This window comes from Tachypleus tridentatus, chromosome 6 (assembly GCF_004210375.1).
Source record: "Tachypleus tridentatus isolate NWPU-2018 chromosome 6, ASM421037v1, whole genome shotgun sequence".
NCBI classification, from domain to species: domain Eukaryota; kingdom Metazoa; phylum Arthropoda; class Merostomata; order Xiphosura; family Limulidae; genus Tachypleus; species Tachypleus tridentatus.
The window spans coordinates 88,287,125-88,410,093 of NC_134830.1; the positions used below are offsets into that span (position 1 = coordinate 88,287,125).

The following is a 122,969-nucleotide window of genomic DNA, read 5'->3' on the forward strand; positions in this document are numbered from 1 at the left end:
CTGCAAATGTTTGTCAGTTAGTGGGTAAGATTAAACCTATCTGGTAAAGTACCTATTAATGAAAAACGTATATTTATCACCACTCTGAGTTTCAAGCAGATGACCACCAGACTTTCATAGCAATTCACTCGAGAGGAGAACTTACATCTCTCTAAATGAGTTTTCCCTGAAGTGGCCAGAATTTTCTCTGAGGAGAAGATTCAGTAGAGGAGTGTAGAGTGAGGCGCATGAGCATGCTTTGCCACTATTGGCTAAGAGATGACACGTAATGATTTACATGATAGACATATTGGAATATAGTAATAACAAAAGAAGAGAGTACAAGGCTTGTGGTATACATAAAGAAAGGGTTCGCATATAGAGAGCAGCAATGAACAAAAATATGTAATCTTGTGAGAAAAAGTAAGTATTGTATTGAAATATCAATTTCTAGGTATTCTCCAGTCAAAATCCGTTGATATAGAATTAAACATTTTACATTTACATAAGTTCTAAAATTTGTTACGCAAGCATGCCCTTGAAGGGACCTATCCACAAGTCCTAATAAAGTTACCACGTAAATACAGCAGTAAGGGTAACTACTTTGTCTTTCTGCATAAGTTGCAGGATTTATGAAGTAGGGTATGAATCATATTAAATTATTATTCAGGACAAACTAAAAGCCAAATTATCAAAAAGGATTGCTTAATAAATTGATACAATTGAATATTAACAAGCACAAACCCTCACAGTGACCTCTATGGGTTCAATACAAGTTGTAATTAGAGAAGAGTTCAAAGAGAAAAAGTGTATGAGCCTTAACAATATTAGAAACATTCTGTCCATAGAGAACCATATAAAATTAAACTAGATATTCATGATCAGCTGAAGTGCTTCAGCTGCTTAAAGGACTTTCAAAGACTGTTTTGGTCCTGCACATTTTAAGGAATTTTCCATAGATGTACAAAAACTGTATGATGGCAGAAAACAAGGTTTTAAAGCCATGGAATTCTAAGATACATTATACAAACCACCTGACCATGCCGGGCCATAGTGCAATGAAATCGTAGTTTTATTACTGGAGTTCGACCCGGCATGGCACGGTGGGTTAAGGCGTTCGAGTCGTAATCCGAGGGTTACGAGTTTGAACGCTCGTCGCACCAAACATGCTCGCCCTTTCAGCTGTCGGTCAATCCCACTATTCGCTGATAAAAGAGTAGCGCAAGAGTTGGCGGTAGGTGGTGATGACTAGCTGCTTTCCTTCTAGTCTTACACTGCTTAATTAGGAACGACTAGCGCAAATAGCCCTCGTGCAGCTTTGCGCGAAATAAAAACAAACAAACAAACAATTACTGAAGTTGTCGTAGTAAAATAATAAAAAATATATATTTTTTAAATTATTAAGCAGTGATTGTTGTTTGTGATGATTTTTTTTCTCCCTCTAAGTTACACAGTGGGCTAGTTGCAATCTGTTCGCTGCGGGAAATTACTCCCTGAATTTATGCATTGCACGTCCGGAAATTAGCCTCTCTAACACCACAAGACTTTAAAAAAAATACTGTTTACTGACTGGAGTACCCGTCCTCTAGACGGAAGTTATGTAAATTGATAATTAAAATTATCTAAGGAAGTGAAAAGTTGCTTTCCTTATACACTGCTAGCCAAAATCTTAAGGCCAATTAACATAAAGAAAAAATATGCATTTTGCGTTGTTAGACTCAACCACTTATTTGAGTAGAGCTTCGAAAGATGAAAATAAGAAAAGGAAAATAAAAATAAAAATATTTTTCAGCATTTAATAGGGAAGATGTGAACACTATGAAATTAGCCAAAATACTAGTTGGTCAAATGTTTAAGACCATACTGAAACGAAGCGTTAATCGGTAAACACGTAACGAAATTTAATCATTTGTGTTCAAGCATTAGCATGTTACTTTGGGTAAAAATATGGCAAAAGCTAAAGCGTTGACAGAGTTTGAACTTGGCAGAATTGTCGAGCTGCAAAAGCAAGGTCTCTCTCAACGTGCCATCGCTGGTGTGATTGGGCGTAGAAAAACTGCTGTTGCAAATTTCTTAAAATACCATGAGTGATACAGAACGATAATTTCAAGTGGTTGGCCCAAGAAAATTTCGCCAGCGTTGAGCAGGAGGATTCGATTGTCCGGCAAGACACCAGCTGATCGTCGAACCAGATTAAGGCCCTTACGGACGCAGAGAAAGGTTTTAAAAACCGTAAACGTCTTCAAAGGTCACGCCTCCTTCCACATCACGAAACAGCTCGGTTAAACTTTGCTAAGAAGCACCAAACATGGGACGTAGAAAAGTGGATGAAGGTTCTGTTCTTTGCTGAGAAAAAAATTAACCTGGAGAGTCCAGATGGCTTCAAACGTTACTGGCATGATAAGAGTATCCTACTGGAGACATTATTTACACGACACAGTGGAGGATGTTCCATCATGATCTGGGGTGCTTTCTTCTTCCATGGAACAATGGAGCTTCAAGTTATACAGGGGCGTCAAACAGCGACTGGCTACATTGGCATGTTGGAGAGAGCATCTTTATTGACAAACTCTCAATATCATTGTGATCTTTCTTTTAGGTTAGAAAGTTTGAATAGACAGGGCGTTAGACAGAAATACGTCGATCTAAACCATTTCATTATGTTTTCTAAAATATTTAGTTTAAATCGCTCTTTAAAAGAAGATCCTGGTTCAAATTTATGAAAATTTCTTGACATTTTCTAATTTTACTGTATGCAGTAACGAGCATGGCTTTAAAAACTGAACATCACTTTAAAATCACTAATTCATAAACACACTAAAATGACTTCAATACCTCATCAAAAGAGCTAAATTTACCAAAGGAAGCTCCATACCAAATTTGGTTAAAATCAATCCATAGCTGTGTTAGTGACGAAGTAATTATATGCATATACAACACGCAAAAACGTTCATAAAAATTACAAGACACAAAGTGTAAACTGAAAATTTGTATGTATTTCCTCATTTATATAATGCACCTCCATACCAATTTTGGTGAAGATCTATCCACGCCCTGCGAGAAGTTATATGGATATACAGCAGACAGTATTATTATATTTAAACAGATTTAACACTTATGCCAACAGCAGCCTATTTTTAATTCTCTAATGTTGTTAACAATACTTGGTTAAGGCTCGAGTGGAAGAGCCGAAAGATTACAAAAATTAAAATAAATAAATTTATCGTGCGATATGTTTAAAAGTGTTAACTATTTAAATACAACTTTTTCATGACTTGAGCCTAATAAAATATAGAAGTGCTAGTGATAAAAAACAACAACATTCTAAGTGATGTATGGTAACTAAACTACAATAATATGTATGAGTAATTGATAAAAACAATGTTACAAAATAAAATTATTTATTAAACCAAATGTACAGTTGAAAGTTGAGTAAGAGAATCAGTCATCGTTTAGATAAATTCTACTAACTAAAGTATAAGTTTTGTTAAGACTTACTTGTTTTAAGAGGTAAGCGTTATTTCTTACGAAAGTTTCCGACATGCGTAGATTGATCGTCAGATCACTCTAAAATTTCGAAGATTTAATTTTGTTATTAATCATCATAGGATGAAATCATTAGAAAGTACTTATTCGCGGTTTCAAATGTTTCCAAAAGCTTTAGCTAAGTGTTCTGAAGCGGTATGTAGATAATTAAGATTATTGACTTAAGCCTACGAAAACAAAAACGGGTGATTTTAACTTGAATTTTAAGTTATAATTCTAATAGTTATTATTTTAAATGAAAAATATCTCAATGTATATATATTGTATTGATATTACTTATATGTGTGTATGTGAATAATAGTTTAGTATTTAGATTTTGCGTCCCATATTTTAATCTTTTAATTTTTATTCACCATCGGTAGTTAATGTGATTAGTAATATAATTTATAGTTATACATATTGACCACATCACCAGAAGATAAAGTTTTTATCTGATTAAATAAGTTGACTGTAAATTGGCTTGAAATTTAAAAATAAAAGTGTAAAGAGAAAGTATAACTGATACTTGAACATTTCTTGCTATCATTATAAACAGATTAAATGTGCTGAGGTTGACATAACAAATTTGATTTTTGGTATAACAGAGACCTGTTGCCTCTTGGTTTATCTGATGGTCTAGGCTCTCCCATTATCTAAACTAAACTGAAACTATAAAAAAAACCCTCAAAGCCAGCTTCTCTCTTTTATATCATTATTAACCTTTCTCGTAAGTTTGAGATTGAATTCTTCAGTTATTAACCTACAAATTTGTTTATGCATTCAGTTTTGAATTGTATTCCAAAAACCAAAATTTTGAATATTGGGCTTTTGAAATAATATCAATCACCATATGCCTTATCATTAACAGCAACAAACTGTTTGGATGGCTTAAGAGACTGATCAGCAACTAAACACATTTCCCTTTCTTTCATAACACTGTTAAGGTTATTCCCATGCAACTTTTAATTAAAATTATGATAATCTACATGCATTATCTTGCACTTGTTATAATTAAAACCAATCTGACATTTATTTGTCCAACCCATTAAATGATCTAAATTTTTTTTTAAATCATCATCAGCATCCTTGCAGCCAACAACACCCAAAACCTTAATATCATCTGCAAAATTGACCATTTATTAATCTGTGTTATTATTAAAACAGCAAATGCCCTTAGACTAAGCCCTGAGATACTTCACTTGTGACATTAATTCAGTTGGACTGAACTTTGCTTATAACAACCCTCTGCTTTATTCTGTCTAGCTACTCTTATGAGGCACCTTGTCACATGCTTTCTGAAATTCTGGGTACAAAAGATCTATACTGTTAAACTCATCTACATAAGCAATAAACTTTTCAAAGAATCTCAAAAGATTTGTAAGGCAAGATTTTTCCCTTAGTGAAACCATGTTGAATATCCAATTAAATTATAAACTTTTTAAAATGACTTTGCAAAGCATCTTTTATCAGAATTTCCAAAATGTTTTCCACAAATGATGTAAAACTAATAGGTATATAATTACTTAGACATATTTGATCACCTTCTTTGAAAAGAAAAGTAATATTAGCTAACTTTAAATCCTCTGGTACCAGCCTATATTTTAAGAACATACAAAAAATAGAAGTAAGTGACATTTATATTCAGTCTTTGACTTTTTTCAAAACCCTTTGTACTAATATCTGGACCAGGAGCCTTACCATTCTTTTACACTTCACAAATTTTTTTCCCTACAAGCTCAGAATTAATGTGACTATCTTATTCAGTCTTGTTTTCATCTTTCAGGTGTTTAAGATGAGGAACATTGCTGGAGGGCTGTAGCAAGTTCCCACTTAAAGCCTTTTCCCTTTATATCTCCTAATAGAAACCAAAATTGATTCAGCCTTCTTGATATTAACATGTATATCCTTAATTTCAACTGAATGTACCTTGCAATTTACATATAAAGCTACTTTCACCTCTCTTTTTAACACATTAGCCATATTAAATAACATATAATTCTTCATATCAAATAAATTTCTGTCAAAAAAATCATTTACATGTATCCAAGTTTTAGTTTTCATTATGTCAGTCTTTTTTTCTGGCATCATGTTTTCAAGTAATCTTATTTTATTTTTTATACTTCTCACATTACACTAGTGAAATTTATCCTACCCTTTAAAGTACTTTCATTCTTATTCCTATATTACACTTTTCTCTACAATTTTTTTTTAGCCCTGTAGCTCAAAGCTACTCTTATAGGAAACTTAATGGACCTTCAACCAGCCCTCACCTATTTAAATGTAAACCATTGATTTAAAAAAAAGCTCTATTTTACCAATGAATTCATTCCACAATTCCAAACACCCTATCTGCTTGTCTTTGTGACATGAATAATAAGTTGTAATGGAGAAGAAAAGAAAAACTTTAAAAATTAACTAGAAGTAAAAAGGAAAAAAAAACAAACAAACCTGAAATTACAAATTTAAGAAAAAGGAGAACCTTTTAAAAATATTTTATAAAAAATTAAAAGATATATATATTTTTTTTCTGTTTCCTAATTTTAATTATTATATTGTACTTTGATGATAAGTACAGATAGTCATACACAGAGAGAAAGAAAAATGAAATGTAAACTTTTACCATAAAAAAACTAAAACACTATTCATTTAGGAGACTAGATGTTATACAAATGAAATATGACAAGAAGAAGAAGAAAAAAGTATTTCCGAACTTAAAAATCAGCTTGCACTCAAACTATTTTAACAGTTTGAGTGCAGATGATTACTATAGTTAAATAATATTTTTATTTGAAAGATACAATGAAGATGATGATCTTTGTGTACAAAATATTTTTGAACTTTAACAAAATCTTACAAGGTTTTGTGAGGAATGCTCAGAGTTACCATATACCTTTGTATGAATGCCCTTCCCTAGTTCAAAGCAATAAAAACTATGTCAGCTTAAGGAGAAAGGGTCAAATAAAAAATTTAAAAAAAATCTTAAAGCCAGCCTTTACCATTAAGCAATTAGCAAGCTTTCTCTTAAACTTGCTTATAAATGAAGTTCAGTCAAACTGGATTAATGTTGGAAGTGGGGCACATCAGCCCTCATCAGCAGTAGGACTGTTGCTCCTTTTGTCTTACATCAGTGACATAGGTGAAGGAATGGCAAAGCCAGATTTAGGGTCTCTTCCTCATTAACCCAAAACTTGTTTAAACTTTCATGTGGTTTCAAGCTAATCAAGTGAATTTACATTTCTTAATCCCAAGGGAGAGCATTTAAATATTCAAAACTTGCAATATTATTTATTCTCTCTATTTACTTTGCCTAAAACACAGTTTGATTTATTTTAAGCATTTTGTACTGTCCCTTCATTGAAAAAGACTAAAAAGTAACAATGCATGTTTATCTCATTAATTTGTAAAGAGACATGTACTCAGAATTGAACAAGCATCATGTCTTGTAGGAAAAATCTTAATCAGAAAGAAAAATCAGTCTTTAGTGAAACATGTTCCAGTTGAAGAGCTGAGCACAAAATCCAACATTCATTGCTGCTCACTCTGCTTGAACTATGAAATATTAGAATTATATATTTACAGTGTCTCGTTCCATGCATTTAAAATTGTTAACTCTGAAATGAAGGCATTAAAATATATGCACAGCAACATAGTTCTCTTGATTTGTATCAAACATAGCATGTTGAGATTACAAATTTGCATTAAAGAACAACAATCATTTTTCATTCTGGAGATTTATGAAAACACTCTCTTTGCTACCTTTAATAATTGATGGTGGAGTTGTGGTAAATCTGGAATGCTATATTCATGTTAGAAAAGACAGATTCAAGTTATTTATGTTGGATCACTTGTAGGCAGTTTTGTGATAACAGAATAACTTCCCTTTCTCTGAACTTAGCCCCTGCTGGTACAGTGGTAAGTTTACGGATTTACAATGCTAAAATCAGGGGTTTGATTCCCCTCGATGGGCTCAGCAGATAGCCCGATGCGGCTTTGCTATAAGAAATACACATTTCTCTGAACTTAAATAAGTGTATCACTGTTTCTGACTTTGAAGTGGACAAAGCGGTAGTTGTAGGTGTGGAACTTGCACTACAAGTGACTTCTGATGGAGATGGGTTTTGATTTAGAAGATCATGTTGTGTAAGTTGAGTGAAAAAGTTAGCTTTCCAGTCTTGGCCACTAAGTCCAAAGCCTTTAGTTGTTTTTTTTGCCAGTTTTCTTTTTTGTGTATCACTTAATTGACTTTCATCTTGCAGCCTGAAAAATACAGAAACAAAAAGCACACAAAAGAATATGGATCATATATGGTTATAATGATTAGAAAAACATTGAAATTTATAAAGAAACACGTTGGTAAGACAGTTCTCTGAACTTAAATAAGTGTATCACTGTTTCTGTACAAGAAATATCTAAAATGATTAGGTACGCTGTATACAGGCTCCTTGCTGCCACTGTAATGTTGGGAAAATATGTGTATTCTTGAAGCTGGTGAGAAAACCTACAAGACAGTTATTGAAGCATGCAACCAGCTTACCAATGTTTGAGGTGAAGTACTGAACCCAGAATTTCTATGCTGATGTAAATGATACTTCACTGTTACAGGTCTTATCTAAGGGTTAAGGACTTGTTTTCTTGAACTTTTGCTCATTCACTGCCTCGTGGCATCTGACAATATTTGAGCTCTATCTTCAATTACTTGGAAGTCCTCATAAACAGTATTAATCTACTTTTTTATAGATTTTAGAAATTTTACTACAAATGACCCCTAGAAGTTGAATTCCTGTATGCGGTGAGTGGACCTTCCAGAGAAGGTTCTGTACTTTCAGTTTACCTCCTGTGGGATCTAAATATCTACCTGCATGTTTGCCATGCATGGTGATCTGTGAAGAGGAGGAGAGGACCCTGGTGGTTGAGGGGTCCAACTCCAACACACCACTTTGGCCTTGAATTCCTGTAGATGGGTAGTCTAAGTGCTAGTGTAGGACATCCACAACAGGTGTAGTGGACATTATCTCTGATACTGGTGTTTGGGTATAGTGCTGACGAAACCCTAACATAGCTGCAATGATCTTATATGGCACTGAAGTGCAACCCCTTGTAGGGCTCCATTGTGGATGGGGTCAGTGGGCACCAAAATATTTTTTTTTTTTTTTTTTATGGATATTCCAATAAAAAAATAAACAAGCATGACAGCATAGAGAAAAATCTGACTACTGGCAAACGACCTTGCATTGATGACTCTGTAAAATCAAACAACTTGAACCTGTACCATGATTTTTAATTATACATTCTTTAACTGAAAAACCCTTAGGGCAGATGTCTCCATTTTTTATTCAGAAGGGTTTAGAAGGGCTTGCTGGCTCACCTAAATTGGTAAAAAATTATGGTCTGGGAATATTTTAGTGGAAACACCTTCGTCACAACATTCCAAACTCCTTTTGAAGTTGAAGGCTATTGGGGATATACCCATTGAGGTTACTCCTTATTTTACTTTGAATTCTTTCAAAGAGTTACAGCTGAGAGGAATTTAAAAACCATTCCAGAGTCATAGATCTTTGCAGGTTTCACCAACCAAGGCGTTACAGTCGTGCGCCAAATTTGTACTTGTAGAGAGGGGATTATGGAGCCGACAAATGTTCTAATATTAACATTTAGAACATCACGTTTAATCACACATCATAGGTTGAAGTAAGTATATATATATGGGACCATTTTCAGAAGTAGAAAATAGTGAATGGGGCCATTGTGTTTGATTTAGTACGTAAACTATATCTCAGGTACATTAAAAAGATTTGATGTTCTCGTTTTATGTTCTAGCATGTTAATATTGATCATTTGAATTTCTAATTTGTACAAAACTATTTTAACATCACAAACATCTAATGTTAAACAGTGTTGCATTCAATATATTATGACTCACTAAAATCTATATTTAGATGTGTTCTTTTAATCTTTACTTTTAAATTAAGACATTAACTCATATATAATATTAAAGTTTGAATTATAATCTACAATTTGCTTCCAAACTTATTGACATAAATTAATAAAATAGTAGTTGAATAAAATTTTGAATGCAGGTCAACAAAGATGATGATATAGCCTTTGACTCCTGACTCATTGTGCAAGGATTGAGAACTCTGAAATTGTTTTCTATTGAAAAAAATTAGAATTAGAGATTATCTTATTGAGCTCTTTAAGAATTTTAAGGGAATTTGCTATTATTCATGCCTTTACCTACTTAACCATTTCCAAATTGCATTTGTTAACTTGTATTCAAGATTTTATTAAACTACTATTTTATGAATTTATCTGTAAGTTTAGTGTTAAACTGTTCATTATAATTCAAATTTTTATACTACATACACATTATTTAATTTCTTAATTGGAATGCTATGTTTATAGTTTTGTATTAATTAGGAACTCTAATTTTCAATAGTGACAAGCTAAAGCTTAAAATAAGAACCTCTTATCTTTCCTGTTTGCTGAGATATTGTTCATGTACTGAATCAAACATAGTGGCCTCTCTCACCTCTTTCTATTTTTGGAAATGGTCTCTTATATGCATTTACTTCTATATATGACATGTAAATAACCAATCAAAAGCTTGGAGTGTTCCCCAGTGGCTTTTGATGCATGTTTTGAAATATACAGGGATCCCCTCTTTTGTTCAAGACAAGCTTTTGTGCTGGTAAACTGAGCCTTTAGCCTGTTCAAAATTTCATATATTTTAGACACAATTAAAAATTACTAACTAAATTTGATAAATTATAATGGATATCTATGGTATTAATAGAGTAATTTATTATTTTTATTTATTCAAGTGTAACTATAAAATATTTTTTAAAATTATTTCACATCTTCCATGTGTGAAAGTTTTTCAATCTGTGTCTAGCAGTAAGTGAGTACTAAGGTTTTAACTGTAAGAGTTAATTCTTTGCTTTACTTTATTTACTATTCTATGCTTTAAGAAAAATAAGTTCAAGAACTTATTTGTAAATATGAATAATCTGTATATGTATATAATAATTTAAATGCAACTAAATTTGTTAAAATATTAGTCCATTAAAACACAGTCAAGACATGTCATTTTTTGAAGTCTAAAGGATAGTTTTACATCATTGGATATGGTAATATGAGTGCATGTGCACCATGTCATTGTAAATTCTTTATTGTTAGCCAGGCACTTGAAGATCAATGTAATAGAAATAATAAATATATATATATGTCTATAATGTTATGAGAATTATGCTGTTTATTTTAAACATTTATGTTTTTGTCATAATTTGTAGTCATTCTTGAATGAAAAAGGCATAAATTATATTTATTCCCCAATTTTGTATAGCGATTAAAAGATCAGTCAAATCAACTGAACCTGTACAGAGATTATTTAGTGAAAGTAATGGATAAAAGATAAAGTTTTTCTTCAGACATATTTGATAACTATCTGGGCATTATAGGGATTTCACATGTGAAATTTGGAAATTTTCTGGTGTATGAAAATATTGTAATATTAAGATGATATTTACTTTCCACATTGACTATCTGACATGTGAAAAAGAGGCATGAGAAAAACATTGCTTAACAAACTTTAAGAATTAATAAAAAGATCTGATGCTTTGCACAAAATGGTACTGTAATGTTTAATGATAAACTGCCAAATTGTGTAAACACACATTCATTAATTTAAAAGTTGTAGCATGAAAAATTTAACAGGCACAAAATGATTGTGTGGTTGGTCCAGAGACTAAGCCTATGCTGAAGAGTTTTTATTTTTTGTTTATTGGGTAGGATTATCTAAATAAAACATTTTGCTCTCCTAAAGTGTTATGTTCATGTTAAGTATTTCAATAGTTAGGGTGTAAGTTATCTGTTTGAAACTTTTGTCGTGGTAGCTATGTTCCAAGCTAGCCTACTGATAACTGTTATTATATGACAGACCCAATTGACATTGGATGTAAAAGACATGGTGTCAAAGAAAGTTTGAGATATTTGAAAAATCATACTGAAAAAGGTAACTCTGAAATATATAGTTTGTTACATGTGAAAAATAATGTTCATATTTTTTTTTACAGTGTGTAACACTTTAATTGAAATGGTTTGAACATTACAAGAGTAACCAAGGTTTCTTGGATATGTTGTCACAATTCAGATTATCCCCACATATTCATATGATATGAAAAGTACTTCACACTTTATATATGTAAAAATGGCTGGTTTGGGTTGAGAAAATTTTTTATGTAGAGGAGCGAACAATGTTTCGGCCTTCTTTGGTCATCGTCAGGCTCGCAAAGAAAGAAAGAGGTAAAAAAATTTTTCTCAACCCAAACCAGCAGTTTTTACATGTATATTTTTCTCTACAAGTGGGTTTTCTCATCATCACTGATTATTGCTTCACACTTTATTCTTGCACTTGTCTGCTTTTTGTAGGATGATTTTTTAAAAGTAAAGGTTTCCAAATTTCTTGAACACTCTGCAGTGTGATTGACATATTACATTCTCACCTACTTTCACTCATTTTCTTATGATTTACAGAACTTTCATCTAGTGCACACACTACTGTGTTAGAAAGGTAGATTCATTAATATCAACTCTTTTTTTTCTGTACAAATAATTTATGCTATAACATTTTTTTCCTCTAGGCAGCAAATTATGCCTTATGTGTAAGCTCAAAAGATAGTATCCAGAAATATGAGTGTGATAGAGAATTCAGAATATTAAAGGAATGCTTTCAAAATGCAGTAAGTAATCATGACACATACATGCACATCTTGTTGGAGATAAACTATGTAATCTTTTAATTTTATCAGCATTTTGGTAGCAAATATAATCAGGTGTGGTATGAGGATAAGAGGGATATATATAAAATACACATAAATGTTTGTGGGTGTATTAGCAGTAGAGATGTTTATTTGAACAAACATATTGTTCAAGGAACAAAATGTTTAAAATCTGATTGTCCTTCATAAAAATCATTTTTCCTCTTCCATTCCCAGAATCAACATGCAAAAAAGTAGAACAAAAATTTTATTTAGTAGGTGCAAAAAAAAATACACACACACACACAATGAGAAAGTAAGATAAAATACACTAATTCACTAGCTCCTTCCATAGGCTCTATAAACCTGTAAAATTTATTGAGAAATTGCACAGATGTAGTGTGTTTTAGAAAATTTAGTAAAATGATAAATAAATACGTTAAAAGACTGACTGGTTTGAGGTGTGAAAGTATGCATTTTTAAGTGTTCGCACATATGTGCTACACTTTCATAGTTCAGAATTTTCAGGAACTTCATAGCTTCTTAGAAATCCTTCAGAAGTGTTTTTTAGCAGTTGAGCAAACAGTATATGAGGGACACTTTTTGAATGGTGAAACTTCTTGTCTCTCAAAATCTTATTGTCCCAAGTATTGAGTGATATGTAAATTATTTACACACATCTATAACAAGTCACTTTGCAGTGTCAGTCATTAATTCATGCCTGACTGATTGTCTGTAGTTGAAACACTGATCACTTTAATTTTCTTAATGATTTTTACCATTTTTTTATGATTTTCAGCTTATTTTACTTTTCCTTCACTTAAAAATCAGTGATATATAATAATAACAAAGTGGTGATATAAAAAAAGTATTCAGAACTTTTGGGTTTATTTTCAGATGAAAAAATTAGGACAGATGAAATGAACCCATCAGAGCTCCATGAAGTTTAAGCAGTCTCATTTTGAAGTTGTTTATTACATATTGCAGTTATTTTCCAAGTTATTCATTCTGCTTCTGTACTAGTTATTTGACCTCATCAAATTATGTATTACACAACAGTATAAACCACTGACTGATTTGTTATTAGATGTTATCTTAAACAAATTGTAAAAAACAGATTTAAGTGTAAAAGTCTCAACTAAGACAATAGATGCATTAAATTAGAGAAATCTACAGTATTGATTTATTTTTTTTGTGGTATGATTAAATAAAATAAATATATGTTTACATTTGCCATCAATAATGAGTATTTTATTCATGAAATCTTGCCTTACTTAACTGTTGTTTGACCTCAGTGACTAAATTTCTCTTTAAAACAGTTTTGTTTAGAAGAGTGCTGATGTGAAGGTCTCTTTTTTTTATTTTTCAGAAAGTAATTGAATGTTTTCTTTCAAATGTGTCAGATTATTTAATCTGTTTAATTATTTATGTCCAGGTGGTTTGGTAGCTTGACTCATTTGCTCGAATCCCTGTATTGCCAAATTTGCTTGCTCTTTCAACTGTGGGAAGCTTTATAATGTGAATGTCAATTTTACAATTCGTTGTCAAAAGAACAGCCCAAGAGAGGGTAGTGGATGTTGATAACTAGCTGATTTTCCACTAGACTTTCGTTGTTAAATTAGGGACAGCTAGAACAGATAGTTCTCATGTAACTTTAGTACAATTCAAAACAGACCAAACTATTTAATATTATGTGTAATACATAGTGAGAAATTTTGGAATAAAAGTTTGTTTGCTTTATAAAAGACTTATGACTACTGTATGCATCAGAATGAATAGAGAGGAAACAAAAGATATACTTGAAAGCTTGATTATCATAACATTACTAGTTGTGTACAAGACCTAAATATTCATTTTGTGTTATTTTAAAGTAAATTATGAGTAAATATGTTTCTAAGTATAAAAGGGGCATTACTAAATGCATAATATAGGTAACAGAATAAAATGTAATTAAAGTATACTGGCTTAGACATGTCTCTTCAGTAAGCAAATTACCAGCCTGCAAATATTTCATATTATTTTGTTTCTGATTACTGTTGTTTTTGTTTTTTACATGTTATTTTGTCAGTTAAATAGCATTTGAATGAACTCTCTTATTCACATGCATTTTTTTACAGCAGTACAGAAAAGTGTTGTTACCATAACTTAAAGCCATATGATGCTGTGCATACACAAGATAACGTTGAAAACATGCTCTTAGATAAAAACGTTTGTATATTTAATTTGTTTTTGAATGGTATAAAGCACGAAAGCTACCCCAGTGTTTAAAATTCTGAAGTGCCTATATGTATAGTGTACTCAACTCTCTGTTATCATTGGTATCATTGATTTCAATTCTTTAGTCTTGAAAAGTAATTCACTCAATAAGGCATATTAGAATTGTCAAATAAACTATTCAGTGTGTTTCTTTCTTGTTATTTTAATTATGCATTTCAATTTCTGACTTGTATATACACGTGTATCTATTATATTCAAAATCCAATTGTGAGTTTTCATCAGTAATTGTTATGTCAAATTTAAAGTCTGCATGCTGGGTTGTCTAGGAAAAATCAATTTTCCAACCCTTGACAGTTAACACATCCAACTTCTGTTCTTTGCCTTGAGATTTACAGTGTACATGTAGTTGAAGAGTATATAGTCCTCATAAAGAGCTCACTTTACACTATACTCTACCAACAGCTAATTTGAAATCAGTGCATACTGTTTCCTTACAGTGTGCATGTAACTGTTTTATTGTTGTCTATCTGATTGACTATAGCATGTATGGTTGTTTCTTACCTAAATATGCCACAGTTGGAGAGACAGACTATTTAAGTCTTACCCTTATATTTTAGTTATTTATGTGTTGTGATTGTTTTAAAAATTATATTTATACAGTTTAAAGATTTTTGTAAGTTTAACTTGTTAAGATTTTAAAATGTTATTAACAAAAGGTGCACATACACAATTCATCTTGTTTCAGCAACTTGTCTTTCTGGAGAATCTGACAAAGTAACTTTGTAATGTCCTTTAGACATCAGTTAATGTGTAGGCATAAATGGTAAAGGATGGAGAAAATGTAAGGAAAAAAAACTACAAGTGAAAAGACATTTGAAATTATGCATGTAAGAAAAATATGACAATTCCAGTTGATTTCTATGAAGAGTTGAAAGGTATGTATATATAAATATATACATATCCATTTGTTGATTGTGAACATTTTATTGCACTTTATTTTGATATTGTTAGTAAAATAAAAGTATAAATATTTACCTTAAAAATCTTTTTGGTATTTATACATGAGGTCCTAGAGCTTATACAAATGAAAAGTGAATAATGTAAGATAAAAATAGTATTTTTATACTTATAAAATTCACTGTGGAGGTGAACTATTCAAAGTGTAAGTGCAAATAGTTGCATTAAGTAATTAATATTTGTTAGAAGTAGGAGAAACAAATTCAAAATTAAATGTTTTATTTTTCTAAAACTACATACTTTTAGGAACATTGTTGGATTTCTTCATTTGATTATGAATTTTATTCCTCCTTCAGTTACCAGTAGTCAAACTATTTATAAATACAATTTAATATCAAGATTGCTGTGGCTATCAACAGTACAAATGTTCACCTGCTCATAACTACAATTACAGATGTGGCATGATTGGCAGAGGAAATGGTTGCTAGTCTGTTGAAAGATGGCGTGTTGGTTGAGGGATCAACTTGTACTTTTGAACTTGTATCTCAATTGAGCTCAGCCTTATCCTCTTCATCTGTGAACCATGGAGTTTTTTAATAAAGAGGGCAATATCAGCACCTTCTCTACATGAGCAATATGTTCTGTGGGCTGTGTTGATATTGACAGCATGCACAGTAATAATCTATGAACCATTTATATGATTATCATGTTTTTATACTAAGTTGCCAAGGAACCAATGTTTGTTAAATTTCTAACAATGGGGTGTAGTAATCATTGTTACTAGATGATCATTAATTCTAGATGCTTAAAATACTGTAGATCTTTTTTGTATTATACAAAGAATTTGTGTCATGTGATGTGGCCCCATTCCCAATATGTTCAAAGTAATTAATGAAACTAAAACGTGACCGCATTACTACGAATGAAGACTCTTCTAATTCTGCAAAAGAAGCCAAAATGAAGCAATCAGCAAGGCATTACGGAGTCTTTCTTACAATTTAGATAATTTTTTTTAACTTTTATATTTTAATGTGTAATTGAGACTATGTGTGTTTAGTCAGATTATTCATACTAATCTGTCAAAATATGTACCACCTGATTATTTTGTTGCTATCGTGTATTCTTGAAGAAAATCAACACCCATTTTCTGATAATTTGTATGAATTTTCATAACCACTTCCTGTCCAATATTTTTCATAATAAATATTTCAATTTAAAATTAAAAGGAAATGACATTTGTCAGATTTCATTTTATGTACATAATGTGTTTAACATTATGCTGTCCATTGTTCTAATGTTTATGAATATATCAGGAGTGTAATATGGAAATGGAGCATATCTTTGATAATTTTTCTCGATTTTAATGTCAGCTGGAGGAAGAGTCATCAGAAGCACAGCACTTGGAATAATCAAGTAATATTAATGTTTGTTCTTATAAATGACACAATATCCAGCTGGAGTTTTCTACTCTAAGTAAATGATTTTTTGCTAATGTTCATTATGCCCATTCATGACAAATATTTAAAGAAGTTTGTTCTTTTTTTCTTTTATCTTGATATGCTACAATCTAGAATTCCACTCGCTGATGATGTGGTGTGGAGGGGTTTTTTGTAGCTCTTATGTCAAATTAGTGCCAAACTATATTTCTGCCATGTCATTGATTGCAGGTGTTGCTCAGTTTGAAGTTGAATTTTACTTATGGACATAAAATCACCCATTAAAATGGTTGGAAAGAAATTTAGCATAGAATAGAAATTGTAAAGCCAAAGAATACAAGTAAAGTAATGACTGCTTTTAAGGAGAGGTGAAAAATAGTAAAGAAATTGATAAAGAGGTGGGTTAGAATCACCAAAATCAAGAGAAAATGAAAGGTGAGAATTGAAAATAAATGTGAAAGAAGACTTAGGTACAAATGCTGATGAATTAGCATAGAATTAAGATGAGAAAAGAGATAACAGGTGAAGAGGACAGTTTAATCTGTAGTGTGACTGAAAGTGCTGAAGCTAATTCTGCTTAAAACATTACACAACTAGCTGTTCTGTTTCAAAAGGATGTTGGCTAAATTAATTTTACATTAAAGTGGCAACATTGTATTGAACACAATCTATCAAAGAATAGCTTAATCCCTTTCGCGTGGGCTGATACAGTTTGTATCAAGTTGACTGGGATAGGACATTTATGCAAAAATGTACAGTAGCCTTGAGTACTCCTTACAACACTTTGTAAGATTTTGTTGAAGTTCATAAGTATTTTGTACACAAAAATGACAGTACTATTGTTATGTCTTCCTAATGAAAATGTTATTTATCTATCGAGTTATTTGAACATGAACTGTTAAAATAGTTCTAGTGCAAGGTGATTTTTTCTAGTTATAAAGTACTCATGTTTTTATTTTTTATTTTCTCAATCATGTCACTGACTCTACTATTATCAAAGTGCATAGAAATTATTGAAATAGAAAAAATACATGCCTTTTAATTTTTTGCAGAATATATTTAAATATATATTTTTTGCTTATATTAGTACTTTCAGGTCTTTTCATTTACATATACAGTTAAATTTTAATATTTTGTTTTCTCTTCACGCTTTTACACTCATTCAAAGGTAACCTCAAGGCATATTACAGTGTCTCCAGTATATATGTACAATCCTTCAGCAAAATATTCGTGCACCCCATAAATATCTTAAGCCTTAAAGGCTGACACAAAATATGATATGTATATATTAAAAAAAGATTAAACATTTTGGTTATGCATTTTTAAAACATAATGAATACATAATTACCTAAGATATAATAGTGAGGCCTAAATACAATTTAAGTTGTATCTCTGACTGTATTATATATAGGTAAGAAACAACCATAAGTGCTGTAGCTGATCAAACAGCTAACAATATTACAGCCAATTACATGTACTTCATGACAACAATTGATCACCAATTTGAACACGACTATTCTTAGACTATAATGTAAAATGAGCTCTTCCTAATGACTACATTTGTATATGTAATGTCTACAAGTAGGCTACAAAACTCAAACAAATTTGTATGAGGTGGGCGTGGAACTTGTTATGGATTGACAAAATGTTGTGAAATGTACAAGTCAAGTGGTTATGTAATTATTTTTGAGTCTAAACTTACATTTATACACGCTCACACACACACACAAGTACCTTTATGTTGTTGAAAATAGAGTGCTTACGCAGAATATTTTTATTGGTCGTGACAATACATCTCAAGTAGTTTTTTAAAACATTTTAAATAAATAATTTAAAATGTAGATAACATAAAACTTTGAATCTCAATATACATTGCAATGTTAATTTAAGTTATGTAATGTGATAGTATATATGTTAGATTAACTTTTAAATGGAACATGGTGACTTGCACAGAAAAGTATTTAAAAGGCTAAAGAGGTGGTGATGAAACTTAGGGCTAGCATTTTTCAAAATGCAGGTGCTATCATCCCAAGAGTAAAATATGGGTCATAGGCTATGAGCTAGAGGTTTACCAAAAACCTGTTCATCAAAATCTTATGAAATTGAGAATACATTTTATGCACATAACTAACGTATTCAGTGAAGAAAGAAGCTGCACTCTGCTCCTGTTTACTCTTTTCATAGTCCCTCAAATTTAAGAAAAATCCATACCTACATGGCCAAAGGGAAAAAGCAGCTTTGAAATAGACTAGACCTTGACCAAACTGATATCACTTTCTCCAAATGAAGTTGAGTGCTTGGAGACCTCCTTCTCAACAAAATTAAAAGATATGTGAATGGCCTTTCGGGAAAAACATTTTGGGTTATTCAACATAATTACATTAAATTAGAGCAGAAAAGCATCTGAAGGAAAATTATCCTTGATTATTTTAGTTAACAGTTTAAAAAATGAAGTGTTAACTATTACTGTATGCCAGAAACTTCAAAATAAAAACAACCAACCAACCTAGATCTTAATTCCCACAAAACTATGGTTGTTAAAATGCTAATGAAAATATTTCAAAATCTTTGTTTACGTGAATCTGTCTTTGTTGAAGAAAACAGCATACGATAAAAGTCTTGATAGATAATGGGTACCCTAAGCATTTTATTAATTAAAATAAGTTGTTATTACTACATTGTTTTGTTGGTGGGGTATTTTAAATTGTTTCTTGAAATTAATTCAACATTCAGTCTACATTATAAGAACAAATTTTAATGTTTGTAGATAAACATCTGCACAATGTTGTAATTTCTTATACGTGTACCTAACAAATGATGCTAACTAACTTGATTCTGTTTGGTACTGCCCAGAATTCCCAGTTAACATTTGGAAAATTCAGAAAAAAAAACGACAACTGCGACCAATGTAGAACTAAAATGCAGAAGATTCCTGTCCCAATGGTTATGATCCCTGAATCTTATGAGGAAACATTAACTTCCTTGACCTTTTATGTTTTAAAATTTGATGTTGTCTAATACTTCTGCAGAGAGGCTATTACTTTTTGTTGAATTTTTAGCAATTTTGAAATAAAATTGATGTGAATTTCAAAATAATAAACTGTTGCTGTTGTTAAAAATATCTGAACTATATTCTGATTTATCTTTTCTTTCAGTAAGAACAATAATTTATTATAATAAGTTGAAAATCATTATATATATACTAAAGCAATTGTAGATTTAATTGTTGGTGTCAGCTGTTGAATGTGATGTAAATTGTCTGCTCTGATAAATTTGACCAATTTTAAATTTGTGAATCAGCTACTAGAAAGGTTAATTTCAGGTGGTGTACAAAAATGTCCATGACATTACTGAAATAGTAGCTTCAATATAATTTAAGTAAGAAATGTTGACTGCTTGAAGATTTGCTTGTTTCTGTAAAAATATACATCTCAGACATACCCTATCAAAATTTTTATATTTTGTAAAAGTGGAAGAAGTTAGGTCATAAGTTGTTTTTATCAAAAATGCTGAAAGCTTTGAAATGTGTCCTTTGTCTACAAGAGGAAGGTTCTCTTTTTTTTTTTTCTGTTTTCAGTTAAGTGTGTGTGTGTGTGAGTGTTTTCTTATAGGAGAGCGACATGGGGCTATCTGATGTGTTCACTGAGGGGAATCAAACCCCTGACATTAGCATTGTAAATATGAAGACTTACTGCTGTCCCACTGGGGGAATTTTAAATTAAGAAATCTAAATAAAAAGTATAGTGATAAGCCTACTTAATTTTCAGTTAGTTTTAATTAGCTTTTTTTTACTAGAAAGGAGCTCAGTTTCTTCGATTTAACACCCTATTACCTTATTAAAACAAAAGGTTTGTTCCCATTATAAAATCTTCCCACTCTCTGTCCCCCAGTGGCACAGTGGTAAGTCTGCAGACTCACATCGCTGAAAACCAGATTTCAATATCTGTGGTCGTCAGAGCACAGATAGCTCATTGTGTAGCTTTCTGCATAATTCTAAACAAATAAACAAATTTCCACTCTCATCCAGAGGTAAAAGTTTACCTTTTATAGTCATAGTGCTATAATTAATGATTATTTCTATCTGTCAGAAAAATCAAATCTCTGTTTTGAGTTAAGTGTCTTTTTAAATTAAAAGGAATTTCAGTCACTTTTGCTTTATTTTTTTTCTGCAACAAAAAATTAACTCAAAGTTAAAGTGACTGTAGGTTAATGTATGTTATGCCCAGCATAGACAGGTGGTTAAGGTACTGAACTGGTAATTTGAGGGTCACGGGTTCAAATCCCAGTCACACCAAATATGCTCACCCTTTCAGTTGTTTGGGCATTATAATGTGACAGTCAGTCCCACTACTTATTGGTAAAAGAGTACCCCAAGAGTTGGTGGTGGGTGGTGACGACTAGCCTTATACTGCTAAATCAAGGAAGATTGGCTCAGATAGCCCTCGTGTAGCTATGTGCAAAATTGAAAACAAACAATGTACATTAAAAATAGTGTTTTAGCATAAACTTTGCCCTTTTTGAAATTTGTAATATATCTGTTTTAGTTTATGACATTCTTTTAAAATAATTGGTTAAAATAATGAAAAGTCTGGTCATGTAACAAATTAATGTATTTCTTCCTTAAAATTTAACACATGCTACTTCCACTGTGCAGCTTTAGGTGTAGGTTCATAAGTAACATTTTCACTTTCTATGGGAATTTACTTGCTAATAGTTCTAGGACAGACAATATATATAAAGTTACTTGTGCAGTTTCATGACTACTTGATTGGGTAATTGAATATACATAATAAACACTGATTTGAATATTTCATTAAATAAGAAACTGAAACTAAACAGTTGAATGGCTGGCATTCTGCTAACTGAACTCAGTACTTTACTGATTCTGGTATATATAATGTATTTTTGTTTCTCGATATTTAGAAAAATTTCCCTCTCATTACCAGTTACAAATATTCTAAATATTCTAGGACTACTTTTATAAGATTATTTAGTCTTAACGTTATGCATTCTCAATAAAAATATAGCTTAGAACACTGCCTTCTTCTTGGATTATAAACATCCTTGAACAGTTCTAACAACTGAATACATCAAGCTGTCAAAACCCTTGGGTTCTTATGGTGTTTTTTCTCTTTTAATGTGCATGATAGGTAGATAGGATGTCCTCTTGTCCTTTGTTGTTGCTGGCTGTCTTGTCAGTGTGAAAGTTCATGCTAGGTTGATAGTTGAGTGAATCCATTGGTGGTTTTATTATCGATGATCCCCTGAAAATAGTCTTCACAGAAATTCTGTGCTCTTTAGTTGGTTGAGTTGCCACTGACCAGTGTTTCTCCTTTGTAACCCAATGGGCATTCTCTTATTGATAAAAAGTACTAGGGCATGAGAATATTTTGTCACTCTTTCCATTTTATAGGGCTAATTCTAATTCTTCCATGTCATTACATGTAAATTTTAACCTTATGGCTATTCCACGTCCAAAAAAAGTGATGAATTGTAGGTATTTCACATAAAATCTTTACATTATATTGGTTGTACTCTCTCACAAACTGCTGCAGACTTAAAATGCTCCCCAAATACACATTATATTGTGAGACCAAGACAGTTAAATTTAAAAATAGGAAAGAAGATGAAGAACATCTAAATTTAATGATACTGATGTTAAATATCTTCGTTTATGCAGAAGAAAGGCTGCCATTGATCTCAAGCTTGAGATAAACGATCATGTACCAATTGAGAGAACAGTGTCCAAATCTACAGCATCAAGAAGACTCAACAAGAATGGAGTATTTGGTTGTAAAGCAGTTTAAAAAATTTACTTTGATATCCAGATATTGTCAAGTACTAAAATTTGCTAAAAGGTATGAAAATTGGACTGCTGATCACTGGAAAAGATTATTATGGATGGATGAGTCCAAGTTTAAAATTTCTGGATCAAAGATTAGGTCATATGCCTGGTGGAAGAAAGGTGAAAGATACCTCAATGTGTAGTACCTACCATAATGCATAGAGATGGTAGTATGGTGGGTGTTTTTTTTGGGAGGGGATATTCTTTTTAATAAGGTGACAAGAGGTATTTGCAAAAGAAATGGAATAAAAACCCTGGGTAGGATTGTATAGTGGTTTGCATATGATTTGTAAAGGATTCTACTACCAAGAAGATAATGACCCCAAACACTCATTCAGCCTATGAAGAAATTACTTAACTAAGAAATAAGGTGCTGGAGTCATTCAAATAATGCAATGGCCTACACAAAGCCCTGATTTCAACTAAGATCTGGAATTTGATAGATCAAAATCTTGACAAATCAAAAGTTATTTCCAAAGAATCTTTATGGGAATGCATTGGAGGAATTTCAAGTAAAATTCCAAAGGACACTTTGTTTAAGTATGTTGCAACAGTGTCTGACAGACTGACCACAGTTATTAAAGCAAAAAAAGGACACACATACACACTATTAACTGAAGTCAAGCTCTTCCACTAAGTTTCTGTTGTACTAAATATGAAGATTAATAAACCTTGACATTTTTCCTGTAATATACCTTCTATTGTTTTTTGAAAGAAGTCTGAAATATATTTTTGAATTTTTCCTAACACCCTTTCCTTGTATGGTTTTCTATTTCCAAAGATAAGAACAGTGGATGAATTTCTCCTTGAATTATCTGTCCTTCTGGATTATTTAAGCCACACCATTCATTCTTTTCAATATAATGTATGGCCACTCCCAGCATTTGTTAAACATTGGAGTTTATCATTTCTTATGATGATTTTACAACTATACCATGTTACCTTGATGGAATTCAGTCTGATAATAGCCTGCATCATAGCAGCTTTTAATTTTATCACCAGCTGAGATAATTTTTTTACCTTGGTAAAGTGATGTATGACATCAATAGTTCCTTCATGTTGTTACCTCTACATATTTAGTGTAAGACTGTAGATAAGTAATGATGGTGTGCTGTGTGTAGCTTTGTATACTGATGTTGAAGATAATTCACAAATAGCAGAGATAGACTACGATTCCACATTTTATGACATTCATTCACATAAATCACTAATTTGTTTAACAGTGTATGTTTGTATCTTTCCATAATGCTATTAAATGATAAATGAATGACTGTTGTCCTGGTTATGTTAATTCCAAGAATTAAACACATTTCTACAAGAAAGATTGATTCAGAGATCCATTCCTGATTTGAATGAAGAACTATAGGCTTCCAGATATTGAAGCAAATTTATTAATGAGTTTCCTTGATAAAATTTGTGATTCCTAGTTAGGAACAGATCTTGCTTCTTTTTGTTTCATTCAATAGTAAATCACAAATATGTTGTATTTAATATCACTGTTACTTTGCAGCAGGGGTCCATGCACGTTGCCATCAACATTCTCAAGCTGTGCTCCAACACACTACTGTTGTAGTTCTATGTCATATCTTTTACATGCCTTTTAGTTCACAGCATAGTTTACACGGTTTTCACCAATTCTCTGTAGATACCCAAGACACCTCCCAATAGAAGCATTCCCCTACTCTCTCCAGTATCTTTGTAATGCATAAGTGACCATATATTGAAATGTTATAAAGATGACACAATGATTAAACATGTAGAAATTGACTGTGAAAGTTCCAATTTTAGTTGTTCTTTTTGTCCACTAGTATTTTTTCATTTTTGATGTAACAAGTTGTTTTCTAGAAATAATGGATTCCACTGTGTTCAGTACAGCCTTGTTTGCCATGCAGGTTTTTTGATCTGCTGAATAATTGTTGATGAGCTTGTATGTCTTGCCTGAACAGACAGTCATTTCATGTAATTATTTGAGGGAGATAATCTATATCTTTTCTTAAAAGTAACTAGTTCTGAAGTTCTTTGATTTGGAAATACCTCCTGTACAGTTTAATGACTTGCAATATTCCATTCAGAGTTGTCTCAAATATTATGATTTGTTGCTTTTATTGTTATAATGACATTATTATTTAGACTTAGTCAAATTTTTCCAAACGTTAATCCTTCAAGACATGCTAGTGTTTAATTATATTACAACCCATTCACTAAGGAATGTCATTTCACCATAAATTTAGTGTTGAAGCAAACAGAATGTCTTTGGTTCCCTTCTCAGTTTAGTTGTGTGCACTATGGGCACATTATTCATGTTTGTGTCAAACCAGCTTCACTAATAATATCTCAAATAAACCACTATTTAAAACCCCCTACCAAGCATTTGTTCCCTAAATTATATTTCTGCAGTCACTTATTTAAATTTGTTTCTGATAGCTCCTGATATGAGCATTTCATTTTTTTGATGCTACAATGACCATCTTCTGGTGAATTAATCTTTATGCAGTGCATAAATATTTATGGCCATAGAATGTGTAGCTATCTACTGTTAACATTGCTTCACATCCATTTATCCAGATGAGGTATGTTTCCAGTGTGTATTATTTCTTGATTCCAATTATATACTCATCATGAGGTTCAATAAAGATTCTTACAGTGGTTGCAACCTCCATCTTTGCTGAAATTTTATGTTCATTTGCTTATTGCATAAATCCATTTTATCTCATAATTGTTGAAGGTCATATTCCATTTTTAATTTCCAGCATGGATTGAACTATTTTAGTTGTAGAAGCAATGCTAATAAAAATATGAAAGGCTTCCATCAATAAATCCATGGACTTGTAGACTAGTTTCTTTAAATAATGCAATTCTTATCTCATTTGGGCATTTGGGGTGTTCTCAGCTATTTCTCATGCCATAGTTCCATCAAATTCTTATTTCTCAATGTCTGGTTACCTTTTTACCTTTTTGTTGTTTTTTTAATATGATTTGGTTCAAAGTCATATCATTGTGGTATTGTCTTATTGCTATATAAACATCTATTGATTCTTTATAGTTTCAACTGTAACGACCAGTTCACACATCTATAACAGCTCTCTCTTTACAATATCATTGGGAGGGGGTTCTTATTCCTTAAAAAGCTTTTCTCTGCAATTTCTGGCCATATGCCCTTCCAAGTTATACTTGCAGTACCTATAATTTTGCAGTTTATTTGCTTCCATTTTGTTTAACTAGTTAAATAATTATTTCTGTTCTTTTAGACTATCATCAGAGGGAGACTATGTTTTAATAGTACTCAAAATGATGATTTTATAACCTTTAGATAGTGTTATTTTTGTTTAACTGTGACTTTAATTGATCCTAGTTTTATCAACAGCTTCAAAATTTCCTTTAAATATATTCAATTACTTTGTTTCAGCCTGATTTTCACATTCTTATTTGTTATTGAATATAATATAATAGTCCTGTGATAATGAAGTCATTATTTCACCTAAGACCTCAGGTAACATAAATTAGGTAAGTCTTTCCAAAACTTATGAAAGTTCATCTAAGGTCTTCTCTTTCCTCCATATCCTGTTCCAGAAATTTGTGATTCCATTGACAATGTGGTATGTCTGCAGAGTCACAACACTAGAAACCAGGTTTTGATACCCATAATACTAAACAAACAAACCAGAACTTTGCTGTGGATGCTTTCTTTTGTATGTGACTGCAACTCTGTTGGATAAAGCAGCTACTAATCGTAATAATTGTTATGTCTCTCTGCTGACAAGTTAGTCAATGCTGTTAAAGCTGATTTTTTTCAAATTGGGCAGAAAGATGAATAGCTTTTTGTTTACTGTTCTATATATATTCACTTTAGCGATTATTTTGAACTGAACTAGATATGTTTCCATTACTGTTAATTACCTCTCAATTAGATGATACTGTTGATTTGACGAAGTAAATTTTGAATTGGATTTGGTAGTGACATGATTGAAATAGCCAAGAATGGTCCTTCAGTAAGAGATAACACAGTAGTAATTGAAATAAGTGTAGATTATATAGGATCTCCTAATTCATATTTAATGGTAAATGGTGTTTTAGGTTGGAATTCATTGATAGATGCACAAAGAACTTTTGCTTTGATCTTTACATTTATCAGTTATTTTCTGAAATGTATTAATCCATCATTGATATTCTTTTCTATTTCTTTGTTCTTGTTGTTATAATATGCATTTCTTCAATTTTTGTCATTAGAGCCTTTCTTTACTTCTTAAATCATGTTTTGCAACCATTCTTTACATTTTCAATAGCTTTCTCGCCCTTGACTTCAATCACATTTATTTAATTCTGCTTTATATATGTGGCTCATTCTTTTAACTCTTCTTGGAAATTTCTGTTTCTTCCTCTTGATAGTTTTTTCCTGTTGTCAGATAGAGCATAACTGGATGCAACATTGTAGACTATAACAGTTGTTAGTTTCCAAAAAAATTTAACATGGCATATTCACTAAAATATGGGATAACTATATCAAATTAATTATAAATCAGAATAGTTGCAGTAAGATAAGATTGAATAAAATAAACTCAAAATTAAAATTAAACTAAAAATAATATGGGCCAAAATTTAAAATAAAGGTGGTTTAACTGAAGTGGCACGATATTAAATATGGAACTAAAAATAATACATATTAAAATCAAAATTTGTAAAGATAAACAAAATAAAAACTCAAATTTAAATATTAAATGAAGCATGCTATATAATACAAATTCACATTACATTAATCTGAACAAAGCAGCAAAATAATATTGCATTGAACATGCTACAGTACGTCTAATGGAATAAATAGTATACGGGATAAAACCAAAATCTATAATGAAATAAGAGAGATGTAAAATGTACAATAATACTTTAAGAGGCTGGTCAGTAAGCGTACATAAGGATACCACACAATTCAAAACCAAAACACAGCATATAGAAAACAAAGAACTCAAAATCATTAAAATAATACAAACAAACGAAATGATTCAATAGAAAATCCAACATTAATACTGAGTTAAAATGAAATTAATAATTCAAAACAAAAATCAGTTTAATTCAAACATGTGTAACTCAAGTTTTAAAATATGAAGGTTAATAAGAATTAACTCCAAATAAAACTTACAGAACTAATTGAGTGGGAAAAATATTATTATTTATTCAAATAAAATATAATTCCAAAGATTGTCAATTTTTAAATATTTTTACATGTATGAAAAAAACACATTTTTTTGATGGGCAAAAGAATAAAAAATTTAATGTAGTAATTTGTTTGATCGCATGACATCCATGTCACTACATGTTTGCTTAAAGGAATAATGGATGATATAGATGAAAAATTCTGAATTGGTTCCACAATTATTCTCTCCACAACTGTTGGATTGTAACAAAACTGTGTTTGGTTTATTAGGGAAAAGATGGGGTCACGACTGCAGACTGGGTCCTATACATACAAATTTTTTTCAAGATAGCATATGTCAAGTTTAGTACCAGATAGACCAGTCAGATGTGTGGGCTGTGAAGAAGGTCATAAATACTCATTTCCAAAACTATCTTTATAGACGTGGTAGTTAATGGCAGGTTACCTTGGTCAGGTGATCTATTATAGTTTCTTTATGGCTGCTGCTGGTGTTTTCTTCATTGAGTGCTAGGTTTCTGCGTGTGGAACAATTTCTGTTTGGAGATGTCCAGGCTACGCAAGTATTTTTATAAGCATCACATGTGCTCGTGCTCTATTTCCCTGTAGAAAATGTATACCCATACTTGTGAACTTCTTATTTCCCAAGCTTTAATAGCTTGTTATTTGACTAATTCCTATGAAAACATTGCTCAGTTCCAGTAGGAAAAAATGGAGTCGAGATGGCCAACTAGCTTCTACACATATGGGGTGTGTGAGTGTATCTGTTACTTTTATTTATCCATGAGAAATGTATTGCCTGCCAAATGGCATGGCATGGCCAGGTGGTTAAGGCATTTGACTCGTAATCTGAGGGTTACTGGTTTAAATCTCTGTCACATCAGTCATGCTCGCTCTTTCAGCCGTGGGAGTGTTATAATGTAATGGTCAATCCCACTCTTCATTGGTAAAAGAGTAGCCTAAGAGTTGGCAGTGGTTAATTATGACTAGCTGCCTTCCCTCTAGTCTTGCACTGCTAAATTAGGGGTGGCTTGCACAGATAGCCATTGAGTAGCTTTGCACAAAATTCAAAACAAAAACAAGCCTACCAAATATTCTGGTATTGAAATTGAAACATCTTCTTACTAGTATTAACTAAAATAACAAGTGCACTGTTCTTCCTTTTATACTTAACAGTTAACATCATATTCCAAGGCCTTGACATTCAGATCCAATCCTTTATGCATCTATATGTTGCTTAATAATTGTACCCATTGTGTGATTTATTCATTCAAGTTATATAAACTCGTGATGACTTCATGTAATGTTCATATAAATATGCAGGTTCACACATATATCTTCATTACACATTGTCATGTACAATGGTAGTTCAAAATATACTGTCTCTGGTTCTCACCCAAATGCATTGGTAACCTTCTTTGATTACATCGTGAGGGTTACATTACGATAGCCATTGCAGGATGATGTGTTATAGTTGTAATAACATGTTTTCTTTTCAGGCATTACATAATCTCATTTAGATTTCACAAAAACTAATATTTTTTTCAACTAAAATTATCATAATTCAGGATTAATATTCATATTTTACTACATTATATTATTTACAATACATGCTATCTTATTGCACATGGGAAAGTTGTATGTTATTCAGACATATTGGAAAATATTTGTGCAAGAACTATGCAGTATGCCCCATAAAGCTGTCGTCATTCAGCTATATCAACTGAGTGATTATTACAAAATGGCAGACATAATTCTGACGTAGTAACTCACTCAACAGCTCAGAAAGCCAGTGTTCTAACACACTTTCAACTGCGTTCTTGTACTCATACTTATTATTTTCAGTTTTGCACATTGTTGATATTCTAGCACCAGCTGTCTTAGCTTCATACTAATTGAGTAGTGATCATACAATGTAATACCTACATTATATCATATAATACCACCCAACAGTTCAGAAAGCAAGGAACATGACTTTCTTTCAGTGAGTGAATTTTCAAACAAATGACCATACTGACTGCTTTATGATCTAATACTAATCATATAATGTAGTGCAAACAATTTACCTTATAATGCTAGAGCAGATAGCCTTCATGTAGCTTTGTGCAAAATTTAGAACAAACCTTATAATGCTTCCCAGTAGCTTGAAAGGCAAGGAATTCCATTTCTTTATAATCATTGGTTTTAAAACCACATTACTGTTTTTGCTGTGTGATGGTCAAGTTTAACCCAGCCTTAATTTAGAATTTTGTATTTGGCTCATTTGGAACAGCCAGAGACATGCTCTAAGCTATTTTCTCCTTATCTCTGGGTCAGAGTGGAACAAAACAGTGGTTCTACCATCCTCTGACTAATTGTTCTTCCCCATTAATTTTGAATTAACTGAATAATGTATGGATACAGTTGGTCAGTATGCAGAGCATGCTTTTGTTTATCTCTCAACTGCTGTAACTTTAGGTGAAATTTGTCAATTTGAGATGGGAAATTTCCAAACCCATTTTCTACTCTGAAAAAAATTGTTTACTCTTTTGTTGCATGGCAGCTTGTGATAGCTGTTGATGCACGAAAATGTACATATCAGCTAATGCAAACCATAACTACTCCACATATTATATTGTGGACATTATGACATATGTACATTATGTCTACAGAAATGAGGCTTTTTATTTGAACATAAGCATCTTCAATGTACAATCTTTTGATCTCTTCTAAGTTTCACGATATACCACTATAGCATACAGTAAGTTAGATAAGGATTAAGAAATTTAGCAAGCATACACTTGACATTATATATTACTCAATCCTTAGCTAGGCTTGAAATAGGAGTAAAGTGGGTGATTAAGACATAGCAACTGCGGGCTTCTTCGAATTTATACCATATCATCACAGAAACTGCCTTAGCAAGGAGAAAAGCCCTCATACCCATATGTTACCTCATCAGTAAAGATATTCGCACAATGTATGAGAGGTGTTGAAGGATAAGAATTACCACGTAAATGGCGAATATTATCCACATAGATGGTCAAATGCTCTCTTTTGAGCATTATACTCAGCCTTATGGGTTGATTTATTTCCATCATGTTGGCCCTTTGGTACTTCTCAGAAGATACTTTCTTGCACTCTTGCTGTTGTGCTCAGTAGATTTTAGGACTGCATCATTAGACCTAAGATCAGGCACAGTCTGCTCTGGAAACCAGCAATTTTAATCAGTTACCTATCCTGAAACAACTTGTAAAATGGTTCTTTTTTAAAAATTTAATTTTGGGGTAGTGGTATATTTATATAAATGCCACAAAATCATAAACGTAATAAGGGACTTTGAATCATGTGTAAGAAATCAATCCCTGACCAATAGTTACAGAGCAATGAGTTGCTATCCCATGATCTAGAGAAGCTTACCATTGTACCATAGTTCACCTACTTCCCCACTGCATGCCCATCATTTCAGTTGATGGAAAGGTGGCTCCTGTTGATGAGCATCATCCACCAATTATACCTCCAGTCTCTCTTCTGGATTTTTCTATAGTTCTGATCTGATCTAAGGTTAAATTATATTGATTGGAAAAGATATATGAATCTTATACAGACCATCCAATTTGTTCTTACACTATCTAAGATACCACACTAATGCTATAAACATTAGTCATTTGTGCTTCTCCAAAACTGAGGCTAATCCTAAGAGGAAGTCTCAGTTTGGACACACCATACATTTGTTTATATTCTTATTGAGTCAATCACAATATACTTAACGGCAACACACAAGTTAGCAAAAAAAACTGCAACAAGATATCCTGTGAACATGATATTAAAATTTTCCACTTGTTATCAACTCAGTGGTGTATTCAGATAAACAGATTTTTTTCCTAGAGCCTGGATAGATCCAACAATAAAGTGTATGACAGAGTAATAACTAGTTTCTATGAATATTTAAATTTCCAAGTTTAAAATAAAAACACTGGACACATTGTAAAATACATGTGTACTTGCTTAGATGATAAATTGTTATTTTTTACTGAACAAAAATTGTTTCCCATCCAAACTGATTTTTTCAAGATCATGTACCAGCCAAGTGTGTTAAGGCGTGCGCCTCGTAATCTGAGGATCACGGGTTAGCATCCAGGTCATGCCAAACATGCTCGCCCTTCCAGCTGTGGGGGCATTATAATGTGACGGTCAATCCCACTATTCTTTGGTAAAAGAGTAGCCCAAGAGTCAGCAGTGGGTGGTGATGACTAGCTGCCTTCCCTCTAGTCTTACACTGCTAAATTAGGGACGGCTAGCACAGATAGCCCTCGAGTAGTTTTGTGTGAAATTCAAAAAACAAACAAACAAAAATCATGTAACAGATTGTTTAAATCTAACACCAAGTGGGTAGCATTACCCACATGATAACTGTTCTTTTTCAAACTTAAAGGAGGTTTGGTCTTTGGTATACCATTAGAGGCTACTCCTGTTCACATTCTTAGTCGAGATGCATTACAGCCACGTAAAGACAGTAGAACAGATGTTTTCTTCAAAGAATGACAAAAGAGCACAGGTTGTTGGAATTAAATCAGTTTAATAATGTTCCTGATCACATATGTTGTGAAAATTCTACATACAACCTTGGGTGTTTGTTTTTGTTTTGTTTTTTAATTTCACGTAAATCTACTCCAGGGCTGTCTGCATTGGTTGTTCCTAATGTAGAAGTGATAGACTAGAACTAGAGGAGAGGCAGCTAGTCAACACCACCCACTGTTGAGATATCTCTTTGGGGACACTTTTTATTTAGTTGGATTATCCATTACATTATGACATCCCCATGAAATAGAATGTTCGATTATAGGAATTCGAACTCGTGACCCAATGATTATAAACCAAGTCCTAACCATGAGGTCTTTCCATACCCTGTACCTACAGAGAATAAGTGATTCATTCAAAAAATGCTGTATTAAAATAATAAGGTACATACTGCCTGGTATTTTGGTGTGGGATTGTATCATGCTCTAGCTCTGTTCTTTTTTAACGTGTAATTTTTAAACATTAAGACTTTCATCAGTTTGATGTTAAAATAAGTGGCATAACTTTTTCTTTCCTCAGAGTAGATGGTAAGTGATTTTAGTAATTAGCAGTTATCTGTATTTTTACAAGAAAGGTAATTGATAATATTGTAAAATAACCAGTTATTTCTCTTGTCCATGAATTGTATAATATCTAGAAATTGCCATATCCTTTGTGCTAACAACATTGTGGATAAATGTTTAATTGCAAATGTGAGACCATATACAAGTATGGTTTTTTTTTATTGCTAGTTGTTTTATATATAAGGCCAGGTTTGCCCCAAGTAAGTATATGTTCAGAATTCTAGATTTGTATAATATGATCATTTAAAACTTAGACTTTTATTTTTATGTCTTAATATGTGTGGAATTCAGTAAAAATATTCTCCCATAATATTGTTTAAGTGAGCTTTATCTTAGGGTAACTTCAGCATATAGTAATCCTCAACTTTCGATTAAATTGGGGTATAATTTAAACTTATACTTTGAGCACTTGCACTAGTTAATTCTCAGTATAGTTTACCAGGAGTATTTTTTCCATTTGTTTTAGAACATTGTGCTTAATTTTGAGGTACAAGGGGAAGATTACTGGACTGGTAACATAAGCTATTCAATGTTTTTCACATCTCTCATACCAACTCATCACATCCACTAAACACATTTGCCCCTGCATTTTGTTTTGTATTACATGATATTTTGTTTCAGAGTGCAATAAATATTTTGTTTCAAATATGCATACATGTACTGTCTTGTTCTATGCAACAAACTGAGCCAGAGGTCAGATAGAAACATACTCATTCATTTGGTTTTTGTGAACAACATTCCCCATGATATTGAATTCTAATAATGTAGCTTAAATAATTGAGAATTTTCAAGATGGTGGGCAGGCTAGGGTATTTGAGTCTGTTTAGAATGGTTTCTATGGGAACCTTAGATATTCAACAATCAGGAAGGGACCAAGAGGTGACAGGTGTCAACTGTGGATGATTAGTCTCAAAATTAGATTTTTGCTAACAGGCAAGATAGCATGTACTCTACGATAAATTCATTATTCTATGAAACAATGGAGACCATATTTGTGAGGACCCAAGTCAAGACCCATACACAAATTAGCGGATAAGCTCTGCCAGCAAGAACTGTTTCAACAGTAGATCTCATGCAATATAACATTGATCAGTATGATAATAGGAAGCTTCTCTGCAAAACAGGGTGCGTGGGACTGACAAGTGAAGGTACCATACGAGAACAAACTTCAACAAAAGAAGCCAATTGTGTCATAGAAGGAGTGAAATGACATGCATATGCATGTAAAAATAAGAAGGAAGATTAGATGTAAAGTGTGAAACTTCTCCATGGAGAGAACCAAAGTCAAGAGAAAGAAATCATTGGTTAATGACAGCCACCCAAAGGTGTGTGTCATCAGCAAATGAACCAGTGAGCCCTTGGTGATGATCATATTGATTGTTGCATTGAAAAAGAACTGCTTCATAAAGTGAGGCACCTGACCATCCTGAAATGTTGGAGTGGTGTACTATTAGTGGATGAACTTCACCAAAGTGAACTATATCACTGAACTAATGATGTAGTGTGTAAATGTGGAGGATAAGGTAGAAGAATGAGATGCTAGAAGTCCACTCTGAAAATTGAGGCACATTTCTGACTCAAACACAGATTATAGAGCTACAAGAGGGTTGGCTGGAATCACGGATGAGAATGTAATGACAATCAAACCAAGTGATACCCATTTAGAGACGAGACAGACTCTACCCCCCTGCAATGTCGGAGAGAAACTGCTCTGTGTTCTGACATGTTATTGGTCTAGGATGATAAAATTTAGTGACATACAGCACTATGCTTGAAGCTAAATCTTCTTGGCTCTGAACTTGATTCATTAAATAAATTTTGAAAAGGGGTAGCATCACATTCAACGGTCACCCAAGATGCTGACTATATATATCCTCCTGATTGATGGGTATGGATAACAAGCACGACAGAATAGTCATTTATTAAAATAAATAGTAGCTAAAAGTATGTTGTGGCTCTTGTACTCTGAGATAATGACATAATTTGGATGAAATTTTGCAGTATCTTGTTGATCAATACAAACAGGATAGTATTAAGGTTAAGATATTACAGAATGAAAGGATATGCCATTGCTTTATTTCTGAGCCATAATTTGGTTGTGTGAAATATGATATATGCACAGCATTATATGATTATCACTTGATTATCACACCAAGGGTAGCTAATTTGTTAATAAAATAATAACTGAAAGCTGTTGAAACCCTTTTTTCTGACCTTCCAGGAGTGGTTTAGTCCAATGACATTTTTGTGATGAGCAGTCATAACCTCAAACTAAGAAAGTTGTAGGTCAAGATATTGATAAATGAAAAAATAGTGCAACACTTTTTATCTAAACTCAATACCTAAGATCACATTCAATCATCATGGTATTAGCAAATCTCCTTAACAAATTAATGACTTCTTTTGGAGAAAACCTGTACTGTGCACTTAACTGGATATAACTTCTCCTTGTGCAATGATGGATTTATATTCTTACAAGAAGAAAAATAGGATTGGGTGTCTGATTTCTAGAGTAACTACTATTTCATTAAAGTTAGATATGTTTACTTTGTTGTGATACCAACTTACATGAGTAGACTGATTTGTTTTAGACAATACAGTATTTCAATACTGGCAGTTCTGAGAAATATATTATCATTTAGTTTTGTCTTATATTTTGCAATAATTTTTTTGAAGGTGTATTTATGTACAATATATTAGCACAGAATAAATATTAATCTTGGTGAACACCCTATTCCAACTAAAAACAGCCAGGAATTGCTTATTTCTGAAAGCCTTTAAAATTTCATCAAGTATGACTTCTAACGAGTAGTTTAAAAACAGTGAACATACATGAATCAATGAATAAAAACTAGGAGTGCATGTGGAAATCTCTGTATATGCGATTTGTACATTCGTTAATATGTGTGTGAGAGCTTATGTATATAAAACTTTACATAAAGTTATTCATAAGTGTTGCCCAACACAAATTGAATCAGTCACTGAGAACACAACAAATGAGCAGTAAATAAGTAAGGATATTTTTGATCAGGCAGGTTGAAATATTTTCAAAGCAAATTTTTTTATAATATACTTAAAATTTTCAGTACATGGCTAGCAATAACATATGTAAATGCAGATTGTACATTTAGTTCTTGTGAAAAGATGTAGCACGTTGATGTGAGGGGCAGTTATTCTTTTCTGTATTAAACTTGTAGCTAAAACTTACAAAAAGTTGGTAGAATCAGGTCAGCATCTGAGTGGCTTTGGTCTAAGTCGGTAATTAGTGTGAGAACTCACTGTAGAGGGAAAGCAGTGGGATAAGAGGATTGTTTGGTATGGCCCTGCATGGCCTAGCGCGTTAGGCGTGCGACTCGTAATCCGAGGGTCGCGGGTTCGCGCCCGCGTCGCGCTAAACATGCTCGCCCTCCCAGCCGTGGTGGTGTATAATGTGACGGTCAATCCCACTATTCGTTGGTAAAAGAGTAGCCCAAGAGTTGACGGTGGGTGGTGATGACTAGCTGCCTTCCCTCTAGTCTTACACTGCTAAATTAGGGACGGCTAGCACAGATAGCCCTCGAGTAGCTTTGTGCGAAATTCAAACAGGATTGTTTGAACTTGTATAGCAGTTCATATAGAACCCACAGACATCCAGGGAAAAGTCGGCCGATCATCATTTCGTTCTAACACTGCATGGGGAACTAAAACTTAAATTAGCCTAAATATGTATGCTTTATTATAGTGAAATGATGCTAATTTAAAAATCTTTGTGCAACAACAGTATATTCATTATTTTAGCCATTGACTACCATATATGTAGATTTATGTACTACTAAAATAACATTTTATTATGCTCTATTCTTCTGGGGTGCCTTTCTATAAATAATGTACATACAGTTTCAGTGTTGATAGCAATATCATATTGATTATCTACTAAACCTGGAGTATTCAGTCTTTTTTGGGTTTTGTACCACCTCAGTTAATTATTCAACTGGCAGAAAGCAGATGCCAAATGCTCACATGAACATGAACTTAGTAGAAGTACGACAAAGAGTTTCAGTAACATAAAGGTATTTGGTACAATTCAAGCAGTCAGCCAGTATATGCAGTCTGTTCTGAAGAGTTATAGTAAGCCATCTTTTTTCCATTGATGATTTTTGTTTGTTTGTTTGGGAATTTCGCACAAAGCTACTCGAGGGCTATCTGTGCTAGCCGTCCCTAATTTAGCAGTGTAAGACTAGAGGGAAGGCAGCTAGTCATCACCACCCACCGCCAACTCTTGGGCTACTCTGTTACCAACGAATAGTGGGATTGACCGTCACATTATACACCCCCACGGCTGGGAGGGCGAGTATGTTTAGCGCGACGCGGGCGCGAACCCAGGACCTTCGGATTACGAGTCGCACGCCTTACGCGCTTGGCCATGCCAGGCCTACCATTGATGAAGTTTTCACCAATTATTATGAGATAGTAATTGTTATGTTGTTATATCATATGACTAGAACTTTCAGAATTTTTCTTGTTGTTTTAATTTAGTATTATTGCCTCAAAATACCTAGTGTTGCATGGAATGTTCTAGACTCCTGTTGGAGTATAAATACACGTCGAAGGATTATTATTTGAATCTAGATTGCGAGATTAGCAATAAAAATCCTATAGTGACGATTTTAAAGTGAACATATCACAGACTGTATTGGAACAATAGAGCAGAGAGAAATAATTCGTTTTATAAATTATGTTCTAAAGTAATTGAGCTAGTCTGTATAGATTTTGACAAAAAAAAAAGAGACAATTGTTTAAAGCTGTGGATCAACTACAATAACCAGCGGTGTAACACATTTGTATACTCATTTAACATTATAATATATTATTTTAAAACAAGTGGACTGTGTTGCTATTTGTTTATTGTTGAAATTTATCGCCACCAAGTAACAAACACCTATTGCAAAGAATTCGGTCTACAAAACCAAACAGTAGCAATACGGTTTTGGTTTCCAATTACAAAGTGTCAACAAAAGCTACTGTCTACAACTATTTCAAGCCTAAGACATGCTAATGATTCATTAGAAGAATGTAGACTATGTAGAAAACACTAAACACCATAAGCAACTGCGCTGTAACTATAGAAGCATAACTGTTCTTATTACAGAAGTAGGGGGGAGGCGTTCGGCAGACCCCAGTCGTACGTGTATGGCATTGTAGTGTGTTTTGTTTTAGTATGCGAAAAATACTTTCTTTCACATGTTAATTTGTGTACCATCTTGTTCTATGTCAAAATATCTGTCAAAACTTCGGAGTGAAACATCTTTCGTGACTCGACTTCCCTGAACTTCTAGTTAGCTCTGATACAAAAACAAGAGCCACCACAGTACTCGTGGTTTCCTAATGTACTCTTGATCCCAAATTCTGTCTGTAAAAAATATTTGTGCAGTTGAAAATTCACTCATATAAGTAAATTCAAATGGATATATATGTAATAAAAGACATATTTAAGGTTATAAAATTCCATTCTGGAGTTAATAAATAGTTAGTACAATATTCTTCAATTTTTGGAGCATTGTAAGTACGATTGTATATATGAGATGAAATAAGGTATCATATATTAAAAAATGATGAAGCTGAACATTTAATTGTGCGGTTGAAAAAATACTTGGGAATATTCTACCACAGTATGTCTGTGTATCACTCATGCTTACGTTCTTCCAACATATGTTTTACAAGTGTGTCATTAACACCTACACTAGGTTTAGAAAAATTACTTTATATTATAATCTAGATATGAGAGGTTTAACTGCGGCATACGTCTTTCCTTATTTACAATATCTAGTTAGACCATTACTATTTTTTCAACTCTCGCGCATATCTTTTCAAACCATTTTGCTGTTCCGTCCATTAATACTTGTGGTAGCAACTTCTAATTGAAAATAAGTTAACTTATTTCTGGTCATTTAGTTAATTTGAAATAACTTGTACATTACAAAAAGATTCCGTCACACTAAACATGCTCGCCCTTTCAGCCATGGGACCGTTGGTAAAAAGAGTTGGCGGGGGGGAGATGACAAGCTACCTTCTCTCCACGAGCCGTTTTTGCATATATACCTTCTCTCTAGTCTTACACTGCTAAATTAGGGACGGCTAGCGCAGACATTCTTCGTGTAGCTTTGCCCGAAATTCAAACCATTAAAAAGAGACAATCGTATTTTTGCTATTATAAAATCTCATTTGCTTAGTTTATACTGACATTTTATTATAGTAATAAAGTTTATAAAGCTTATCCATAATGTTTGCATTAAATAGTAATAAATGCGAAATATAATTTCCTTACTTTATTTGTTTTCATAAAATAAGCATGCCTGTATGTGCAGAATATGTAATACTTTTTATATTTTGCCCCTTGAAACATTTCATTTCAAGCGCTTTATACACCATCAGAAGCCACTCGAACGTATACAAGGTGACCTAAGTATAATTTAAGGGTGGTAACTAACTTTATTTAAGGCTTCACTTTCTGTGATTGGTTTATTGATTGAAAATCTGTGGACCCTCTCAATTAACTTGTTTATAACAAGACGACTTAAGTTTAAGAATATTAATTTTAATTATTTAGGTTTCAGTTTCTATGACTGATTAAGGGGTTAAAGAATTGCCACTTTGTGGACTTTCACAGTCTGATAGTGGAATAACCTGTAAAACGGAATACATGTTTGTGAAAAGAAGAAAACAGTTACATCTCTTCAATGAACAATTTTATAGTTATTATTTATAAGTTTATGAATAACTTCAGTAATCGTTGAATCTTAATATTCATACATTGAAAGAGTGAACGTGAAGGTGAATAAGCCGAAGTTTAAATTTGGTACTAATGTCTCGTGCATTACCATGGTTTTGTATTACAATAACAATTGAACTCTTGTTTCGCTGTTAGTACTTTGTAAATAGCTTTATAAGACTTGAGTATAATGCCATGATGGCGTAGATTCTATTAGATGTTAAAATTGATTGATGTGTCGTATTGTATAGTGGAAAAAAAAAAAAAAAGACAATAGTGCTCCTACCGCTAGAAATCCAATGTATTCTATAGACAAAACTGACGATTGTACTACTACAACAAGCACTGTCAGTCCCAGTAACAACTGTACAAGTAATGATGAGATGCAACATTATGAACAAAAATTTTCAGGTGAGAATTTAATGAATTTTTGTTTCCTCCTGGATTAATAGTATACAATATATATGTCAATATTGAGGATTATAAAACTAAGAAAAATATAAAACTTAAACGTCTACAGTAAGATTGTACCTAGTTTATATTTTATTTATAAGTTAAAAAGCAATTAGTCATAAATTGTGTGTATATTTCACAGTTTAAAAAAATTTTTAATTCAAATCAATAACTTAGAAATATGTCATGTTAAAAATAGTTTTTGAGTCATATGTAAAAATGTTGGAGGTTTCTCAATTAAAATACTGGAACAAGCCAATAAAGTTTAGCATGTGTTAGCTGAGGGTTTTATGATTTCCAGTATTGTGAAATGTTACAAATAACTTATGTGTGATCAAGTATATCTTAGAAGTGTGAAAATAGGGAGAAAAAGATCTTTTTTAGTGATTTTATCATGCTTAAATTAAGGACATTTTTAACCATAAAAAAAAAATTATGTTACACAGTGTTTAACTGATAAAGACTTGTGAATTGCCAGTTTTAGCAATACTGTATGTACTTTTAATTATTTTGTTCTGATTTTGCAGTGTTATTGCTAATACAAAGTATAACTGTAATATAGCTTTAATGGTATAAGTGTGTATGAAAGAAATAACAAATTGAATCTTTAAAGACTAACTTTCATAATTCATAATTAAATTTGTTCATTTCAAAAGAAAAGTGGAAGATATGATTGGTGGTACTGTAATATTATCTTGAAATTGTTTGCTTATTATATGACTGTATGAGGAATAGTAGATAAAAATGTATGTGTGATGTCAGAGTTCATTCATTATTGTATTAATTTTGTGGGATTGTTGCATCTACAAAATGCTAACATTAGAGCAAAAAAATTAGTTACAGAAGGTTTTATGTTTCATGCTCCTGTCATGTTATACCTCATCAGAAGTTTGAAGGTATATGCAGGGCAGAATGAAAAAGAATCTTTGCTGTTTTTTGTTTTTTTTTACATTTCTAATTATGCAGCAAAAGCTGTTAAAACTCAGCTGAACTTGTTGATGTATTTCTTGAACTAGAAGAAAAATGGACAATTTTCTGTACAAAAAAAACAATCTAATATAATATGTAATGTGATAGAGAGGAAGTTTGGATTTTTATTTGTTTTAGATAATGCAGCCTTAAAAAATGTCAGACAACTATTAGAAATTTCTGAATGTGATAATATGATAGGTGGGCGTGACAAGAGGAATCTGGTTTTCCATTTTATTGCTCTGTTAATATGGGATCATCCTTAATATGTTACTGATGCTCTGTTATAATATGGGAAACTTTAATTTCATGAATATAGATATACAAACACTACTGTTCTAGATTTATTATTAATTTTTAACTTATAAAGGGTCACTCAGTTAGGTTTGTTCTGCTGCATATAGATATAATAAATAATGACACTTTTGAAAAAGTAAAATTAGAAGGAATGTGACAAGAATTATCTGATGTAAAATGAGCAACTGATATTAATTTGAGATATTGATTGAATGTGTAAAGTTTTTAAGAGTCTTAAATGTTCTAAACAGGCATGTTTTATGTAGAATAAAAGGTGGTTACAAGTAAAACATCAGATTGGCTCACAAAAGGTATAAAAGAGAAAATTAAAGAAATTAATTATAAATTTCAGAAGTTTAAATTGACCACAATTGTGGGGAATTTTGAGGATTTTAGAATATTAAGAAAGTTGGTTAAATAGGAAATTATGGAAAAAAAAAGTATGAAAAAAGGTTGTCTGAAAATGTAGAAATGATGATAAAAATTTCTGTAGATGTAATAAAGGTAAAGAAAATGTTAGGTAGGTAGGTATTTCATGTTTATTGGCACAAAGCTACTAGGCCATCTGTGCTAAACAAGATGTAGTATACTAAAATGCTATATGGAAATGAAGGTAAAAATACATAATATATGTAAAATTAAGAGCTGCCAGGAAGACCAAAGCATTAAGTTCAAACTTGTTGTCAGACACCTGAAGTTTGCCTCTCCAGTCCTGGGTTCAGGTCAAAATAAAATTAAAATGTGTAAAAGAAATCATGCTAAAACAATGTATAGTCCAATAAAAACCTTGAATTAAGTTAAGAAGACCAATGGCTCTTAAAAATGTAAAAACATGAGTGAGGCAGCCAGTATCAACTATGACACTGGCTAATGTCATGGGCAAACCTACCTTAAAAATATGTTTTTAAAATGGCGTCATCATTCTTGGTTGTAACAACAGCATGATAATAAAATATGTATGATTGTGACCCGAGAGCCACACAGACCACATCAGTACCAGATAAAATGAAGTGGTGAGTTAAAAAACTGTGACCAATGCATAGGCTAGCCACAAAAACTTCCTCCCTTCAATTTTTTCAGAAACAAGATGAAAAAACTTATTATTTCATTACTCACTCCAAGTCATCTGCCAACTGGTGTATAGTTGGGTTTTGATAACTGGACCATAGTCCATGTATGGAACAGGGATGGTGGTGATAGAGCCAGAGCAGATGGACTTTGCTGCTCTGCCAGCTAGCTTATTCCCATAAATACCAACATGACCTGGTATCCAAAAAACCTTGAAAAAGAGATAATAGAGATAGGCCAGTTTGTTCTGGATATTGAAAAGAATAGGATGGTATCTAGCATGGAATGATGTCAGGGCCAATAGACAGCTGAGTGAATCAGTATAGATTGTACAATTCGTATATTGCATAGTTTCAATATGATTCAGGGCAAGAGAAATGGCAGTGAACATAGAAAGTGTAGAGGGGATTCTGTGTGTTACAACTGAACTATAACAAACCGTTGGCAGAACCTACAGAGTCGCCTGATTATGAACCATCTGTGTGTATGGGAATAGATGGATTGTTTGAAAGATGTTCAGCAAATAAAGAGCGATATTTCTAATTGGGAGTACTGGCCTTCCTGAGATGACTCCAAGATATGTCACAGCTGGGAATAGTAATTGGTCATGGTGGAAGAGGCCAAACTGTTGATACTGCTATGCTATTCAAAGATACATCCAGATTTTCTTATTGTGCTCAAACACGAAGACTAAAAGGAACAATGATAGATTTTCTATTGTAGGAAAGTGTGGCCCACTGAGGATGGAAAACACAACCCCAAGTAGAATGCTGTGGCAAAGAGTGAAGTTTGGAAGCATACATAAGAGACAGTTGCAAACGGTGAATATACAGAGGGGGTTCATGGGATTCCACGTACAAACATTGGACTGGAGAAGTATGAAAGGCCTCAGTGCAAAGCCTGAGGCTTGATGGTGGATAGGATCCAGCATTTTCAGTGTTGAGGTTTTGGCAGAACCATAAATTACAGACAAATTTGGATCAGATAAGGGCACGATAAAGTTTAAGCATGGAGTATCGATCTTCTCCCCAGGAGGTGGAAGAGAAGACGCAGAGATTGTTCAGTGCACTTATACATTTAACACAAAGTTGCCTGATATGGGAAATAATTTTAATTTACAGTCAAATATAAGACCTAAGAACATTGCCTCAGGGACGATGGAAAGTACAACATTTTGCCAAATGTTGGTTATTTGTTTGCTGATGTCAGGAATATATGGTATACAGCAGTATAAAGAGCCGTTTTTTGCATATAAAAATCCATCAATACAAAGTTCTGGATCTAGATGAATACCCCATTGGCAGCAGAAATGTACACAAACGGTTTTAGAGAGAGAAAGTTGAAAACCATTTGCTGTGCTCCACTTTAGTATATGATTGACTGCAGTTTGTCGCTGCTGCTCATTAAACCTCATGTGATGACTGGCATGAGATATGAAAGTCATCAACGAAAAGACCATTTGAAACTGTAGGGGTAGCTGCTCGCTGATGGCATTAATCTTTATAATGAAAAGTGTGACACTCAGAACATAGCCCTGAGGGACTCCAATTTCCTGTGGGAAAGAACGGGGAAGGTGTTGAGCCCACACAGACCTGGAATCGGCAGTTCATTCAAAAATGCTTAATAAAAAGTGGCAAATTGCCATACAATTCATATGAGTGAAGGTCTTGCAAGATGCCATATCTCCGTGCTGTATCATAAGCTTTCTATAAATTAAAAAAAAAAGGAACAAGATGTTGTCACTTCAAAAAGGCTTTTCTGACTGATGTTTCTAGGTGAATTAAGTGGTCTATCGTGGAGTGTTGTCTTCAAAACCCACACTGAGTGGGTGAGAGAAGGTTGTTTGATTCAAGGAACCAAACAGGATGAGCATTTATCATCCTCTCTAAGGTCTTACTGAGACAACTTGTCAAAGCAATGGCACGGTAATTCAAAAGAATCTTTGGATTCTTTACAGGTTTAAGAATAGGGAGTACAATAGCTTGATGCCAAGCATCAGGAAAGACATTCTCCTGCCATATTCAGTTAAATACAGCCAGGAGAATAGCAAGAGAGGTAGGTGAAAAGTGGCATAGCATTGCATAATGTATATCATTAGATCCAACTGATGTATTGCCAGACCAGTGAAGTGCAAGTTTGAGTTCCACCAGTGTAAGAGAGCGATTGTGGTCATAGGGATGATCAGTCAAAAAGAAAAGAGGCAGATGTTCAACTGGCATTTTATAGCTAAGAAGGAAGGAGATGAGTTTGAGGAGCTAGATACATGAGAGAAACATTCACCAAAAGTATTGGCAATGCTCTGAGCATCAGCAACTTTTTGGCCATTGAATATTAAGATAGAGAGGGGGGTAGAAGTATACTGTCCACTCACCTTCTGGATCTTGTCCAATATGACTTTAGAACTGGTGGTTAAAGAAATGTTGGAGGTATATGTAATCCAAGATTCCTTCTGGCTTTGATGTCTAGCTTGCTGAGTCTGTAAATGGACTTGCTGAAATGCAGTGTGGTTTGTAAGTATGGGATATGTACGAAACATATCCCAAGCATGTTTCTGAGCTATTCGTGTTACAGAACAAGCAGAATTCCATCAAGGGCTGTGATGCCGCAGGAAAGATGTCGAGGTTTTGGGGATGCACTGAGCAGCTGCTTGGACAATACAGTTAGTTACTGCTGCTACACAATAACCTATCAATGATTTACATAAAATGGCAGGATCAAGTTCTGAGAGAGCAATTAAAGAGGGCCAGTTGGCCTGGTCCAACTTCCACTGAGGCACATGGGTCAGGTGGCACTGACCAAGGCCGATCTCTCTTAAAATGATAGGAAAATGATCACTATCCCGTGGATTGATGTCAACCTCCCAATAAAAGAAAGTAAAAAGTGAAGGGGAGCAGATAGAAAGATCTACAGCAGTAAATTACTGACTGAGTGCATGAAAATAAGTGTAAGAGCCAGTATTGAAGAGAGACAGGTTGTGATTCAGGAGCATATGCTCTATAGCACGACCCCTCACATCAATACTAGAACCACCCCAGAGGGTGTTATGCTCATTAAGATCTCCCAAAATTAAAAAGGTGGTTGGCAGTTGCTCAATGAGAGAATCAAGGTCTGAGGGATGATAATTTTTTCCAGGGATAAGGTACAGAGAGCAAACAGTGATGGTATGACCCAAAGAGATACGGATGACTACAGCCTCCAAGGGCATATTCAATGACAAAGACTGGGTGGGTAGATGTTGATCAACCAGCAGTGCTACTCCCCCATATCCTAGTCCTGTCATTTTGGAATAAGGAGTAGTTGAATTTTGACTGTATTAGTAGATTTTGAAAATGTTTCCTGCAAAGAATGACATTTGAGATAATAAAAGTCAGTCAAATCCTTGATGTCATTCACATCTGACTGAAAACCTCGACAGTTCCATTGGATTAGCGTGGCAATTTTTCTTTATTTTTGAGGAGAATATGGCAATAAGACCTTCTGCTTGTGGCCTTGCTTTTTTCTTTACTGAATGTAGGTCGGTCACTCTCTAGTGATCCTGCTTTGGATCGAGTAGGCAGGTCGGTGTTTGTAGACTTACGTTCCAGTGATTGAGGACGTGAATGAATGGGTTGTTTAATTTTTGGGGTGTCAAGAGAGGAAGACCCCATGGAAACACCTGGACTTTAACAAGGTGAAGTTGGGCAATGACTGGAATACAGTGGTAGGGACAGAGATAGAAGTAAATTCTGATTTATCAACTTGTAGATTAAAATGCACCGTTAAGGATTCTGTAGGAGGTATGGAAAGGTCTGTTTGGACTCTTACTGTAGTAGTGGAATGGATTACAGCAGCATAAGTCAGAGATGGAATTGGGAATAGTAATTTCTGTACTGTACAGAGTCATTATTGCATGGTCGTTTACCAGTACTCAGATTTTTCTCTATGCTGTCATGCTTGTTTATTTTTTTTATTTGAGGGGTATTCATAATAAAACAAAGATTATTTTGGTGTCCACTGACCCGACCCTCCATGGAGCCCTATGCGGGGACGTACTACAGGGCCATATAAGGTCACGCAGCAGCGCCAGGGTTTCATGAGCACTATACCCAAACACCAGTATCAGACATGATGTCCACAACACCTGTTGAGGATGTCCTGTGCTGGCACTTGGTTGACCCTGGCCCAAATGGACTAGTAGATTGATCTTGGGGGACCACCCCAAGACTGCCCATCTACAGGAATTCAAGGCCAAAGTAGTGTGTTGGAGTTGGACCCCTCAACCATTAGGATCCTTTCCTCCCCTTAACAGATCACTGAAAGTACATAACCTTCTCTGGGAGGTCCCCTCACCACATATAAAAATGTTAGGATGGGAGTAAGGCCTTTGAGAGATGGTAGAAGACAAATACCTGATGGTTAAGCAGTAGATGAATTATTAAATTGTACATTTTCTTTAGTTTGTATGAATAAAGATATAAACAATATTCGTAACCTGAACAATTTCTAGATAGAAATAAGATTGAAGATGATGATCAGATTAGTCCTGAGGTTGTTAAGGAAAATAATAAATTTATTAGATAATATTTGCTGAAAGGTTTTGAAGGAGGTTAAGGATTGGATATGTGAGCAACTTGCTACTGTTATTTTTAAAGTCCATGAATAGTAGACAGGAACTAGAAGATTAGTAGTTGGCTAATTTTATTCCTCTTCTTAAATTTTTCAGTCTGAGCATATCTTATTTCAGTTTACCTTTTTATAATATCCATTAAATTACTTAGTACTATCAATAAATTATTAATTAAGAAATTCATTGAAAACTATTCGTATATAACTTTTGTTAATTTGTAAATATTAAACACTGTATGTTCAATTTATAATTCTGTTATTAAACTCTTTCACTTGCATGGATCTTGAGTGGGATAGGTTAGATATCTTCAGTGTTGTAACAATTATTGTACATAGATGAATCAGGCAGCATCAGTTTTCTTCAGAGAGAAACGACGTGTTTGGCTTCTTCATAAGAGACAGGATACTGTAAAGATTTCACTTGACAAACTGGCAGCAGGACCAGTTGCTTCTTATTATGAGTCAGGAGACTCCATTTTAGCCCCAAAACATGTATTTTTATATGGATATCTTTAGTATTCTTATGATTCTCCAAATAGTATATACATCCAAATTACGATTAGATCTGTCACTTAATAGGATAAATTTTGTTGAAACTTCTTGTAATTCTTGGAACTAAAACCAAAACTAATTTTCCAATTAGTTATAACTGAAAGTGGCAAATTAACATCCTGTTTGCTTGTATTTTTCTGTTTCATCTTCAGGTCAAAGCTCTGCTCAGTCTCATTCCATGCTAATTACTGATATGGAAGTTGTGTTCAGTCTCAAATAAAGTAAAAAAAAAAAATTTTCACAGGTTTTCATTAATTGTACCTGCTTGTCTTTATATTTCATATATGTACACCATACATAGAATTTTTGGAAATTATATTTATTATTTTTGAACCATTTTGAAAATAATGTAAAATTCTTCACTCCACTAGGCACTTGGACTCAAGTTAACTTTATTCCTTTCCTTGGCCTTATCTTAAATGGATGTATTTTAATAATTGCTCATGAATTATGCAAGATTTTTGCTAGTTTGTAAAATTAAATTTAGTTCAAGTTTAACTGGTTTCTTTACTTTTGCTAAAAAAAGTCAAACTTATCTGTCATCATGATCTCTCTAGTGATGCTGAATTCCTCTTTGTTCCTTGATGGTAATGACATTACTAACTTGAAGCTCATTATCTGTGGAGGACCAGAAAGCTGTTGTTCAGTCAGTTTCTTTATATATACTGAGCCTTCCCATCTATTTAGATAAATCATACTTAAGATTACATTATATTCTTTCTATTACCCAACATTAAGATCCATGTGGACTCATTTCTCAAACAACTGTATACCCATAATTAAATGCCTCATCTATTCTGATTGTCTACTTTTATTTCTAATGTTTCTCAACCAAACTCCTCTGTATCTGATCCTAGACCAGCTCAATGTACTTCTACTTTTCCAATTCCAATTTCGTGCTCTTCTTTTATGATGCCTCCCACTATTACAGTGGTAAGTCTACAGATTTACAAGTTAAAATTAGGGGTTCGATTCCCTTCGGTGGGCTTGGTCTTCTTTCCACGCTGATTTCTCAAAGCCCGTTCCCTTGGCTGTGGTTTCGCTAGATAGTAGATAGGGACAGTGGGAATCTCGTTAATCCATTCATGCGCGTCACTAATTATAATTAGATGACGAGGCATTGGGTTACCTTAAGAGAGTCATAGTTACTCCTGCCGTTTACCCGCGCTTGGTTGAATTTCTTCACTTTGACATTCCCCGCTGATTTCTCCAAGCCCGTTCCATTGGCTGTGGTTTCGCAAGATAGTAGATAGGGACAGTGGGATTCTCGTTAATCCATTCATGCGCGTCACTAATTAGATGACTTTGGCTTTGCTATAAGAAAAATTACTCTTTTATGATATCAGTGTCATTGGACTCACCTTATTGATGATGAAACTGTTTGTTCTATCACAAGAAAACTGATTGCCTTGCTTTTCCAGCATTAGACTTCATTTGTGTGACATATCAATTCTTCAGATTCACACCCATGGACTTTTTCTGCATTTTCCTTTCTCTCCTTTCCTCTTCCCTCTTATCCTATTTATCTTCAGCATTTCAAGGACACATCTTATATCTCTTGGCTAAGAATTCCAACAAGAGAGTATTTACATTTACTCTTATTTCAGTCATTTCTTTGAGATCCCCAAGAAAATCGGAGACTAGCATCTAGTTATTTATTTACTGTTTCAACTGGTCTCTTGTTATCTTTTTTTTTCTATTGGAGGGTTTATTTTCTTTCTAATGGTCCTTTTCATCAGATTCATTCTTTGGATACTTTGTTGTATGTTTCGATTGCTTCATTCTCCAGATACTTTCTGTATTTCATCCATTGGGATTTAATCTTTTAGTTCTGTTCTTCCTTTTGGCATAATCTGCTGCTTATATCTTATGTTAAGTCATTCACCTGCCATTTTCATGAATTAAGGTGAGATTCTGTTAATACATGAATGGTTGGCTTCTTCATGCCCCTTCTTTAGAGGACTCCTTCTCTCACACCTTCATTCTTCTGCAGGAAACTTATGCTGGTCTAGTTTGTCAAGCATTACAAGTCTTTTTCTCATGCCTATCCGATATTTGATACATATGGGTATGTTCTTCAACTCTCATCTAAGTTGGGCTCATATGTGGGAAATGAAATTAAATATTGTTTTACTCTGGCTTCCCTTTAACTACTCTTTTTTTTTTTTTTTTTGCCATGCAAGCTTCAACTTTTGCCTGTGAACCTTGCAAGACCAGAGAAATGTATTTGGGATCTGTTGTTCACTGTTGTGTACCTTTTTTCTCCTTAAGAACTTGTTTCAGTGGCTTGACCATGTTGATACCATAATGGCATTCCTTACCATTCCTTTGACCAATTTGCCATATTTTTGCAAATACTTTTTCTGTTTGCCTGAGCTATGTTTCTTAATGATCATCTGACTTAGCATGTTGGTTCTTGAAGAACTTTCACTCTTCTTATTAACCACTGGGCACATTTCATTTTTTAGTAGATCAACTAATCTGACCTACTCTAACAATTTTAGGGTCAACTATCAGAGGAGCACTTGTTCTAGGACTCTCTCTCTCTGCCACACACTGGACCTGGTATTTTTGGCCTATTCTAATTGGTCTCATCTTGTAGATTGTGTGATAGGGGCTCTGATTTTGATGGCAAATTATCTCTTAACCATATTGGTCTTTCTGATTTTGGGATTAATTGGGTTTGCTCTTAGTTGAAATTGCTCACATTGATACCTTTGCCACCCTTCTCAACTCTAAACTTCCCTTTGGTTCTTAGTTTTTCATCATTTGGTTTTGACAGTTCGTGCTCTTGGCCAGACATGGCATTTCTTATTATTAATATTTCTTTGACCTGCACAAACCTGGTTTTTCCTCCTTCATCTTTCGACATCCAGATTCCTTTCTTTCTCTACCTTTTTTTGTACTCTCTTGCACTGAACTACATGTATTTATTTTATCAAGGGGTCATTCCTTCATCTTCACATGTAAGATTTATCAGGTATTTATATAGATGTATATGTGAGCAGGAATTTTTACATTAGATTTCTGTGTTTCCTGATCTGTCTATGAAGATATCTATATACTGGTATAGCAGTTTTTATCTTTCTTTTGCTTGCCAGTCAGTTCTTCACTTATGTTAACATCTTTGTATATCTCATCTCTGCCCAGTGAACTTAAGTCTAATTGGTCTTCATTTTCTATTATAAAGTTGTTGTATTAAGGTTCTGCATCTGTGACAGCTATACACACTATGTCCATCTGTGCCTCAGTATCAGAACCAGTTAGGCCTTCTTTTCTATCAATGTTTCTCTTCAACAGTTTGGCATGGTAGGTCTTTCTTCCTGTCCACTTTCATTTTATAGTATATTTTGTTGACCACTTCATGCACCTAAAAAAAACTCCTTTCCACTGCAGTACAAGTTTGTTGTTTGTAGGTAGCAGAACCAATACCTTCTGTCAGACCTTCAAATATTGATCCTTGGACTTCTTGCCACAAATGTACTTCTTATTGCCTTGAGCTGCATCCAAGCTCTTTCTAATGAGTTTACAGGCCTCCAATCTGTTTAATGTACTAGTATGTGTTCCTCACTTCTGACTTTTCTCCTGTTATTACTCTTTTAATATCCGCATCAGACCATGTATTGTTCTTCCATACAGAAACTCAAAACATGTAAATTCTGTACTTGCTTGTGGGACTTCTCACCAAGCAAATAATATTGTCCACAGGTACATGTCCAAGTCATGTAGTTTCTATTGACACATCTTTTTTAGCATGTTTTTTAATACTTCATTGACTCTTTCACAAAGTCCATTAAATTTAGGGTTGTATAGGGGTAGTAAAGAGTTGACTAGTGCTGATGAGTTTTCACACCTCTTGCATCAATTCTGGAGTAAACTGTGTCCCTCTGCTGCTCAAGACACTTTTTGGGAAGTCTGCTCTGTAGAATGCTTCCAGGAGGGTTTCTGCTATTCTTTGTCTCTGTATTTAGCAATGCTGTGACTTGTGGTAATGCACTGCATAGTTGACAACTGGCAATGCACACTAGTTGCCAATGTGAGATACAGGTGCTAATGGTCTTATCAAGTCCACAGCTACTCTGCTAAATGGCTTTTCTGTGAGAGGCATCTCATCTAGTGACACCTTAGCTACCTGTCCTCTAAGTATTGATCTTTACCAAATACCACATGTTGGTATTTTTGACAGTTCTTTAAAACTGTTTCCACACTTCGTCATGTTGGTCCATCTTGTGAAGTATTGCTGTAGCTGTGCCACAAACTGAAATACAGTTTCTCCAGTGTTGGGTTTGATTTCTCTGAGCTTCCAATGAAGGAATCATTCATTAAGTTCATAGCTTTTCAGAAAGAGTACTTTTAATTTGTTATAGTTAATGACACCTGCTGATGTTGTGTTTACATATATTTGTAGACACTGCCCTATAAAATATGGGACTAAGACAGACTACCCACTTTCTTTTCTCAGTTCTGGGCAAATCTTTCATACCTCTCCAGGAAAGCATGTATGCCATTTTTCTGCTCATCAGATTTGTGTAAGTTGGGTGGCTAACCCTAACCACATTTTCATTCTTGGGTACTTCATATTTCTCTTAAGTGAGCTTGTCAGTTTAAATTTGTGCTGTATCCTCTATTTCAAGTCTCTACTCTCCTTCTTTCTTCTTATAGTCTTTCTTTCTTTTCTGTCTTTCCTTCTCTTTCCTCTGTAGGCACTCTTCTCTCTCACTCTAATTCTTATTGTTCTTCAACAAATTATTGTAGCTTGCTGTCTTTGAGCCCAAGTTGCACACCTCTCTCTGGTAGCTTATCAAAGTCAGTTTACATGGTTATATAATGTGTTTATAATGCAAAATAGAATACAAAGTAGTGGTGAGAAACTTGGTAAAGCTTCACTACTACCTTATATAACTTTCTTTTTCATGTCATCACCTCCTTACCAATTCTATTATTTAAACTTATATATTTACAATGTCTACAATATTTTTACCACCACTGCAGCTTTATGTGCATAGGCCTATTTCTCCCTAACTCCTTTTTTTCAAGAGATTTAAGCCTCTCCTAGTATGACACCCCTCCATCTCAGGAAACATTCTAATAATCCTTCTCAACAATTTTGTGTCTTTCCTAAGGTAAGGATCCAAAGACTGAATACAATATTCCAAAAGCATGTCTAATCAGTGAACTGTAAAATGAAATTGTAACTTTTTTAAACTTGTATTCATTATTTCTGTAGATATAATCTTGTGTACCCTACCACTAGCAATAGTACACTGCTTGGATGGCTTTAGAGACTGATTAACTATTGCACCAAGATTCCTTTCTTTCATAACACTGTTAAGGTTATTCCAATCTAAATTATAACCTACATGCATTATCTTGCATTTATTATGATTAAAACACATCTGCCCAACTCACTAAATGATCAAAATCCTTTTGTAAATCAACAGCATCATCTTTATAGCAAGCAACACCTAAGTCCTTAATATCATCTGCAAATTTTAAGTAATTTATTGATGGTTCTTTCATCTATATCATTTATGTACATCAAAAAGAATAAAGGTCCTTCTGTGATTGAGATCAGAGGAACCCCACTTGTGACATTAATCCAGTTTGACTGAATTACATTTGTAACAGCCCTCTTCTTTCTTCATCAAGTCCACTGTGGAGCTATGTATTTATCAACTGAGCTTTTGGGGGGAGACAAACTTACTTTTGTTACTGATACAGTGTTTTGGGATATTAATAAATGAGGCTTGAACCTAGGACTTTCAGGTCACCAATATCAGACCAGACTAATGTTTTTATAACCTTCTTCTTTCTTCCATCCTGTTTTTGAACAGCCTTCTGGAATGGATTAAGTTCAAGAACCAAGGTACCACTGTATATAGACAAGCTATATACAGTATCCAAGTGAAGCCTAATTTGTGATTTTGTGTTTATAGAGAGAGTATGATTAAGATAGTATACATATTCTGTAATATAAAGCTCCTGGAAAATTTCTTGTTCAAACGTATTCGTACATATATTTATAAGTTGATCTGACAATGTAACATGAATTTGATATTGATATCTCTCAAAACTTGCAACTGTCTGAAGTTGGTTTGATTAGTTAATGTGATTAACAGTTTTTTGTTTTTTTAACGGTATGGTTTGCATATTCTTGGTAGTATGGCTAACTATACTTAAACTAAGGTATTCCAAATTTTTTGTAGACATTTGTATTCATCTCTTTACAAAACACTTGCCCAGTGCCTTGCTTTTTTTGTCAAAATGTTTTTACATGTTAAAAAATTGAAAGAGCTTTCACCTTTGCTTATAATAATATGTTCTGTGGTAGTCTATTTTGTGAAACATCATCATACTATACCCCTTCACCATTAGAAGGACAATACATCTTTCTTTTGTAGTCCCCTTGGTGTGGATTCCTGTACGGGAGGAGGTTCTTTTCTTTCAGTTTACCTCCTCTGGAATCTAAAGATCTACTCGTGTTTGCTGTGCATGGTGACTCATGAAGGGGGGAGTGGAGGATCCTGGTAGTTGAGGGGTACAACCCTAACACACCACTTTGGCCTTGAATTCCTGTAGACAGGCAGTCCATAGGTAAACAACCATGTCTTTAAGATTCTGAGCAGCAGTATTCAACTTCTGTAACACCTGTACCTCATTTTCTAATGCTACATTCACTTTTCGACAAACCTTAAGGGCAAATGCCTCCCTTTTTCATTCAGAAGGGACTACACAGACTTGCTGGTTCTCCAAAGTCAGTCAAAAGTTTTGCTCTGGTAACATATAGGTGGAAACATCCACATCTCAATAATAACTCCTCATGATGAATTCAAAGTAGCATGAGGTGTAACCTCAATAGGTTTATCTCCACTTGCCTTTGAATGCAAGAGGAGTTCACTGAGGATTTGAAGAACATCTCCAAGTCAGAGATTCTCGATTCTCACTGGTTTCTCCATCCAAGAAGTTTCTGCAGTGAAGCATATCTCCACTCGCAAAGATGGAATTATGATGCCGATCGATGTCCTCATTTCAATGTTTACATCACTGCATCCACCATCAAGGCAGATTATTTGAATTGCAAGGTATGGCCATACATTCTAAACCATCTCAGATGTTTCCAGTGTCAGCAGTTCAGTCACTCAAAGACATCATGTTGTGGTTCCTTGATGTGTGCTCGTTGAGGTGGCAAGGACCACTATGCCTATAATTGTGTAATGGACCTTCATTGCATCAGTGCAATGGCTCTCACCCATCCTACTTTTGTTCTTGCTCTAAAAGGTTGGAAGAAAAAGAGGTGCAGCATTTGAAGACTATTCAAAACATTACTTACCCGGAGGCTCAAAGTTGCAGTTTTCCACTTCATCTCGGATGTATGCTGCTGCACTTCGTTCCACTACTACAGTGGGAGTGCAGACAAATCACTGTGGCTCCAAGAGAATCATTTTAAACCATATGAAATGTCTTTTGGCCTCCATGGTTAAAAACTGCACAGGCAGTTTTAGGGTACATCTTCTTCTCCCACCCCAAGATGCAAAAATGATCATTTGTTTGTGTCTCCAGTTGTAGGAATCCTCTTTCAACAATGTAATGGACCTTCCCCTGTCGGCCATGGAGGCCGACAGACCTCCCTCGAATAAAGACAATAAAGAAAAAAGAAGTGGTCTTAAACAGAAGGGCTCTCCACTCAATTTGCTTACACATAAATAAAAATGCCCATCTTGATACAATGGAACTGTCAAGATTTATGTTCTAATCTAGATGACATCAAAGCACTGATTACTTCCTACCATCCTGTATGTCTTTCCTTGCAGAAAACACTTCTGAAACCTGCTGATACAGTTACCTTTTGGCAAGTTTCTTTGTACAGAAATGACAGGTTGTGTGATGGAAGAATGTATAGAGGGGTGGCACTGTTGGTTGATCACAGCATATGTCCACCCTGTCTTTGCCACTCGACACACCCTTGGAGGCTGTAGCCATCCATGTTTCCTTGGGTCTTACCATCACTGTTTGTTCTCTCTACTTATTGCCTGGAGACACCTATGGTCAGTCAGCCCTTGATGCTGTCATTGAACAGTTGCTGTCTCCCTCTTTAATCCTGGGGATCTTTATTGGATATCATCCTGTCTGGGCAAGTGCTGTTATTGATAGGAAGGGTTGGTCTGTAGAGCATATGCTCTCTGATCACAACCTTTCTCTTTTCAATACTGGTTCTTCTACTTATTTTCATGCACCTAGTCAGTCCTTTACTGATATTGATTTCTCACTTTGCTCCCCTTCACTATTCTCCCATTTTCATGGAAGGTTAACAATAGATTTGGTGTGAGCAAAGTGAAAACAAGCTTTTCCAAATAAAATCCTCTTTGGACTTTGACTGTCTTGCTTCCATATGTATCAGAAAGAGGAAGTTGACCTAACTCAACTATGCATTGGTCACAGTTTTTTAACTCATTTTCTTTTATCTGGAACTGATGTACCAATGTGTTGTCTGTGTAACACTGAGATCACAATAAGCCACATTTTACTGTCTTTCCTTTGTTATGACTCAATGATGGCACCATTTTAAACATCTTTTGTCCCATAGTTTAACCATAATGTTAGACAGTGTTATTGGCAATGGTGACATTGTCCATCTTACAAAAAGTTTTTAAAAGGTCATTAATCTTTTTAGTGCTATTTAAGTTTTTTTAATTGATACATAAGACATTTTTTTTATGTGATTCCATTTTAAGAATTAAAGTTCACCAAATTCAATTCAAAATTATAAAATGGCCATAACATCAAATAACTCGAAACCAGGACTGGAAAGGCCAACTTCAGGTGACTAATACTGATTTTTGAACTTATCCGTTAGTCATCCTGGTGAGTTATGATAATTACAATTATGCTACAGAAAGTCCTTTACAACTTGTATTGCTGTAGTTTTTCTCTTACTGCTGTAGACTAGATGTAAAAATTGGATTTAATGATATTTGTTTTTAATTAAAAAATTAAACTTTGTTTTGTTTTACCTTAATTTCCTTTTATGAATTTTAATAATTTTAACTTTTTGCAAGATGTTTGATGCAGATACTCTAGTTGCTTTCCACCATAAAATACAAAACAACCAATCCTTTTGTAGTACTTTCCTTGAGAATTTTATATGAAGTAAAAGCTCATTCTTTTCCTTAGCATTAAGATGTTATTGTACATAGTAAATTCACCACAGTAGTTCTTCACATCTCTTCTGTTTTTGGAAATACTTGTTTATGTATATCCACTTCACTCTGTTACTTATTTATAACCAATTGAAAGCAAACTTTCTATTGTGTATACTCCTTCCATCCTTCATAAAATGTGTAGGTGGAAAGGTGTTTTTTTATGATTGGAAGTGTGACTTCTGGTGGAAAGTCAAAACATTGATCCAAAATTTATTTATTTATTTTATTTTATTTTTTACCCAAATAAGCTTAGTTAGGAAGCATAATAAATTACAGTGGATTTTTGTGATATCCATATAGTAATTCATTTCTTTTCTCTTTTTTTCTTATTTCAAAATGCAGCTATAAATCTTAGAAAATTATTTTTTTTACTTTCTCCATGTGAGATTGGACAAGGCTTAACGTGTTATGACTGAAAACTGCAGAAGATCATTTTCTGTATTTTTTATTCACTGTTTTGTGTGTTAATAAATATAACAGAAATTTAAGAATTTATTTGCAAATATTAATATGTGTGATAGTTGAAATGTGAGCATATTATAAAAAAATACTAGTGTGCTAGGACAAAGCTAATACCAGTTTTATGCTACTATTCAATAAGATAAAATGAACTGTTTGTGCACTGTAAGATTTACAACCTGTAGAGCACTGTTGTTAGTCAGATGTGGTTCAAAGGTCAATAAAACCATTTTTAAATATAAATAGATATCCAAGGATGGCCAAACTGCAGCTTGTGAGCCACATGAGGCTCTTTGACATATAATGTGCAGGTCATGGAAATATGTTGGCTGAGCTCCTTTTTGCACCACAATTAATATAAAAGGTAAATAACAATTTTTCAAGTTTTATAATTATTTCCCAGGTATAAACTGAGAGTCCACTAGATTATAATGCAAGTTTAATGTTCATGGTGAGTAAATAAATATATTTAAGAAATTGAGTTGGGGATTAAAGAAATTTTGGATAAGCAAGGATTATGGAGGAATTGTGCTAAAAAATCAGTAATCATACAGACTGGTTGGTGTGGCTTGCAATTGTGTGATTATGGCATGTGTGGCTCTGTTGCAGGCAGTGAAATTAGCAGTGTTAGTGTGATACTGGGTGCTTTAGAGTTTGGCTGTGTTGCACGTGTTGGAGTGTATTGTTTCTTTTCACTTTAATTTTTTAGAAGTGTCTGAAAATTTTGTGAAGGAAGATATCATCATTGAATTGTAAGAAGTGAAAGTATGAAAATGAAAACAGAAATTTTAAGCCAGAGTGGAAGATTTTGTATTCACTGTTAAAGGAGGCAAACCTTTGTGTCTTATCTGCAATGTGTTATTTAGTCATTGTAAAGCAAGTAACTTGAAATGCCACTGTGAAACAAATTGCAAAAACCTTTTGTGTGATTATCCACCCAAATCAGAATTAAGGAAAAACAAGTTAACTGTGTCAAAATCATTACTAAATAGCCAGCAGACACTATTGACAATGTTGAGTAAAGAAGTTGATACAACAACTGAAGCTAGTTTTGTTATATCATGGAATATTTCTCTTGCTAAATACCCTTATTATGATGGTGAATTTGTTAAGAAGAATATAGATGAAGTTGTTGCGGTGTTATATCTAATAGCACAAACACCAGCTTCATGCCACACTACAGAGAGACATATCTCCCAGATCAGTGCTAATATTGCAGGAAAAATGCAAAATTATTTAAAGAGTTCCTTCACATTCAGCTTAGCCCTTGACAAATCTACAGGCATACAAGACAACCCACAACTGGGGGTATTTGTTTATTATGTTTCCTCTGATGTATCTGTGAAAGAAGAGATGTTGGACTTACTGTCACTGAAAGAAACAACTCATGGTGTTGACATTAAAAATGTGCTTGACAGAGCCTTAGCAAATGCTGATGATATTCCACTGGATAAACTTGTCAATGTTGCAACAGATGGAGAACCTGCAATTGTGGGGAAAAATGCAGGATTAATTGCATTTATGAAAAGTGATCCCAGCTTTCCAGAGTTTCTCCCTATTCATTGCATTATTCATCAAGTATGAAGATGTTCTGAAATTTGTTCTTGAAATTGCCAATTTGATATGCTTAAATGGGAAGACCCACTGATAGTTTAAAAATTTTATTGAAGAACTGGAGCTTCAAGATAAACCCAGTGATGTCTCTTTCTGCTGCATTGTGAGGAGGCTGTCAACCAGTAATGTCTTAATTAGGTTTGTGGAAATGATTTCCTCAACTGGGAAATGATGAATGGATGCAAGATCTAATGCTACTTACTGATATAATGAATCATCTACAACCTCTCAACTTGGCATTTCAGGGGAAGGATAAGATTATTTTGGGTCTTACTCTGACAATTTTCAGCTTTCAGAATAAAATAAGACATTCTCAAAGAGACATATTGTCAAGAAATTTTAGTTACTTTCCCAGTCTCAAAAGAAGAGTAAATACATTCCCTGGTATTGAAATAAAGGATCACAAACTGGAAGAATACAAAGATAAATTACAAGGACTGCTTGATAATTTCCAAGAGATGTTTGAGGACTTGCAAAAGCTGAAGCCCTACTTTGCCTTTTTTGTAAATCCATTTGGGTTTGATGTCATCAATGATGGTTTGGCCAATTCTCAAACCTCTGATTACAGAATCATCTGCTGTGGAAATGGAACTAATAGCACTACAGGAGGATCTGAGTCTAAAGATGATCCATAAATCCCATTCTACAATTGAGTTTCGAAAGCAAGTTCCAGAAGTAAAATATCCTGAAGAAAACCATTGTGCAATTTCTCTCAATTTTCAGCACAACATACTGCTGTGAATCACTGTACTCTGTAATGAAGTTTGTGAAGTCAAAGCATCATGCAGTCCTTACAAATTAACACCTGATAGAACTAATTCGTACAGCCTTGACAACCTCTGAGCCAGAACTTCAATGACTCACAACCAAGATGAAAACTCACAAGACCTATACTAGCAGTAAATAGCCTGATAATTGTATCAATGTCTGTTTGTGTTAAAAAAATATTATAAGACTAGAATTTTGTAAGGTGGTATATGATTAAAATATCTCTAATTTTATTTTTTTACATATTTTCCTCCTTGTTTTGACCAGATATTTACTAAGACAAATAAATATTAAAAATATGTTTTACCCCTTTTGTTTTTATTTTTGACAGTCTAATTTAAAGTTAATGAAATGCAAATTTGCACATTTTTCTTAGATTTTTCTGTAGTTCATTATCGTATTAAATACACTGAATATAGTTAAAATAATCGGCCAGGATTTTGAAAACATTTGTTGTATATATGTGTACTTTGATTATTGAAACTAATAGAAATTAAGTTTAAAAATAACATATGTGAACAAGTATTATTACATACATGTATTTCGTAATATTTATATAAAATTTATGTAACAAAATGACATGTGACAATAAAAACGTGTTTGTAATATTTGTTCATGTTTTGTGGCTCTCAAACTACTGAAGCTTAATGTATGTGGCTCTTATGTTAAGCAAGTTTGGCCACTCCTGATATATATATATATCATATATATACTATGACTAGATGTAGCTATATAGAATAATCATTTGTAGTTTCCTGTTGTTATTTGCATGCATTCTTGAATGGAAGAAGAGTAATTTAGATTTATTTTCTGAATTTTTATGGTAGTTACAAGGTCAGTCAAGTTGACCAACCTGCTTGGAGATAGGATGGAGAAACTAACAGATAAAGTATAATCTTTCTGAGAAACAGTTGTTTGTTATGTGGAGGATATAGAGATTTTGAAAATTAAATTTGATAATTTTGGGATGGAATTACATTATTTTTCTTCAAATATCTTCAAATTAAAATTATGTTGCATCGTGGATATTCCTACATTGGAAAAATTAAAATTCACAAGAAAATATTAAAATAAAACATTTTAAGACTTTCACTGTGAGCAGTTATAATGCATGACATGGGCTTTTTGAGAATTATTTTCAAAATTTTGTTAAATAACACATTTCAAAGGAAATTTCATCAAAATGTAGTTAATTGAAATTTACTATTACATGTGCTTTAGTTTCTTAATATGAAAGGAAGTATGAAGAAGAAAAAGAAAGCTAAATATCAGTTTTTGTTTGTTACATTGTATCTCGTATTGTGTTATTGTTCAGTTTATATTTTATTATGCCTGCAAAACAAAGTGTAAGTTGTTAATGAATTAGATACTCAAATTTGAGATTTAGAAAAACTAGTATATAATATGTAAGAACCTCCCACCTCTTTCAGTTGCTGAGGTGTCACTGTATTGAGCCAATATATTAGAATGGCTCCTCCCACTATTCCATTCTTTGAGACCTCATGTCTAGTCCCATCTACTTCTTTTAAAGTGTTTACTATCAAGAAAAAGAGCAGTTTTCTGTGTGCATAAATGTACAGTAATTTTTAAATAGCTTGAAGAAGAAACTCATAATTTCACCAAAACTATTAAACCGTGATGATTAAGCTATTGCTCTGAACAGATATTAAATTTTTTCAAAAGTAAAATATATATTGTTTGGGAACCGAGGTAAATTACAAGGATTTTGCGTGCATTAATTTAGTAAGTTGTTTGTTGTGTTTTTTAAAATGTCTTCAAAACTTACAAAAAAAATCATGTCTTCACCCTCCACTCAGGAAAATAAATAAGGCTTCAGGCAATGTTTAGCACAAATACTCCATCTTAGTGTTTTAAATAATTTTATTGATTCTTCTGTTTTAATAAAAATCAGCAACATTTAAGCATTTTTGAGTAAATAGTATTTATTGGTTGATGAATAAGTTTGCTGAAAGGAAGATAGAATTTCATAACCATGCACACAACTAATACCTTTGTATGTATATGTAGTACATTGATAAATTCCAAACATTTCAAAAGTATGACTACTGCTCATACACTTTTGATGTTTATTAGATCAGTTCTGAATCATATAATAAATTTTTTCACAGTTGCAGAGTGTAATTTTATTACTTGGGTGATTCTCATTGTAAACACTGTAAGTGCATAAGCCAGTAAATTATACCTTGTATTCTCAGAGGAAGAGTTGAATTGCCTTATTTGTTTATGTGTGATTTGTTGCTCTCATGAGTACTGTATTTCAGTGTCACATAAATAGTCTAATGACACAAACAATGATTTGGTGCTGATTTTCAATGCATTTCTACTACAGTCATTGATAGTAAAATAAACACAGAAAATAAATGCGAAATGTTTAGCAGTTAAAACTGAAGAGAGGCACTTTGAAACTTTAATCAGTGATGACGAGAAAACCCACTTGTAGAGAAAATATATATCTAAAAACGGCTCATTTGGGTTGAGAAATTTTTTACGGGGGGGAACGAACAATGTTTCGACCTTCTTCAGTCATCATCAGGTTCACAAAGAAAGAAAGAGGTAACTGACCAACAGCTGACCACATGTTTGGGTTGTGTAACTGAGTGTAGGAATGTAGAGGGCGTGCTTAAATATTTGAATATGTGTGTGTATATATATAGATGTAGAAAGGAACAACTAATCCCTAATCAATACACAAACATTATCCAAAATTTACAGAAAAACTACTCAAATCCATGTTGAACATGAAATACAAAGAACTACATGACTTGCAAAAACAAAAAATGAACCTAGACCATCAACTGGCATGCTGCATTAAACCAGAGATTTACGGACTTATACAACGAAACATTAACCAAATCAACACTAGGAATGACAGGGACAAAAAGATCTGCCACAAAAAAAATTAAGATGCAAATAACAGAACAAACCAACAACCAAGACACCAACACAACAAACCGTTGACTAACCTCATAATTAACAGATCTGTTCAACAATTAAACACAGACAAGATACATCTACTTAACAAAGGACTCAACTTTGCAATAGTACCTAGGTACATTCCAACCTTATAAATTAAAACATGTCTGGAAGACCTAGCCAGGAGACTTGTGATACTTTCCACAGAAAACAAAAACAACCAACAGAAAGAAGACAACTTCGACAATTTTTTTGACATCCAACAGCGAAACTTCCTAAAAACATTAAAAATTAATATTTTCCAGAAACACCTAAAAACATCTTAAACAATTTTTTAAAAGAATTTTCTCACAACACCATCAATATAATTTCACAAAACAAAAAGCTAAAAAACAATCTTATAATAAGAGACATTAATTCCATTAAAAACCTAAAACAAGACAAAAACATCAAAATTCTAAAAGCAGATAAAGGTAATACTATCGTCATAATGAACACAAATGAATACAGCCAAAACAGACACACACAAATTTAAACTAATACACACAAATCCAACAAAGAAGCACAAAATGCAACTGAACAAAATACTACTAGAAATGAAATAAGCCAACAAAATTTCAAAAACACTTTATTCCTACCTACACAAGACCAACTCACTCACACCACAAATATATGGCATCCCCAAACCTCATAAACCAGATGGTCCATTATGAACAATAATGTTCACATATGAATCGTTTAATTACAATCTTTGTAAATAGATAGCATGGGCATTCTCTAAATATGTAAAATCAGCCAGCTCATTTATCAAAGTCTTTTAATTTCAAGTCTAGTCTTAATCAACTTAATCATAAAGCCTTAATGGCCAGTTTCAATGTTATATCCCTCTTTACAGAAGTCTCAACCACTGAAGCCGGCAAGATAGCCTTAGAACTCTATATCCGAGACCCTAACCCATCAATAGACATTCCCAGCAACCAAATAGTAACCCTCATAGAATTCGCCACAATGAAGACAAACTTCAACAACCACAACTATATACAAACAAATGGCCTAAGCACGAGCAACCCAGTGTCACCAGTTCTAGCCAATATTTTTATGACACAAGTTGAAACACGAGCAATTAACACAGCATTACATCCACCACTATACTGGTACAAATATGTAGATGACACAATTGCAGGATTTACATCTACAGAACACATACTTAATTTTTTCAAGCACATTAACTCTATACATCCCAACATTAACTTCACATATGAACAGGAAGAAAGCAATCAAATATCATTTCTTAGCCTCAAAATTACAAGAACCGATAAACAATTTAAAATGGAAATCCACCGAAAAATCATCCATACTGGACTATACATTCCTTGGGACTCAGCACATGAAACAAAACTCAACATACTAAGAAATCAAATAAACGCAGCCATAAAACTATGTTCACCGGATAAAATTAATGACGAATTAGACAAAATAAAACAATAATTCATTAACATCAATAAGTTTTATTCACAACCCGTAGAAAACATAATACTCACATACCAAGACAAAAAGCAAAATCAACTAACGAAAGTAAATATATACCACAAATCAAAAAATCATGAAACCATATTCTGCTGCCTACCATATATTCCTGACATCAGCAGAAAAATACCAACATTTGGCAAAAATTAGTAACAAAATATGACATTGCAGTTAATACCAAATTTATTCAAAAACCAGGCTCAAAACTAAGGTCTATACAATGTAAAAACTACACTGACAAATGCCACACCAACATTATTTATAAAATACAATGTGATAACTGCCACAACTTCTATATTGGAGAAACAAGTAGAAAAATGGAAACCAGATTCAAAGAACACAAGAAGTCACCTTCACACGTTTTTGAACACTGCAAATCAAATAAACACAATATTACCATAGAAAATACCCAAATACTAAATAAAGAAACAAACATAAACAAATGCAAAATTAAAGAAGTCTTACTTATGCAACAACTCGAGCCCAAAATAAACCAGTACAAAGGAACACCTTTATACCTATATATATATATAATATATATATATATATATATTCAAACATTTAAGCATGCCGTCCACATTCCTACAATCAGTTACACAACCCCCTTCAAACATGGGGTCAGCTATCAGTCAGTTACCTCTTTTTATTCTTTGTGAACCTAAGGATGACCGAAGAAGGTCGAACGTTGTTCGCCTCTCTACATAAAAAAAATTTCTCAGCCCAAACGAGCTGTTTTTACATATCTTTTTCTCTACAAGTTGGTTTTCTCGTCATCACTGAAGCAATTTTGTCTTCCATCTGCAACTGAATATTTTATTAATGGTCATGTCTACAATGCAAAAATTACTTTTATCTTCATACACAGATACCTTTTACTTGATGAGAATGCTAGCTAGCTTGGCCTAACGCAATTTACAAGCTCACATTTTATCAAGGAAAATATCTAATGTTCTTGTAAAAATACTAATGCCTGAAGTTAAGTCTCTGAAGTTCAACAGTTTGAAATGTGTGAAATCTATAAGTGTTCATTGTCAAATTCTACAGTTTTCTCATTAATAAGCATTAATCATAAATATAGCTTCCAAGGCTTTTAGTATACTGACTGTAGCTGACCATTAATATTATTGTCTGTTGTCATATCAGTTTATAAATTTTAGGTGTGGTTCTAGAAAGTTCAATTGGCAACAATACTGGCAATCACATTGTTGATTTTTTACACTCAAGAATCTTCTACAAATTCAGATAACAGGTGGTACTAGCACAATACACATTTAACAGTATAAATTGCATGCATAATTAAAAACAACAAACTATACTTAAACAGATGTAGGTATTAAAATAAATGTATTACAGTTAATGGAGCCACACTTCAGCTCTTACATTTTGTGCATTTTTTTCTTTTGCAGAAGATCATTTGGTCACATGATTGCTGTCTCAAAGGCTTTTTCTTTTAGCAGTCAAGCCCTTTATGCTTTCATCTGAGTTCTAAGGACTTGTGCATGTACATTTATTGGATTGGAATTTCCACTATTATATGGATGATTAATTTTCCTTAATTCTCTTCATGGAGAAATTCTCTGCCATGGCTTCCATTTTTTTTGGAACCTGCATATTTGGGTTGGCTGATCAAGTTCTCATAGTCAGTACTGAACCCCACTCAGTATCTGTTTCATTTGGTGTACTTTATTAAATCTTTTGTTGAGCAAGGTCAGATTCATACTATACAGTTCAGAAACGTGGGAGTTCTAGTTTTCAATGATCTTGTGTCTCTTTCTCTTCTTACATGATGTGGTTTTTTCCCCAACTTGGGGACTAGGCTTTATGGAATTCCTTTGGAATGTGCTCATTACTCTCCCTTAATTGGACAACTTGATCAGTGGACATCCAGATATTAAATTTCCTCTCTAATTTCTCTCCCCCCTCAGTGTGGATTTCTGCACATGGTGAGGGGACATCCCAGGGAATGTTCTGTTCTTTCTGGTTATCTCCTCTGGGATCTAAACATCCACCCACGTGTTTGCCATGCATGGTGACCCGTGAAGGGGAGGAGAATATCCTGGTGGTTGAGGGGTCCAACCCTAACACACCACTTTGACTATGAATTCCTGTAGATGGGCAACCTTTGGGTGGCCCCTCTTGGGTCAGTTGGCTGGTCCACTTGGGCTAGAGTCAACCAAGTACCAGTGTTGGAAGTTCTCAACGGGTGTTGTGGACATTGTGTCTGATGCTGGTGTTTGGGTATAGTGCTCACAAAACCCTGGCATTGCTGCAATGTCCTTGCATGAAATTGTAGTGCATCCCCTCGTAGGGCTCCATGGTGGGTGGGGTCAGTGGGTACCGAAATTTTCCTTTTTTACTATGGATCTTCATATAAAAATTTAAATAAAATAGTGAAAAAACAGCCAATAGGTAAACAACCATATCTTGAAGACTCTGAGCAGCAATATTTAACATCTGTAACACGTATACTTCATTTTCTTATATTACATTCTCTTTCAGAAAAACCTTTAGGGCAAATGTCCCCTTTTTTTATCCAGAAGGGACTTGCTGGCTCTCCAAAGTCAGTAAAGAAGTTTCGATCTGGAGACATATTGGTTGAAACATCCACATCCCAACACAGTGAACTCCTCTTGAATTCAAATGCAATTGGGGATATACCAATTGAGGATACCCCTCATGCTACCTTGAATTCATCACAAGGAGTTATTGTTGTGAGGGATTTGAAGAACGTCTCCGAGTCAGATATTCTCACTGGTTTCTCCACTCAAGGAGTTTATGCAGTGAGGCGCATCTCCACTCACAAAGATGTAGTTACTGTGCCGACAAATATCCTTGTTTTAACATTTACATCACCACGTGCACCTGCCACCATCAAGGCAGGTTATCTAAGTTGCAGGCTACAGCCGTACATTCAAAACCCTCTCCAATGTTTCCAATGCCAGAGGTTCGATCACTCAAAGACGTTATGTAGTGGTTCCCTGACATGTGCTAGTTGTGGTGGCAAGGACCACGATGCCTATGAGTGTGACACGGACCCACATTGTGTCAACTGGAATGGTTCTAACCCTTCCTACTTTTGTTCTTGCCCAAAATGGTTGGAGAAAAAGAGCTGCAGCATTTGAAAACAACTCATAACATTAGTTATCCTGAAGGTCGGAAATTGGTGTCTGCCACTTCATCTCGGACATATGCTGCTGCACTTCGTTCCACAACTACAGTGGGAGTGCAAACAGATCTCTCTGTGCCTCCAAGAGAATCGTTTTCAAAACAAATGAAAAGCCTTTTGACCTCCATGGTTAAAAAGGTTAATGAATCAACTTCTACACCCATCTCTGTTCCTCCCATACATTCCAACAAATTCCCAAGATCCACATCCTTTGGTTTCAAATACAGGCATTTCTTCAGATACATCTTTTTATCCCACCCCAAGATACAAAACAATCATTCATTCACATCCTCAGTCATTGGAATCCCCTTCCAACAACAAAGGCCTGCCCAATCGACCCAGGGCAGAATCCATGGAGGTCGATAGACCACCTCCGAATAAGGACAGTAAGGAAAAAAGACGTGATCATAAACAGAAGGGTTCTCCAGCCACTTTGCCTACCTGTCATTAAAAATGGCCACTTTGATACAATGGAAGTGTCGAGATTTACGTTCTAATCTGGATGACATCAAAACACTGATTGCTTCCTACCATCCTGTATGTCTTTCCTCACAAGAAACATTTCTGAAACCTGCCAATACAGTCACATTTTGGCAGTTTTCTTGTTCTTTTCTACAGGAACTTGGGGTCTCTCAGGACGGTGTTTTGAGTGTCACACTTTTCAGTATAAAGATTAATGCCATCACTGAACAACTCCCTCTTACTGTTGCAAAGAGGCTCTATATCATGGACTTTCACATCTCGTATCAGTCGTCGAACGTGAGATATATTGAGCGGCAACTACAAACTGCCCTCAATTTTGTACTGAAGTGGGCCACGGCGAACGGCTTTAACTTTTCTCTCTAAAACCGTTTGCATGCACTTTTGCCACCAACGGGGTATTCACCTGATCTTGAACTCCGTATCGGTGAATTTTGTTGCCAGTGGTCCCTGAGACCAAGTTATTGGGGCTTATCTTTGATCGTAAGCTGACCTTTATACCACACTTAAAGCAGCTACAGGTCAAATGCACAAGAGCACTGAACATCCTCTGTGCCCTCTCTACTACCAGTTGGGGAGTGGATTGATGTTCTATGTTAAAGATATATCGTGCTCTTATTCAATTAAAACTCGACTATGGATCAATGGTCTATGGCTCTGCCAGACCCTTGGTCTTAAAGATGCTGGACCCCATTCATCATCAAGGACTTCAACTCTGCACTGGGGCTTTCTGCACCTCCCCAGTTCAAAGCTTATATGTAGAATCTCATGAATTTTCTCTGCACCTTCGCCGTTTGCAGCTGTCTTTACTATATTCTTCGAAACTTCGTTCCTTGCCAAAGCATCCCACCTGGGGATGTTTTTTCCTTCCTCAGTGGGCCATACTTTTTAAGAACAGACGATCTGCCATTGCTCCTTTTGGCCTTCGTATCCAGGCACAATTGGATGAATTGGATCTGTCCTTGGATAACATTGCAGAATCCACTGGTTGGCCCATCCCACCATGGCATATTGTAGTTCCCAAATGTGACCTTTCTTTAAGTCATTTGAGAAAGGCAGATATTCCCGATTGGAAGTACCATCTTTTATTTACTGAACGTCTTTTGAACAATCTTTCCATTTCAATTTATACAGATGGTTCCAAAGCAGGTAATTCTGTGTGCTCTGCCATGGTTTGTTGTGGTTCAGTAGTTGTGCGCAGAATCCCCTCTACAGCTTCTGTGTTCACTGCTGAACTGTATGCCATATCTTTTGCCCTGGATCATATTGAAGCTAAGCAGTACTCCAACTGCACTATTTATACTGACTCGCTTAGTTCTCTACTGGCCCTGGAATCGCTACATGTTGGCTCACACCCTGTTCTCACTGATATTCAAAACCGACTGGCCCATTTCTCGCTAACATCTACTTCTATTCAGTTTTTCTGGATACCAGGCTATGTTGGTATTCGCAGGATAAAGTTTGCAGACACGGCAGTTAAATCTATCTGCTCAGGAACTATCTCCACTGTACCTATTCCATACATGAACTATGGTCCTGTATTCAAGGCTCGGCTCCATGCCAGCTGGCAGTCAACTTGAGTGAGCAACGTGACAACAAGCTTTTCTAAATAAAACCCTGTATTGGACTTTGGCCATCTAGCTTCCATAAGGTTCGGAAGGAGGAAGTTGTTCTAACTAGACTACGCATTGGTCACACTTTTTTAACTCATCGTTTTCTTTTATCTGGAACTCTTGCACCAGTGTGTAGTTTGTGTAACACTCAAATCACTGTAAGCCACATTTTACTTTCTTGCCATCGTTATGACTCTCAACGTTGGCACTATTTTAAACATGTTCTGTCCCAATGTTTGTGCGTAACATTAGACAGTGTTATTGGTGACACTGTCCACCTTGATAAAGTTCTTAGTTTTTTAATGGCCATCAATTTTAATAATGTCATTTAAGTGTTTGATATTTATTCATTACACCTTTTTAATTGTGGTTCCCTTTTAAGAGCCTTAATCTTTCTAGTTCAATTTGAAATTGGAAAATGGCCATAACATTAAATAACTCGACACCAGGACTGGAAAGGCCAACTTCAGGTGACTAACACTGCTGTTTGAACTATGTGTTTGAACTACCCGTTAGTCATTCTGGCATGTCTTTTAACACTTTTATTACATTACTTTTTGATACTAGCCATAATGACACATAACCCGGAACCAGGACTGGAAAGGCCAACTTCAGGTTACTGACAGTGGTTCTTGTACTTACCTGTTTGTCTTCCTGGCAGGTTATGATCATTACCATTATGCTACAGAAAGCCCTTTACAACTTTGCAGACTGGATGTCAATGTTGGTTTTATGCTTTTTATGTTTTTAATTGCTGTTTTGATTTTACCTTCATTTCCTTTTATGAATTTTACTGCATTTATTTTACTTTTACCTTTTTAACGGACATTTGGCAAATTATTATTACAATTTTGCTACGTGGCTTTTTAAACTTTTATTACTTTATCTTTTGATAATGGCTGTTATGACACGTAACCCAGAACCAGGACTGGAAAGGCCAATTTCAGGTGACTGACGGTGGTTCTTGTACTTACCTGTTAGTCTTCCTGGTGGATTATGATCATTACTATTATGCTAGAGAAAGTCCTTTACAACTTCTCTTACTCTGCTTTCTCTCTTAACATTGTAGACTAGGTGTCAACATTGGTTTTATGCTTTTTCTGTTTTTCAATGCTGTTTTGTTTTACCTTCATTTCCTTTTATGTATTTTACTACATTTAATTTATTTTTACCTTTTTACCGGACGTTTCTGAATTCTAACAAGTCCCCAGTTCAAACCTTTGGCTACTTTTTTTCTTCTTGTTTCATCTTTTCTCTTACTCCTGTTTTCTTCTTCTAGGTTCCTAAAAAATAATTTATGTATTTTTTTATCTTTATCTCAATTTATTCAGAGAAATATGTTGATTTTATTTCTTGACAGCTTTATACTTTCAACTCTTGGGCTTCCTTTCCTTTTCCTTTTTTTTTCCTCTATAAAATTTTCAGAGTTTGGTTATCATCTTTATTCTGATGTTATCTCACTTGCATCGCTTCTCTAAAAAGGCAATGAAAATCATCCTTTTTGGTCATGAGATCCTTCTACTTCCTGAGGTTTATCTTCTTTCAGTTTAACCAGATGGATTTAGTGCCTCAGCCAGTTTGTCTGTTCCTGTGTAGAAGATGGTACTTTGCTTTTTAATGTTAATTCCCATCAGTTTTGTCATCTAACCTCTTCTCTTTCCTCTGGTTGTTGACATCTTCTGAATTTAATTCTGCAAGTGGAGATGCAAATGAGCCCAGACACCTGTGTGGACTATTACTTACATCTATTACAGTTTTGTCATTTTGTTGATTTTGTTTCCAGGTTTGACTTTAACACCTCATAAAATGTAGAGACAGATAAACTCACTTAGTGTTGGTTGTTGTCTCTCAGGGAATACTTCTCTTCCAAAATCTGCACCAAGTAAGGGATGATAAGTCTTAAGTCCATCAGTTCCCACTTAGTCCCCACTATTGAGATGCAGTTTTATAGAAGACTGCTGTGACAGTATTATACATGTGTAATAAATATATGTATATATTACCTTGTAAGCTGTGTAAAAAAAAAAAAAAAAAGCAATCAGTCAAAAAGTCTTGCAGTGGGATTTTATGAAGAAAAGATTACTTTTGTTTGGTCCACAAACCTTTCTTTGTTCTGTTGTATGTGAATTACTCCCTCTTCATCTGTCCTCATGGCATAGAAGGGGGATCAGTATGGAGGATTCCCTTTTGGGTAGTTTTATTAACACTGTTATGACACTGAGTGGATGTATAAATATTTCCCTCAAATGAAACTAGGATAGTGGTCAAATTGAAAGAATAATCAGATGGATAGTTTCCTTATTAGAAATCAGTGTGGTCTTGCATTGAATGCTGTTCCCACTAAGTTTTCAACTCCTTAGTGGGAGATGCTCTTTTATAAGTCTTCCTTTTTTGTTGGGAGTTTCTCAGAAAGGAATTCATCTTTTTAACTAACTTACCTCTTCTATTCTGATGTGTGTGTGTTTGTATCATCAAGAATGAGCTTTTGGTTTCTGCAAAGTACTCAAAGGTCAAGGGAGTACTGCACAAGGTGGCTGTGTTGCAGTTCTGTTAGTGGAGGGGTACAGTCTGATGTTGCTTAACCCTATCAGTATGGTTTTTCCTATTGGTATGGACCACACGACATGTCATCTTGTTTGGAGGCTTACATTCAAAATTTTATTATCCTACTATTTTATGAATGTATTTCAATAAGTTTAGCATCAAATTATAGTTTATATTTCAAGTTTTAGTGTTATACATTAGTTAGTGCCTTAATTTAAAAGTAGGTATTAAAAACAAAAATACTGAACATTTATTTTTGTATATCACATGGTATGTTGAATTCAACTTTGGTTTGAATTAGGTTTTTATAACATCTGAATATAAAATTTCAATAGTTTCTTGTGGATTACAGACACAAATTACCAATAATGAGATGCTAGAATGTAAAATAGGAACCTCTTATATTTTTATACTTGACAAGATGTCTCATATTTAGCAAATCCATCAAAGTGGCTTCACCCTCTTTTTCCATTTTTGGAAATGCTTGTTTTCATACTCTTTCTTTGCTCAATTACATGTTTATAACCAATGAAATTTCTGATTTTTTTTCCCATGCAAATTTTCTTAGCCTTTGTAAGATATTTAGGTGCTTAAACTGTCTTTTTAGTTTCTAACTTGGTGGTCAAAAAGAATATATTTTTAGGCCACATTAAAGCTTACATACTAATCCTGATAAATTACAGTGGAATTCTGCAGTTAGTGATATAGTAATTTATAATTTTTTATTTCTAAGTATGAATATAAAAACAAAAAAATTGTCTTGTATCTTCCATGTGTGAAATACAACAAAGCTTAGAAAGGTATAGGAAACAAGTACAAATTTTGTAACTACTATAAGTATCAAAGATCATTGTTTTCTGTATTTCTTTATTTACTGTTCTATGTTTTAACAAAAATAATCAAAATTTGAAAATTTATTTATAAATAGTAATAATACACACATACACATGTATTATAACTGAAATGGGTTTGCATTTTACAAAATACTGTTGCACTAGTACAAACTAAGACAATTGCTCTTCATGAAGGCCAGTTTTATGCTGTTGGATGTTGTGATATGAGTTGCATGTGCACCTAGTGATTGTAACTTCTGTGGTATTATTGTTAGACACAGGTGAATGGTTAATAAAACATAAATAGATTATAATAGTATGAGATTTAAGCTATTTATAATAAACTTTTGTGTTTTCTTGTTACAAACTGCAATTATTCTAGAATGGAAAAAAGTATGATTTAGATGTATCTTCTAATTTTTATGGGAGTTGCGAAGTTAATCAAATCTACCAACCATGTATAGAGTCAAAGTAGGAAAAATAATGGATAAAAATATCATGTTGTTCTAAAATATGTTTGATAGATATTTAAGTTATAGAGATTATGCAAATGAAACTCAAAAATTTTCAGAAAAAGTATTTTTGATCTTAAAAGCAAAATGACTGTATTTTGGGTGGTCAAGATTCTGAAGGAAAATAATGACAGGTCTTTAATTAAACATCTTAATACTTAAAATTAAAAATGTAAATTTTTTATGCATGAGAGCCTTCTAACAATTACTGATAATCTGGAACATTTCATTTAGATATGTATATATTAATAAACATTATTGTATGGCTATATTCTGCAATTCATGTTGGTTGAAAGAAAACTAATTTAAGCTGTATTGCAATCATGTTATTGAGAATGATTAAATAAAAACATTAGTTGAGTAAATAAAATGCTTAACTAGTATTTCACCTATTTAAGTATCAAATAGTGTTTTAGATACATTAAATTTTTGTGCAGTTAATGTATCAGATAATATTGTGTATGATTTTTAGATCTGTCATGTGCTTTTCAAATGTATTTATGATGTGAAGTCTGACAGGATTTATTGAATTTTTATTATAATTTGATGCTTATTTACACATGTGTATGCCATGTATGTATATATATTTTTCATCATCTTCATTTTCAGCAAACTTTTACAAAAAATTGTTTTTGGCTATACAATTAATAAATCAGTAAGACATCTCAAGATCCTGAATTGTAAATTCTATACTTTTTTGCTGACATATTCATAACCTGACAAGCATTGTATACATGTAAAATAACAATTAAGAGGTATCATCGAGTTAGGCATGTATATACACTGCTGGCCAAAATCTTAAGGCCAATGAACGTAAAGAACAAATATCCATTTTGTGTTGTGTTCACATTTTCCCTATTAAATGCTAAATAAGTTTTTTATTTTTATTTCCCCTTTTCTTATTTTCGTCTTTCGAAGCTCTACTCAAATAAGTGGTTGAGTCTTTTTTTTTCTTTGTGTTCATTGGCCTTAAGATTTTGGCCAGCACTGTATGATCTTCCACAGTTTTTTACATATAGAATAGTAATGAATAAAAAGTACTAATCATATTAGGGCTACTTGAATAAAAGTGATGAGACTTCAGACTTGTACAAATTTTTGTAGTTTTGTTATGATGACAAAAGTATATAAACTACATTCCTTCATCCAAGTTATTGTCAGATTCCTTTACTTTTAATTGGTGAGTGACTTCTACATATTTTTTGCATTGTAAACAATGTATATTTGTTTCAGGAAATATTCCCACTAGACATGTGCTTACAATTTTGGGCTTTCTGGGATTTTTTGTAATTTACTCACTCAGAGTCAATTTGAGTGTTGCCTTGGTTGCTATGGTGAACAACACAGCTATGCAGACAAATGTTACCATAATTGAAGAATGTTCTACACCACCTGGAATTTCAAACTCAACATTCAAGTACAAAAAAGTATGTATATTGTTCAGTATTGTTATTTCTTTTGCAGTATTTCCTTTTCACTTTGTCGTACATGTTTATGGATGTGTGTGTGATACATTGCACATGTATGTTATATAATGCATGGTACAGCAATGTGAAATTTGTACTTCTTATGCAGTGTGTAATCTCCAACTGAATACTTGATATAAAAGAAGTCTTTTAATTCTTTTAGTGGCTTCTTAAATATATCTATTTCCTATTTTTTTATGGTGTTTATGAAGTTAATAGAACCAATTAAATATACAGAGATACAATAAGAAAAATAACAGGTAAAATATAGTTTTTGCTAAAAAAAATTGATAATTATCTAGAGGATAATAGGAAGTTAGGGAAATTTTGCAAGTGAAATTTGACAATTTTCTCATGCATTAAATTATTTGTAATCTTAAAATCAAAATTACTTCAAATGTTGGATAGTTGGAAATGGACAAGCAAATAATGAATTAAAAAATGTTAAACTTAATCATCAATGCCTTTTAATGTTTATTGATAATCTGCAAAAATTTCATGAAGGTATATACATAAAGTATGAAAAGTTAGAGCATAGTTGATTTATGGTGGCTTTTGAGAATACGAGCTGCATGTAATTTGCCCACCTGTATTAAAAAGGTTAAAATGTTGGTTAACAGAGAGGTCTTTTTTATTCAGACTCAAAAACCAAAAAACTTGTAGTTATTGAAAAGCTCTCTGTATAAGGAAAGTGATATTGTGATAATACTAAAATAAATGACCTTATAACACAAAAATGTTGTTTTTAAACACTCAGTGTTTCGTTTTACAGCTTCTTAATTTTGAATCTTTGTACCATCAGTTTTGGTTTGTTTTTTAGCAAATGCTTCTGAAGAAGCTGTCAAGCAAAACACTGAGTGTCTAATTAAACAAAAACATTTTGGTGATTTATGGTCATTTATTTCAAGTATTTATCTTATATACACCAGTATGCACTACAGAAATCAAATAAATAGTATTGTATGTTGTGAGCAATATCACTAGAAATTTTAAAATCTTTTTGTTTGCACATTTGTCAGAAAAAGGTTTTGTTGCCAGCACAAATGCCTTTAGAGATGCTAGACAATGACATTTTATTCTGAACTCTCTTTGAAGGTGAGAAATCTTCTGTGAGTCATTTCTAATCAGATTTGTCCCATTTCTATGTCCTTAGAAGGCTAGTTGAATTGCCTGTGTTATGCATTATAATTTATCTGAAATGAGTCTCTAATTTATTATGTACACTACAAATTAAGATTTGAAATAGCTGGAAATTTTCATTTTGAAGTTAATTAAATGTTAATATGTATCAGTCTTAATACAAATATATTTTAATATACAAACAACAGTAAACTTTATAATAACAGTTGTCATAAATATTTATTTAAAATTATGTTTCACGTATAAGAATTTTACAAACAATACCAAGTCTTCTATCTGGTCTGGAACTTAATATTTTATTGATAGTTCACAGAGAGTGAATTAATTCTAATTTATGTGCAAGTATAAAATATACTGAGTCTTCTATTTGGTGTGGAACTGAATATTTTGTCCATGGTTCAAGAGGCACAAATCACTTTTATGTTGATGCACAGATACACTTGACAGAAAGCTAGCTAGCTCTATTCTTCATACATAAGTTTTTTCCTGACAAAAATATTTAATGTCCTCGTAGAAAAACTAACGTCAAAAGTTAATTTACTGAAGATTTTAATATTTGAAATCTTTAAACGTTCCTGGTCAAATATCATAGTTTTTCAATTAATAAGCATTTGTTACAATTGTTGCTTTTAAAGCTTGTAGTATACTGACTTAGCAGACCAACAATATTATATTGCCCCTTGGCATGTCAGTTTATCTTTAGGCAAAGTTCTCGAAAGTTTGTTTGGCCCAACAGTATTTGAAGATACACTGATAGTTTCTTCACATCTGAGATTCTCTTTGCTTCCTGTTATGATACATCAAGTCAAGTAATTCCCTGATGGTCAAGTTAAAGTTCACTAGAAAAAAAACAAAAAACTTTGTGCTTTTCTGTTTTAAAACATGATTCTCTATTATTAGGTGCCAATACCTTGTGAGGATTCATGAATGTTTTCTTTTACTTCTGTGGTTGTGTTAGTCACTATTTGATCCTCTCTACTGTATCTCCATGAAAGAATAATTCCCTGTGGAAGTGTACAGGAAAAATGTCATCAGGTGACCAATATCAAGCAAGTATTTTTCCACTTCCTTAAGCACATTTTTTGCTTATCATTTTGAAATGTCATGGCCTTTCTCCATTTGTTATCTTGTAGCTGAAACCTGGCCCAACTCTCTTTCTTTTTCTTGGTGTTTGCTGTTCAAGCCAGTTTTGTGATCTTGTCAGCATTTAATGCAGATGATGGGTATTTTAACCTCAGGAGTACATCCAGTCTATTCAATTAATGGTTTTCTCCAATAAGAATACTCCAATAACAAGAACATGACAGTGCTTTGCACCTGATCTTGAATGTTTTAGCACTTCCTAGGACCACACCCATGCATGACTACTCAGGACTCTCCATATTTTTAAAAGTTTACAATGTTAGAATTAAAATGAATTTCAGATACATACTTCTACCCACCCTCTACAACTGGAACAAATTTTTTATGACATTGTAGCTGCAAACAAAGAAAGTTTAGATCATGTTGTTCTGCTGGTACTTATACAATGATTTGTGTTGAAGAGGGAAGAATGGAGAACTGTGTGTGAGGTGATGCATGTAATGCAATTCATTAAGTACGTTCAGAACCCAAAACCACTCTTGTTGATGGAGTAATTATGACTCAACAAGAGTTTTCTCAGTTCAGAAGTGTTAAAGTTTAATATAAATTGAAATATTTAAACCTTGCCATTCATTATCACCACAAAAGTAAATTACAGGTAGTTTCTATTGGCTTGACCAAGCTTAGGTCCTCACTGATTTTTATGCCACTACATTTTTATGTTTAACATTGAAAGTTTTTGTATTGTTTTAACAACAAAGAACAGTGCAGAATAGTCTTCTTGCTAATACATAGCTACACAAGCCATTATATTCTTCCCATGTGAAGTTGGTCAACATGATCCACCTTGAAACTGTCTGTGAAGTTGCATATACTCTAACTCTGAGCGTACTAGATATATACAGTCATGTGAAAAAGTTAGGACACCCTATGAAAGCCTGTGTATTTTTGTAACATTTTTGGATATATAGATATTTCATCTCAATTTTAACAATACTGAGAGATTATAGGAATATAACTAAACAATTAAATTTGAAGAAAAGACTTTTCAAGATCTTCTGTAAATGTAATTCTACAAAAATGCATATTCTAATTTAGGAAAAAGTTAGGACACTGCCACATTTTTTCCCACTTAAAATGGCTCAACTCACACACAGGTGTATTGCACCAGGTGCACATGATTAGAAGATTGTTACTCAGCATTTTGAATGAGGCTTGCCCTATTTAAACCTCAGACATTTAGTTTGGTGTGCTACTGACTGTTGAAGTGAGAGTTAGCACCATGGTGAGAGCAAAAGAGCTGTTTGAGACCTTCAGAAAGAAAATTGTAGCAGCTTATGAGTCTGGTAAGGAATTTAAAAAGATCCCAAAAGATTTTGAAATCAGCCATTCCACTGTCCGGAAAATAGTCAACAAGTGGAGGGCTTTCAAAACAACTGCCAACATGCCCAGGTCTGGTCATCCAAGCAAGTTCACCCCGAGAGCAAACTGCAAGATGCTAAACGAGGTCTCCAAACATCCTAACATGTCATCACGGAACCTACAGCAGGCTCTGGCTACTGTTGATGTGAAAGTGCAGCAGAAAGAATTCTGTATTGAGGAGTGGGAAAAACTTTCTTCTGACCGATGTCAGAGACTGGTAGATGGCTACAAGAAATGTCTCACTGCAGTTATTTCAGCCAAAGTGGGTAACACTAGCTATTAGGAGGTAGGGTTTCCTAATTTTTTCCTCAGTTTGAATATGCATTTTTGTAGCATGACATTTACAGAGGATCTTGAAGTATTTTCTTCAGTTTTAATTGTTTAGTTATATTCCTATAATCGTTCATTATTGTTGAAATTGAGATTAAATATCTATACATCCAAAAATGGTACACAAATACACAGGCTTTCATAGGGTGCCCTAACTTTTTCACATGACTGTATATAAAATTTATGAAATGCAGAAAGTATTTGTTTTGCTCTTATGTGCAAAATAATTTTTTTAAATGTATTTTTAGTAAAGATCTCTCTGGGAATTTATAAAGCCTCTGAGTCAGTCTGAGTAAAAAATACTTCTTTTACCCTGCATTTTTAATATTTCATTTACATAACCACTAAAATCCAAGTGGATGTTAAAAGTTTTTTGTGTAAAGCTTTATATTTTATCTATTAATTTCTCTATCCTAATATAACTGGTGAAATAAAAATTTTTGGTAAAATGGAAAGTTCATAAATATCAATAAAACAAATACCATTTTTTCTATAATGACTGTAAATTGTAACATATAGTTACAGTGATTTATCTTAACAGCCTTATCTTTTAATACTTTCAAAATTGCTTTTTTTTTAATTTAATGGTTTTACTTCTTCACTTTTGGACCTACTATTATGTGAAAGCGCAGTAAATTACAACAGCATCCCATTTAGATGTTCCCAGTAGAACTTAGAATTAACAAGTTGAAATTCAGTTCATGAATTATATTAAAGTTTTATTACCTAATAATTTAGTATGCTTTTATATTTTAGTTACTTTTCTACAAAAAAAAATATAAAAATATATACATAAAAACTATGATCTCAAGTAGATGTTTTTGGAAAACTGCATTGAGCATAAATTTTTTTTGTATTCAAGAAATAATTTATTTAGCTTCGAAATATGCATTTTAGGACACAAATACTGCATTTACTAGAATAAATCATCCAAAAATTAGTATAATTTGAAAAGCTTTCTTACTAATTTTGTTTTAGCTAGTCAGGTTTGAACAACAGTGATGACAGACAGTAAGTTTAACCATTTATTTACATATGACTACCTAAAAGAAGTTATTGTAATACGTTTCATGTAAATGAAGTTTTGAATTCATCACATACTGACTTTTTATGAATTTGAGACCTTATATATTCAAATACACTTTCAAATTCTTACCAAGTACTTCTTACTAAAGGAAATATTTTGACTGTAAGTGTTGTCCAACAATTTAAGCTACATTCAGATTATACTGATCCACAAAGAATGTTCTTCCAAATAGAATAATTTTTATTTGTTAACACCCTTTGCTCACTGACACAAAACACATTTTCAGTTCATTTTCAACATTTTCTCTTTAATCAAGATATGAAATGTATATTGAACCTATAAAATCATCCTGTAACTTCATAGTTCAAAATAATTGCAAAACAGTTTTGTAACCCTTTTGTCACATTCCTTTCATTCATGGCTACATTAAACATTTGTAAAACTACTGTAAACATATGAATAAATAAGTGCAAGTTGTAACATGAATAAATTTGAAAACAGGATACATACACATACACATCTTTATATCTTTAAAAAGTCATACTTTTTTGTTTCATTTTTTGTCAGAAGGACTATAAAAAATAATACATTATTTCTTTTTTTTCTTCTTTTGTTAATAGTACAAATGTTCTTCAAAGAATTAAATAGTATTTACAGTGTTCAGCTCAAGTTTAAAAGCTAATGTCAGTGAAATAAAAAAAAATTGCAGTTTATTGATTTGGTGCTTGCTTTTCTAAATATTTATGCATAGAAACATATTATGGTGTTTGTTTAATAATTTTGCTTTGAAGGATGGAGAATTTGCCTGGGATGAAAATCTTCAAGGTATCATTCTTGCAGCTTTCTTCTATGGTTACATCCTTACGCAAGTTCCTGGTGGAAGACTTGCTGAACAATACAGTGCTAAGTGGTTATTTGGGAGTGGTATTCTTTGGACATCTCTTCTTACAATACTGACACCTGTAGTAGCCCGTTGGAGTGTTGTAGCTTTTATAATCCTCAGAATTTTGGAGGGTATTGGAGAGGTATGGTTCAAAATATGGCAGGAAAGGCATAATCATGGTTTTTTGGAATATTAAAATGGTTCTGTTTCTGTTACTATAATTGGTTTAGTTTTATCAAATTTAATCCTTTTCTACACATACATATAGACTTTTATTTCATGCTTTATGTAATAAACCCTTTTTGTGAAATATGAAATAGAGTAGCTTTTTTTGTTGTTGTTGTTGACTCTGTGATAAATTCTCTCAGATATGTTAACTTTCTGTGTGCCAAAAGGGTAAATAACCTATCCTCTTATGATTTATCTGTGAGCTTTTCCTAAACATTTTCAAAAACTTACGTGGTGGACAGATGATATTCAGTGTGTAGTATTTTTAACTTTCAAAAGATGATCTATATAGTGTGCCTAGTGGCTTGTTAAATAATCCCTGTAGTGGCATAGCACAAACAACCTCTGTGAATCTTCACATTTAAACTGAAACAAATTGTCTTTTTAATATTGTCACCTATTTAGATGGTCTAAACCATAAAAACAGTTAACTTTACATGTAGTTTAATTTACTCATGACATATGCATCTCTGACTGTTATGCAGACTGAAAGTAAATAGGGAGTGTACTTGTGAATGTATGACAAACATTCTTTGATTTTAAGTTTTTCTATCATACATGAACATGCAATAGAAATCTATGAAATTTGCATTATTTTGTTAAGATCATTGAAAAGTACTTAAATATACAAGCATATATATACAAATTTCCCTTCAATTTGAGAAAAATTAGTAGGAAAATAAACAATATAAATATTCCAGTAATTGAGAATTTCTTACTGTTTTGACCTCATGTAAATGATTGTTATGATTGCTGTGCTATCTGTGTATATTAAATTGTGTATTACTTTATTTTGTGCACATACCCAAATATATTTGTGTTTTAAAAACTTAAATTGCATAAAGGTTTTATGTCAGATTAATTTATAGTTAAGTATTAATCATTCTTAGTTATACTGTTTCAATGAAATCTGTTAAAAAGTTGTAAAATTTACAAAAATAATGCTGACACAAAGCTATTACATGGATAACTAAGTACTTTGTAATTGTAATGAAATTGCTCTTTCAAATAGTATTTGCATTTATGGAACAGTACAAAAGGATTTCATTCATTTAAACAAAAAGTAAAGTTTTATACATTTATAAAATTTTGAAAATTAATCAAAATCTTAACTTGCATACTGTAGTATCACAAAATACATGTGTAATATATATCATTAGCAATTTGAAAATGAGAAATTTTGAGACTGACACTATATTACATACTACACATATTTTAAATTATAATTCATAATATTAGTAAATGATAAATTTTGTAGAAGTTTTTTAACAAAGAATTTGATATTTTTTTTTATATGTGTGTATATATAGGGGATTACATACCCAGCATTAAATGTCATGTTTGCCCGTTGGATTCCATTACAAGAACGTAGCACAGTTATCAGCTTGGTTGGCACAGGTGCTAACTTGGGTACTGTTGTTACCTTGCCTGTTGCTGCTGTGTTGTGTAATTGTGAGTTTGGTGAAGGATGGCCCACAGTTTTCTACCTTTTTGGTAAGTTCACAGAGTTTTTCTGTGAAGTGACTTTGCTTTTATGCCATATAGTAAGCAGCATTCACACATGTAGTTAAAGAACAATAAAAAAGTCTCAAAGTACTCTTTGTGATGTCTGTCATGACAATCCAGACATATGTGTAGACATATACATGCATTAATTGTTTTATGTATAATAAAACAATAACTTTATTTCTTGTTTCTCTCTGTCAAGATGTACGTAGTTTATTAATATGTATCAAAAATAGGGAGTTAAGCCAAGTTGTATATCATTTTTTTATTTTTTTTATGTGTCACAACATGGTAATTTGTATAGAATATTATACTGTTTGGTGCAGCAATCAAGAAAATATTTTTAAATGTGAGCTACATCTTCTTTATTTTGTAGTATGTAGTGAGTAGCATCCAGGGATATCAAATGTGCTTACTCTGTTTGCTGTTACGACACAGTACTACATGTGTATGTGTTAGTTGCAATATGACAAAGACTTACCTGTTCTGTATACTTAAATATATTGTACAGTCCCTAAAATCTGTCAGTATAGGGTACAACATTGTACATGTCTATATTACACTCAGTGAATCACTATTCTGTTTGTATTTAGTTGTAGAACATTGTTTTATGGTGAATACATTACTAGAATACTGCTCAGTAGAAATAAAATGTTTTAGGCTGCGAGTACATTCTAAAAATGTTGTATAGAACCTCTACACATTCATATGTTCAACATGAAGGAAATATTACCTTTACCTTAGTCTGTGCATTGTAAACTTCACTCTTAATCTATTGTTCCAAGAATAATATATTCTTTTGACACCTGTTTAATATTTCACTATAAAATCAAAACTGTAGTTCAATTTAATTTGTATATCTCTGTGTGTTTTAATTTCAGAGGGTTTTGTCTTGTGGCTTTCTCAAACTCAGTTATTTTACACTTATTTCTGTGAAAATAAGCTGAAGGTTTCTTGGTGTTTCTGGCATAGTAAAGGGTTATTTCAAAATACTAAATTTTGGAAAAGTTGGAAGTACTTTACATATTTTCATTAAATATCTTCTACTTGAATTTTATTTATATTGTTTTATATTGGTATCAAGTTATTCTATGTATGTTTGTTTGATAATACACTTTTTTCATAGTGAAATATTTTTATAAATTGGTTATATTAAGTAACATCATTCTTATTTGCTACATCTTTGTTATATATGTTTAATAATTAACTTGATTCATAGAGTGTGAAGTCAATGAAATTAAATAAAACCAGACTTAAACTGTTTTTAATACTTGTTTGTGATGGTTATAAAGTTTAGTAAAATGGATTGAGCATAAATGGCATAAAGGTAGAGAAAATATAACAAAATATAATGTTTTACTGAAATAAACCTTTGATATTCATTTAGGATATTCTAGAGGTCATGCAAATGAAATATAAAAACTGTAAAATCAAAGAAAATATTATTTTTATTATTAAAATCACCTTGTACTGAGACTAGTGAGAGTCTGAGTCAGCCTGTGACTTCATACATTCATATACAAATCTTTACTAATATAACTTAATTAAAATCATTTGTTTTTGTCTACAAAAGGTGTTTAATATTTATTCAAAGTAAAGTGCACCTAATGTTATAGTTATAAATCTTTTTATGTGGGATATTTTTTTTTCTTGAACACTATCAGTTTCTTTTTAAAAAGCTTTTAAAGGGCAGGCTTTCTAAATATAATTTTAACAGGATGACTCCTGTTTACAGTATTTTATCATAAGCTGTCATTTTAGTATAATGTTGTCTCTTCTACAAAGTTGAGGAAGTACTGTTTCTTTGTAGTTTTTGAAGAATGAATTTTTGTTCTTCCAACAAAAAAATAAAATGATTAAAGATTCATAATTCTTGCTACTTTGTTTTCTTTTTATGGCAAAGACCATCTTTGCCTATCTGATGCTGTTCCTAATTTAATAATACTAAGCAGAAGGAAGGCACTCACTAACAACCCTTTACTTTGCTTTATCCTAAGTATTGAAATTTGATTATCATTCTTATAATGCAACAATAGTCCATTAAGTGTGAGGAAGGTTTTGTAGGATTGCTTCGGATTCAAACCTGGCTTGCTTTTTAGTACTGAATACATGCTAAGCAACCTGAATTCTCTTAATTAAGTTGGATAAAATAAAATAAAGCAGTAATCAAGTCTCTTATTTCATACAAAAGATAATTATGGTTTTTGTTGTTTGTGGTGATGTGATGCTATTATGTATGTTAACAAACTTCATTTATTTTTAGGATTGATACAAGAGTTTCTGTAGGATAATATTTTTTGGTAGGATTTTGTACCATTATTTAGTAAATGTGTTTCAGGGGCATAGAGATGGTATAATTTTATTGATGAACTGAATTTCACTAACTGGAATTGTATGATTGAATTGAGTAAATATCCTCATGTTTAATTCTGTTTTGACATTGGTAATATGGGAAAATTAGAATCTGTTAATTGTTCCTACATATGGTAAATGTTCGATACTGTAGACAAACATATATTCATTAATATTTTATTCACTTATTCTAGATGTGTAAACTATATGATGGAAACAGTAGATCAAATTAAATCCTCATAAGTTACTCACCTGACTTATGGCACTTTTAATGAATTAGTAAATTTTTATTAACAAGACTGATTGAATAGCTGAATTTTATAGTTTAAAAAAATGACAGATATTATAATTGGGCTGTTTTTCTCACTTGTAGCATTTTATTCATTGTTTTAAACAGAAACTACTCAAGAAAAAAGATAATGAGAGAATCAGTATGTTTCTTTATAATATTTACTGAAATATTTCTATAAATGTTTCAAAGGTTCATTTGGCATTCTTTGGTTCATTTTCTGGATTCTTTTAATTCATGACTGGCCTGAAGAACATCCAACAATACTACGTAGAGAAATATTATATATCCAATCAAATCGTCAGTGTATTACAAATTACCTAAAGGTATGTATAGATAAAATTATACTAATCTTTACCTATTAGAAATTTTAGATTTATAGATACATTTCTCTGAAAAAGGAAAAACTAAATCTGAAGCCCAGTCTGTCATTCAGTTCACTGTTTGCCAATGAATAACACTAAGTTCAGGGAATTCCATGCTTTTCAGTGAGTAATGCTAAAGAAAAAGGAAAGAAAGGACTTAGGCTTCTTTTAGTGATAGTAATTTATTTTATATGTATGGTGGTATTAATTTTTTTTTTTTTTACTCATTATAGTGAAGTAATGTTCTTGTAGGATTTGAAGAATGTGTAAACACTGTTCCTACTAATTTATGTTTCAGAATCATATATTTTTAACTAACACATTTACATATAGTATTACAGTAGAATGTGACCTGTTATTCCAATGGAATGAGTAAGTCTACAAAAATCATAAAATGTAGTTAGAACTTCACTGCAAGTGACACAGATTTGACTTAATTCATTGCAAATGTTGTTTTCTGTTTTATAATTTAAATTTGATTGTATGTGGATGTAGAATATTTGAAGATCTTTAATTGTAATGAAGTTTGCTTTTTAAGGTTAAGATATCAAATTTGGCAGGTGTAAAAATTGCATAATTTTTGTTATTTGTCATTTTATAATTTACTACTAATGAAAAATACTGCCCTAAAAACTTTACTGGACTTTTTGAATATAGTTTATATAAATGTTGCTTATTGTAAAACTATTTATTCTTTGTTGTTTTCCCTCAAATTGAAAATGTTTGTATAAGATTTGGTCTAAATTTGCCTTCATTCTGTGTTTTTTATAAGAAAAAAAACAAATTTTTGTCTCAAAATTACAAGTGTCATTGTGTGTTAGAAATGAAACGTTGACTCATAAAAGCATTTTGTCATGCACAGTAGTATTCATATTATTTTAAAAATTTGCTGTGTACACAATTCTGTATAGTAATGCTAAAGTAACACCACTGTTTATTATTTTACTGTTAAAAACATGTTACAATTACTAATAATTTAATAGCCAGTTGGGTTATTTATTTACTCATATTTTGTGAAGAAAGAAAATATAGCCAGAAAAACAATGATAGTTATAGGACATTGTCTGGTTTTTACATGTTATTATCATATGTTTTTAGGTGCAATACTTCATTAAATAAAACATTTTGTTTGGTAGTACAATTACTATATAAAAGAAAAAAAAGTAGGATCAAGTTTTATCGACAGTTGACAGCAATGATAAAAATTTGGGTAAGTACTGCATTTCTTGTTTAAAAGTAACTACTGGTTAGAGTAGGTAAAATATTTGATAATTTTTCACAAGGTATGCTCATCAGTAGCTTGTATATTTTCTAATTCAGTTGAGTAACATGAACTACATATCTGTTGATTGGTATGCAATTTGTGTGACAAAATTATTAGTTAGGCACAGTTAAAAAGTTAGTAAACAATAAAATGCAAGTAGATGTATACTGTTACAAGCTTTTAGCTTTTACGGATAAACAACTGTGTTTTCCCGTAAAATATTACAATTTTTTCCAAAAGAAGAAAAAGATAACCTAGAACTATTTCTTAGTTAAACTTCTATATTATCACTGTATATAAACAAGCTTGGCATCAAAACATAGTTAATCAGTCAAGTTTCAACATTATGTAAGTGGCTTTAGAGTTATAGTATATAAAATAACAGAAAAATTGTAAAGTTTCTGGGAAAAAACCCTTTGATATTTATTTAGGAAGTTTGAGAGATTACACATGAAATTTTCATGATGTGCCAAAAACATGTAGGTCCAAGAAGTCATGATGAAACTGAAATAGAAACCTGAGCATTTTTGAAAGGTGGACCTTTCTTCTTCAGGGGGGTAATGTGGGAATCAAATGAAATTTTAAAATTTTTGTATGGAGAGAAATATTTTTAATCTTAATATGAAAATCACTTTACACTCAGAGCAGTCAACACTTTGACACCTTGTAGTTATAGAGAAGGTTTTAGTAAAAAAATTAGTAATTAGAAATTCCTTTTTGTACAAGGAGCTTTTAAGATTTACTAAATCTTGCTAAGTGTTGTACTTTACTTTCAGAATCACTTGTAACATTCACCATGGTTTCAGATGTTTTGGAAAATACTTGAACTCATTGTGAAGAAATTTAAAATCATGACCAGACTGAACAAAACTGTTAGTGGAGGAAGAATAATCCATAGTGTCAGGTTGTACTTTATAAAGGCAATAAGAGTATGCTTCTTATCAAAGTACAACTGTGTTTTAAATTGGCTGCAGTGGTGAAGGACTCGTGAATTTAAAATTTTTAGGAAAATAACTTCATAAAAGTTAGTATTCCTACTGAACTTTTTTTTTTCCTTTCTTTACATAGCTCACTAAGGTACCATGGCATAGAATTCTTACTTCTGTTCCTCTTTGGGCCTTGTGTTTCACAAAGTTTTGTGGTAATTGGGGTTTTTCTATGTTGCTTACAGAATTGCCTTTGTATCTGAGCAATGTGTTGCAATTTCCTATAAAACAAGTAAGTGATAAAGGAAGTAATTTCATTTTTAAATTTGAAATATGGTTGTAACATGATGTGTTTTTTGTTGTTGTTGTTTCTTTCAGCATTTCCACTTTTTAAAAATTTCCTCAAAGGTAATTTTTTAAATTAAAAAAAAACTACAGAAGTGTTGACTGTACTTATTTGTACTAAGAAGTGTTCCATGTGTCTGAATTTTTTCATACTCATAGAACTCACTGTTTCTTAGATGAAAAACTAGTGCTACATGCTAATAACATACCCAAGCATACACCTATATTTTGAAGCTTAAAAATGGTAGTTTTTAGATTTGTATGATATTATACACAGTATTATTTGTAACTCAGAAAAGTATATATAGTTCAAATTCTATGTGTACATTATTGAGTAAGCAAGGTTGAGATACGAGAATATTGTTTTTATATCTGATATTTGGTGCTTTGATATACTAAGTAATAATAACCTTTGTCACTCCTGTAATCTGTATTGTAAATTATATTCTTGTAGGACGTTGAAATGCGTAATTGTAATATTATTAACTAGCAGTCTTCCTTTGGCACAGTGGTACATTTATAGACTTGCAATGCTAAAATCTGGGGCTCAAGTTTCCATGTGGATATAGCAGTTATTCCAATGCAGCTTTGCTCTAAAACAAAAAAACAGACAAATAATTAACTAGCAAAAACAATAGTTCCATATATACATGTAAATTGGTAATGCTTTGAAATGGGGTTAGCTTCTCATAATTTATCATTTTCATTACTCACAAGTTAAATTGTATTTCAGTAATTAAAGGTTTTTTTCAAGAAATATTTTTGTAGGCCAAGAAGAGTGTTAAAGTTGGCAGTTTTGTGGTATTTGAAAATATTATACAGTGCAAGGATGTTCAACATCTATTCTACTTTTTTACTTGTGTAAGAAGCACATGTAAAACATAATCCTTACATAACCTTGATCTTCAGCTCCAGTTTATGCTTCAGCCATTCCTTCAGTAAGGAGAATGAAGTTGATTGCTTGTTTCTTCCTTCTGATTACGTTTTTGGAACTTTTCCCTTGTTGAAGATAACCATCAAACATCCTTCATTTTCTTTCCACAGTGTGATATAACTCTTGTTATTCCCTCATAATATTCATAAACCTAACATTTTTTTATAGTGCTTCCTTATTCTGACATGGAATCATATGCAATTCCTTTCTTGATCAACTGTGTTCCTGCAACCTCATGCCTCATCCTCCTCTTCTGTCTGATTCTTATATTCTCGCTTACAATCATTCTGAATTTCATTTTCATGATTCCCAAAATTGGGGGGTGAATTCTCTTGTGAACAGTACTCTTAACTTTGCCTGATCCTTCTATTATACCAGAGAATGTTTTAGGCAATTCTTATTTGTCTTTTCCATCATAGCCTGTTCCAGTTCTTCTGCACTTTCCCTTTTCACTTGGTTTATTATTGCTTGGACTTATTGGGTATCAATACACTCCTTTCCCAGATTTGATTTCCTTATTTCTTTCTGTGTATGATTGTCTTTTAACTAGAAATTTTGAAATATTTCAATTACTATGATGAAAATTTGGTTAAAAGTAGTGACTGATGACTTTTGTTATGGTTGCTGAAGTGAAAACAAAATTAATATAAAGAGTTATCTTGGTGTTTAAAGATTTGCACATCCTGATAAATACTGCATCTTCAGGCCAGGTTTTTATTCAGTTTACTCTTCACATGATAATAGTACAATTGTTTCTACACAGAAAGTGATTTCCCACTTTGTTGTGACATCTCACAGTGGCCTTAGCCACTGTACATGGTCTTCAAGGTCAGGAGAAATGTATATCCATAGGATCATAGTGAGATAACTAGGCACTTTGCATGCAAAACATTGTCATAAGGCAGTGTGTGATACCACACTATGACATCACATCAAATTGTCCTCAGCTGTCAGATATGGTTTTAGGAATAGCATCAGTGTGTCTTGCTGAAGTTGAGGACACCCAAATGTCATAATGAAGTGGCACCTTCTCTGCAATAAAATGAATAGAATTTTGTCCAGCATGTGTGGTTTGCTTTTCTTCTCAGTTTAGTAACTTTGCATAGTGCTTGGAATTATCCAGTGAAACATCCTTCAATCCAATGGTCTAGAAGGCCTTTCCTAGATCTTTCCATGTTCTCTAACTGGTATTACCATTGCAGCTATGTCATCTCTAATGTAAGTTTTATTTTGCTCTAGAAAGTTACCTTCTATGATTGTACAATTTTAAAATGTTACTCTGTCACAAAGTCAACAGAAAAAAAAAGAAACATGTTTATTGTCAAAATAAACTTCTTAATAATAATCCAGATTCAAATCCTGATCACGGCACCAAAATGTTTCTTTTCAACTCAATGTGTGATATTTAGGTAAACTGATCTACACCAGGAAAATTAAAAATTGTCACAAAATACAGATTTAAGTCTATTAAGTGAAGAAAAGATTGAATGTGGAAAGTGAAGGAAAACAAGCATAGTTTGAAACAAAAAATTCATTTACACAAACTGTTATTTCACTTGAATGGTTGGGTTCCTTCCATTTCATATGGGTACTGGCACCAAGGAAATCAAAAGTGTAGGAAAGTATGCAGGTTTTTATACTGTGTGTTTGAGTAGACTGCATTCCAAGAAGTCCATACATTAACACTTATGCAAAATTAAGACTCAAGAATTAATTAATTTGAATTTATTTAAGACCTCGCATTTAGTTTTTCAAGTTGATACAACAAATTATTGTCTCAGGTAATTGTTAAGTTATATATATATATATATCAAAATCACTTTGTAGTGACTTATAACCACTTATGAAGTGGCATAAATACATTTTCCTTAATTTTGTTTTTATTTCAAGTGGGAAAGCCATTTACCAATTCCTTATTTGAGATTGTAAAGTTTACAATTGGTATCCACTTACTCTAACAAATTATCTTATTGTGTTGTTGTAACAGTTTTAGTTAAAACCATTGATTATTAATTATGTTTTATTTGATTTTACTCAAATATATCATCCCACACCTCTTACCAATTACAAAAATCTTTTTGGTGAGTGGTGTGATTGGCTAGTCTTGTATCGTCTCCACAGAATGACTGTTCTTTGAAAGGATGTCATAGAACTAAAATATTTTGGCTACTCTATCCATGTGTTTGTAGTTTTCATGTGCAACTAATTTAAAATGTTGCACAAATTGAAGGAACTGAACTATATTAAACATATTGTCTTGGTGATTACTTGAAATCTTGTGTGAGCAAACAAAGCAAATTACTTGGGAAGGAAGTTCCCCTTTGATGTAAAATATTTTATGGATTGTATGGTCTGATTACTCTAACATGAATGAACCACTTCTTAATATTGAAGTGTAACACAGAACTTCAGTTGCTATTAAGAATGTACATTTCTAGGTGTGTAAAGGGATGTTCCACCATATCAGAGCACATGTGCTTCTTTGTTATGTTTGTTCTGTTATCACCTATACTTAGCCCTGAAAAGTCTTATAAAAAAAGTTATATTTAATGAAATACTAGGGAATAAAAATACAAGTACAGTAGTACTTAAAAGTAGGGATTAACAAGTATTCTAAATAATTCATGTACCAAAAAAACCACCCTGTCAAATGTTTTAAGCTAAAATCTGACCAATCAAAGTGTTGGTTACGATATATTATCCACATATATTCTAATAGGTCACTAACATTTTTAGTATAATAGTTTAAAAATATTTAAAACAGCAACTTTTTTGTCTGTTATGCACCTACCCAATCACATTAATAGGGCTAGTGCCTAGATTGCTTGGACTATCACTACAAGTTTATCACTAATTTTGATATTCCAATAAAAATTAGACATAAATGGTTAGAATATCATGCACATATGTAAATATCTTTTCAGCCCTTAGATGGTTTTACATATTGATGGATATATACTCCACAGTTTCTAAAGATATAACATAAAAAGTAAGCAAACAAGAATATTAAAAAACTATTATTTGGAGGTTAAAGTAGGAATTCAATTTTATAACTTTGTGACTGTGATTTAATTTTTATTTCATTACTTTTATAACAGGATCCTTGCTTTTTTGTTTTCAGTTTTAAAATTCATAATTTTTTAATACTCTTGTAGAAATGTTTATGTTGCAGTTTAATGTGTTTGGGTTGATAGTGATGTGATACTTAAACTTAGCTATTTGAGCTACTCAGTACATTACATTTTATGGAGGTTTTATCATATCAAGTATATTAGACAACTTGCAGGTATTATTGTTTTATAGGACACTGGGAGTCCTGTCTTTACTATCATTGCATTATAATTTGAAGATGGCTTGAATGAGTAATGAAGAAAATTTTATTACAAGGTTAATGTTTTTTTTTGTTTAATACCCATTCATGCCATCTTCAAACTTTATGGTCTCAAAGTAAATTCTTTGTCATCAAATTTGTTTGTTTTAACTTTCGAACATAGCATCATAACCATTCCTTCATACATGTCCTACAAAATTTTAAGTTAATTGGTATAGATGTAATTTTTACAAGCATATAGTAAATAAATTTGAATTATTTGATTTGTTTGTTATGAATATTTAGGACTAATCTGGTAAACTATTTTCCAATTACAAAGTTTTTCACTCTTCAACACTGTTCTTTCCACCATTTTTTGTCTATTTAATAAAATGGTTCCCAAGCTTTTGTTTTCATTCCCTATTTTAAAAAAAAATAATGGACTGATAAATTTTACATTCACTTCTTTCTTTCCTTCCACTTATGGTGTATTTGTTTTTGTAAAATCAGATACTAAACATTTATTAAAAGTTTGAAACAAATGTAACTAACAGCTAGTTAATGTAACTAAGAGCAAGTTTTGACAAGGGAAACTCTTCCATTTGTTATGTTTGCCAAGTATGAAAGTGGCTTATTTTCAAGTGAACATCATTTTTGGTGTTTGTGTACATTTTTCAAAACTGTAAGTCACACAAGTAACAGGAAGCAAGTGGCTTAAATAGAGCTTGCATTTTATTATTGTGTGCAATACTGTAGTCATAATAATTACTAGATTATCATAATAACAGGTTTTGTTTCGTGAGAGATTTAGGGAGTTTATTTTTATTCTAAAAATGGAAAAATATATCTGTGATCCCCCATTCCTTAGGTATTTCATTTGAACTCTTGAGATTTGTGACCCAGTTTAAATAATAGCTGATATAAGGTTACCTTGTATGGTATTTCGGATAAAGCAGTTTTCCTGCAGCTAACTAGAGGTTCATAAAATACCAGAATATAGAGTGTATTGACCTCTCTGATTTAAATCTAGGATTGTCTAGAAGATAGACTCAACATCAATACAAATATGACAAAAAAATAATACAAGAACAATATTAAAACAATGGCAAGTATTCAGTAGTGTATTTTCAGTTGTTAAGAGATAGGTGAAAAATATTCAGAAGCTGTCATTAGTATGTTACAAAATGGTACTACCTCCACTCTTCCATATGTAATTCGAACTTCATTTGCCTACTAGGCATTAATAAACTTTTTAAAAGTGCACCAATATTTAATACCCCTACATTTTTTATCACTGCAGCAACATGCTGATCATGTGACCACCCTCCACCAATCCCATTATGCTCTCTATACTAGCACTCTACCCTTGCAGCACAATTCTCATATATAGACGGTTGTTTTACGTTTCTTCATGTGACCAAACACAATTTTTTTATTGTGCTTGATTACCAATTAATTTCAGTTTCAAGTTTCTACTTATTTGTTTTTGAGATGTTCTATTTCATAAATTATGCCTTATTCATATGAACTAGGGTTTTTTATGGTTGTTGATAATTTTACTGCCATAAGCAGACAGTAGCTATAAAACTGGGCCTCAGTATATTTTTTACCTTATTTTATTGAAATATGTGTTGTTGTTTTTTGTTTTAATTCGTTTTTTTTTTTTTGTTTCTTTTCATATCAGAACTGTACATATATAAATCATGAAATAGGTTTTAATTTTTAATATAAATGACTAGATTTTAGTTTTGTTCACAGAAATTTCATCTTTTAAACAGAATGGTTACAAAAATGCCTTGCTGTATATAGCAGAAACATTAACTATGACTGGTAGTGGAGTTGTGTCAGATTATCTTAGAGTCAAGGGATACTTCAGAACAACAACTATAAGGAAAATATTTGAGTCAATTTGTAAGTTTATTCTATAATCAGTGCTGCATATTTTTAACCACAAATAAGATTGATTCATAACTGTGTCAAGATGTTTTGATTAAACTTGATAATCCTTTTGTTTTAAATAATGCATTGTTGAGACATTGTTGATAAATGGAAATGTCTAACATTCATCATAAATCAGTGAGTTATTAGAATTTTTTTTCTAATTGGTAAAAGCTAATGTTTGATGAAATGTGGACATTTGGAATATATATATATTTTTCAAATCAAATTCAGCTTGAAATATATTTAACTTCTGATGTCGTATTAAACTAATAACTTAGGACTGCAGTGGTTTTATTGTCTTGAAATTTTTAAATGTTTGACAATAATTCCTATATGGTAAATCTGAAAATGATACCCATTTTTCTCCATTTCATACATATTTTTCACAAAACATATATAATTTTACATAAGTAAAATTATTTTCATTGAAATTGAGTCATATTTTGTTATGCTTAAAATACTGACAACCACTAACTGTAGATTTTTCTAGATCAATCATGACATGAGAGTTTTTTCAATCATTTTAAAATCCATAAGAAGCACAACACTAATGTATAAATAATTAACAGGTAACATGATGTGCCATTTCTGGATAGTATTTATTTGTGGATACACTTTGATGTTTTTTTGTTTTTCTTTAATATTATTTATTCATCACTGTGGCAACTAGAGGTTGTTATGTGACTCAGACATATTCTGTTATATTTGTGATAAATTTTTTGTAAAGAAACAAAGGCAAAACACTACAGAATTTGTCAAAAAAACATGTTATGCTTATTTTTAAATAACATTTGAGGAGCAACACAAATGATTAGCTCTGCACAAAGTTTGCACTGTTTGTGTTGAGGAGTTGAGACAATGAACTAAAGGTAAGAAAAAGTCTGCACTTTGGAATTCCAATGGTCTGGCATGGGACTAGAAATCACAGAAATGACTGCTTTTTTTACTCATGTAATGTGCAAGGTTACAACAATGAAATAAAAATAAAAATGAAATTTCTTAATTGAACTTTTAGTCTTCTATAAGGGCTGCACCTACTCCACCAGAAACTTGACACAGTTTCATCAGAATATGATCTCAGTATAAATTATGATGAGGATTGTTTTTAGTCTCAGAACCACAACTTTTCACAGAGGGTAAATTTAATGATTTGGTGAGAGATTTGAGCCTTCCAAAGGATTCTTCAGAGATTTTTTGGTCCAGACTTTGGGATAAGCACTTACTTTTTTCAGGGACATCATTTTACTGATGCATAAATTGTGAGAAAGAGTTTATAACTTACTTTTCATAAGAAGATTATCAGGTTTGTTACAGTCAGACTGATACCAGGATCTAAAAACATTAAACTAAAAGTTTGGTTGACAAAGAAAGTCGAGTTACCTCCACATAAAACTGTACTTGATAAAGCAGTTTGTAAAAGACTGAGACCAAGATGGCAACTGTTTCAAATATCTATGTGGGCAGCTGCCAGTTTTTTCAGAAGAGAAACTTAAAGAAGGAATTTTTGTTGGGCCTCTGATTAAGAAATTAACTTTAGATAAATAGTGGGGACAGTAGAAAAATAAACATGACTTGCTTTTAAAAATGTTGTTGATAAATTTTTAAGAAACAACAAGGACCCAGTTATGAAAATATTGTCAATAACATGGTCGATAAATTGAAAGAGTTGGGTTGAAAGTTCATTTCTTACACTCACATATTGTTTACTTAAAAATCTTAGTGCTGTTGGTGAAGAACAAGGGTAAAGGTTTTATCAAGACATTAGGAAAATGGAGAGGAGGTATCAAGAAGGTGGAACATCAGTGTGATGGTTGATTACTGCTGGTCATTGCAAAAAGATGCTTCAGATGCAAAGACCATAACACATAGTTCTGACATGTATGTTTCATGAAAAAATCAGGATGTGTGAGGATGCATATTTGTTTAACATCAGTGTTCTTCCCTTTTCTTCATTTTGTTTGTATTTTGGTTAATAAACAATAATAAAAAGTGTTCATTGTGGTAAACAAATAATAATTTGATCTGATTGAAAATTTGTTCTTCTGAATTTGTAAAAAAAAATCCTTATGTGATGTAAAAAAAAAGTGAATATTATTTTCCAATTCTGAATAGATGAAGTATGAAAAACCTGTTATTAAAACCAAAACAACTTCTATGAAGTTTAAATTTGCAGGCTTGTGTAATCAGAATTTGACATTAAATACAATGTTGCATTTATTAATGAAGCATATTTATAACATAGTGACATTTATTACTTAGTCTTTATTCTGCAGCCAATTTTTAATCTCTACACTGCAACTCTAAAGCTGGTGAACTGCATTTTACATTTTGAATTATAGCTTTTATAAGACATTTTAAACAGAAAACTTGTAGTATCTACATGTGCATGTATGGCAGCTCACAACAGCTTAGGAAAACATTTGAAGGTATTAACACTTTATCATTTCTATTTAATTAACTTCAATCCTCTATATTTTTTTGGCACTTAAACGTGTGTTCTAGTTTCCATATTGTATGAGTTACACTTACCAGTTTTTATATAAATACATTATTTACAGAGAACTGAACCTTGAGTCATTCTAAATAGAAAGAATGCTTACTGTTGCTAACTTCTAATTCTAATTAACTGTTGTATAATACACTCTATTACTATTGCTAACATAACTATCTTGGTTTAGCAACACTTTTTATATTCCACTTTCCAATCCTAATCATTATTGATCACCTTCAAGTATAATAGTTTTGATAGTATCTTATTAAGCTGATTTTCTCTCGTGTGAGATAAGCAGCTAATGAATCCCCCATAAGAACTCATTTTTTCAGGCCAAGGTTTTGTCCTTCATCTTACGATATGATGTAATGGAAAAGTATGATTCACCAATTTGATCAATACTTTATCTTGTTTATTGAATTCACATACTGAGGGAATAACCAATTCTCTCCCAGTCAAGCTAAAGTATACTTTTCCACATGCAATCTGACTGAGATATTGTCAAACTACTATCCTGCCAATTTATAAAAGTAATTAGAAATACGTCCTCATTTGTTTCGAACACCTGTTTACTACCATATTAAAATAGTTCAGTTTGCCATTGTATTTAAGTTTTAAAATCATAAAATTTGTTAAGTATATTTTTAAGTAGGTGTAACTGAATTATTTTCTTTTACTTTTTCATTATTTTATGTTTACATTTCACATTTTATTAAGTAACTTCCACATTTTAGGGAGGAACAAGTTAATATCAACCTAACGGTATCAGTTCAGTTTGAAATTTGCCACACCTTATAATCTTTAGTAGTAAAATGTGTAATGAGTGCAATAATAATTTAAACATAATTATTTTAAACTTATTACATATTTATTAGTATTATTACCTTTTCATTTGTTTATGAAACCGTGATCAGAAGCTACCCTAAAACTATAAAGTAAGTGGGAAATTCTTTGTTGTTACTTTTGTTATTATTTTTCTTTTATATCTTAAAGAAAAGCTTAATAAAAAAAATTATTTTCCTGTCTCTTAAGCGTTCTGGTCACTTTTATTTGTTATGTCATATCATTGTAGTTTTTTGATGTACTGTAGAATTTTTTTTAGGCTTTTAGGACTTTTTTGTTTGTTTTCAAAAACATAAGTCTAGTTCAAAGAGCATTATTATTCTTTCTCAGCAATGCTGGGACCTGCATTTTGTCTGATTCTAGTACCTTTTGTTGGATGTGATGGAACAGTAGCTGTTTACTTATTTGTGTTTAGCATGGCATTCTATGGGTTTTCTTCAGGAGGTGATGGCCCAATAGCTCTTGACATGGCTCCAGAATTTGCAGGTTGGTAGACAGTATTACATGGTAATTATAAGAAATTTATTAAATAATCTTTAGTAAAGATTTAGTTCACAAACAAATTAGGTTACTTGTGAAATTCAGCTGTTCAACCTGTCAGGTTATATGAAGTATGATGACTTTATTGAGTAGGTTCAAACAAAGAATGTTAAAAACCTTGAGTATATTAACCATAAGAAACAAAACAAAAATTTAAAATTTAATTATTTTTGGATTCATGAATGTTTAACTTAGAGTAGCAAAGCTGATAGCTTCATATTCTTTCTCTTTTTTTTGTGAACTTACAAATGTCTTTGTAACTTGTCAGTACTTTATTAAGTAACATAGTTTTTTATGATCAAAATATTTTATAATCTGTGAAAAATATTTTGAGGAAATTATAATTGAAAATAGACAAAAAATTTGAACAAATTATTAAACAACCAAAGTAAAGTAATACTTCACAGTCTTATAATCTCTTTTATTAGTAACTAGCTGATTATCCTGTGATGGCAAATGCTTAATTTTATTGTCACAAAAATTTATTACAGTTATAATAAGAATATGTACACAAATTGTTTCTTTTTTCTAGTATTTCAGACACAAAACAATTACGTATATTTTGTTATCACTTGTGTATGTATTTTTGTGCCTTTGACATTTTATGCATGCATTTATTACATAACAATACAAGTAATTAAAATATTGCATTTATTTAGCAAAAACATAAACATTAGTAAGAAGACATCTGTTTCACATTAAAATAATGGTAAATTGAAAAGTTAACTTGAAATGCAAATTAAATATATTGACATTTGTAATACATGTATGCACATTTGTGTAAAATTGTACTACCAATTTAAAAAATAAAAAAACTGCTCAATTGTAAGCATTTGCAAACAGGTTTATTTTTCCTTTATGATGTTATTAAAGAATATAGGTTATGCCCCTATATCACATATTAGATTGTCAGTTTTACTTTTGGTGAAAACAAAAAACATCTAATATTGTTATAAACTTTAAGGCCTACAAATACCATAAGTTTTAATTCAGTTCTGTAGAATGCCTAAGTTGACAAAGAAATAAGGCTTTTAAGCATAGTAAAAAGCATCAGATTAAAATGCAGGGACTTAATTAGCAATATTTGATAGCTCAAAATACCCTGAAAGTGCATTTTTTTAACTTATTGAAGTTTGAGACCATTTTATCTTTAATTTTATCAGGGCTTGTACACAAACATTATAATGAAGTGGCTGAACCACTGTGTTATACCTCAATGCAAGCATCCTTTCCCTCTTGTTGACACTATTATTTCCTCTAGTTTTAAAATGTTATAGTTTGAATTATTTTATAATGTTATTGACTCTTCAGATTATTTGAGTATCATTTGCTAGTATTTCATGAAAAAAACGAATGTAAATTTTCTCATCACCTGCAAGTGGTTCTTGATTAGAAATTGGACTTGTGTATTTTGATGTTATGCTCAAATTTCTTAATAAAACTATACAGAGTTAATGAATTGAAACTGGTTCTGAAAAAATATTCTTACATGGTCAGATATCTTACCCTGTAATTTATTAATTTTGATGGCAAAGGTATGTTTTTCTTATAGCAAAGCCACCAAGGGGAATCAAACCCCTAATTTTAGAGTTTAAACCCGAAAATTTACTGCTGCCCCACTGGGGGACAATGGCAAAGGCAAAGAATTGAGAGATGAGAAGCAAGTTCATAAAGAAGTCAATTTCACAAAAATGTTTTGCAAAATATAATAAACCAAACTTTGTGAAAAATACAAATAGTAAAATACTGTATTGCCATCAATTAGTTGGTGATGATATATAGATTGCTTTTCACAGATGTTGGTGTTGTGTGTGTGATACAGCACTGATGTTCACTGAGGTGTATGCACTAGTGGACATTGATGCTTGAAATTAGCTGAGAATCGTGATTTATATTCAATGAAATATTTTTTGGGAAGTGTAGACTATGAAGCATTATCAATGATTAACAAACATTAATACAGTATTATAATAAACAATGATAATTTCAATTTTGTGTAATGTAAAGAGTAACATGAGGATTATGAAGCAGATAAACCAAAATTTATTTAATTTTTTTTTTTTTAATTAATAACAAATTAAGTACAATAGTGAGATCAATTACAAAAACTTTTCTTATTATTTCGTCAGCATCAGAAGAGTTTGATCTGGGTTTTCTAGTCTTAAAATAATTCTGCGCAACACAGTAAAAAGGAATGTTGTTATCAAATAAACAAAGTAAACACAAGCTAATAACAAACATTATCTAATCTCTGTCTCTGAGTTATAAATTTTCCCTGACTATGAAACTAAACCTTTTCTTTTTTGTTTTTTTTATTAAAGTAAAAAAAATGTTTGTATAAAACAAATGTAAACAGAATCTCTGGACACAATTGTCTCACACAGTCTTACTAGAATCAAGACCAAACAAAAGTTTAGATCCTTATACAGAGGCAGAGGGGTAAGATGTATGATGTATAATTTTCATGAACAATTTTGGTAGGTAACTTAGATGGTATGGAAAAAAGAATGCATCAATTGCCATTTATCCCTGTAATGATGTGCCATTTTTAAATCTTTCTCTGTACGTGTAACTGAGTTACATTGAAAATTTGATTAAATCACTTTATTATCATTGTATTTTAATGAAATTATTTTTATTAAGTACATCATAATTTAAATTTTTATATTACCTCAGTCTGTAGAAAACATTCTATAAATTCTTCCATTTCAATATGAACCATGCCCACTTGCAAAGTAGAAACTATATTGCTAAGGAACAGGTACAAATTGAATGACATTCTTATAACCATGAAAAAGAGCAGATTTTGCAGAATCATTCTTGTAACTTATGTTCTACTACTACGATGTTAATTTTGTTATGTAGGTGTACAATTTCTTAGCGTATTGTTGTCCCTAGCACATGGTTGTTTTGTCTTACCTTACATATGTTAGTTTCATAGACAATTGAACTGCATTTAGGATTTACTTTTTAGTTAATTATACATTACTTGTTCTAATTTACCTAATTTTTGTAGGAATTGTAGAAAACATCAAAATTAAATATAAATTTTGCTCAAACTACACACTTATGAAAGTTCTTGTCAAGTTTTAAACAATTTTATCCACTAGTTTTATTATTGGAAATAAATTTTAAAAAAGTTACATAATATACTTAAGTCTGAAATATGTTATAATTATTGGATTAATATTAAAGCATTCCATGTCCACTTTTCATACAGTTACATAATCTTAGATCTTTTCAGCTTTACTAAGGGTTGCACATTTTCTGTCTTACTCTTCTAAAACAACAATGGCAGGTCCTTCTTTTGATTGATTGATTGGTTTAACACTCAAATAAAAATGCATCTTTTTCACAGTAGCTGAGCTATGACCATAATTGTTTGATGTTTTTTTTTCTTACTAATTTTTGAACTAGACTTCTTGCTGCTGTTTCAACAATGACACTGCAAAAGCATGCATACATGCTCATTACATTCTCCAGCATCTCTTCAGTTGCATCTTTTGACAGACTCAATTTTGGTACTTCTAAGGCCTCTTTGGTAGCAGGGTGTAGTAGGCAAGCTGTTTTTACTGCTTCACTTAATGGGCTTCTCTACATTCTGTGATATTAATATTTTAATGTACCTTAATGCTTTGGGAATTTTTCTTGGCTCTCTATGCTTTTTTTTAATGCTAATTTTAATTAACTATAAACAACTATATGATGCTGATTACTACTAATCAGTTATGTAAACTCCCTAAATGGAAATGAAAACTGGTTTAGTTCACTTAGCACATTAAACTTTTCTGCTATTATGTATTCATCATTATGCTCTAATTATTTCAAAACTTGCTGTATTTCATGACGCTTTCATGTATAATACTGGCAGAATTTCACCTGGTAATTACTTGGTGTTTTGAAGTTGTCTATTTGGTCTTAAGTCTTTCTACCTGGAAAAATAGTTTTTATTTCAGATATGTCTGATTCTGAAACAAAATACTGAATCAGACACATTACCTCAAAAATACAGTTTGGTCCCAGTTTTACAGCAAATTAACAGTTTACCTCATATTCTCTGAAAATAGAATCATTGTAGTTGACTATTTTTGTTATACATTCTTCATTGCTTTCATCAGTTAGGTGTTAAATTTATTAAAGAACTAGCAAAACTTACTCTGTCTGACATAAAATAGAAACTTGGAAGTGACTGTTTTGTATTTTTGTGGCATTATAATTATTATTCTGTTCAGAATAAATAGGAGCAGACATTTTGTGCACTTGCTTCAAAACAGGGGCCATGTTAAATATAATTCAGAAATGCTGTAAAATGCCATAGTATGTCATAAGAAAAACTAACTGTAAATAATATTTATAATTTAACACTGTAAAATTATTTTAAATATTATAAGTAGGTAAAGTGCTGTAAAAAATTTTAAATGCAATTAAATGTTTAAAAAAACAGCATATTAATGTAAATACCATATAAAATTCCTCAATAGAAAAGTCACAACTCAAATTAAAAACATTTTTAGCTGTCTCTTCCTCTATGGTATGGCTCTTGAAATGTAAAAAAGTGGGTATAATACCTTTGTACTGGTCAATTATATCTTGGATGTCACAAGCATGGTTCCAAGTGTCAATCGTCAATAACAAATGCATTGCACAGGCAGTAAAATGGGTAGATTTCTTAACCTACCTTATGAAACTGGCCTTTTTTATCATTTTTGACCATCCGATGTGTTGGTAAAAAAAAAATGTTCTAGTCGTTTTGGTTAAAATAATCCTCTGGTTCTTTATTTTAGACCATGGCTTCTCCTCCCTGGCATAACAACATTTTATATGATAAAGCTGCTGTGCAAAATGTCCAGTCATGGTTCAAATAGGCCAGAAGAATCATTCCTTCATATATAATGCAAACACTCTTTACACAGTTATTATCTTTGCATTTGGTTTTTGTTAAGGCTTGTGAGTCCTTTAAAGTTGATCAACTCAGAAGTTAAGTCTCTTGTAAAATTCCACTTGGAAATGTTGGTTAAAAAAATATGAAGCCTGTATATGTACTTCTAATCCAGTTACCAGTGATGATGAGAAAACCCACTTGTAGAGAAAAATTATATACGTAAAAACTGCTAGTTTGGGTTGAGAAAATTTTTATGTAGAGGAGCGAACAACGTTTCAACCTTCTTCGGTCATTCTCAGAACTTTTGTGAACCTTTGTGGGTTCTGTGATTTAGCATTGTGACTGGTTGTGCTCATGTATATCCAATATCAAAAGAAATCACTTGTGAAACAAAAAACATCATTTATCTTGTACAATTTAAAAATGCAATCAACAATATGTAGGACAAACACAAATACCTCTTAGGGAACGTTTTAATAACCATAAATATTCTATTAACACTAAAAAAGATCTTCATGTTGCTCAACACTTAAACCAACCCAGGTATTCCATTAATGATGTTACTGTCATTGGTATTGAAACAGGATGCAAAACTAAAGCAGATAGAGGAATAAAAGAAGCTTATTGGATTACTAATTTAAACACTGTTCAACCTTTTGGAATTAATCTAGATCCTGGAATCAATGATCTCTGTTGATTGGTTTCATCTTTATCAGAAAAATAATTTTATTCTTTTCTTATTTTTCATGTGGTATGAAAGCTGAATTTCCTGAAACTTACTATTTGTTTAAGATAATTTTTCAAGATTGTTTTCATAAATTGATTAGTATTACATATCTTTTTCAATCAGTCTCCAGGTGTCACCATTGTTTTACATAAACACTTAAGTATTGTTTTAAATATACATATATTTAGCCATTTCTAAATTAAAATAACCCTAACATATTTTCACAAACACTCCTGCCATTGGCTATATAGTACCAGAAATGAGATGCTTACAGTAGAACATAGAGAAATACACACTTCCTGGAAAACTAGATGACCTTCATGATGTCACTAAACTCCTATGCATGTAACTCATTTGATTACACCACCACTCCCAGTTTCCCCTGAAGAAGAAAAATCCATCTTTTGAAAGTGCTTGGAAATTTTAAAAAATAGTTATATGGTTTTTATTTCATATCTATCATTCTTGTACCTACATATATTTTTAACATCATGAACTAGTTGTGAATGTGTTACAGATGACTAACAAAGGATTTTGTAGAAGTTTGTAAAACTTCATTTTTTTGTTTTTTTTTCTTCTGTTTTTTGTGCAATTGACTCTCCTTTGGCAAACAGTTTTTATTTTTCTGAACACAATATGCAGTATTGCCATGAGTCATCCAGAAAAAAAATGGGCTGTAAAGTATAAAATAGAGAGAATATCAGTGTTTCAGGTGGGTTTTGTATATAAAATTCCAAATGGCTAACTTGTGTTCAAGAGGCAGTGTTAACAGATGTGATGTTGTTGTTTTTTTAATTAGACATTAAATTGAATTACTGAGGAATGGTGTCATATTCCATCTGGCTGTACACAACTTTTCCTTGTCTTTGCTTGAAACTGTTTCTATCCTAATCTGTTTTACAATCTGTCTTATGATGATAATAATAACTAAAGTTTACATACAGCATCTCACTTCACATTATTTACACTATTAAAACTTTTGAAAGTCATGTTATAGTAGTTTGAGAAGAAAACAGGTTGTACAATCCAACCTGTGAGGCTATATGTGCACATACACAGGTATACATATGTGTATCACATCTACTTCATATCAATGCTATTAAAAAGTCTTTCTTGCTATCATTAAAATATCAGTTTCGATAAGAATACGAAAATGCAATTTTTTAAGGTATTAGTTCTTCTGTATATGCATGTGGACATGTATGAAATGAATGAACCAAGTAAAAATTAAGAAAACAAAAAATTAAACAGGTGAAATGAGACATTTCATAAATTTTATTCTGTAGTCAGAACCTCAAACTTCTTACTGTTGTTTTAGTTTTTTATATGTGTTTTTCCCATTTTAATATACCACCACTCTCTCTGTTCATCTGTTAAATAGATCATCTTTGTGGAAGAAGACAGCTAGTTATTGTTTGCTATTTCTAAATTACCTTTTAGATTAAAAAGAGGTGTGTACTACAAAATAAAATATATTTAAGATGTGTCTTGGATGCTAATAGTAATCAGGTGACAGATGGGGTATGGTACTCTAGCTAGTTCTTATCACACAATCAAGTCTTGAAAACATTCTATATAGCAACTTCACTAAATTGTTAGAAATTCAACATCTGGTATATTATAGGTTGGTTTGGAGCAAACAGACATAGATTTAAATGCACATAAATATAATTCATACATCACTAACCACATTCAGAAACAAATTAACTTTTTTTACCTATTTGTTTTTACATACATACTGAACAGCCAACCATGTAATACTTTCCCTTGTTTACTCATGAGTGATATTAAGATTGTGCCTCAAACGTCTACAACGACTGTAAATCCTATGTTTCATGGATCACTTAACTACCAGACAGACAGTTGTAGTCTATCATTGCAGTCTTGAAAGACAGAGATCAGCTGTCAAGCAGGAATGTACAAGTGAATTAAAAATTTGGCAATAAGCTGATGTCAAAAGAATTTAGCTGATGATTTCAACTTACAGCAGAAATTTGGTGGCTTAGTTATAATAATGCAGCATGATGTTCAGTGAAATACTTGTAGAGAGTGATGCTTCAAGTCACCCAAGGATTATATGTTTACTTGAAAGTTTCTGTTGAATGTGTGATTAAAGCAGAGTAAGTGATTTTGATGTTATCTTTTAACATGTTCAAGTTTTATCTTTTTGGGGTGCAAAATTGTAAAAAAGAAAGTACAGTTGAGGGTTATGCTTTGTAAATTTTCTGAACACTGTTTTTTCTTAATTTTATTGGACTGATATTATAGAAAATTGTAATTGTGCAGTTTAGTCCTGGGAGTAAATAAACTCATTAGAGTTTGTAAGTATAAGGTGTATTGTTTAATTGGTGTTTTCATTTCATATATTAGAAAAAAATATGTATATTGATGTGTTTTATTAAATCTTGAATTTATTAGGGACTGTAATGGGGATTGTGAATGCAGTAACCAATGTAGCTGGCTTATTTGCTCCTATAGTTGGTGGTTTATTGACTGAACATAATGTGAGTAAAGGTTTTACACAAAAAGGCATTGAAAAGTGTTAAAATGGATTTTTTTAGTTTATTATTAAGCATCTGGAATAAAAGTTTGTACACTGAAGTGTAATTTTGTCTTGTTTTTTATATTATGCTTTGAATTTGTTTTATATTATTAAACTAATTGAAGAATGTAAATATGAAATTATAATGAATTGTTTTAGCATGATGTGATATTAATGTTTAATTTTCATCCACTAAAGCTACTTTAAAACTCAATTTACAAATAGCAGTATTACAGAATGTTTTTGGTGATACAAATAACATCTAGATGAACAGACATAAAGATGAGCAATAAATGTAACATTTAGTTATATTACCTCTTTAAGGCTGATTTTCAAGTCTTAAGAGCTTGTTGATATATCTTGTAATTCTGATATGACATATTTAATGTTTTTCGTACTTTTTGTAGGCCTTTTACCATTTTACCATCACTCCCCATCTAAATTTTTCTCTGAATTATGCTTATGATACATTTTCAGCAATTTTTGTGGTATTCCTTCTAAATCAGTAAACTAGATAGATTTAGTAATGTTTAAACAGTACAAAAATGTTTTGTTTGTGCTTATTTTGTGTAGTTTTACTGATGTTAGTTACTTTATTGCATTGTGTAACATTGTGAATAATCATGATTTACAGTCACACAATTAAAAACAAACATATTCCTTGACCTGAAAGACTTAAAACTAACAATAATTGTGTTTACTTTTAAAGGTAATATTATAACCTTAAATTATTATCACAAAGAAATAGTTGTAAACAGACAACTAATGTACCACTTCCAGGTAAATTAAACTTTGTCTGAGACTAAAACCATTTTTCTTATTCATCATTTTTCTTTGGCTTTGCTCTTTTTTTCCCTCCCTGGCTCCAAAACTTTCTCCTAATTTTGTAAGCACTTTTACTTGCTTCCAGAAAAAAATTCTGCCCTATCTTTACATTATTTGGTAATTTTCTAATCATTTTACTGGTTATACAGAGAGTAGTGTATAGTTACAAGACTTAGCACTAAAGATCTTGAAGAATGCTGTCAGAGGTGGCACTTAAGTATTCTGTTCAGGTAGGCTATTCTGCCATATGTGGGGGGCTGCACAGTAGAGAAGAATCATTTGATACATACACCGTCTTTCATTTTATATACTGTGTAATATTGTTGCTGTATGATAGTGACATGTGATAGAGAATTTATTCAGATATGCTAAACCTTCTCAAGCATCTTTTTGATGCTTTTTCTTAAACTTTATTACCACAGTATAGTATATTTATACATTTGTGTACATCATTACAGACACCTTACTACAGAGGTATACCCAATTTATCATGTTATAATAATATTAGTATTTGAATTATTTTATAAATAAAATTCGTAGCCTAACTGTTAATATCCTTAGCAATATTAACACACAAAAATGAAGAAGAGTAGCAGTTATGTACCTTTTTTCTTTATTTTGTTTATTATAGTTCTCAGTATATTGACTTTTCTAGCTATTTGTGTTTTCTTTATAAAATGGAAAAACATAATTTAAAGTTGAAAGTTTTGGTCACTTAATGAAAATTTCTTTAATATTCTGTGAGGCAATGTAAAATAAACAGAATGAAAGACCACAACATCTTCAGGTTAATAAATACTAACTTGGAATATGGTATTATTATTATTAAAGCTGTAATTTGGTTATATCGCATCTTTTTTTGTACAAAATACCCAAGTGACTGAGCAGTAAATCTGACAGCTTAGAATACTAAAAATCAGGTGTTGATACCTGTAGTTGATTCATCACAAATAGCCTATTGTATAACTTGAGCTCATCAACAGACAAACAAACTTTTGTAAGAAATTAAATATTATTGAATTCTTTATGTAATGGAAAATTTTTAACAAATTATTTTTTAGTCTTGCAAACTCTCACTGTTAACTGAAGATGACCTAAGAAGGTTGAAATGTTTTTCACTGCTTTATTAGTAAAAGTGTTAATACCCATACAAACCATCATGAGATATAAATTATTTTTTTAGTCTTATTTAATGTTTTTGGTGTTAAATTTGTATAATTTTATTTTACTTTGACTTTCCATTTCTGAAAATGTGTATAGTGCTTAGATGTAAAATAACTTTATGGTTCTATGCACAGCTTTAGGTTTCAATGGTAATTTATCTATATTTTGTACATACCCTTTAATGTACATTCTGACAACATAAAAATACCATGTGGCAAGCTATCATATTTACACTCATAATAATGCAAGCTACTCCTTAAAATATTAATAAATGACACAGGTTGAAACAAGTAGTTACTCACTAGAAATACATGCATGTGTAATTCAACTTAGTTACTTAAGCTTTTGATAAAGAACTTATTATTGTTCCTCTTAAAATATTGTCATTGTAAGTTGCCAGTAGTCTATACTACATAAAAGACTATCTCTTATGAAATATCGTAACTCTAAAGATAGCATAGTAGATAACTTCAGTGAGTTATTCAGTTATACATATTATTTCATCCTGGGGTTGGAATTCTACATTATTGCAGTTTGATTAATTTTGAATTAATTACATGAAAACAGTAACTTTTCTTTGCCATCAGCTAAGATTGCACAGCTAAATGTGACAGTTCTAACTAGTAAATTTTACTTAAATATTTTCTGGCAGTTAACTACCTGAAACTATTACTTTAATGTGTAACTCATGAAATTAATTTCATGTATCTTTGTTGTTATGGTAATTTACAACAAAATTATACAGTCATGAGTATATTAAATCAAATCAATTTTGAATATATAAATAAGCAGGTTGGGACTCAGGTCACAAGGGTCAGTGGAAAAAACTATCCACATGACCAAGCAACAGTATGAGTTTATCAGGGTAAGGCTTCTATTCAACTATCACATGCTTCAATTAGCTGGACAATGAAACAGGTATTTGTGCTGTTCTATATATAAACATACCAGTCAATTCATGTGATACAGGACCTATAGATTTCTTTACAATCAAAACTATTAAAATGGGCTGGAAACTAGGAAACTCTTGAAAACTGTGCATGAAGTAATGAGATGATTTTAACATGAGAATCATAAGAAGATGTTTTTTTTAATTTAGACTATGCTGTAGGGCTGTATTCAAAATACACAGTTGCCAGATAGAGCATGAATGGACAAGGTAACATAGACTGTAACAAATCCTTGATGTTACAACATTAATATAACATACTCTGAATTTTATGTTTAGATGACTAGTCAGACATTCAAATGCTCACCTTATGTTATCATTTCATTTAATAACTTCAATAATTAACTTGGTAGTTTTGTAACATTTTTCTTTTTCTTCCTCCTTGTTTTTTGTTGTTTTTTTTTAAGGAGACTCTTGTTCAATGGAGCAAAGTCTTCTACCTTGCAGCAGGAATGTACATTCTTGGAGCCATGATTTTTCTCTTATTTGGCTCAGCTGAGGTCCAGCCTTGGGCTGTGATTCCTGAAGACAGCTGTACAGAACCTCTAAACCCACAGCAGGACAGTCATCAAGAGTAGTAAAAACTTTAGATACAAGTATAATGAAAACTAACTACTGCCCTTAAATGTTTTTATTGTATTTTAATGATTTTATATTTTAATTATTATTTCACAGTTTTGTCACAGTTGACCAGATGATTGATGCTTTTTTCTCAAGTAATAATGAGTTCAAAGCTTAAACTCTTTTGATTTCTTACTGTTAATGGGTTTTTCTCTCTCTGCATAAAGGTGCAATATGAGTCATGAAAATGAATTAGAACACTTTGATTGCCCTGAATATTTAAGCATTCTCAAGCAAAAAGTGTTTTTGTTAAACTGATTATTACTTTGATAATCCACTAAAGTATATAAAGTTGATATAGCCTTTTGTGTATGTATGAAGGGGGATAGTTCAGTGCTTAGACAAATTAGACAAGTAATTAAGACAAAAAGTTCCATTTTTACTGACTTATAGGAAGTGATATTTTCATAAAATTACTTTATTTTTCTTACTGGTGTACTTTGCTTACAATGTTGATAATTTTACAGCTTGTAAACTTTAGAAAATGTAACCAACATTGAATATACATATACATATCATTAGCTCCTGTTTATTGATTATAAAGTAGAAAATTTACACATAGTTTGTTTAATTTGAAGCAAATATTTGATTATAGGTAAAATATTCATAATTGTAGTAGTTGTTTTTTTAATACATTAAAGTTGAAAATGAGTTGTTGATAAAAGGAATGAGAAAAACCAAAGTTGTGAGATATGTGTATGCTATTTTTATGAACAAATGGTTTATTAATCAAAGAATATGTGGTTTATAGTATTACTTTCATCATCATTTTAGTTTTTTTTCAAAGCTGGTAAACTTCATCTATAGAAACATATTTAATATGTATTATATAATTTAACTGTTTATTGAATCTTCTTGATGCTATTTGAGATGGAAAAATTAAGTTTTTGGTATCTCAAGTGTGTGTGTATACACAGACAGACACAAATACCTTTTTTAGCATTACAACTAAAATGTAATATATATATATAACACTGCATACAGCTATTCATATGCCTGTTTTTCATAAAGAGTTGTAATGTTATATTTCAAAATAGCTATGTTGTGTATTGAGATACTTCAATGAATTGAGTTTAGTAATAGTGTATTCTGCTAAAATGCTGTTTCATATTCATTTGTTAATAAGATATATTCCAACCTAAAATAATGGATTAGAGTAGCTAAATCTAAAACAGAAACACATTATTTGTGTGATGTACATGTAATATGCTGATAAAGAAATTTTACCAATAATTTGACAATTTTGTCTGTTATTTGTTATCTATATATTATTGACATTGTTTTATTTAAGTTCTTCACACATTGCAGTTTTTTTCAAATTATCTTTGATTAACTACATGATAGCTTGGCAAGAGAAATGAAATTAAAAAAGTTAATATCTGTATATCTATTTTATTATTAATTTATTATGTTACTTTGCATGTAGCATTGTTGATAAAAGAAATTAAGACAACACGTAATACTCAATACTCATTTTTCATTATTGAATCATTATTTTTTAGGAAAAATACTGTATTAGAAATTCTGACTTTTTTTCTGTGTAAAAGACTTGTAATATTTACTGAAAGTCTGCCAAATTTCATGAAGAATATAAGTCATATGATGTTGTATCAAATGATGTATAATTACAATTGTATCATGATACCTTTAGCAAATATTGTGTATTTTCTCTCCTGTAGCATGTGTTATATATACAAACAAAAATTTTGTATTTTTAAACATTATGATTTAGGAAAGCTTACATCCTTTTCCATTCATGCACTAAATATGCTTTGAGGTGTTACTTTTTGTAGATTGATTGGTAGAGAAGCTTATCTACTGTTTTATTAAGTAGCAGCAACGTACTTGCACTTTACTTTCTACAGCAAGAACAAAGATAATTATTTACATATTTTAAGACTGATTTCAAACCATGTTTTATCTTTTGTCATTTTGTGAAGAGCAGGTAATTATGTGCAGGTATATCTATGAGTTATCATATGTGTAATATTTTATACTCTGTAGAAAAAAAACATATTGTTTATTCCATCCAACTTTACAAAGGTATAGAAATAAATCCTGAAAGAAATGAGTTCTTATCAATAATCTTACAATAAATTTCAAATACACTAAAAAGAGAATTCAGTGGAATTACAAAATTCCAGAGTACCTCATCATGCCAGTGTATGTATGTTATTTAAGAATAAATAACACTATCTGTTTGGAAGTTTTTCTCACAATGTCATAAATTGGAAATTTTCTGTCTACAGCAAATGCCCTGTACTGTCAAAAGGCTGTTAAAGGCTAAAGTTGAGACAATTTATTGCTTATATTAAGTTAGTTTTTACCTTGACAATGTAATAATGACTTTTTCTTGCTTGCATTTAAAAAAAAAAATTAAGGTTTATAGCAACTTTACCCATAATCTTACCATGAGCCTTAACACCTCATTGTAGATATTTGTAGGTTATTTTTTTATAATTCCATTGAAGTGTAACATATTTTATCAGGAACCACACTAACATTTAAAAGCACTTATAATGTATAAATAGGATCTTTCTAATCCTAGCAAGGATACACAACTTGAGTGTCCTATTCACTTTGCCTGCCCAACCACTTCTTAAAAAGAGTTTTGCAGTGGAACCATGAAACATTCGCTCTCGTATTAGAATGACGAGCATTTACAGAAAATACCCTACACTTGTATTGATTTTAAACACAATAAAATTGCTCAAAGTCATAACTAAGTTTTGCAACAAAAGCAAAACATGTTGATTTATAAGTTTACATAGAATCAACTTGTATAAAATTTGGATTCATCAAGTGCTAAGAAAATTGATAATAATCTGACAGATTGCAGTGATTACATCTGATTTATCAGTATTTCAAACTAAAACACATCTACAAAAATTTGTTAAATATACCAGAATACAAGTAGAATTTTCCATATCACTAAATCCACACATTTTAGTAAGTGGTCAGTGGTTGGCATTCTGTTGCTGCAAAAGTATGTTTTACATATTGGAATTATGAATGAAGTCCCAGTGTTCTGTTAAACAAGTGGACAATTTTAAAAGCTATAATGACCAGAACTAGTTATAGATGGCTCTATTATTATGTTCTGTATGTTGAATTTTAGTGAGTATATATAATTTTATTTTCAGAAGTCATAACTTCTAGACAGTATATTTTTAGTTTGTTTTAAGAAGAATCAAAATTTAGTCAGTGTACTTTTTGAGTAATTGCCTAAAATAGAAAAATACCTTATCAAATCAATATGGTGCTGTCTGATGTACTTTGATAAAATATTTTGTTAAAGATACACTAAGGATGAAAATAACTGATAGAATTTAAATCTCAGAAAATAGTGCCTTAGAAAATTCGCATTTTCCTGGTTTTTACTAGCAAATGGTTACTTGTGAGTTGACTGTTACTAGCATGAGGATATATCATGAACCACAATAGTTGTTCATAACAGAGAACACAAAGAATTGTACAAAACCCTAATAGAACACTGGGGCGAAAAGCACCTTAAACATTAAAAGTGCAGTTCAAACATTACTTTAAAACCATTACTAAGGTTTTATATATCTAATTGCATATAAAAACATGCACATCATACTTACAAGGTAAAAAAAATCTACTCAAAACGGACAGTTTGTACTTCTTCATATTCTTAATATTCTTTTGGCAACCTACAACACAAACAATAAACTTGGTGTATTGTGCCTAAACCATTCTTTACCTATGTCTTTATCAATTGTCTATAAATATAGTCGCAGGTTCGAATTCCTGTTATGGGGGTGTTATAAAGTGATGGTCAATCCCATTATTCGTTGGTGAAAGAGTAGCCCAAGAGTTGGAAGTGGGTAATAATGACTAGCTGCCTTCCCCTAGTCTTACATTGCTAAATTAGGAACGGCAAGCGCAGACAGCTGTCATGCAGCTTCGCGTGAAATTCAAAAGCATTATAAGTTGATTTGTTTCATTAATGTTTTAAAGATTTCTATAGATGTTTAAGATTATTGTTCTCACCTACTATTAGATATTTTCACAAGGCCCGGCATGGCCTAGCGCGTAAGGCGTGCGACTCGTAATCCGAGGGTCGCGGGTTCGCGCCCGCGTCGCGCTAAAACATGCTCGCCCTCCCAGCCGTGGGGGTGTATAATGTGACGGTCAATCCCACTATTCGTTGGTAAAGAGTAGCCCAAGAGTTGGCGGTGGGTGGTGATGACTAGCTGCCTTCCCTCTAGTCTTACATTGCTAAATTAGGAACGGCAAGCGCAGACAGCTGTCATGCAGCTTCGCGTGAAATTCAAAAGCATTATAAGTTGATTTGTTTCATTAATGTTTTAAAGATTTCTATAGATGTTTAAGATTATTGTTCTCACCTACTATTAGATATACAAGGCCCGGCATGGCCTAGCGCGTAAGGCGTGCGACTCGTAATCCGAGGGTCGCGGGTTCGCGCCCGCGTCGCGCTAAAACATGCTCGCCCTCCCAGCCGTGGGGGTGTATAATGTGACGGTCAATCCCACTATTCGTTGGTAAAGAGTAGCCCAAGAGTTGGCGGTGGGTGGTGATGACTAGCTGCCTTCCCTCTAGTCTTACACTGCTAAATTAGGGACGGCTAGCACAGATAGCCCTCGAGTAGCTTTGTGCGAAATTCAAAAACAAACAAACAAACAAACCAAGATATTTTCACAGTTTTTTTGTTGACTGAAACAATATACCTACAGATTTCGTAGGTAATATTCTTATAACTTTTTCTTCAATATGTTGAAAAATGAACGATTACTAGATACGTAATGACCAGTGTCATTAACACACATACAAACAGTGTGATTATTTCGACCTATTGCTGATGTATTCCAGCTGATGCCATGCTTAGAAAGTTTTGGCTTTTGTATTCGCCTAAAGCTAAAACAAGTAATGCCTTTACTTGTTATATATATATAAAAAGAAAAAATGACAGAGATATTCTATTTCCACATCTTTAAATAATTCACGTATGTACATTATAAAATTTAAATTGATTAGTTTACCAAAGAGCAAATATAAATTTCACAAGCGAATATAGTTTATAACTGAAAAATAGTTGACAATCATAACATTAAAAGGATCTTTAATTATAAGTCGAGAATATTCTTTCACATCTTATAGATGTAAAATCACTGAAAACAACGACGTTTTACACATATTGATTACATAATTGATATTGATTCAGGATATCAACCAACGACGTTTTACTCATATTGGTTACATTATCGATATTCATCCAAGATAACAATCAACGACGTTTCATTACTAAATCGATATTGATACAGAAGAACAACGAAAGACATTTTACACATAATGGTTGCATAACCGATATTGATCCAGGATAACGAAGAACGACGTTTTACACATATTTGTTGCACGGTCGATATTTTGGATAAGAGCCAACAACGTTTTACACATATTCGTTGCATAACCGATATTAATCCAGGATAACGAAGAACGACATTTTGCACATATTAATTGCATAATCAATATTGATCCAGAATGACAACTGACGACGTTTTACACATACTGGTTGCATTAATCGATATTGAAACAGTATTACAGCCATTGCCTTTTACACATCATGGTTGCATAATAGATATTGATCCACGACAACACCAATGATGTTCCACATATATTGGTTGCATAATCGATATTGATTCAGATTATCAATCAACGACTTTTACTCATATTGGTTACATTATCGATGTTAATACAGGATAAAATCAACGAAGTTTTACACTTTGGTTGAATAATCTATTTTGATCCAGGATAACAAACTACGACTTTTTACCCATATCGTTTCATAATCAATATTCATCCAGAATAACAATCAACGACGTTTCATTACTGAATCGATATTGATACAGGAGAACAACGAAAGACATTTTACACATATTCGTTGCACAATCCATCTTCTTCCACGATAACAACGACGACGTTTTACACATATTGGTTGCACAACAGATATTGATCCTGGATAAGAACCAACGATTTTTCACTCATATTATTTCCTAATCTATGTTGATCTAGGATAACAACGATTGACATTGACAGATATTGCTTGTATAATCGATATTGATCCTCGATAACCAAAAACGACGTTTTACACATATTCGTTGCACAATCGATATTTCGGATAACAACAGCGACGTTTTACAGATATTAAGTGCATAATGGATATTCATACTGGATAAGAGCCAACGACGTTTTACACATATTGGTTGCATAACCGATATTGATCCAGGATAACGAAGAATGACGTTTTACACATATTGATTGCATAATCGATATTGATCCAGAATGACAACTGACGACTTTTTACACATACTGGTTGCATTAATTGATATTGAAACAGTATTATAGCCATTGACTTTTTACACATATTGTTTGCATAATCGATATTAATCCATGATAACGACCAATGACATTTCCTACATATTCGTTGTATGATCGATATTAATCAATTTTAACAAACAACGACGTTTTACACATATTGGTTGCATATTTGTTATTGATCCAGGGTAACGACCAACCACATTTTAGACATGTAGGTTGAATAATCGATAATTTTATCCAGAATAACGAACAACCACCTTTTACAAATATTACTTGCATAATCGATATTGATCCAGGATAACAATCAACGACGTTTTACACATATTCTTTACATGATACTGATGCAGGAGAACCAACGACATGTTACACATATTTGTTCCACACCCGACATTTCCGATAACAACAACGTCGTTTTACACAAATTAGTTGTATAATCGTCATTGATCCAAGATAACAAACAATGACGTTTTGCACATATTGGTTGCATAATCGATATTGATCCTGAATGACAACCAACGATGTTTTACACATATTGGTTGCTTAATCAACATTGATCAAGAATAACAACTATCGTTGGTCACACATATTACTTGTATAATCGATATTAATCTTTGATAAGGACCAACAACGTTTTACACCTGTTATTGTGATAATCGATATTGATCCAGCATAGCAGTCTATGTTGTTTTACATATATTGGTTGCCTAATCAATAGTGATGAATGATAACAACCTTCGGCGTTGACACATATTGCTTGTATAATTGATATTGATCCTGGATGAAATCAAATATGTTTTACACATATTGATTGCATGATCGATATTCATCAATATAACTACTAACGACATTGTCCACATATTGGTTGCATCATCGATATTGATCAATTATAACAAGCATCGACGTTTTATACATATTGCTGCCATAATCGATATAGATCCAGGATAACAACCAAAGTTGTTTTGCACATATTGGTTACATAATCCACATTACTCCAGGATAACAACGGACGACGTTTTCCACATATTGGATCCATAATCGATATTGATCAGGGATATAACCAACAACGTTTTACACATTGGTTGCATAACCGATATTGATCCAGATAACAATCAACGACGTTTTACACATATTGGTTTCATTATTGATATTGATCCAAGATAACAGCCAACGACATTTTAGACATATTCGTTGCACAATCGACATTTCGGATAAAAACAACGACTTTTAACACAGATTGGATGGATAATAGATATTTACCCTGCATAACAGGCAGCGATGTTTTACATATATTTGTTGCATAATCGATATTGATTCAGGATAACAGACAACGACATTTGCCACATATTTGTTGTATAATCGATATTCATCCTGTATTACAACCTGTATGACGCTCTACTCATGTTTTGCATAATATATTTGTTACTGGATAATAACCAACGACGTTTTACAAAAATTGGTAGTATAATCGATATTGATTCCAGATAACATCCAACGACGTTATACACATATTGGTTGCATAAACGATATTGATGCAGGATAACAACAACTGTGTTTTACACATATTGGTTACATAATCGATACTGATCCTGAATAACAGACAACGATATATTGCACATATTGGTGGCATAATCGATATTGATCCAATATTACAACCAGCGATGTTTTACCTATATTCGTCACATAACCGATATTGATCAGCTATAACAACCAACGATATTTAATCACATTGGTTGCAAAATCGATATTGATCGAGGATAAAAGTCAAAGACATTTTGCACATACTGGTTCCATAATCGATATTGCTCCACGACAACAACGAACGACGTTTTACACATATTGGTTTCATTATCGATATTGATCCAGGATAACAGCCAACGACGTTTTACACCTATTGGTTGCGTAATTGGTATTTATCCATGATAATGACCATCTACGTTTTACACATTTGGTTGTGTAATTGATATTAATTGAGTATAACAGCCAATGACAATTTATACATATTGATCCAGAAAAACAACCAACGACGTTTTACTCAAAAGTATAACCATCGATGTTCTACATACACTCGCCACATAACCGATATTGATACGGTATAACAACCAACGATATTTTAACTATATTGGTTGCAAAATCGATATTGATCGACGATAAAAGGCAAGGACATTTTGCACATATTGGTTACATAATCGATATTGATCCAGGATATCAACAAACGACATTTTACACATATTGGTTGCATGATCGATATTGATTTACGATAACAGCCAAAGACGTTTCACACACATTGGTTGCATAAACGATATTGATCCAGGATAACAACCGACGATGTTTTACACATATGGTTGCATAATCGATATTGATCAAGGATAACAACCATCTACTTGTATAATCGATATTCATCTAGGATAATAACCAAAGACGTTTTAGACATACTGGTTGCTTGTTTCGGAATTTCGCACAAAGCTACTCGAGGGCTATCTGTGCTAGCCATCCCTAATTTAACAGTTTAAGACTAGAGGGAAGGCAGGTAGTCATCACCACCCACCGCCAACTCTTGGGCTACTCTTTTACCAACGAATAGTGGGATTGACCGTCACATTATAACGCCCTAACGGCTGGTAGGGCGAGCATATTTGGTGCGACGGGAAATGCAAACCCGCGACCCTCAGATTACGAGTCGCACGCCTTAACACGCTTGGCCATGCCGGGCACCATACTGTTTGTATAATCGATATTGATTCATGATAACCACCAAAGACGTTTTAATCACCTTCGTTGCATAACCAATATTGATCCAGGATAACAACCAAAGACGATTTACACATATTAGTGTCATAAATGATATTGATCTTGGTTGACAACTAACGACGTTTTACACATATTGGTTTCATTATCGATATTGATACAGGATGACAACCAACAATAGTTTACACATTATGATTGCATAATCGCTATTGATCCAGGATAACAAACTATGTTTTACACATATTGGTTCCATAATCAATATTGATCAAGGAGAACAACCATCAACGTTGACACATATTGCTTCTATAATCGGTATTGATGCTGGATGACAACAAACGATGTTTTACAAATACTGATTGCATGATCGATATTAATCCAGTATAACGACCAACGACATTGTCTACATATTGGTTGCATCATCGATATTGATCAATTATAACAAGCATCGACGTTTTATACATATTGCTGCCAAAATCGATATTGATCCAGGTTAACAGCCAACAACGTTTTACTTATAATGGTGGCATAATTGATACTGATCCTGTTATTACAATCAACGATCTTTCACATGTATTCGTCACATCACCGATATTGATCCTGTATAAGAACCATCGATATTTTAATCATATTGGTTGCCAATTTGATATTGAATAAGGACAAAAGGCAAAGACATTTTACACATATTGGTTGTATAATCTATATTGATCCAGGATAACAATCAACGACGTTTTACATATATTCGTTACATAATCGATATTGGTGCAGTAGAAAAATCAACGACATTTTACACATATTCGTTGGACATTCGACATTTCGGATAACAACAACGACGTTTTACACAGATTGGTTTGATAATAGATTTTCATCCAGAATAACAGCAAGCGACGTTTTTCTCATCATGTTTGCATAATCGACTGGTCAAGAATAACAGACAACGACATTTTACACATATTGATTGCATCATCGATATTGATCCTGTTTAACAACCAATGACGCTCCACTCATGTTTTGCATAATAGAGTTGATCTTTGATAATAACCAACGTTTTACAAAAATTGGCAGCTTAATCGATATTGATCTGGGATAACAACCAACGACATTATACAAATATTGGTTAAATAATCGATATTGATACAGGATTACAGCCAACGATGTTTTACACATATTAGTCGAATAAACAATATTTATCCAAGAAATACCATCAACGACGTTTTAGACATATTGGTTGCATAATAGATATTGATCAAGGATAACAACCAACGACGTTTTACAGATATTGGTTACATATTCGATATTCATCCAGGATAAAAGTCAATGACGTTTTAGATATATTGGTTCCATAATCGATATTGATCCTGTATAACAACATAACGACGCTTTACACATATTGTTTGCATAATCGATATTAATCCAGGATAGCAGCTGAAGACGTTTAAATGATCTTCGTTGCATAATCGATATTGATCCATCGTAATAACCAACGATGTTTTACAGATATTGGTTGCATAATCGTTATTTATCCCAGATAACAATCAACGACGCTTTACACATATTGTTGTAAAATAGATACTGATCTCGAATGAAATCAAAATTTTTTACACATACTGGTTACGTTATCGATATCGATCCAGGATAATAAACTTTGACGTTTCAGACATATTGGTTGCATGATCGATAATGACCAAGGATAATGACCATCGACGTCGACACATATTGCTTGCATAGTCGATACTGATCCTGAATAAAGACCGACAAAGTATTACACATATTAGTGTCATAATCGATATTGATCCAGGATAGCAACCAAAGGTGTTTTACCCATAATCGATATTTATCGAGTATAACGACCAACAAAGTTTTACACATATTTGTTACATAATCAATATTCATCCAGGATTACAACCACCAATTTTACATATTGGCATTACAATAGATACTTTTAAAGGCTAACGACCAACAACATTTTACACAAATTAACTGCATGATCGATATTCATCCAGGCTGTCAACCAACGACGTTTTACACATACTGGTTGCAGTAATCAATATTGAAACAGTATTACGGTCGTTGACTTTTTACACATATTTATTGCATAATCGATATTAATCCAGGATAATGACCAATGACATTTTCTACATATTGGTTGCATGATCGTCATTGATCATTTATAACAAACATCGTCGTTTTACACATAATGGTTGCATAATTGATATTGATCCAGAATAACTACTAACGACGTTTTACACATAATGGTTGCATAACACGATATTGATCAAGAATTAGATCCAACAATGTTTTTCAGGTATTCGTTACATAATCGATATTGATCTATTATAACAACAAATGACATTTTACATATCATGGTTGCATTATCAATGTTGATTAATTATAACAACCATCGACGTTTTACACTTATTGGTTGCATAATCGATATTCATCTAGTATCACAGCTAACAATGTTTCACAGATATTGGCTGCATAACTGATATTTACCAAGGATAACGACCAACAACGGTTTACACATTTTGTTTGCCTAATTGATATTGATCCAGGATAACAGCCAAAGACGTTTTACACACATTCATCACATAATCGATATTGATACAGGATAAAACCAACGACAATTTTTATATATTGGTGTCAGAATCGATATTTCTCCAGGATAAGAACAACGACGTTTTACACAAATTGGTTCCATAATCGATATTGGTCTAGGATAAAGACCAACGACGTTTTACACATATTAATTGCATGATCGATATTGATCCAGGATGTCAACCAACAACGTTTTACACATACTGGTAGCAGTAATTGATATTGAAACAGTATTACAGCCATTGACTTTTTACAAAAATTTGTTGCATAATCGATATTAATCCAGGATAACGACTAACGACATTTTCTACAGATTGGTTGCATGATGGACATTGATCTTTTATAACAAACATCGACGTTTTACACTTAATGGTTGCATAATTGATATTGATCCAGTATAACTACCAACGACAATTTACACATATTGGTTGCACAATCGATAATGTTTGAGGGTAACAACCAATGACGTTTTACACAGTTCACCCAGGATACCAACAAAAGACGTTTTACACATGCCAGTTGCGTAATCGATGTTGGTTCAGGATAACAGCCAACGACGTTTTAATCATGTTGGTTCTTAATCGATATTGATCAAGGATAACAACCAATGATGTTTTACATATCTGGAAAGAAGAGTTGTCTTTTAAGATAGCTGTTTACTATCTCATTCTTTCCACCTATTGCATCAACTCTAGTCTTTTACGATAGTTGTTTACTATTTCATGCTTTACACATCTTTGATTAACTATTGTCCTTAAAGATAGTTGTTTACTATCTTTTACTTTCCACATCTTCGATTAACTCCTGTCATTTAAGATAGTTGTAAAATACCTGTTGTTTTCCACATTGTTTATTAATAGTTATCCTTTAAGATATTAGTTTAGTATCTCATGCTTTCCACATCTTGGATTAACTGTTGTCCTTTAGAACAGTTGTTTACTATCTCTTGCTTTACACATTTTAGATGATGTGGGTTGTTTTGAAACACTCTTTAACTACCTCAGGCTTTTCACATCTTGGATTAATTCTTGTTCTGTAAGGAATTTGTTTTCTATTTCTTGTTTTCCACATGTTATATTAAATTTTGTTCTTTAATATATTTGTTTCCTATCACAATTTTTCAACATCTTGAATTAACTGTTGTCCTTTATGATAGTTGTTTACTAACTCATGCTTTCGAGGTGTTGAATTAACTGTAGTTTTTGAAATAGTTGTTTACTATCTCATGCTTTACACATATTGGATTCACTGTTGTCCTTTACAATAGTTGCTTACTATCTTTTGCTTTTCACATCTTGGATAGAGTGTTGTCCATTATGATTGTTGTTAACTACCTCATATTTCCAGATCTTGGATTAGGCGTTGTCGTTTAAGATAATTGTTTACTATTTCTTACTTTCCACATCTTGGATGAACTGTTGTCCTTTAAGATTGTTGTTAGCTACCTCATGCTTTCCACATCTTGGATTAATAGTTGTCCATTAAGATAACTGTTTTCTACTTCTTGCTTTCCACATCTTAGATTAACTTTTGTTCTTTAAAATAGTT

The 122,969-nt window shown here is 32.4% G+C and overlaps 1 protein-coding gene and 1 long non-coding RNA gene across 13 annotated transcripts; both read left to right on the forward strand.

The window, feature by feature from the left end:
* The first annotated feature begins 2,967 nt into the window (after window positions 1–2,967).
* Window positions 2,968–15,520, forward strand: LOC143252980 (uncharacterized). Of its 5 annotated transcripts, none has more exons than XR_013029284.1 (3): window positions 2,968–3,065; window positions 11,441–11,515; window positions 13,158–14,666. It is a non-coding gene; the product is annotated as an uncharacterized LOC143252980 (long non-coding RNA). The 5 variants fall into 5 exon arrangements; XR_013029288.1 differs by lacking the exons at window positions 2,968–3,065; window positions 11,441–11,515 and adding exons at window positions 3,255–3,489; window positions 12,144–12,242; XR_013029285.1 differs by lacking the exons at window positions 2,968–3,065; window positions 11,441–11,515; window positions 13,158–14,666 and adding exons at window positions 3,324–3,660; window positions 12,144–12,242; window positions 15,223–15,520.
* Window positions 15,521–39,173: 23,653 nt separating this feature from the next.
* Window positions 39,174–111,949, forward strand: LOC143252981 (sialin-like). 8 transcript variants are annotated; one of them, XM_076505972.1, is made up of 12 exons: window positions 39,228–40,143; window positions 57,582–57,699; window positions 60,545–60,606; window positions 74,560–74,753; window positions 80,586–80,819; window positions 82,216–82,399; window positions 85,245–85,378; window positions 87,750–87,899; window positions 93,975–94,107; window positions 97,802–97,957; window positions 106,039–106,124; window positions 109,508–111,949. In XM_076505972.1, the coding sequence occupies exons 4-12, from the start codon at window positions 74,658–74,660 to the stop codon at window positions 109,676–109,678; spliced, it is 1,344 nt and encodes a 447-aa protein (XP_076362087.1). In that variant the 5' UTR covers window positions 39,228–40,143; window positions 57,582–57,699; window positions 60,545–60,606; window positions 74,560–74,657; the 3' UTR covers window positions 109,679–111,949. The 8 variants fall into 8 exon arrangements, with proteins under 8 accessions (XP_076362088.1, XP_076362082.1, XP_076362084.1 ...); XM_076505974.1 differs by lacking the exon at window positions 60,545–60,606 and having other exon boundaries at window positions 39,204–40,143; window positions 85,305–85,378; XM_076505971.1 differs by lacking the exon at window positions 60,545–60,606 and having other exon boundaries at window positions 39,229–40,143.
* The last annotated feature ends 11,020 nt before the right edge of the window (window positions 111,950–122,969 follow it).

Coding starts and splice junctions, on each gene's coding strand:
- LOC143252981 (XM_076505966.1), top strand. CDS start 40,032: ATGTATTCTATAGACAAAACTGACGATTGTACTACTACAACAAGCACT. Junction 74,754..80,585: donor CAACATTCAAGTACAAAAAA/GTATGTATATTG, acceptor TTTGCTTTGAAG/GATGGAGAATTTGCCTGGGA. Junction 80,820..82,215: donor TTTTGGAGGGTATTGGAGAG/GTATGGTTCAAA, acceptor GTGTATATATAG/GGGATTACATACCCAGCATT.